At 37.3% G+C, this 144,179-nt stretch overlaps 5 protein-coding genes across 7 annotated transcripts; 2 read left to right on the top strand and 3 right to left on the bottom strand.

Annotated features, from left to right (window-relative positions):
- Positions 1-663: 663 nt before the first annotated feature.
- On the top strand, positions 664-16,516 carry LOC135771355 (transmembrane protease serine 4-like). Its single transcript, XM_065281558.2, has 13 exons — positions 664-930; positions 6,471-6,525; positions 6,659-6,799; positions 7,275-7,427; positions 8,939-9,068; positions 11,333-11,446; positions 12,511-12,554; positions 12,848-13,010; positions 13,418-13,587; positions 14,263-14,358; positions 14,458-14,600; positions 14,912-15,061; positions 15,155-16,516. The coding sequence occupies exons 1-13, from the start codon at positions 925-927 to the stop codon at positions 15,164-15,166; spliced, it is 1,377 nt and encodes a 458-aa protein (XP_065137630.1). The 5' UTR covers positions 664-924; the 3' UTR covers positions 15,167-16,516.
- A 6,742-nt stretch (positions 16,517-23,258) lies between these two features.
- tmprss4a (transmembrane serine protease 4a) lies at positions 23,259-43,870 on the top strand. The gene is made up of 13 exons (XM_065281555.2): positions 23,259-23,506; positions 31,486-31,540; positions 31,678-31,818; positions 32,297-32,449; positions 32,913-33,042; positions 33,881-33,994; positions 34,159-34,202; positions 34,438-34,600; positions 35,098-35,267; positions 38,804-38,902; positions 38,992-39,134; positions 39,407-39,556; positions 39,650-43,870. The coding sequence occupies exons 1-13, from the start codon at positions 23,501-23,503 to the stop codon at positions 39,659-39,661; spliced, it is 1,380 nt and encodes a 459-aa protein (XP_065137627.1). The 5' UTR covers positions 23,259-23,500; the 3' UTR covers positions 39,662-43,870.
- A 5,043-nt stretch (positions 43,871-48,913) lies between these two features.
- On the bottom strand, positions 48,914-76,286 carry scn4ba (sodium channel, voltage-gated, type IV, beta a). Its single transcript, XM_065281557.2, has 5 exons — positions 75,691-76,286; positions 54,855-55,018; positions 53,801-54,020; positions 53,179-53,308; positions 48,914-50,276 (listed from the first exon to the last, which is right to left on the bottom strand). The coding sequence occupies exons 1-5, from the start codon at positions 75,782-75,784 to the stop codon at positions 50,183-50,185; spliced, it is 702 nt and encodes a 233-aa protein (XP_065137629.1). The 5' UTR covers positions 75,785-76,286; the 3' UTR covers positions 48,914-50,182.
- Positions 76,287-85,884: 9,598 nt separating this feature from the next.
- scn2b (sodium channel, voltage-gated, type II, beta) lies at positions 85,885-104,142 on the bottom strand. The gene is made up of 5 exons (XM_065281554.1): positions 103,915-104,142; positions 92,531-92,697; positions 92,142-92,352; positions 91,341-91,536; positions 85,885-87,113 (listed from the first exon to the last, which is right to left on the bottom strand). The coding sequence occupies exons 1-5, from the start codon at positions 103,994-103,996 to the stop codon at positions 87,104-87,106; spliced, it is 666 nt and encodes a 221-aa protein (XP_065137626.1). The 5' UTR covers positions 103,997-104,142; the 3' UTR covers positions 85,885-87,103.
- A 171-nt stretch (positions 104,143-104,313) lies between these two features.
- Positions 104,314-112,364, bottom strand: LOC135771350 (uncharacterized). 3 transcript variants are annotated; one of them, XM_065281552.2, is made up of 9 exons: positions 112,026-112,364; positions 111,787-111,935; positions 111,493-111,703; positions 109,792-109,945; positions 109,643-109,697; positions 108,979-109,059; positions 108,437-108,517; positions 106,197-106,274; positions 104,314-105,690 (listed from the first exon to the last, which is right to left on the bottom strand). In XM_065281552.2, the coding sequence occupies exons 1-8, from the start codon at positions 112,072-112,074 to the stop codon at positions 106,239-106,241; spliced, it is 816 nt and encodes a 271-aa protein (XP_065137624.1). In that variant the 5' UTR covers positions 112,075-112,364; the 3' UTR covers positions 104,314-105,690; positions 106,197-106,238. The 3 variants fall into 3 exon arrangements, with proteins under 3 accessions (XP_065137624.1, XP_065137623.1, XP_065137625.1); XM_065281551.2 differs by lacking the exon at positions 106,197-106,274 and having other exon boundaries at positions 112,026-112,360; XM_065281553.2 differs by lacking the exon at positions 106,197-106,274 and having other exon boundaries at positions 112,134-112,354.
- Between the last annotated feature and the right edge of the window lie 31,815 nt (positions 112,365-144,179).

The raw sequence follows: 144,179 nt of genomic DNA, 5'->3' as shown, positions 1-144,179 counted from the left end.
TATTCAGTGTATCTAGCGACTTATTTTGGTTTCTATTTTTTTGAGACTGAAACCTACTAAGTGGGCGACATGCATGAACACCAAACAGGTTAAGACATGCATTTGTTCTCATGGCAGTAATGTCCCAAATAGCTTAAAATCATGCAATACATGACAATGTGTTTGAACAATAACAGTATTGGATTAAGCTGAACAGACATAGTCATGAACATCAAACAGACATGAATTTTATAATCCCAACTGTGACTATTCATCTAACTTATAAATCCGGTGTCATCTTAAAAGGAAGCGGATAAACCGTGACATACTCTCACATAAGGAATGATAAAGCGATACGATATTTATATTGAGTTATAAAGTAAGAAATTCCGAATCTGCTTAACTAAGTGACACATCTAAGTCGTCCACATTAAAAACTTGAAATACAATATAGTCATTATTCTGATAAACTAATAGTCACAAGCACCAAAAACTGGTTCAGAGATACGAGAAGTCTATCGGAAGTTCCTTCTCAGAAACAAACAAGCAGTGACGTAACAATGTGTGAGGTGTCAATGTTGCAGCCTGCATGTCAGATTTTTGCCCGATCATAACGAGGAAGTGAATGCAGGTGAGGTGGGAGGATCCAGGTGAACTGGGCGGAGGTGTTTGGTTACATAGGTGAGGGTTTTGGATGGGGGCTGGAGAAGTCAGCTGGGTGAAAACCTTTCAAACGTTCGGTCTAGGAGAGCGAGTTTTCCCGGGTAGATCAAGTAGCATAGCTGCGAGAAAGAGACGGGAAAGTAGCACGTAAAGTAGTAAAGGGGGGACTGGAGAAAGTGAGGTCTTCTTGTAGACATAGAGGTGGCTTTTGTGGTCTTCACTGCCAAAATCGGCTCTACGGCCAGTAGGTCGCAGGAACACATCGGCACCAGCAACCAAATCATGAGGGTGAGTGGGAACTGACTTTCTGCTGTTTTTTACTTTGAAAATGAAGTCGAGTGGTTGTTGTAGGTAAACTACATGAAGTGTTTATCTAAAGTGGCAGAATATGCATGTATAAATGTAGTTGTCATTAAAAAAAAGTATTGCATATAGGTCAAATGCTTTTATCCAAAGCGACTTTAGTGCATTACAATGCATGTATTTTAACTGAATGTGTGCAGCCTGGGAATCAAACCAAGACATATTTTACTTTGGGATTGAATTTGGGTCTTTTTTAATGTTTCTTGAATTCCCCATTTCACACTTATATACAGAACTACTATGTAGGTTACCTTTGGTCAAAAAGTGTGAAACACCTTAGCCTTAGGTTAGGTGATTAATTCTTGTTTTGCAATATTCGTGACCTGTATACCAGTTAACTTGTGTGTTTCCACATTAAGCACATTTATGATATTATGTAGGTTATCTGCAAAACATTTTACTGATACTAGCACAGAACCACATAAGATCAACCAGCGCTTTATCAATTAATGTCATGTGTGATTTCACAGCTAAAATGTGTATAACATTTATGTCGAACCTACAGTACGTTACTACATTAGATAAAATATTGTTCCCACATGGTTCAAACTCCTATTTTGCATTTAAATCATTTGAATGAGTTTGAAAACAGGTTCCTACAAAAAATCCAGGTGAAATCTGTATGCAAGAGACTAAAGTTAAGATGTTAATAACAAAAGATGAGCCGTGTATTAATCCGATTTGGTATCAGTCACCTTTGATCTCGCTTGAATGAAATCTGGGTCAGTCATGTGTAGTTAGTACTGGTCTTGAGTGGTTTATGTTTACAGTAACAACACTAAAATTGCAAGCAAGCAAGCAAGCAAGCAACGGTGGCCAAACTATACCGGTATAGTTTTTTAGTATTGTCAATAAACAAAGCTTTTAACCATTCATCACTTTTCTTCTTAGACACTGATATTTTGACAGTGTTTAGTCAACCGTCTATCTTAAGCCATAAATACACGCCGATCCGGTTTTACAAGATTGCATTTCTAGTTTCCATCCCTGTCTGCTATAAATCTTTTGGTCTGTATCAACACAATATACTTCATTCAATTAACCTGGTTAGGGTGAAAGCTTAATAACCTTGTTTCAATCGTTTATCTGTCATTTCTGTTTACACTGCTGTTATTGCATGATTTATTTGGGCGACTCGTCCTGACCTTTTCGTATGATAATGACCTGGGAAGTTCCACTTTCAGCTTCTCTCTCTCTGTGTCACTCGTTTCAGTATTTGCAAAGGGGACTTTGGTTTCCAATTTCAATATATTCACATGTGTGAACCTGCTTTCCAAGAACGGGGCACAAAATATAGCGGGTACATTTAAAGCGTTCTGCAAAAGGAGGGGTTTAAATGTGCATTGTGTAACTTTAAGAAGGATCTAATGACGGAAATGCAATATAATCTACATAACTATATCAGTGGTGTATAAAGACCCTACATAATGAACTGTATTGTTTAAATTATCTTAGAAAGAGACGTTTTTATCTACATACACTGCGGGGTCCCCTTAAGTCGCCGCCATGTTTCTACAGTAGCCCTAAAGGGACAAACTGCTCTTCAGAGTGAGTTTCATCACTACGTTGTCTCAGACGACAACATGTTTGTCATAATCCTGCTTAATCCTCTGCCAGGTCACACTTTTTATTTTTTTTATTTTTTTTAAACCACTATATAGTTAGATTGCCATTACAACAACAACAACATACAAACTAAATGCATTGACTAACATGAATGTGTCCAGAGGGCATTGTGTGAATGCATTTTTCAAACAAGACAAGTCATTTAAATTTGACTTATGAAATAAGTCTTGACTTTGTTTGAAAAAGTCTGTATATTAATGTGAGGTGTGTCACCCCGTAAAACAAACACACCCCAAACATATAAGTCCATGATGACACAACAAAGCAGGAACAGATGACATGATGGATTGTGTACTGTAGCAGCTCCCGTATACTTGAATGCTTTGTGTGTAGTCAAGGATACAGCTCCAGCTTATACATTATGCACAATTACATTACATGATTTAATTACAAATGTATAGCCTGTCACACCACATTCTTCAAACTAGTTCATGTTAGCAGGTTGAATGTAGCTGGTCATTGAATTATTGCGTTACATTCAGTGACGCCCAATGACACCATTAAGATATTGTTGACATATATTATACCGTCCAGACAATATAGCTTTAACTCATCTGATACTTATTGTCTTTTTAATGCAGAAGTTAGCTGGCCAGTTCATTTATTCGTAAATAATGCACACTCGATGTGGTAATGCATATTACACTCCAAAAAATCCAGGGGTTTTTCAACCCAACTTTCGGTCCTACCGTTTGACCCAATGCTGGCTTGAAAATAACCCTGGATTTTTTTGTGTAGTTTATTTGTGTAGCACAAAACAAATGTCTCCCACAACATTACAATAGACTGGATTGTGGAGACCACAGGAGAGCTGACAGACTTGTAAAGCTCAATGCTGTTGTTCAGAGACTATTAAAGTGGTTGTTTGTTTTGGCTGCTGTCTTATGGGTTGTTTAAGGTGTTAACTGAGCTGACTGGAATCATCTTTTGACAGATACTAAGTGTTACTCTCTGTTTTGACAAGCAAACTTACATTAAGTTTCACTTTGCGCACTATGGTGTTCATGGCCGAATCTGAAGAGTGATTTCAAATCTGTTACAATATTAAATGAATACAGTAGATACACATATGAGATGATTTCTTAGCAAGATGAGTCTGCTTTCACATATTGTGCTGACTAATGTGTCCACCTTCAGTCATCATGACCAAAAATTAAGAGTGATGTGACCACATGAAATGGATATGAATAGATGCAGTATAGCCAACTTAAACATATATTTGACATGTTATTATTATTAAGTTATGGTCAAATGTGGTGAATGAGCATACAGTATCTGTATCCAAATGATCAAAAGATATTTTAAGAGAGTCTACCTCTTGACTAAGTGAGAAACACCCACTCAGTGTTTTGTAACTGAAAGTTTCCATTGAGGTCTCCAGGAGTCAACCATGGCAACCATGTCAGTCGTAGCCTAGAGTGGCTACTCACCAACATGGGTTAAATGCAGAGGTCACATTTCGAGTATGCGTTGCATGCTTGACAAACATATCACGCTTTCACGCGTGCACTGGTTAAGATAGCTACATCAAGAGCTATGGGTATATCTGATATGAAAATAACACTGACTGGACAGATTTGCATAAATGCCCAAGAGAAATGAAGATGCTTAGTCACTCATGAGAGTCATGCTTTCTGACCAGGGGACTAATTAAATTCCCCATATTGATTGACATTGGCTGCACAGATTAACAGCTGGAAACACTGAAAGAGATGCAAAATACCAGAATATACACCTGAACATGTGGTGTGAAGCAAAATGTTATAAATATAACATACAGGGTGGTGTTTAAAAAGTTTCTTTATTCTGTTGATCATAAAAAAAGATATTTTAATATTGATGTTAAGCACACAGTTGATGGTACCCATTGACTTCCTAAGTATTTGTTTTCCTACTATGTAAGTCAATTGGTACCTTCAAATGTGTGGCTACCATCATTTATAAAAAATATCTTTTTTGTATTACAGAAAATAGAAACTTGTACATGTTTAGAACATGAAAGTGAATGATGACAGGATTTTTTTTTGGGTGAACTATAGTTACTACACTTTTACAAAAAAACAATTCGTAAGGGATGTCCATCATCTTTCAAACAAACACATTTGGAGTTATTTTACTGAAAGTCCCAGCTTTTCCAAACTTTATAATGGGAGGAAACAGGAATCCTGGAACATATAACCAAGATGGCATTGTTACCAGAAGCTAGTAGTTTAAAGTTTGAAATCTGGATATTTTTCTTACAAAATGGCATGGATTACATGCAGAAAACCTGTATTAACCCCTTTGTAGCCCTGTGGATTACTTATGTGAAGGATGAATGCACTTTTGCATGACTGGAGTGTCCCTTTATTAGGGGATTGTTCTTTCGATTATGAAGTAGAAAAAATAAATGTTTAAAAAAAAATTGATCTGAAAGATTCTTGCATATCCAAGTTCCTCTACAGCATACACAAACCCCTTTAGAGTTAATATTTTTTAACATGTACTAGCAAGGTTTAAAGGATTGTTCACCCAAAAAAGAAATTTCTGTCATCATTACTCCCCCTTATGTTGTTCCAAAAACTTATACTATAAAATAATTTGTTCTGGTGAACACAAAGGAAGATATTTTGAAGAACGTTTGTAAGATCAGAGACACCATTCACTTCCATAGTACTATTTTTTTCCTATATGAAGGTCAATGGTGCCCCACTGTTGCAAACACTCTTCAAAATATCTTCCAGCCAGGTGTCTCTGTGTGGAGTTTTGCATGTTCTCCCCGTATCAGCGTGGGTTTACTCCGGGTACTCCGGTTTCCCCCACAGGCCACAAACATGCAAACTAGGTAAATTGGCGATGCCTAATGTGTGTAAAGATCAACGTGTGTATAGATCAACTTGTGTATAGATAAACTTGTGTATAGATTAACCGGTTCTCAGCATGAATATAGCCATACAGTAGATGCTGGAATGAGGTTAAGACAACTTGAAGGCGAGTAAATGATGACAGAATTTTGTCTTAGACTGGTCTTATTAAATATTTCAATATTCATTTTTGTGTGTGTGTTTAAATTGAGATGTTACATTGATCATAAAGTGTATAAATATAGCAAAACCCTAGACTGTTAGATCTTAAAATGTACAGTATGTAACACAATCTGTGAGTTTACCAATCTACAGTCATTATTTGGGATTTACTGGTTACTACATACTGTAAAATCATCCTACATAATGTAAAGTACAATCTGCAAATAAAATAATAATATCTTTAATATTGACTGATGTCAAAAGGTCATGTCAAATATTGAAATCAATGAGTGAAATTAATCTTTGATCATGCTCTTAATCATATGTTTAATAGATTATGAGACTTTAGCCTGGATTTCACAGACAAGGTCCCATACAGTCATGTTTTATGTGTTGGATGTTTGCGTGACCTACATGTGGTTTAAAATACCGTCATGGACAGAAAAGAAGGACAAAATGAGAGAGGAAATGTTATGTTATATTCCAACGTGGCAATCATTTTTCTGTTACACCTACTGTATGATACAGTTGCGGTAACCTTAGACTGAAATTAGCACATTAGCATGCTTTTACTGATATCAGGTGCAGATATATTGCGGTCTACGTGTTAGTAGGATGGTTTTCAAGGAAAACTTAAAAGATTTCACGAACTGTTTGAAAAATTTCTTTTGTAGCACCGAAAGTGATACAGAAAGCTCCAGCTGAGTCATAAAAAAAATGCAGGTTACGTGTGTTCAAGAAATAACTAAATGACCTCACACTTTCTCTCTCTCTCTTTTTCCCCTCATTTCTCTCTTTCTCTTCACTTCCTTCTTCTCGATTTCTCATTCTCAGGGTAAAACACAGGTCCCTGAAGAGAACACGAGACCCCTAAACCCAACACAGCAAGGTACAGTACAGTATAGTTGATCTAATGTATCACCTGCCTCATCAGCCGTGTACTGTAAATATCCTCCTTTGTAATACCCGATATTCAAGTGGGTGTCTTACGAGAAACTAAATCGATTCATATTCTCTTTCAGTGCTTCGTCCCGGAAAACACAGAAGAGGCATGGCAGCTCCAAATGTGCAAAATAAAAGAAAGCCCTCCGCAAGGAAGATCATCATTATAATCCTCATAGTTTTGGTCATATTGGCCATTCTGGCTGTGGCTGCTTATTTTAGTAAGTTATCATTACCATTACATGTATTACATGTTTAAAGTTTACACAGAAATGACACTTTGGCCATTCACTTACCCTTGTGCCAAACCTGTATGATGTTATTAATCCACGAAACACAAAAGGAGAAGTTTGTGACCCTGCCTGGTAAAACTCAGCTATAGTCATAATTCCTGTTTTCACATAAAATCATCTTGCATAATGAAAAACATTCAGTGAAAATATAACCTTGATATTTTTAGTATTGACTGAGTAAGACAGAAAGGGTCAAATATGGACAAATCCAACTGCTGGGTTTGAATGAACCTACTGTATGCTAGATTGTTTATGTTCATATTTTTCCCAACCACAGACTGAAACAACCCAGCGTTTCTTAAACATTTTCAACTCATGAAACACAACTTTAATTGGACTTGTCTGAACATATTTTTCTAATGAATGTTTTTATTCCCTTTCTCTTGCCTTTTTGTCTAAACAGTCAAGCAGTTGATCGATAGCAAGTATTTCTTCTGCTCCAAGTCGGTTAAGTTCATTCCTCTGGCGAAGGCTTGCGATGGTAAAGCGGATTGCAGCGGAGGAGAAGATGAATCGGCCTGCGTCATGAAGTTTGGACCGAATTCCACCTTTCCCCGTGAGATACCTGCAATCATACGCATGCAAATACACACGTGCATAAACACACACCTACAGTACATACAGTACCTGCCCACAGACGTGTTCCTGTTTAGAGATAAACGACAGTTAGTACCCTAACCTCACCCATTTTTTTCTTTAACCTATCATATATGTGACCCTGGATCACGAAGTCATAAATTGCACAGGAATATTTGTAGTAATAGCCAACAATACATTGTATGGCTCAAAATTATCGATTTGTCTTTCATGCCAAAAATTATTAGGATATTAAGTAAAGATCATGTTCCATGAAAACATTATGTAAATAAATCAAAACTTTATTTGTCTGAGTTGATGCAGTTCCTAAGCACTTAATTTGGACAACTTTAAAAGACGATTTTCTCAGATATTTCTTATGCTGCGTTTACACCAGCCGCGTTTGAGGCATCAAAATCCCGTGTACCGCGCCTAGTTATCCGCTTGAACAATTTTAATGCATTTGACGTGCGTCAGAGGCGAAATCCGCTTCTTGTGGGAGGGGCAAGTGCTATGCGGTTGTCTGTTTGCAAAATTGCTGATGTTGATTATTCAATTAATCGAGAGAGTAACCGGTTTGTATTTGGTTACCCTACTATAGGGGAAAAAGAGTTACAAAAATGGCGGGAATGCCGCTGGTCCATAAATGTCACGTGACTCAAAAGTTAAATGTGTATTTACAACTTACCAGGTTGCCCAATGTCCTCACTGACACTCTTCCAAGCGAGGTCCTTTTTATTCCTGTCTCTATAGAAATAAGAATGTGTGTCGTATAGCTCCAGGTGACTGCTCACGGACAATATCAAGCTTTCATGTTGAATGAGTGACTCCAGGCAGGGCTGCCACCACAGCAGCAAGCAGGCTCCTGATTGGTTAACGCGGCGTAAAAATCTGTCAAATTCAAATTTTTCAACTCGAGCGTCATCCGCAAATTTGCGTCAAACACAAAATGCACAAAAAGCACCATTCGCGCCAGATGCTCAATTTGGGGCATTCGCGCAAACTAGACGCGTGAATGAGACGGAATCGCATGTAATGCGCCATGCTTAACGCCTTATTCGCGCCGCAAGACCTCCAGACGCACGTCAATGTGTCTTCACATTGAGTTAACATTGAAATCACTCGCGCTCATTCCGCCTCGTACAGCGGCTGGTGTAAACACGCCATTAAACCGCCATATTTCAGATATTCAAATAGTTGTATATTGCCCAAATATTGTCCTATCTTAACAAACCATACAACAACAATGGAAAGTGTATTCATTCAGCTTCCAGATGATGCATACATCTCAATTTCAAAATATTGACCCTTTGACTGGTTTTGTGGTCCGGGGACATATATTTTGTTCATAGAAATATTTGTGTGATTAAAAAAAGCTTTAAGCGTTTCTTTAATACATATACATGCAGTATAATTAATAATAATGGATGCTTATGTTATTGTGATAAAATGTAGATTTTTAAACAGTTGTTTTTGTTTTTCTCTCCATAGTACAACTGGCCACATCGAATGACGTACTGCAGGTATACAGTCCTGATAACAATAAATGGAAAAGCGTATGTGCAGATGGATTCACCCAACAACATGCAGAAACAGCGTGTCAACTTCTGGGATATACGTCGTGAGTATCAGCCTGTATTATAGAGTCATTGTACTGTACTGTACAAGGTGAAGACCCCATGAAATCACAATTTAAGTTTAATGCTTTAGTTCATGCTTGTTAGCTGTAAGGTCATCTACACTCTCTGAAGAAAATGTCCAAGAGGGTGCTTTATAAAATGTACACTTTTGTAACTAAAAGGCGCATATTGGTGCTCATTGGTTTTTGCGTTGGATTGCGGGGATTCTTAGGGAACGAATGGCTTAGTGCACTGGAAGGATTTTGTGATTGAGACCACCCTTAAAATGACAGACTCCCCGATCAGTGCCCTGACTACTGAACAAGATAGCTGATTGGGACACGGGCCATCTCTCACTAACAAGTAAAATCAGGTGTTTTAAATAAGGAGATCTAAAACTTTCTGAGATTGCATGTAGTCAAGGACCGGGATTGGAGTGTATTATGTATTGTAGTGTCTTCCTAACAGCTGTAACAGATATACTCTTTGTGCAGTTAACATTTACATTTTATTCCTTCCATTAAAATAATTTGTGTTTGAAAAAATGATCTTTTTAAAACAGTGATGGCCTCTTGTCTTTAACTTACCTAAAACCGATTAAATAGCAAATCGTGGTTTTACGGGCTAAAGCTATTCGCTATTACAAAATATGGATTTACGTTACCTGCTGTGACAAATATCCTGATGCACGTTCAAGTTCAAACCGGTGTGCAACGTTTTGCTATGGTTTCCGGGTTGAACGACACCGTTTCCTGGAAGATAAATTTTCTCTTGTTTGGTGGGTGTGTTAGAACTGCAGTCCAATCAGCAGTCACATGTAAATAAACCACGTGGGGCTAAAGAGACAGCTCCAAGTTGGAATGTTATCTTTCATTCTGGATGGCAAGAGCAAGGACTGTAACAATGAGGGTATTTAACAGTATTAAACACGTATTTATAACCAGTGTTGGGGTTAACGCATTACGTAATGATATTACTTTTCTAAAGTAACGAGTTATAATTATAATTACTTTTATTACTTTATAAATGTACACATTGATATTTGAGTTACTTTTTTTTAAAAGTAATACAAGTTACTTTTCAGTTTAATTAATTCAATTTAAAAATATAATAATGTACTGAATTAAACTGAACATATTAACGTAGAATTACGCAATCTGTGCGCCTGAGCGGGAACAGTTTGAGTCAGAAACAGAAATGGCAGGCCAGAGCTTGACATTTTCGCAATCATAAAAACACCTGCAAGGCCTGAAAGAGATCAAGCCTCAGCCAAGTAAGAAAAAGTAACGCAAAACTAACTTAAAGGCGCTCTAAGCGAATTGACGCGTTTTAGACCATAAAACATTTTTTTGTTACATACAGCAAACATCTCCTCACTATCTGCTTGGTGCCTGTCCGCTGATCAAACTGTAAAAAAAAACGCGATCTCTGTAGACAGCCCAGGCTTCACAAACGGCAATAACAAAACAGTGGCCAAACCTACAAACAGAAACCATAACAAAGTGTTCCAGCCAATAAACGACAAGAAGGATTTGGGGGTGGGGGTTGGGCACGTTCATGAAAGCACAGAAGGGAGGGGGAGGGGGAGGAGTTAGCTACGCTCCGTCTGTTTGAAAACAATTCAAACGTCAACAATAACTAACGTCTCACAGATAGAACGCCTTTAAAAGTAACGTTTCCATAAAAAGTAACTAATAAATGCAATAAGTAACTTTTTTTGGGAAGTAACTTAATATTGTAATGCATTACTTTTAAAAGTAACTTTCCCCAACACTGTTTATAACGATTTTATCAGGGTCAGAAAACATTTTAAAAAGAACACAAATAACTTTTTACCGTAGTTGCAACTCTTGCCTCATCAGAACAGGGTGTTCAACACATCACCTTTTTTTTTGTTTAAAAAACGTTGTGCAACATTTTTCAGGGCTGAACGCAGCCGAGGTGAAACAGTTTCTGAAACGATAACTTGAATTCATCCATCGAAAATTGATTGGATCGTTGGAAGTTGGGTCATGTTGCTATTTGATAATCACTGAATCTTTTCCTGGGCCCCGCCCACCTGCCACACACCGTAACTGGAAGTAAAGAGAGAGGGGAGGAGATTTGCGTTTTTGATAAAAAACTTTGAGGGCACATTACTTTTTTTAAAATAATGAAGCTCAAAGATAAGTCATTATTCCACAATATTCCAAAAAATGTACGTTTTTAATTCCAATTTCATTGTGCCTTTAATTGTCATTTTAATTGTTGTTTTTTCTGTTCTTAGTAAACCATCATTCAGCACAGTTAAAGTGGGTCTTTTGCCCTCTGCTTTAAAGATGTCGTTCTGTGCTGTGGGCTCAAGTAAACCACAATCTTTCCAATCCACTGTTTCAGATCAGTGAGTATATATTTTTATATATACTGTATACCTATGTATAGTATGCTATTGAATTACAGCAAATAGTAAAATATCAAAGTGACATTAATTTTACAGTATAAACACAGCACACACACTATATTTTGTTTGTTTTAAATTATAAAACTATGTGTGCTTTAACTATAAGCATTTTAAAACAACTTCTGGCTGTCAATCTTAAAGTGATAGTACACCCACAAATGAAAATTCTGTGTTGTATTAATGTGAATAATTTTTTTTCTGAGGAACACAAAAGCAAATATTTTAATAAATGATGGCAAGAACTGTAAAATATACTTTGCTGCCTTAACATTTTTTGTTAAATCAACTCAGATTTACAAGTCATGTCAACAGAGATGAGTTGTCACAACTTATAAAATATAGTTGAGAAAAGTCAACTGAATTTTATAAGTTATAACAACTCACCTGTAGTTATAACAACTCATCTCTAGTCAAGATAAATAATAGTAAGTTGAAATGACTTGTAAATCCAATTTTTTTCACAGTGTACATCTGATTGTAACCATTGACTTCCATAGTAGGAAAACAAATATTATGGAAGTGTTGAGATAGTGATGAAGAAGATATTTTGATAAATAAGGGTAAGCACACAGTTGATGGTACCCATTCATTTAAATTGCATTTGTTTTTCCTACTATAAAGGTCAATGGTTACAATCAGCTGTGTGCTTACCATCATTTATCAAAATATCTTCTTTTGTGTTCATCAGAAAAAAAATACATTTATATAGGTTTAGAACAACATAAAGATGAGAAAATGATGACAGAATTTTCATTTTTGGGTAAACCATCCCTTTAACTTAGTCAGAACTACATGTTTGATTATTCTGGTAGTACACGTGTGTTAACTGACATCATCAACCACTACATATTTCCTTAATTCCTGGTTAAACATAATTTCAAAAAGTAATTGTTTAGAAAAAGTTAATTTGTTTGCAGATTACAAAAAATATATAAATATTTGTTATCGATTAAAACGTATACATCTTTAAGTGTGGCTAAAATGTCTCTTTTTCTCATCATCAGAACGGTATGCAGTTCACAAACAGTTGTCACGTTGACATGCTCAGGTAATTACTTGATCTATGGCATCATAAAATAACAAACCAATTACAGAATGAGTCAATAAACAAATAAACAAGCACACTATTCATCACAAAACTGCAAAGAACTCATAAGTCTGATCACTCACACAGTTGGTCATGCATAACGGTGTGCAGTGAGTCACAATGAACAATGTGACATGACAAAACATGCAGTCAGATGTGAATAATTTGTATTGCAACATTATGCATTTTGAGATAAACGTTTTATAATCTCATGTCTGCCGCTTCTACTTAGCTTTTCATGGTTATGTTTACAGTTGACTGTGGTGTGGGCCACGAGGACCGGATTGTTGGTGGAAAGGATGCGGTTATTGAGAATTGGCCTTGGCAGATCAGTCTGCAAAACAGTGGCCAGCACACCTGTGGAGGGTCACTGGTGTCTCCACAGTGGGTAGTTACTGCTGCTCACTGCTTCAACGGGTGAGTACATAAAACACGTACATACGCTTGCAAGCAAATACATGTTTGACTTTTTATACCTCTCACATTTTTATTTGTGTATTTGTAAGAAACAAGTAAAGCGAACATATGTATGAGTCATGAGTGCATGTGAAAGAATGAGTTTGACTGTATTGTTTATTTTGTTCAAAAACACCATTGAGATCCAAAAGTCTGACATGACTGAAACAAGTTTACCCAGATTAAAAAAACCCTGCTATACAAGATGCAGCGTTTGCACACAACAGCATTGCATAAACACTTTTAAACAAGACTTCATAAGCAGCTTAACATCCCTTTATTAAATATTTAAAAGCGCATTGGTGACATTTTTTGCATCAAAATTCATAAACGCATAACTCATGCAATTTTTCTCCTCTGTTTTTTAGTGATGGTAGGAAAGATCTCAGCAGATGGACGGTGGTTTCTGGAAACACATATCTAAGCTCTTCTGGAGCTTCCGCTGTGAACAAAATCATTGTTAACAAAGATTACATCCCATCGCAAAACGACTATGACATCGCCATGATAAAACTTCAGTATCCTATTACAGTGGGAGGTACGTGAGATCCGTGTACACGTACGACTCTACGTGTCTAAAACACAAAAATATGAAGATGCTTGAATGTTATACATGAATATTCTGAAAAGTTACAATCACTTTTAATTCTGTGCCACGTATTCCCATCCGAATTTGAATCTGTTTGCGCTGCATTACGCTCATTTCTAAGGTGCTAACCTACTAATGCTATGAGTATGAAAGCAAACATTATAGTAATGCTAAGTTTTATTGTTGCATTTTTTACTGTTTAATAAATATTGCATATTATTATTTTGCATACATTATAGTGCGCATGCACAAGCGCACTAGGGCGTCTCCGAATCCACTTTTGTTAATTTTACGACAGGAAAATGGTCTGTGCGCCTGGCACACAGTCTAAAAGGCTTGTTTCTATCGATGTAATGAGTAATGGGTGTGTTTTGGACGTAATGTTCAATAAACCAATGAGAGACTTTATGCCCTTTAAAAGCCAATTGCTCGGCCATGGCGTATTCCCTATTTACACTTTGAAAGTTATAACTGTGTTGGGCTGAAACTAGCAAACAGCACTTGCGTTGTGCCTTGAACTAGGTGTATAAAAGGGCCCTATGAGTTTTGTTCTGTCTTGTGTTTGCTGAATACCAAAATACTTTTATTCTTCCTGTGAATAATCTTTATATCCATTACATTTAGCAACCCGTAAGCCTGTGTGCCTGCCCCCCAAGGACTTCGGCCTTAAAGCGGGAGACAATGTAGTCGTAACTGGCTGGGGACATCTGAGCGAGAGAGGTTTTTATTTTGTCCATTCTTACCATCACTGAATCCTCACACATCCGTAATATCAAATTCACTTTTCATCTTTAATATTATCTAAATGTTTTCTTGCAGGTAATTTGTCACCAAACTTACAGAAAGCTCAGATCCCAATGATAGACCAAAATCAATGTTCAAGTCCCACAGTCTATGGTTCAAGCCTAACTCCCAGGATGATATGCGCTGGTTATCTGGAGGGCAAGGTGGACGCGTGCCAGGTATGTGTCGACCTGTTTTTGCCAAGTGAGAGATGTCCTTGTATTGATTTAATGACAACATTTTTGTAAATAAAAAATAAACCCTCCCCAAACCACAACTAAACCCAAGAGAGAAATAATAAGTGAAAACAATGAAGCAGCTACTTCACTTGAAACAAACTGTAAACCTATTTCTGAAATCGGATTGGTTGATCTAGAGAAATAAAGAGAGGTGTATGTGCTCCTATAGGAGGACAGTCATCTTACATTGTGTTACATAATATGGTTAAACAATAATTGTAAAGTATAACCTGTTGTGTTATCTCTTGAAGGGTGATAGTGGTGGTCCTCTGGTACATTTAGATGACCGTTGGATGCTAGTAGGTGTGGTTAGCTGGGGTATGGGCTGTGCCAGAGCAGGTCGCCCTGGTGTTTATACCAATATGGACCAAATGCTCGACTGGGTCCACTCGGTCATGCAGGTAGGTGCGCATGCAAACACTGCACTTGGGTGTTATTGTATATGTGTAGAATTGGGAATATTTATTATATTTATGATTGTGTTTTGCTTTCAGGAATTTAAGTGAGTTTGGGACAAAGGACTTATTTTGACAATCCAACAACATGGATTTACTACAAAGATCTTCAGTATGCGATGAGAGAAAAATGTATGCAGTAATATGTATAGTGGGGGTTAAAAATGGATTTGGGGAGACTACTTAAGGGAAAAAAATGCAAAATCAAAGCATTTTTTTTTTCTGGTGGATTTTTATTAATGGTCTGGTGGACCCCCAGTGTACTGTATATACAAACTTGACAAATTTGTGAAGGAACTTATGCGGAGGTTTTTGTCTGCGCTCAGGGTCTTGTGATATGTTTAAAGGTGTCACGAGAAAGATTTTGCACATCTTAATGTATACATTTGAACACAAATATTGCTAAAAGAGAGATATCACTGATTCTTCTCTTTTGGACAACATTTAGTCTTTTTGTGGTCTGCACTGATGCACTACATGTTTAAAACAAAGCGATGTCAAATACACTTTTGTTTAAATCTGTTTTGCAGCCACATCAGAATGCAGTTTTATTTCTTTCCAAGGTCTTCCCAGGATATACTCTTCATTTAAAAGTCTTAAGAAACTGCCATGCTATCAGTTAAAGAGACCTGGTCCTATACACGTTGCAATTTTGCTTCTGTGTGTGCACAAAATACACTATCATGAAAAACAAAATGGGGCAGAAGTTTTTAAAAAGGTTCAAATATTTACCATGTAGGTACAGATAGGTATACATTTGTTACCATTGTGTACCGGTGAGGACCTAAAATGTGCACTGTTTGCACTCTTATGTGAGGTCTTTAGGTGCAAAGGTGTACAGGTTTTTTCTTACAGTGTACAGAAGTCACTCCAGAACTTTCTATAAATCTCACAGTAATTCTGCTACTTAAGCAATATTTTGCAAACAAATCTTTTTATGTAGCGCCACTCCTGTATCCACTATAAGCTGGTTTAATTCAGTTCTCACTACTTGAAAGTCAGAAGTGACTTCAGTTGTGTAATGTCATGTCCGTAAATAAGTAATTTATGTGTGAACAGATTAAACACTGAAGTGATGACCATATACAGCTGCTGCATGGGTGCATATGGCCATGAATCATGTTTACCTGAAGTTTTCAATACGTGGATTAGTATTGAATTCTTCTTATTGAGTTGTAAACTCAATTAGCTTTTTTAAATATTTGTTAAAATGTACATTTTTAATTTTATGCAAACTTTTTCTTTCGTTTTTTTTTAACTTATGAACATTGTTTTTTATGTATGTAAATAATGCAAATTCACACTATTTGTGAAAGTAAAGGATATTTCTTGTAAATATTACACACATTCAATCTGGTTTTTCATGTCAGATTTATTATAATAAACACTGGTAAAAAGTAAGTTTGGACACTGACTATTATTTTACATTTACACATTTGACAGACATTTTAATACCATGACCTTTTGCACAGACGAGCTACAATACAATTTACCACAGGAATTTTTTTCCACAGTGCCTTTGTTACATACTGTATGTTACTATGGCAATAACAATAAATTATGCATATTTACACGCTACACCCTACATGTTATTAATCATAATTACTAATCACTTAAATGCATAATTACACTACAAAATAATATAATAAAGTGTAACTCAAAATCCCCAGACATAAAAAACAAGGAACACGTGTATTTTATGCAAACCTTTATTTCATATACTGTTGTTTTTGATATATTCATTAGTTTATTAGTTTATTCTATACAATCAGAGAAATCTACTGAGGTGCATAGTCAATGAGAAATGAATATGACAGACATTGGTACAAAGGGAAATTTAAAGACAAAAGCTGTACATACATGTTCATTTTCCTTCCTTTTTTTTCTGAGTGCATGATGTGTGCTTGTACGCTTTTAAAGTGCCCGTCAGAGCCAGTGATCAAAATCTAGCAGGTTGCCCGTTATTCAAACATTTGCTATTTTGACTTCACAAAAACAACAAAATAAGGAAGTGAATCAAAAATAGGGAACTTTGTCCTGGGTGCACTGATGGGTGGTAAAGCAGGGCATCTGTTTAAGCTTTGAAAAAATATTTACCCTTTAAACTGTTGTCTTGTTTTACTTTTAAGATTAAAATCTCCTAAAATTTACTAATCTATTTAGTGTACAAACAGAACTAAAACTATGCTTTTTTCTGACAATGGCTATATTCAGAATAGCATATATTACCATATTATTCGTGCTATTTTTACCAAATTCCCAGATGGCCTACTGTATTTCATTTGCTATATGTACAGAATACAGCACAGATAACAAAGCAATGCAATTCTCTCGACTTGACCTTCTATTTTCATTATGACTTGTTTATGGATTCAGTTTTGATCACTATTTTATAAAGGAATAGCAGACATTATATTGTGTAATATGTGCTGTAAGCTCATTCTGAACATAGCCAGTGTGACTGGAATATTTTTTTAATGTTGTGTTTAAATAGAATGTGTTTATAAAGCAGATAGCATTGCTCACTCTCTTTTGCAACTGCAGGGGTGGGCAAACTCGAGGGCCACATCCAATTTTTATGTTACTAGTTACAATGTGCATGAAAAAATAAGCCTTTATATTTATCACAAACTGTCAGTCATTTGCTGTAATGTATCGGACATACAATTTTTTTGTATCATCTCTACCTAGAACAATTCTGGGGGAAAAAACGTTGGCACAGTAAGAAATAACTTTCATTGCAATTTCATTGTGAGTCATATTTGTAATTACTAGCCTTAGGAAAATTAAACACGTTTTATTTATAGTAACCATATAGTCCTAAGTGTAAACATGTTTTTTTTTTGGCAGATAGATTACCTTTTGTATTACCAAAGTTTTACAACAAATACCATGGTAGACTATTTTTGTGAGACCATAGTAAATTTGTTGTAATTTGAATTGTAGAAAAAAAACTATGCTTAACCATGATTATTAAACCATGATTATTTTTTTTTACAAAGGTAATCCTTAATTTTAGCACTTTTTACCTTTAATAAAGTTTTAAATAAAGTGCATTGTTATTGTAGATATAACTATAACTTTACAGTAGGCCTTTATCAATCACAGAGAAAATCTGAATGTAGCGAATACAGCAGGCTTGTGCCATCTACAGGATTTGGTTTGTATTGCATTAAATTATTCATTTTGAAGAAACTCCTCAAATACTTTAAAATTTAATACATACAAGTTAAAATAACTTCGATTTGCAAAAAAAGTTGACATGACTTATAAAAACAAGTTGAAATGGGTAAACTTAATTTGTTAAGTTAAATTGACATAAAAATATGTTGATTTGACACAGTTTTCTAAAGTGTAATAAACTGCCTTGCAGGCCTTATGGGCCTTGTTGTATGCTCTTTAGCAGGGAGAATAATGATTCAGTCACCCAGGCATTCAAATCCAGTTTAGAGTCATATTTTCTGAATCAACACTTGAAAAAATCATAATCCATGCAATCTCATGTTAATCTTGGCTAAAAAGTAGTATTTCATCCTGCATATGTCCAAAAAGTATTTAGTGTGGTCAGATTTATAAAAGACAGAACAGCATTTCTGTTTTTTTTTCCTGGAAAAAGACGAAGTATTGAAGGCGTACCATGGGCGGAGCTAAAGAGTTACGAGTTATCTCGGTTATTTACAGATACGTTGAAGGCCCTGTCCCAAATGGCACACTTCATGTGGACTTTCGGTCTCGTGGCCTTAAATTGCGCGTTTTCGCTTAGTCTACGAGTCCGTAGGGTGTCCCATCTGTCATTGTTACGCTTTGAAGTGTGCTCATCAGCGCCTCCTTTGCCCCCTTGATGCGGTCTTCAGCGAAGCCCGCACTGCAGCAGGCTTCGCGCACTTTGCCAACCCAGAAGTCCTTGCGAAAGGGCAATCAGACCAATCAGACGACGGAAGGGAGGAGTTCACACTGACGGGCAACCTCTCTACCTATTTCCGGTGTGATGCTCGAGTCTGTCCCAAAATACGACTCCGGTGCACCCACATGGACTCACATCAAGGGTCCCTAAAGTCTGGACTACGTGATGTCATCAAAGTGTGGACTCTGAGGAGGACCACAAGTCCGGAGTGTGCCATTTGGGACAGGGTGAATGAAGCTAAGTGACATGACGTACAATGCAGCTAGAAGCTAACAGGAATGTCCGAGTGTATTGGGTTAGCTATGTGCACTGTGATTGGCTCATCGCGTTTGGGGGCGTAGCTTAGCCATAGGTCAACTGATTCAGCAGGAACAACAGCAGCAACGTTTAAAGCAGGACGTCTCTATATAGTAATTAATCCTTGTTTGCTTTGTCCGCTATTTTAATAAAAAATTGCGATGTTATTCTTGATGTTAAATTTTTTTACCCGTTCTAAAAGGTGTAAATGTTGAAAGTGCAGTACAATGCCAACTGAGGAGGAAAATGTTTGCTGTTGTTGGTGTTTATATTACATGCAAGTATACGCCGATTGCAATCAAAACACGTTTGATTGTGATTTACTACCTCCTGTGGTCCTGACTCCTGATGGGGTCTTTTAAAGTTGGGACCGCTCCATCACTCAGTTGTAAAAGAAGTGGCAAATCCAGTGTCAAACTGAGCCTTGTTTGTGGAGCAACACAACATCACAACTCAACACAACAACAACACAACAACACAACACAACTCACACAACTTAACTTAGCACAACACACTCCATCACTCAGTTGTAAACAAGTGGCAAATCCAAGGTCAAACTGAGCCTTGTTTGCAAAAAACACAACACAACAACTCAACACAAAACAAAACAACAACACCACACAACACAACACAAAACAAAACAACAACACAACAACTCAACACCACACAACAACACAACAACAACAACACAACTCAACACAACTCACACAACTTACAACACACTCCATCACTCAGTTGAAAACAAGTGGCAAATCCAAGGTCGAACTGAGCCTTGTTTGCAAAAAACACAACACAACAACTCAACACAAAACAAAACAACAACACAACAACACAACACCACACAACACAATAACGCAACACAAAACAAAACAACAACACAACAACTCAACACCACACAACACAACAACAACACAACTCAACTCACACAACTTACAACACACTCCATCACTCAGTTGTAAACAAGTGGCAAATCCAAGGTCGAACTGAGCCTTGTTTGTAAAGCAACACAACACAACAACTCAACACAAAACAAAACAACAAAACAACACCACACAACACAAAACAACAACACAACAACTCAACACCACACAACAACACAACAACAACAACACAACTCAACACAACTCACACAACTTACAACACACTCCATCACTCAGTTGAAAACAAGTGGCAAATCCAAGGTCGAACTGAGCCTTGTTTGTAAAGCAACACAACACAACAAGCAACACAAAACAAAACAACAACTCAACACCACACAACACAACAACAACACAACTCAACTCAACTCAACTTACACAACTTACAACACACTCCATCACTCAGTTGTAAACAAGTGGCAAATCCAAGGTCGAACTGAGCCTTGTTTGTAAAGCAACACAACACAACAACTCAACACCACACAAAAACACAACAATTTAACTCAACACAAAACAACAACACAAAATAAAACAACAACTCAACAAAACAACACAAAACAACAACAACACAACAATTCAACACAAAACAACAACAACACAACACCTCAACACAAAACAACAACAACACAACACCTTAACACGAAACAACAACACAAGAATTCAACTCAACACAAAACAACACAACAAAAAACTACACAACAACACAAAACAACACCACAACACAACAATTCAACTCAACACAATAACACAAAACAACAACACCACAACAACTCAACACAAAACAACAACACAACAATTCAACTCAACACAACAACACAAAACAACAACACAACACCACAACAACTCAACACAAAACAACACAACATCACAATAACTCAACAACACAACAAAACAACAACACAACAATTCAACTCAACACAAACTAACAAAACAACAACACAACAATTAAACAACTCAACACAACACAACAATTAAACTCAACACAATATAACAACACAAAACAACACAACAACTCAACACAACAACACAAAACAACAACACAACACAGTTTTAACTCTACACAACACAACAATTCAACTCAACACAAAACAAACACAAAATAAAGATCTTACCAAACTGCATATTGTATTCATTTGACCTGAACCTGCTTGCTCCTGAGTTTAAAGATTTGCCTGTGAACTTTATTGAAGTGGTTCCTGGTAGGTTGTTGAGAGTGGATGTGATGTTCATGATTCTGTATTTTATTTTTTAAACGTGTACACTTTAAAAAGTCACTCTGTACGTTTTTACATTTTCTGAAAATGAATATGTAAACTTCATTTAATAAAATTAATTTCTTGTTTTTGGTTTATTTTTGTGTTAAAATTACTTTAAAATGACTGGAATAAAAACTACTTATTTTTGGGGAAGGATTTAGCTCGTATTGCTTATCTCTGGGTATATGGCGAATACTGAATAAATCCAATGTAATACAAATGAGCTTTTTTAAAGGGCTAGCTCACTTTAAAATGAAAATTCTGTCATCATTTACTCATCCTCATGTTTTTGTAAATCTGTATGAATTTCTTTTTTTCTGATGAACACAAAAGAAGATATTTTGAGAAAGGATGGTAAACACACAGCAGATTGTGACCATAGACTTCCGTAGTAAAAATATTTTGTAAGTATTGTGATAAATGGTGAAGAAAGTATTTTGATAAATGATGGTAAAGCACACAGTTGACGGTACCCATTAAATTCCATCATATTTTTTTATTCCTACGATGGAAGTTAGTATGACCTTATTTTGTAAAATATCTTTGTAAAAAATAATTAAATTACATTTTAAATTTCAGTTCTATCAAATGTTTCAAAATCAACCAACAGTACAAAATTGTTGAGATTTTTTTTCAACAGTTTGATCACTATGAAAATTAAATTAAATCAAATTATAATAATATCAATTTTCAACATATACAACAGTATTAGCAGCTAGGTTACTATTAAAGAGCTTATTAAGTAATTCAAACTAAATTTTTATTTGTTGAATATATTTAATTGTATTGCTTGTAATCTGTTGCAAAAATTTTATTGAGTAGATATAGCATATTATTTTTCACAATGTATGCTCCCAATGTTGGGGCTGAATGTTTGGTGGGTATTTGTTTTGTTTTTGTTTTTTGCAAAGCTTAAGACTGCTCTAAGCATCTCGAGTGATAGAATTATTTTGTTGGCTGACAATTTTAACTTACATAAACCATTCTTTAGATAAGAAACATTTTGAAGCTTTCATTTTGTGGATTGAGACTGAAAGTGGGCAACATGCACAAGCACTAACATGTATAGACATGCATTTGTTCTCAGGGCAGTTATTGTCCCAAATAGCTTAAAATCATGCAATACATTACATTGTGCCTGAACAATAACAGTAAGAGAATTGGATTGAACTGAACTGACACAAATCTTCACAGTCATGAACATCAAACAGACATGAATTTTATAATGTCAACTGTAAACTATTCATCTCATTTTTAAATTCAGTGTCATCTTAGAAAGGACACAATTCTGAGAAAATTCTTAGAAATGTGTGCGTTTCCCTTTGAGATTAAAGAAAATATCCTAGTAAAGAAATAAGTAATCCAGAAAGCATCTTAACCCTTAAAACCTCTTTTAAGTGTTAAGATACTTTCTGGATTACTTTCTTTACTATGATCTTTTCTTTAACTGTAAGGAGAAACGCCCACATTTCTAGGAATTTTCTTAGAGTTTTGTCACCAGGGGCAAATATTTGGGGCTAAGATGTTTCGTGAATACGGACCCTGGAATACAATTCTGATAGCCATAGGCAACTATGTTTAACTACTGGTTCAGAGAAATCTTCTTTCTCAAAATCAAAACAAACAGTGACGGGACTATTGTTGACAACTTTCTCACTCTGAAATACGGGACAAAAAATGGCCAGCCGCAGCATCATAAGCAGGAAGTGAATGCATAAGTGGGAGGATCCAGTTGAAATGGGCGGAGGTGTTTATGCATAGGTAAGGGTTTTGGGATGGGGGCTGAGAGATTCCAAACAAATCTACAAACAGCAGAAGTCACCTGAGTGAAACCTTTCTAACATTCAGTCTAGGAGAGCGAGAAAGAGACAGGAAAGTAGCACATATACAGTAGTAGTGCACTGAATAAAGGAGGGACTGGAGAGTGAGGTCTTCTTGTAGACATAGAGCTGGCTTTGGTGGTCTCCACTGCCCTATCTGCTAGGAACACATCGGCACCAGCAATTAAATCATGAGGGTGAGTTGAAAGCTATTTTTTATTTGAAAATGAATTTGGGTAGTTGTTGTAGGTAAACTAAATGTGTTTATCTAAAGTGGCAGAATTGAAAAATACGCATACATTTCCTTTGACTATTTGGTTTAAACTAAAAACTGTGTCACTATTTACCCTGCCTTATTTTGCTTAAAACTCAATTCTTTAACAAAAGTCAAGGATGATCTCTTCCATGAACGAATGAGCACCTGTTGCAATTTTGCTTAGTTATATATACGTTTATGGATTTGTCCATAAATTTTGTTTCAAAGAATTACACAAGATCAACCAGCGCTATGCTTTTATCAATTAATGTCATGTGTGATTTCACAGCTAAAATGTGTGCAACATTTATGTGAAACCTACAATACGTGACTACACTCAATAAAACATTGTTTCCAGGTTCAAACACCTGCTTTGCATTGAAGTAATTTGAATGGGTTTTAAAACAGGTTTCTACAAAAGATCCAGTTGAAATCTGTATACAAGAGACTAAAGTTAAGATGGTAATAACAAAAGCTGAGCTACAATTTGGAAATTCTTTAATTGGGCTGGTATAAACGTGTATTTAATCCGTTTTGGTATCAGTCATTGATCTCAATACTGGTATTGTTTTATAGTATTGTCATAGATCCAGACACACTTGAATGGTCAGACAGTGTCAATAAACAAAGCCTTTACCAGCCATCATTTTTCTTCTCGACATTAGACACTGATGTTTTCACAGTGTTTAGTCAACTGTCAATCTTAAGCCATAAATACACGCCGATCCGGTTTGACAAGATTGCATTTAGTTTCCCTCCCTGTCTGCTATAAATCTTTTGGATCCATCAACACAATACACTTCAGTTAATTAACCTGGTTAGTGAAAGCTTAATAATCTTGTTTTAATCCTTTCAGGTATCTGTCTTTTCTACACTGCTGTTGTTGCATGTTATCTTTGACATGATGGGCGACTCGTCCTCATCTATTCTTATGATAATGACCTGTCAAGTTTCACTTTCAGCTTCTCTCTCTCTCTCTGTGTCATTCGTTTCAGTATTTGCTAAAGGGGACTTTGTTTTCTAATTTTAATATATTCACATGTGTAAACATGCTTTCCATGAATAGGGCACAAAATAGGGTTGTAACTTTAAAGCATTCTGCGAAATAAGGCGTTGTGTAACTAAAGGTGCATTGGGGGCATTTCAGAACGATCCTTGACAGAAATACAATATAATACACATAATCGTAGATGCGTTTCCATTACCATTTAAACTGCGCAAATGCACATTGCGAATTGATAATATGACCAATGGAAACGCTTTGCAAAACGCTTCCTGAATATCGTAAAAATGTTTTTACTCTCGCATTAGGTGGTTTTTCCGGCAATTCGGAAAAGGTGCTGCAATGGAAACATTTTATTCACATTATCAGGTCACCTGATGCAAGTTAGTCACGACAACATGATCTCACAAAGCTCCGTAGGATAGTCACAGAATTTTTTACTCATTTTTCCGTGGCATTCTCGCGGATCTCTGCATATTTCCGTGGCCCTGCCACAAACTTTCTTTTCCGTGGCATTCTCACGGATTGGTTACTCAACTGCTTTTTCCTATTTTCAAACCATTATCGCTTCGGTTTAAGGTAAGATTTGGTTTTTGCGTTAGTATGTCACTTTTTATATTTTCTAGACTTTAATTAATTGTCGCCTGGCGTTGGAGTTAAAGTTGGGTTTGGGTAGGGATGTAATTTTATGTAAATCTAATCCTAAACCGAAGCAACAATGGTAAGAAAATAGGACAAAACAGTTGAGTAACCAATCCGTGAGAATGCCACAAAAAAGAAAGTCCGTGGCAGGGCCACGGAAATATGCAGAGATCCGTGAGAATGCCACGGAAAAATGAGCAAAAAATTCCGTGACTATGCCACGGAAATTCGTGAGATCACGATGATGCGATATGGGTGCTAAAACCTCCCACAAAAACCTCATTACATGTCTGCTCCCAATTATAACTTATTTCTTTCCATTAATGTTTGGAAAACATCATTTTTTATTTAAAATAATGTTTTACTTCCAAGAAACACCTATATGTTTCCACTCCTAAATATAAGGGGCTTTCCTTGACATTAATGTTTGGATAATACTCTTACGTTTCCTTCGGTTAAAAATAATGCCTAGTGCGGTGAATATGTTATTAATAAATTGTCCAACATAAGTCGACGTGATGTTTGGAATGACTTATTGTAAGTAAAACAAAGTTTCAGTCGCATAATGGAATCACCGTCATTTCGCAATGATCTTTTGTCGACATTTAGAAAGTAACACTTAAGTCTGCAAATCTGCAGTGGAAACGCAGCTTATATTATCAGTGGTGTATAAAGACCTTACATAATGAACTGTGTTGTTTTTATTACCTTACAATGAGCCGTTTTTATCTACAAACACCGCGAGTCGCCTCACATGGCAGTCGCCGTCATGTTTCTACAGCAGCCATAAAAGGACTTCTCTCAGACAATTACGTGTTTGTCCTGTGCCAGCTACCATAGCGTCATATTGCATTCCAAAATTAAGTTTGGTTAAAATTCACAATAAAAAAAACAAACCTCAACATCACAGGGGTCAAGGCAAATACAAAAAATTACAAATGTGGTCGTACGTATTAATACGAATTAGCCACCTTGTAAAATACATACAAATTGCCATGATATAGCTTTGGCTATACAGGAGCACATGTAATTAACATTAAAAATTAAACTGATATATTAAAAGAGTACTTAAACATCCATCCATCCTCACAAACTTGCTCAACCCCCGGCTTTTTTAAATAAAGTTACAGTGTTTAGTTTGCTTTACAACAAAAATGTGATGCAAACTAAATGCATTGACTAACATGACTGTGCACCAAAGGAGTGTCCCGAGGGCATTGTGTGAATGCATTGTCGAACGAGAGGCCAATATATATATGTATGTGAGGTGTGTCACCTGGTAAAACAAACACAGTCTAAAAATAAGTCCATGATAGGAATAGCTCTCGCGTGATAGATTGTATAGCAGCTCCCACATACTTTAATGTTTTGTGTGTTGTCAAGGATACAGCTCTAGCTTATATGCAGACACAATTACATCAAGCCCACAAATTCATGGCCTGTCACACCACATTCTTCAATCTAGTTCATGTTAGCAGGTTGAATGTAGCTGGTCATTGAGTTGTTGCGTTACATTCAGTGACGCCCAATGACACCATTAATACTGGGTACACACCAAAAGATAACCGGGCTGATTTTGGGCCGATTTCCCCCCTTCCGACAATCCTAGCTGTGTCCCGATTATGTTGATGGTTCTACAGATTATTTTATCAGATTTTCCCTTGGTGTGAGGTGTAAGAGTGTCTGAACTTGATCGGAAGAACGTGGGAGCCGTAAATATTAAACATGTTTAATCCTGATGTGTGGAGGAAACCCACCCGCACGCACGCTCTTGAGATTATCACGTGAAACAAAACAATATCCAATCAAAAAGTGAGATGATGGAAGACAGAAGCAGTCATGGCGCAGCATGAAGTGAAGTTGATATGGACAGCAGAGATGGATCATGTTCCCACTGTCTCCACAACTTCACCCAAACCCTTTTCTTTTTCCCTTGGATATTCTGTGAATATCATTCAAAACCCTATCATTGAAATGTCTTCCTGCATATCGTCCACCATGCTTATTCTGAAGTCTCGGGAGATATTGAGAGATTTCATTTGTTCACAGTCGAGAGACTGGTTGAAAATCTGTTTGTGGTGTGCTGTCTTTGACACATCATAGCACACCACACACTATAGGAGCAAAATAGATTTTTTATCCTCCAGGTATCTCCAGGTACAATAAAATGTTTGTACCCCTAACATTTCACTGGTACAAAATTGTTCCTTAAATGTATACATTTGGTCCTTATGTTATAATATTTTACACAAGAGGTACAACATTTCAGTGTGTATAAAGGTACAAAACGGGTACCTATGAGGCTACCACCCCAGCAACAAAAGAAGTGGTTTTGTACCTTTTCCAGTGTATCATTGATATATGACAAACGTCTCCCACAACAATAAAATTGACTGGATTGTGGAAACTATGGGTGAGCTGACAGACTTGTAAAGCTCAATGCTGTTGTTCAGAGACTATTAAAGTGGTCGTTTGTTTTGGCTGCTGTCTTATGGGTTGTTAAAGGTGTTAACTGAGCTGACTGGAATCATCTTTTGACAGATACTAAGTGTTACTCTCTGTTTTGACAAGCAAACTGACGTTAAGTTTCACTTTGCACACTGAGGTGTTCATGGCCGAATCTGAAGAGTGATTTCACATCTGTTACAATATGAAATGAATACAGTAGATACACATATGAGATGATTTCTTAGCAAGATGAGTCTGCTTTCACATATTGTGTTGACTAATGTGTCCACCTTCAGTCATCATGACCAAAAATTAAGAGTGATTTCAAACATGTTACCACGTTAAATAAATATGAATAGATGCAGTATAGCCAACTTAATAATGAATTTGATTTGTTATTAATATTAGGTTATGTTCAAATGTGGTGATATATGTATCCAGATGATCAAAAGATATTTGGGGCCCTATTTTAACGATCTGAAACGCAAGTGCGAAGCGCAAGTGACTTAGTGGGCGGATCTTGGACGCTGTTGCTATTTTCCCGGCGGGAGAAATAACTTGCGCCAGGCGCAAATCAATAAGGGGTTGGTCTGAAGTAGGTTCATTATTCATAGGTGTGGTTTGGGCGTAACGTCAAATAAACCAATCAGAACGTCATCCAACATTCCCTTTAAACACAAGGGCGCAAGTTCCATGGCGGGTTGCTATTATTATGACGGATTTACCAGGCGCACGCCAGGAGCGGTTCACAGCCGAGGAGACCCACGTTCTTGTAAGAGCAGTCAAAGACAGAGAAGTTGTTTTGTATGGGGATGGGAGAAACCCGCCCAAATCAGCGTAGGTTAAACAGGCGTGAGAGGAAGCGCTACAATGATGAGACGGGGGAATCCCAAGCTTGCCAGCATAAATCGGCCACGCTGTGTAACGGGAGGTGGATCTGCCTCTACACAGGACCTGACGCCAGCAGAGGACATCGCTGTGTCCACCCTCACCGCTGAAAGCCAAGAAACGCAAGCAGTCCAACCCCAAAGTACTCTTACAAATCAAGTTCACATACATTAAGGTTTCTTATGAAAACATTTTAATTATTATTTACATAAACGTAATACAGCCACACAACAAACTTATGAAAATATTTTAATCGTTATTTGCATGATAATTTTTTAACGCAGCCACACAAAATAAATAAAAACTATCACCACAATGCTCACCACAATGATTTCCCTTATCTCATGTGTTAATATTTTTTATTGTAACAATTTATGATTTGCAAAAATAACTGTTGCATCTGTGTAGATTAGATAAGCAAATTGGTGCGCGTTGTGCACGCTATACATTATGGTCAAGCATGCGCCCTTAAAATAGCATAATGAACAACGCGCCACTGACTTTAAACTTTTTTTTTTCTGGTCAGTGGCACAATTGTTTTTTGAAACTGCAAAATAGCATCAGGGATTGTTTGCGCCGGGACACGCCTCCTTTTTTGCGCTGAACCGCCCAGGGAGCGCAAGTTCATTCCCTAGTTTGCCGACGTGCGTCTGTAGAGGGAAAAACCCACTGTGCGCCGGTGCAAAATACGAATGATACATGTGTCACTGACAAAGTCAATTGCGCTGGGTGCAAGATAGGGCCCTTGATGTTTTAAGAGAGTTTTTCTCTTGACTAAGTGAGAAATACCCACTCAGTGTTTTGTAACTGAAAGTTTCCATTGAGGTCTCCAGGAGTCAACCATGGTCAGAGAGTTGGGCTTGTAACCTAAAAGTTGCCAGTTTGAGTCTCACAGCTAGAAGGTTACGAATGTTGTGCCCTTGAGTAATTGCTCCCCATGTGCTGAAGGGATAGCTGCCCACTGCTCCAGTTGTGTGTGTGTGTTTACTACTCACTGGGATTAATAAATGCAGAGGTCACATTTTGAGTACATGTTGCATACTTGACAAACATATCACACTGTCACACGTTCATTGGTTAACATCAAGAGCTCTGAGTATATCTGATATGTAAATGGCATTGACTGGACAGATTTGCATAAATGCATGAGAGAAATGCAGATGCTTAGTCACCACATGAGAGGCCACAGGTAAAATGCTTTTACTTATATATTTTTCATTTTTATTACAAAGCATATTATCAGCATTACCATTATATTACAGTTCAGCAAAAAAAGAAAATTTTGTCATCATTTACCCACTCTCATGTTATTTTAAACCTGTATGAGTTTCTTTATTCTGTTGATCACAAAAGAAGATATTTTGATAAATAATGTTAACTCTTTCCCCACCAGCGTTTTAAAAAAAAGTTGCCAGCCAGAGCCAGCATTTTTTTATTAATTTTATAAACGTTTAATGCTTTCCAGAAAATGTTCTTCTTTAAATATATAAACATACAATATATCAAATGAAAGAACAGACCCTCTGCTTTCTAACTTCATTTTTTCTCTTTTATCACCTCTCAAAAATGTCTAGGTTTCTTCAAAAACACCAAATTTTGAGCAAAAAGCTGAGATAATTCAATTTTTGTGAAGGACTTTTGATAGAGATCAGATGCAGAGCGATCTTTAAAACATACCCGGAGTTCTTTCTCTTTCACATGAGGCGTTACTTCCGGGTTGTATAAATTGCGGAAGTGCACCACCTGGTGAATATTAGGGGTATTGCGGAAAGCCAGAAATTCCCGTCATTTGCAGGAAAGCGTTTTCTCTTAATTGATGAGATAACTTGTCAATTGCGGGGAAAGAGTTAAGCACACATTTGACGGTACCTATTGACCTTCATTGTATTTGTTTTTCCTACTATACCGGAAACTAGTTAATACAGTTCATAAAGTTTGAAATATGGATATTTTTCTTACAAAATGGCATTGATTACCCGCAGAAGACCTTATTAACCCCTTTCAGATTCTGTGAAGGATGAATGCACTTTTTTTTTGGGGGGGGGGGTTAAAGTCAGAAGTTGTTCCCTGATTTCTGTTTTCTAAGGACATTTACTAAAATAACTCCGAATGTGTTTGTCTGAAAGATGATGGACATATGTATTCCAGATTGCTTGAGGGTGAGTAAATCATGGGGTAATTTTGATATTTAGCTGGAGTATCCCTTTAATTGAAGAAATATGGTCTCTAGATTATAAACAAGTAATAAAGGAATGGACCTTAAAAAAAGTTGATTCTTGGGAGATCCAAAAATGCTTCTTCTATAGCAATGGTCACCAACCCTGTTCCTGGAGATCTATGCCATTTCTCAATATGCATTCTTGTCTGTACTTTTGTTCTTGTGGACTTGTGAAACATCATCAATTGCGGCCCAAGTACTCTTCCAATTTCAATAATCAAGGACATTGCTGCAGTGCCATGGCTGAAGGAGGTGCAATGATATTACGCACTGCCCGAAAATAGTCCCCTTGGTAACTTTTAATAGCAGAAGACTATTTCCGGGCACTGCGTAATTTCATTGCGCCTCCCACAGCTATGTTATGTTTCCTGCAGAGTTCACCTCCAACCCCGATCAAACAGTTAAAGTTGTCCTTGCTGTAACCTCAGACTGAAATTAGCACATTAACATCTCTTTTTTCTGTATCTGGTGCAGTTATACCGCAGTTTACATATTAAATCAAGTAGGATGGTTTTCAAGGAACAACAAAAGATTTCACGAACTGAAAAATTTTCTTTGTAGCACCGAAAGTGATACAGAAAGCTCCAGCTGAGTCATAAAACAACTGCAGGCTACGTGTGTTCAAGAAATAACTAAATGACCTCACACTTTCTCTCTCTCTCTTTTTCCCCTCATTTCTCTCTTTCTCATCACTTCCTTCTTCTCGATTTCTCATTCTCAGGGTAAAACACAGGTCCCTGAAGAGAACACGAGACCCCTGAACCCAACACAGCAAGGTACAGTACAGTATAGTTGATCTAAAGTATCACCTGCCTCATCAGTCATGTACTGTAAACATCCTCCTTCGTAATACCTGATATTCAAGTGGGTGTCTTACGAGAAAGAAACTGAAACGATTCATATTTTCCTCCAGTGCCTCGTCCCGGAAAACACAGAAGAGGCATGGCAGCTCCAAAGGTGCAAAATAAAAGAAGGCCCACCGCACGAAAGATCATCATTATAATCCTCATAGTTTTGGTCATATTGGCCATTTTGGCTGTGGCTGCTTACTTAAGTAAGTTATCGTTACCATTACATGTATTACATGTTTAAAGTTTACACAAAAATGACACTTTGGCCATTCACTTACCCTTGTGCCAAACCTGTATGATGTTATTAATCCACGAAACACAAAAGGAGAAGTTTGTGACCCTGCCTGTGAAAACTTAGCCAAAGCCAGGCTTACTGTGTTCTACAAAAAATCATCTTGCATAATGCAGTGAAAATATAACCTTGATATCTTTAATATTGACTGAGCAAGATAATGTCAAATCGAACTTTGATTCAGCAGATGAGTCTGGGCCGGATCCGCACCAGAGCTGCTGACTTCGGCGCAGATGTGGTGCGGATCCGGCCCAGAGTCATCTGCTGTCTGCATTATTAGATTATGAAACTTATTTTGGATTTCACAGACAGGGTAAAATATGGACAAACCCAACATATTTTTCTAATGAATGTTATTATTCCCTTTCTCTTGCCTTTTTTCTAAACAGTCAAGCTGTTGATCGATAGCAAGTATTTCTTCTGCTCCAAGTCGGTTAAGTTCATTCCTCTGGCGAAGGCTTGCGATGGTAAAGCGGATTGCAGCGGAGGAGAAGATGAATCAGCCTGCGTCATGAAGTTTGGACCAAATTCCACCTTTCCCCGTGAGATACCTGCAATCATACGCATGCAAATACACACATGCATAAACACACACCTACAGTACATACAGTACCTGCCCACAGACGTGTTCCTGTTTAGAGATAAACGACAGTTAGTACCCTAACCTCACCATGTTTTTTCTTTAACCTATCATATATGTGACCCTGGATCACATAAACTCATGAGTCATAAATTGTACAGGAATATTTCTAGTAATAAGAATACATTATGTGGGTAAAAATGTTGATTTTCCAAAGATAATGTGGATATTAAGTAAATATCATGTTCCATAAAGATATTATGTATTAAGTCGTAAATATATCAAAACTTTATTTTTGTAAGTGGATGCAGTTCCTAAGCACTTCATTTGGACACCTTTAAAGGCGATTGTTCAATATAGATTTTTTTTTTTTGAAAATGTAAAATGTAGATTTTTAAACAGTTGTTTTTGTTTCCTCTTTATAGTACGGCTGGCCTCATCTAATGACGTACTGCAGGTATACAGTCCTGATAACAATAAATGGAAAAGTGTATGTGCAGATGGATTCACCCAACAACATGCTGAGACAGCGTGTCAACTTCTGGGATATACGTCGTAAGTATCAGCCTGTATAGATTATAGAGTCATTGTACTGTAGTCAACCCAATGAAATGCGAATCTTAGTTGTATGCTTTTAGTCCATGTTTGTTAGCTTTGATGTCGTCTACACTCTCTGAAGAAAAGGTCCAAGAAGTTACAAAAGTTGTCCCTAGGGTGGTAACTTTTCAAAAAGTACACTTTTGTAACTAAAAGACGCACATTGGTACCTTAGAGCAGTGCTTCCCAATCCTGGTCCTCAAGTACTCCATCCCAGAAAGTATTAGATATCTCCTTATTTAAAACACCTGATTCAACTCATCAGCCTGGAACTTTCTTTTTCAATAACTTATTTCCTCATCCACTATTCCCCAGAATGTATCGTTCTGTGCATGAATGCAAAGTTTATTTCATGGGTTCTTTTTCATTTTAAAATAGCCTCCGTCGTGATGTATATCTCAGTGACACGACTTCTGAAATAAAAAAAACCCGTAGGGCTGGACTTGAATTTGTCCATCGAGAATCGATTGGATCATTGGAAGTTGGCAGTTTTTAAATTATGTCAAAGATTACGGGGGCTTACCTGGCAAAGCCCCCCGTTTTGGCCAAGACCTCTCCCGGAAAGTTTTAGATGTCTGCTTATAGGACCAGGATTGTGAAACACTGATCTAAGAAAACCCAAATTATCATCATTTAAAGGAGATTTGTTTTTGATTAAAGATTATGAGGGCACATGACTTGAAAAAATGATGCTCATAGATAAGTCATTTGTAAAAAAAATACCACAGTATTCCAAAAAAATGTAAGTTTTTCATTTCATTGTCATTTTAATTGTTGTTTTTTTTTCTGTTCTTAGTAAACCGTCATACAGCACAGTTCAAGTGGGTCTTTTGCCCTCTGCTTTAAAGATGTCTTTCTGTGCTGTGGGCTCAAGTAAACCACAAACTTTCCAATCCACTGTTTCAGATCAGTGAGTATATACATTAATATATATATATATATATATACTTATGCATATACAGTGACCCCAGACAGTATACAATGGTTTAGAAAAATTTTTAAAGAAGTGTTTTATCTATTAAAATGTATATATCTTTAAGTGTGGCTTAAATGTCTCTTTATTCTCATCCTCAGAACGGTATGCAGTACACAAACAGTTGTCACATTAACATGCTCAGGTAATTACTTGGTCTATGATGGCATCATAAAACAAAACAATTAGAGAATGAGTCAATAAACAAATAAACAAGCACAACATTAAGCTGTGAAAACATGCAGTAAGAAACCAAACTGTGGACAATTTGTAATGCATTAGAAATGTGAAGACTGAGATAAACGTTTGTTATGTTTTATAACGAATGAGACATCTCATGTCTGCCGCTTTTACTTAGCTTTTTATGGTTATGTTTACAGTTGACTGTGGTGTGGGCCACGAGGACCGGATTGTTGGTGGAAAGGATGCGGTTATTGAGAATTGGCCTTGGCAGATCAGTCTGCAATACAGCGGCCAGCACACCTGTGGAGGGTCACTTGTGTCTCCACAGTGGGTAGTTACTGCTGCTCACTGCTTCAACGGGTGAGTACATAAAACACTTACGCTTGCAACTGACTTGCCGACTGTATGGTTCACCTAAATAATTTGTTAAAAAAATGTAACGTAACTTTGAAATGTCTTTGCTTGTAACATTAGTTGCGTCCTAAAGCAGGCAGCTGCCTATCAGGCAATGACTTTGTAGGCACTGTTTGTCCACAACGGCACTTGAAGGATTACTTTTAGACTTCATAGGCAACCCTTACATCCCTTTATGAAATATTTAAAAGCGCATTGTCGACAATGGTGGTCTCGGATGCATTTAAATTTTTCGAGCTAAACTCTTCGACCAGTTGCCTTCCCCATGGACATACTGTACAAAAACAGGATTGTGGGATATTAGCTTTTTGTTTTTGAGTTTTCTGTTAAATAAAGCAGTGTTTCTCTTACGGTACATTGGAACTTTAAGGTGAAGGAAAATTGATGTCAGTGAATGACTTTGTGCAATGAATCAGAAATAACTTTTCTCCTCTGTTTTCTAGTGATGGTAGGAAAGATCTCAGCAGATGGACGGTGGTCTCTGGAAACACGTATCTCAGCTCTTCAGGAGCTTCTGCTGTCAACAAAATCCTCATCAACAGAGATTACAACCCATCGCAAAACGACTATGACATCACCATGATTAAACTTCAGTATCCTATAACAGTGGGAGGTACGTGAAATCCTTGTACACGTACAACTCAACGTGTCTGAAACACAAAAAACTGAAGATGTTTGAATGTGATACACGTAATATTCTGGAAAGTTATAATCACTTTCCTTTACATAATGATGTTCTATTAATACTGTGCCACGTCGTAAACGAATTCCCGTACTAAATTTAATTGGTTTGCACTGCATTACACTCATTTTTGTTAATGTATATTACAGTAATTATTACATAGTATTATTTTGCATACATAATAGGGGGTTTCATGTTTAACATGTTTAAGCATTTTTTTAATAAGCAAAAAACAAATTCCTTTTTAAAAGTAGAAATAAGTTCATTAATGAGATCATAAAAGCCTCATGCATAATAATAACAATAATAATTATGTGCTTGTTGCCCCATTAAAAAAAAAAAAAAACATTATGGGCCCTATTTTAAAGGGCACCTACTACCTACTACCTGTCTATTTCAAGTTTTTACATTTTCTTTGGTGTGTAAGTGTGTATTAGTACATGTTAAGTGAGTTATCGTCTCCAACGTAAATCTCTTTTCTTGGACTAAAACAAACACACGGATTCTAGGCAACAGTTTACTTCCTGGGCTGAATGACGTGGACAAGACCGACATTATCATAATTCCTCCCGCTTTGGACTCAGCTTGTAAGTTAAGTTAGCACTGATTTGTGAGCGAATCTTTCAATGGCAAGGAGCGTCACATTTCTGGCTGACGTCAGAGGGATTCAGGCCAATCACAACGTACAGATTACACAGCAAAATCCCCAGTGTTAAATTAACACTGCTCGGTGTTTATATAATCCACACCAAGATTGGTGTTAAAAAAACACTAAATCAGTGTTAAAGTTAATAAGATAATAAGTTGATTGAGTCATTAATAGTGAACACCTGCTGGTCATTCCGTGTCAAATCAACTCAATTTTGGAATTGTTCCTGTCTTAAAATTTTTATTTTGTTGACTCTTTATCTGGAGAAAGTAATACTAAAATGAGGAAGAAAGCCAAAATATTAAATGCAATAGATAAAATGACTAGAGTTTAATGAACACTATCATCATCTCTGTTTGAAAACTAAAATTACAACTTGCTTGCAGAGTTACATGGATGATAGGTTTAACTTCTAAAGAACTGCTGTAAATCTGGTTACTAAAGTAAGTCACCATTGTGCCGATTAGTGTTTCCTTTAGTTGGGTACTTGGGTCTTGAAGTTTAGTGTTAGTTTTCTTCTGCTCATTGTGGCAGTGTGTTTATAAAACACATCTGTTAAAGCAGAGGAAGATGAGAGAAATGAAGTCTGTAACTGTTATTATGTTAATTAATATGAAAGTATGAGTCTTAGGATTCAATGATATCATAAAAAAGTAATCACTGAATATAAGTGTTTAATTTATGTTCTGCCAACCCTGTGAAGCTCCCATGAAACCCAACAGTGTTGTAAAAGTCCACATACCCTGAAGAGTTAAATATTGTTTACCCAAATCTAATCTGTGGTCTCAGTCAGACACACTGAGACATCAACAATCAGCCTATAAAACACAATCATGGTGACAATCAACAACAAAACGTCATGCCGCAATGCATGCTGGGTACCAGGATTGTAGAAAACTCATTCATAAATCCCATCATGCATTGCAACATGACAAAATGTTGCACTTTTCTTACCATTAACTGTCACCATCGTTGAGATTTGTATCAGAAATCATGAAGTCTCTCTTAAGCAAAAAACAACAACAAAAAATTTGCAAAAAATTGTCATTTGCATAGAGCTTTTTATATGCCTGTTTCATCATAATTAATTTGTGATCAAATGTTTCAATGATTTGTAGAGTAGAACATAATAAAAATAAACAATCTGAGAAGGTCTGGAAGGTTTTCCCTCTACATAAAGCAATGAACAAGTTGTCTTACTAAAACATTGTTGTTATTGCTAAAAGAGGAGAGTTAGATCAGTGAAGGTCAACGGACAAATGCCTAACTAAAGGAAACACTAATCACAATAATGGTGACTTCAAATGAACTCATAACAAACACAAACTTAAGATTTAATGTGATACATTTTGTGATAAATGTCTATTTGACTTATGAGAAATCACGTCAGAAAGACGATTTGTCTACTAAATCACGTGTGTGGATGCTGGAATAGTTGAGCACTTGTATTTTGTTCTGACAGCTGTTTAGAAGTTAAACTTATCCATTTAGAAAATAACTCTGCAAGTTTTCATTTTATTTTTCAAACAGAGATGCTAATAGAGAGGCAAACGTGAAAGATTGCAGCTTTTGGAGGCATACACCCAACAGTATTCATCTATTGCATTTAATAATTTGTCTTTCTTTATTATTTTAGTATTATTTTCACCAGAAAACGAGTCATCAAAATAAAAATTTTGAGACAGGACAATGTCCAAAATGTAATTGATTTGAATGACCAGCAGGTGTTCACCATTAATGTCTTAATCATCACTTCATTATCTCATTAACTTTAACACTGATTCAGAGTTATATTTTTAACACCGGTCTTTTTTAACACCGATCTTGGTGTGGATTATATAAACACCAAATAGTGTTGATTTAACACTGGTAGAGTTAATTTAACACTGGGGATTTTCCTGTGTAGCTGGCCAATCAGGAACATTGCGCTTTTCAAATCCATGAGCTTTGAAACTCTAATCAGTACGTTTCAGGAAGACAGAGAAATCTGGAGCTACAAGAATGTACGTTATGTGGAAAATAATGTGTTTTTAATATGTTCATAAACCACGCGAACACATTGTATAATACCAAATACACACATAACGTTATTTTTAGCAATGAAATAGCTAAAAGCACACTGTCTAAAGAGCACAGCCCTAGTGCACTTATGGGGTGTCCGAATCCACTTCTGCTAGTGGAAAAATGGTCTGTGTGCCTGGCACACGGTCTAAAAGGGTTGCTCATATTCTTGTAATGAGTATTGGGTGTGTTTTGGCCATAATGTGCAATAAACCAAAGAGTCTAATCTCTCATTCCATTTAAAAGCCAGTTGCGCTTGGCCATGGCGGATTCCTTATTTACATGACGGAATTGTAAGCGGAGGAAGAAGACCACCAGTTCAAGATTAATGTTAAAAATGTGCAATTTTTTATTTATTGAAATAGTTCTCCTTGTGATAACATTAAAAAATAAATGCCAGCAGACATCTGCTACTAAGTGTGTGTTGGAGAGCAAACTGTGTGTTTCTTTGGCGACAAGGCGTTGCAGCGGTGATCTTCTTCTCTGTGTTTGAAAGAGTGTATGCGACTTCCGTCTACCCTGCGTGCTTCATTGATAACATCTCAGCACTAAAAGAGCTTTCTCTTAAAGAGTAGCATGATTTATCTTTGATTAAGTGAGTTCCCAATACGTTACTCATCGGCGTGACGTCTCCGTTCCCCTCCTTCAGAGAACTAGGGTTAAATACAAGATGTTTTGTGCTGTCTTGTGTTTGCTGAAGACCAAAAGACTTTTATTATTTATTCCTGTGAATAATCTTTATATTCCTTACATTTAGATACTCGTAAGCCTGTGTGCCTGCCCCCCAAAGACTTCGGCCTTAAAGCGGGAGACAATTTAGTTGTAACTGGCTGGGGACATCTGAGCGAGACAGCTGGTATTCATTTTATCCATTCTGAATCCTCATACATCCGCAATATCAAATTCTCATTTCATCTTTAATATTATCTAAATGTTTTCCTGCAGGTAATTTGTCACCAAACTTACAAAAAGCTCAGATCCCAATGATAGACCAAAATCAATGTTCAAGCCCCACAGTCTACGGTTCAAGTATAACTCCCAGGATGATATGCGCTGGTTATGTGGAGGGCAAGGTGGATGCATGCCAGGTATGTGTTGCTCAATTTGTTTGTAAATAAAACCCAACCCTAATTAAAGCTTAACCCTAGTCCTGGTTGTAAGCTTAAACTTGAAACACACGTAATGTGATTGGTTGATTAAAATGTCCCAGGGTCAACATATTGTTGCCCTGACAAGATCAACCACTTGGCAAAACCAGGAGAGACGTATAGTTCCTAGGAGGACAGTCATCTAACATTGTGTTATATAATTTGGTTATACAATAATTGTAAAGAATAACCTGTTGTGTTATCTCTCTAAGGGTGATAGTGGTGGTCCTTTGGTACATTTAGATGACCGTTGGATGCTAGTAGGTGTGGTTAGCTGGGGTATGGGCTGTGCCAGAGCAGGTCGCCCTGGTGTTTATACCAATATGGACCAAATGCTCGACTGGGTCCACTCGGTCATGCAGGTAGGTGCGCATGCAAACACTGAACTTGGGTGTTATTGTATATGTGTAGAATTGGTAATATTTATTATATTTATGATTGTGTTTTGCTTTCAGGAATTTAAGTGAGTTTGGGACAAAGGACTTATTTTGACAATCCAACAACATGGATTTACTACAAAGATCTTCAGTATGCGATGAGAGAAAAATGTATGCAGTAATATGTATAGTGGGGGTTAAAAATGGATTTGGGGAGACTACTTAAGGGAAAAAAATGCAAAATCAAAGCATTTTTTTCTGGTGGATTTTTATTAATGGTCTGGTGGACCCCCAGTGTACTGTATATACAAACTTGACCAATTTGTGAAGGAACTTATGCGGGAGTTTTTTGTCTGCACTCAGGGTCTTGTGATATGTTTAAAGGTGTCACGAGAAAGATTTTGCACATCTTAATAATGTACAAATTTGAACACAAATATTGCTAAAAGAGAGACAATAATGAATCTTCTCTTTTGGACAACATTTAGGGCACTATTTTAATGATCTAAGCGTATTGTCTTAAGCGCATGGTCTAAATAAGGGTTTCCGAACCCACTTTTGCACATTTAAGGATGGGAAAAATGGTTTATGCGCCAAGCGCATGGAATAAAAGGGTTTATCCTATTCTTGTAATGGGTAATGTGTGTGTTTTGGGCGTAACGTGCAATAAACCAATGAGAGTCTCAGCTCTCATCCCATTTAAAAGCCAGCTGCGCCTGGCGCCATGCCTAATGCCTATTTAGAAAGTGGAATTTTTAAACTGAAAAACTAAGCGGAGGAAGATGACCACCAGTTTAAGAATGTTAAAAAAAATTGTGTTGTTTTCATTTGTATTAAAATTGTTATTTTTTTATTAAAACCTTTAAAATCAGTTTTCTTTAAGTCATGGCAGTAGAAATAGCAGGCATTTAATTGCTGTAAATGTATTGATAGCCTACATAATCATTGTAATCTCATAAAATAATGTGCAAATATGCAATAAAAGGTTTGTACTCTAAAAATACAAACAAGAGATGAAGAATTTACAAACGCGAAGAGAGCCGTTTCAGCACTCGGACAGCGCCATGTTTTTCAAAAAATCATTACTTAAATTGTTTCTCATCTCATCATATCCACAGGTACAGAGTCATCATATACAATAAATGGGGTAGCATTTAAAAAACATTTAAAAACAGATGCATTTGTTTAAAGCAAAACATTTATTTACTTACCAGGCTGCAGGTGAAGCTGCTCTTTAAGCCTTCTAACGTCTCATAATCGATCCTCATTTATGTCCAAGAGACTCAATAATAATTTTTTACATTTAAATCCTTTATTTTTTCATATTTAAAAGCGTTTTTGTGGTGTTGCACATCCGTGTGATAAGCAAACCCGCGTTGTTGTCCTGTCTATACTGTAGGCGCATATTACTAACGCACTCATTAAATAACAAAAACAATATTGCTCAATATGACAATATTGACCAGGTTTTTGTTGGTCAATGGCGTAGTCTATTTTAGTTGCTTCGTTTTTAGACCAGAACGCCCATGGGCGGAAAATTGGGCGCAAATGCATTTGCTATTTAAACAACGTGGCGCTAAACTTGAAAATGATCATTGCGCCGGGTTGAAACTAGCAATAGACACTTGCGTTGCTCATAGTCTTTTTGTGATCTACAGTGATGCCTTACAAGTTTAAAACCAAGCGATGTCAAATACACTTTTGTTTAAATACTTTTTTCCAGCCACATCAGGATGCTGTTTGATTTAAGATCTTCCCAGGATATACTCTTCATTTTAAATGCCAATTTGCTTTGCCAAAGATACCCAAATGCAACAAAGCATTTATGCCAAGCAAAAGAAGTCTTAAGAAACTGCCATGTCATCAGTTAAAGAGACAATTTTGCTTCTGTGTGTGCAGAAAAAGATACAAATATTTACCATTTAGGCACAGATATATATACATGACCAATATGTACACGTGAGGTGGTAAAATAGGTTATGCACTCTTTTGGGTAGTGTGAGGTCTTTAGTTGCAAAGGTGTACTTTTTAAAAGGGTAGGCATCCCAGCTAGGGTCCATGTTTTTCTGACACTGTACAGAAGTCACTATTTTGCAAATGAATCTTTTTATGTAGCGCCACTCCTGTATCCACTATAAGCTTGTTTAATTCAGTTCTCACTACTTGAAAGTCAGAAGTGACTTTAATGTCACGTCTGTAAATAAGTCAATTATGTGTGAACAGATTAAACACTGGAGTGATGACCATATACAGCTGCTGCATGGGTGCATATGGCCATGAATCATGTTTACCTGAAGTTTTCAATACGTGGATTAGTTTGAGTTGTGAAACTCAAGTAGTTTTATTAATATTTGTTCAAATGTTTAGAAAATGTACATTTTTAATTTTATGCACGAAACTTGTTTTTCTTTGGTTTTGTTAACTTATGAACATTGTTTTTTATGTATGTAAATAATGCAAATTCACACTATTTGTGAAAGTAAAGGATATTTCTTGTACATATTGCACACATTCAATCTGGTTTTCATGTCAGATTTATTATAATAAACACTGGTAAACAGTAAGTTTGGTCACTGACTAATAATTTACATTTACACATTTGAAAGACATTTTAATCCAAGGTATATACTTTATCAGTATCGGTGTTTCCTGGGTTAAACCCATGACCTTTTGCACAGATGAGCTACAATACAATTTTTTTTCACAGTGCCTTTGTTACATACTGTATGTTACTATGGTAATAACAGTAAATTATGCATAATTACACGCTACACCCTACATGTTGTTAATCATTATTACTAATAACTTAAATTTATAATTAAACTACAAAATAAAATATTAAAGTGTAACTCAAAATTTGATTTTTCAAACAAAATCCCCAGAGATAAAAGACAAGGACCACGTGTATTTTTATGCAAACCTTTATTTCATATAGTGTTGTTTTTGATATATTCATTAGTTTATTAGTTTATTCTATACAATCAGAGAAATCTACTGAGGTGCATAGTCAATGAGAAATGAATATGACAGACATTGGTACAAAGGGAAATTTAAAGACAAAAGCTGTACATACATGTTCATTTTCCTTCCTTTTTTTTTCTGAGTGCATGATGTGTGCTTGTACGCTTTTAAAGTGCCCGTCAGAGCCAGTGATCAAAATCTAGCAGGTTGCCCGTTATTCAATCATTTGCTATGTTGACCTTTCACAAAAACAACAAAATAAGGAAGTGAATCAAAAATAGGGAACTTTGTCCTGGGTGCACTGATGGGTGGTAAAGCAGGGCATCTGTTTAAGCTTTGAAAAAATATTTACCCTTTAAACTGTTGTCTTGTTTTACTTATAAGATTAAAATGTCCTAAAATTGACTAGTCTATTTAGTGTACAAAGAGTACTAAAACTACATTTGTTCCTGACAATGGCTATATTCAGAATAGCAAATATTAGGCTACCATACTACTCATGCTATTTGTACACTATTCATGAAATTCCCAGATGGCCTACTGTACTACATTTGCTATATGTACACAATACAGCACAGAAAACAAAGCAATGGAATTCTCTCGACTCGACCTTCTATTTTCAACTTGTTTATGGATTCAGTTCTGATCACTATTTTATAAAAGAATACCAGACATTATATTGTGTAATATGTCCTGTAAACTATTCTGAACATAGCCAGTGTGACTGGAATACTTGATCTTTTTAAAATTGTTGTTAGTGTTTAAATCCACCAGAGGGAGACAGAGAGTCCTGGAATGTGTTGATAGAGCAGATAGCAATGCTCACACTCTATTGCAGGGGTGGGCAAACTCGAGGGCCACATCCAATTTTTGTGAAGTGATGGGTTACTATGTGCATGACAAATTAGGGATTTTAATTTATCACAAACTGACAGTCATTTGTTGTACTGTATCTATAACTGGACATGCAGTTCCTTGTATCATCTCTACCTAGAACACTTTTTTACATAAAAAAACACAAATTCCTGCATCTCCACCCTTCATATACAACAAATATGAAATTAGATGTATAATGTACAATACTGGAAAAATAACTTTCAATGCAATTTCATTGTGAGACATATTTACCACTACTAGCCGTAGGAAAATTAACCACGGTTTATTTATAGTAAACATATAGTAACCATGTTTTTGGCAGGTTGATTACCATTTGTATTACCAAAGTTTTACAACAAATACCATGGTGGTAGACTATTATGGCGGAACCACAGTAAATTTGTTGTAACTATAGATGTAAAAAAAACTATGCTTACTATAGTTAAACCATGATTATTTTTTTTTAAATAAAGGTAATCCTTTATTTTTGCACTTTTTACCTTAAATAAAGGTTTAAATGAAGTGCATTGCTAATGTATATAACTATAAGTTTACAGTATATCCACCAACGTGAAAATCTGAATATAGGGAATACAGGATTTTGTTTATATTGCATTAAATTATTCATTATGGAGAAAATCCTCAACTACTAGAATATTTAATACTTTAAAATGAAAAAAACAAAAAAATGCAACATGAAGTTAATACAACTTAGTTTTGAAAGATAAATTGAAATGACTAATAAAAACAAGTTGACATGTTTAACTTAATCTGTTAAGTTAAAAAGACATATATATGTTGATTTGACCTAATTTTCTACAGACAAATAAACTGCCTTGCAGGCCCTATATGGCCCTTGTTTTATGTGGCCCGCAGGCTGTAGTTTGCCCACCTCTGCTCTTTTAGTTTGGCAGTGAGAATGATTCAGTCACCCAGGCAGTGAAATCCAGTTTAGAGTCATATTTTCTGAACCAACACTTAAAAAATCACAATCTATGCCTAAACACAAACCATCAAATCGAAGAGAGCCAAACTCTCAAATGAACATAGTACAAGATTTTTAAAAGAGTGCAAGGTTTTGTCTTTTCACCAGTACAGCAAGTTCTCACCTCAAAATACAGACAAAAGACTGTGCATATAAAGCACACATAAAGTATTCCTTATAAATACTTCTTTTTCAACCAAGATCAAGCCTGCTTTAAAATGCAGCTGTAAGTATTTAGGCTACTAGCTTTAAATATGTATGTAGCATGCATTGCAATAAGTTGGAGACAGTGGAGTTGATATGGTTTTCCTGTTTGTTAAATGAGACGTATCTCTTTAAATCTCCCTGCTGTTTTCCTTTAAGTGCACAAACTCAGAGAACAACACAGCAGAAGCCCGCAGATGCATTAGTGCATCACTATTTAGATATATAATGCACTGCAGATGCAACCTGCATGCTTAGACATTACTAGCCAATCCTAGATTTTGCTTATTAATCTCATCCGTTCCTGCAGACATAGTCATCAGATTTAAACACATCTAGATTGCTATACAGCTACAAACCTCATCAGTATATATTTAATATTTAAAACAAAGTATTTATGAGAAATAAGATCTATGCGTATGAAGTCACAAAAAAAATGAATCAGCATTTAAAAACTATAGTACAAAGAAGCTAAATAATCAAATCGCACAAAAGATCTGTTCAAGTTGCCTTTTTTGCATACATCAGTTCATTCTTTAGGCCCATAGCCACTTTTTTCCTTTCTTTTTACAGTATTGCTGTTCTACATAATCTCAGTTTATGCATTGGTTAATCTATAAACGCTAACTGCAAATGACAAAAGGCAACAAGCTGCAAGTAGCACATGTTAAAACATTCACCCATAAATGAATTTAAAAGGCCAAGGGAGATCTCATAGAAACTGACTAACCACTGTGTATATTAGAGAGACAAAAAAGAGAGAGGAAGTGATCAGTATCACCTCCACACAGATGACAACAGCTGGACTCTCAACAACTATTAGGACACTAACCACATGACCGACAGTACGTTTAAACAGTGCACTGAGAGCAGCATAAAACTTTTCTCCAAATCAAACATGCTATTTAAAGAAACCCGAAAAATGAAAATTCTGTCATACCCACATATTGCTCAAAAACCTGCTTTGTTATTTGTTCATTGGAACACAACAGTAAAAACTTCAAGGGGTGTTTTTTCCGGACAGGGCTTATCCTGGTCCTAGATGAAAATGATGCCTTAATTTAAATAAATAGTGTACTATTTAAAGGGGACATTTCACAAGATTTTTTAAGATGTCAAATTAACCTTTGGTGTCCCCATATGTGAAGTTTTAGCTCAAAATACTATGTAAATATTCATTATAGCATGCTAAAATTGCTTCTTTGTATGTGTGAGCAAAAATGTGCCTGTTAAATGCCAATGAGTTGATCTCTGCACTAAATGGCAGTGCCATGGTTGGATAGTGCAGATTAAGGGGCGGTATTATCCCCTTCTGACTTCACAAGGGGAGACAAATTTCAATGACCTATTTTTTCACAAGCTTGCAGGGAATGGTTGACCAAAACTAAGTTACTGGGTTGATCTTTTTCACATTTTCTAGGTTGATAGAAGAGACCCAATTATAGCACTTAAACATGGAAAATGTCAGATTTTTATTATATGTCACTTTTAAGGGAAGGGCTATTTTGTGTAATGTCCAAAATTATATTTTAATTTTTATTATAATATTTATAATATTTTCTTACCATAACGCACCCCAATAACGAGTGTACAAATGATTCACACTTGTGAGGTGCGTGCCAAATTAAATCCCGCATCTGGACACAATGCTTCTGGTGCTTGGTGTCTTAATTCACTACTACTGAATTAAAGTGGACTATATATGTGAACTATGTAAGAAATAGTGAATAGTGACAGCCATAGGTCATTTATTAACATGAAGTGTCATAAACTATAATAAAATTTTCATTATAAGTTATAATCAATTTCTTAAGGTATAGTTAGATATAGGAATAAAAATGGAAGTCAATATAGGTGCAGTTGTGTTAAAGAAAAAGTAAATGATGACAGAATTTTCACTTTTGGGTGAACTATCCCTTTAGTGATTTAAGTGAATGACATGATGACCTTCTTAAAGTACTTAAAGTGTGACTGGCGACACGAATGAAATATTTCATACTGCTCTGCCTAGCACCCCAAACTGTTGAGAGGGTCAAGTGTATTGGAAGACTTCTATATATGTGCAGATATTAGAGATACAGCCATTCAAGCTTATTAACTATTTCTGTTCATCTATATATGATATCACATATTCCACATCTCAGCATCACCACAGCAGGCATTCAACTGCACAAATTCAACATCGCTTTTCGCTCTAAAATTACAATGAGCAATCTAAACACTGTTATGTTGATGTACATAAATAAAGTGCCCAGAAACAACACCCCTCTTTGCTATGCCATAACTACAGCCTCCGCGTACATTCATCTTTGGGTTATGGCGGGAAGACTAGTGAGGGTTTCGTTGCATTTTTGCGGCAAAGTGACATTCATTTCATGTTATGACGTTGCATTTACATTTACATGATAAGTCAACATGGATTTGAATGCGAGCTGCACTTAATGGCTTTAACAACAACAAACACACAAAATATGCCACAATGAATCATTTATCTTCCACTAGCCATTTTGTTTTGGCCCTTGAATCCTAAATAATGCAAGATTTTAAATTTTTTTTTTGATAAACAAAACAGTTCCTGTAGTCGATCTCCTAGTATTACAGTAGCAACAAGCTAACCATATGTCTTGGGATTTGAGAGGTTTATGCTAATGCTAGTTATAGCCCTGCTAAAAAGGTCAACAGTTTTAACCACGCTATACCCATATGGCAAAAAAAAAATACATTTCTCTGGCCAAAAATATATTTTTAATATATTCCAAATACATTTTGTAGGATGTAATGCTCAATTGAATATATTTTTGAATTTGGAAATATATTTAGTTTTAACCATCATATATCAATATATATTTTAAAATGTATTTTAAGAGCAAGCAAATACATTTCTAATTTACATCCCATATATAATTTAAATATATGCTAAATACAAGTTAATTTTATAAAGAATTTTTTGAAGTTGAAAATTCGTAACATAAACAATTTTTTTCTTCCAATGCGATGTGAATATATTTCCTTGGATTGAAATATATGAAGGACTAAAAATGTAAAAAGGAAATTTACAATGTATTTACTAATGCATTTATATTTCAAAATATAGACGGTTTCATCGGACGCATGTGATACACGTCTGGATCCTAACCTTACTTCCGGTTTGACTAGTTACTAAACTGATCTCTTGAACGAATGCCTCGTCGAAAATAACAAATGTTTTGGTTCACTGTAAAAAAAACTTTGCTGCCTTAAAATTTTTTGTTAAATCAACTCAGATTTACGAGTCATGTCAACAGAAATTAGTTGTCACAACTTATAAAATATAGTTGAGAAAAGTCAACTTAAATTTATTAGTTTTAACAACTCACCTGTAGTTATAACAACTCATCTCTAGTCAAGATAAATAATAGTAAGTTGAAATGACTTGTAAATCTGAGTTGATTCAACAAAAAATTTTAAGGCAGCAAAGTATTTTTTACAGTGTAGGTAATCTATGTGTTGTTTTTTTGCTTGTTATATAAATAAACTACGTTTAAAGAACTTTGTTGTTATTTATTCTTAGCGGAGTTTACCGGAAGTTATGTGCGGACCGCGACAGCCGCTTGTTTATGTTGTTACTGCTGAAACGGTCTATACAAAAAATGGCCAAAAAATATATTGCAGCAAATATATATGTTGGCCATTTTTTGTATATTTTGAAATATATTTAAAAATATATTTTAACATATATTTATTTGCCATATATGCCAAGTTAATTGGTTTTAACAGGTTGTGTTCCCATCCTAATATCCCTTCTCAAACCCCTCTTGAATCATTCAACAAACAAACTATCTGACTGACTTGGTGGCCATTTTAGACCACTAGACCACTATACGCTTGTTTAGGCTGTTATTTGCTGTTAAGCAGAGACGTTAACTAGCCATTCAAAGGGCTATTTAAATTCATTACTTTTACATTTTGTCACAGAAATATGTTTTATCTGTATAGTAGATGATTGGATGAATAATTTGTGAGGATAATTGTTTTGTTTTTCAAGTGCAGTTAAGCTCACAAAGGTAGCTTGCTATTCAAATGCCAAAGGCAAAATTCACAATAGGGCAGTAATGCTTAAATTAAACGCATTTGTTTGGTGCTTTGTGGCATTTGAATGGCAAGCTTTACCAGTTTATTACAGTGGCACATGTCAAGACTGTATGTTAGACATGTACAAGACATTCTAGCACGGGTGGCATACAACCACGTACAACAAGCACTGATGGATTATTTACGTCTGGAGAGACAGGAAAACACAGTTTGGAGAAATGGAAACATACACTAGATGTATAAAATTGTTTACATGCATTTAAGAAAGTTATTGGTTATTGGTAAAAGCAGCATTGGAAGATCATTCATTTTCTACAGGGAGTTGCTTTTTGGGGATTGTCTTTATATTTTTTGTCTTTTTTTTGTATTTTTGCATCTTATGTGAGCATTGTTTAAGTTATTTCTATAGCGTTTGAAGGCTCCCGGGAAGCATGTGGAGCTTGAAGCGTTTACAGGCACCTGTGTTTCATCTAAAGCAGAACATAAAATTCAAATAAAAAGAAAACTATACAGTGCCGGGCTGGATCATGTATATATACCCCTTATCTGCATTTCTGGAAAGTCCTTAAAACATTCATCCTAGGCCTGAAACATTCCCCACGTAAACACATGCAAATGCTTACAAACCAATTTCATTTTAAAATGTACCAAAATGCAATGCATAGCAAAAGCATGCACCGCATTTTCAAATATGGCAGGTTTTAATGTAAACGCTCAACTTCTACATACAGTTTTGCTTTAATCAGTTAACATGATGGCAGAGAAACCATCTTTTAGCTGTTGATCAATATGACACTTCCAGTGTAATTATAGTAGACATTTAATGGTACCTCTGTTGCCCCCTTAAGTACAAAGGTTATCACCACAACAATATATGCTACCAAGCTCTTCCAGTGCGCCTATATAGTTGTGCCGAGAATGTTTTTGGCCTTCCAGTGCTCTCACATCCTGCTCTTTATTTTCTTTAGTAGGACTGGTTAATAATCTGAGTCTGTTAGCTGCTTGGGTTTGTGGTAAACATATTCTAATTCCGAGAGGCACCCGTGGTTTACGTGAAAATTGTTTTCTTTGTTTGCGCGTCTGTTATTCTTCCGCAAAGGCATTTGTATCGTCGCTAACGGGAACGTTTGGAATGCACTGTGAAGGTGTGTAAAGTTGCACTGGAAAAGTTCGCGCAAACATTACGTGACGTGGATTTTGTGCTGTCAAGCATTAAACGGATTGGCAGTTTGTGAACAAGGCAGTGTGCGTATGTAGATAAGTTAGAGCAGAATGGAGGCACACCACTGTACCATCAATCATTTTTTTTCTAGCAGAGGTTGTATGATCCAGCCGGCATCTTATATGTTTCCTCAAGCACAATCTAAAATATATTTTATATATGTAGCATTTTTTTTATAAGATAGAGAGAATAAAACTGTCCGTTGTTATGACTTCCTTTCAATCTGTTATATGTACGTATGCATGTATACATATACACGTGTGCTCATATATGTACACATACATTCTTATCCTCATGCCTTTGGTGTCGGTTTGCTGTCTGCTTTGGAAGCAGGTAGGCCATTTTCCGTGTTGTCGTTCCCTGTAGAGCTCACAAGGCACTCTTTACTAGAAAATAGATATAAAAAGAAAGAAACAAGAGTGAGCAAAGAGAAAAGAGATTTAAAATACAACGTATCAAAACACATGTGACAACTTTTATTTGTTGGCTAGTTATATGAAAATGGTATAACCAGAAGTTTTGAAAAGCAACAGTCTACGCAACCTTAATCGTGCCTGTGAAACAATTTAAGAAGGTGTGCCTCAGTGTTGCCAGATGTACGATAAGTATAGTATTTGTACCATAATTTTGACCTCTGAACGATGTTCGATCAATAATGAAAAAAAAATCCCATAATGTACGATAATTTACATTTTATGACACTTCAAATGGTCGTTGCAATCATAGGGCTTCTGTACTTATTAATCTATCTGTTGATCCTAGGTCTACCATCATAATTGTGAGGAAAATGCAAATGCGTGTAACGAATGTCTTCTATCCCTTGGTTTTGGCTAGAAGGGATACAGCAATGGCCTAAATCTCTAGGTTTGGGGTAGGATTACGATAAAACTGCGTTTATTTGGCGAGATTTCGTGATTTCGGCACTTTCCGTATCCCTTCTTGCCACAACTTCATCTCTTCTTAAGTTATGTCTTCTCGGCCAATCATCGTTGAGAATGACTCTCTTTTTTCCCAGTTGTTTTGGCTCTCCGAATCCGACTAAGGTACACTCATTTATCTACTGATAAAATCTACAGGCTATCAAAAGTTGTTTATCTAAAATAGCTAAATTCTGCACATTTGACTTGTGTACGATAATTTTCTTCCAAATACCATAATTTTGAGGTTCTGGTACAAAACTTGAACATTTCCAATCTGGCAACACTGGTGTGCCTCCACAAATTCAAAATCTGCTTGGGTACTCGATTTTAGCACTCGATTTTAGAAATATCTGTCTTTTTCCATTCAAGTACGTAGTTAGGACTTAAGTCTTGCATAAAAAAAACACCTGCTCAGAGGCGTTGCAAAAATGGGCGCCTAGTGGCGCGACTCTCCTAAAGGGACTTATTTCCAGTATGATATTCATTTTTGGAGCTATTTACAATTTAGCAAATGATATCCAGAAAAACAAGGAGGTTAGTAAACAACAGTTTAAATTTTAGGTGAACTGTCCCTTTAAATTCTGGTAAGCAGTCTGGGGATGTAAAACTTGCTGTGCAAGGGTTTGACCCTTATCAGATTGAAAATTCATCAGAAATTATGCATTCTTATTGACATTTACTCAAAATGACAGAATGACATTTATTGGCATTTAATGTGCTGTCACTTGGGTTTTATAACAGTCCTCCTGTCAAAGTCACCGGACAAGCACCAGGCTGTAGCAGATCTGTTCTGTTAGTGCACACATCATTGTTTGTGAACAGAATGAAATATGACATATGTTGTACTCTGTTGGAAACCATTATCTGGCTTTCTGTACATTGACATGCAATTTTGTCATGCACAGATGCATTATTATGATATAAAATGTAATATTATATGTATGAAAAGTGACATAATCACCGGACAGCTTCTATTAAACATGTACCACTTTTCATTTTAAGGGAAAGCACATAAAATCAGAAAAATCCCTTGTACCTCCTACTGCAGGGGTAGGCAACATCGATCCTGGAGTGCCAATGTCCTGCAGATTTTAGTTCCAACCCTGATAAAACCTTACCTACGGGTATTTTCAAGTGACTCTTTAGACCTTAATTAGCTATTTCAGGTGTGCTTGATTAGAGCTGGAGCTAAGCTCTGCTGGACATCGGCACTCCAGGAACAACTTTGCCTACCCCCTGTCCTATGATATTACGCAGTGCCCCGAAAATAGTCCTCTGCTATTGAAAGTTACTACTGTTTTCGTGCACTGTGTAATATCCTTGCGCCTCCTGCACCCATGGTACGGCAGCAAAGTCCTTGATTATTACGCCAGTTTTAGAGTATAGTTCCTAGCCATATCGCCCTAGAAAATTAAAACTTTAAATTTTCTGTCACTCTTAGTACACAATGTAACTACAGAAGAGTCAAGTTTTAAATAGGAAAAATATCAAAACTCTTTGGTTATTTTTGAGCGTGATGCTAATGGTCTAATCAGATTCAATGGATTATGCTAAGCTATGCTAAAAGTGGTACAGCAGACCCGGAGATCAGCTGAATGGATTCCAAAATGGTAAAAATCAAATGTTTAACTCTAGGGGAGCTGGAAAATTAGCATATTTTCGAAAAAAGTAGTGTCCCTTTAACAAACTGAGCAGTCTGTGTTGTTGGAAACCATACCATAGAGAGAAAGACATAAACGTTTCCAACAATACTGACAATATTTGCTTTTTCTAGTAAACACTTTTAGACTTCAAAATTCATAAGTTTTGTTCATCTGTGAAGATTAATTTGTTGGACAAAACGTGTTAGTGTCATAAACTTTTGTTAAACACAGAGGTTATTTTTTGCAATAATCCAAAAGTCTATTGGAAAAATTAATCGTTTTTTTTTTGTGAGGGAACCAGTGTCCTGCTAACTTCCGGGGTTGGCCTACAAATACTGTATATCCCTGCAGCTTCACTAAAAGTGAAGCCAAAACATATAAAAATGGCAGCTAATATCTTGCGTCAATGACGTAATTTGGAGCCATGAGTCTGTGCAGTAGCGATCATGAGGAGGAGCCACAGTATCAAGGCCACGCCCATTTCCCTATTCAAGCCATCACACTCAATTTGAATAGCATCTAATGTAGGGTGGCCATTCGTGCCATTTTTTGCCAGACGCATCTTGGCCAGGATTTCAATCATTATGGTCTTTAAGTTTGGCTCACATCCTATTCATTTATGAAAGTGCAGGGTTAATGACCTATACCGCAGTCAGCCATTAGGGGTAATTGAAATGATTTGGCTTTCACTCAGGACGTGTGTTACACACATCAGTGTGACTTACTTCTTTTCCTGGACCTTGCTGAGAACAGTCTGGACTACAGCTTTTATCACCATGATGAGGATGATCAGACCTATGACGCCCCCCAACACGGACACAATGATGAGCGTCAGCGTGTTGTCCACCACTTTCACTGCAAAGACAAAACAACATAGCAGGACAAAGAATACGTCAGTTTGCCACAGATGGTCATTACTTATGTGTTGGGTCTTAAGTTTGCATCTTCGGTTGCATTTTTTTTTTTTATATTAGATTCTTATATCAAGTTATCACGTTTATCTTTACTTATAAGATCTTGCTTATAAGGTTCAGCTTTGATCCAGGAAAAGTTTTACAAGGACTAAAGATAAGTGTCCCATATGCATCAGACATTCAGCCAATGGTCTATGGCAGGGTTCCCCAAATCTTACCCTGGAGGGCCGGAGCACTACAGAGTTTAGCTCCATCTCTAATCAAACTTACCCACCTGTGATTTTCTAGTGATCATGAAGACCTTGATTAGGTTGATCAGGTGTGTTTGATCAGGGTTGGTGCTAAACTCTGCAGTGCACCGGCCCTCCAGGGTAAGATTTGGGGAACCCTGGTCTATGGACAAGGCTGGGACTACTTGTAAATAGACACTCACGTTCTTCTACTACATAAAGAGTGTAGGTGGCGCTGTGGTTGCGGTCCTTTTCCTTATAGTTACGGGCGAAGCAGATGTATTCTCCCTGGTCCTCAAAAGTGACGTTGTGCAGCAGGATAGAAATGTTGTTTTGCTTACTGGAGCCAACAAACTCAACCCGCATATGATAGATCATGACGCGAGGTTCCACCCCTTCAGATGTGATGGTTGCCTCACAAAGCTGATGAGAAAAACAGCATCACTAGGGTTACAGTTATCCCAAAATGTATCTGGACAAGCTGCACTTAAGAACTGTGCCGTGTGACCCTGTCTGTAAAATCCAATAATGGGATTTGGAGCTAGAAGACAACTTTAACATTTTATTTTAGTACGTTTTGTGATTTTCTTTAAGAATAATGCTAAATCGGTGAGTTTCATTTTCAAAAGAATAGACATTTATTATCAGACACAAAATATTAGAACTAACTGAGGTCTTTCCCTATCCAGCAGTTATAAGGCCTTGCTTCGCCTGCAATCCGTGAACTTTACTTTGATCTCAGCCACCGCTATCTCATGAGTATTCGTACATATTTTACAAGTTGGCTATTTTATTTTAATTCATATGACCATATTCGTAAGTTTTGGTACGATTTGCCTTGACCCCTGTTATGTTGGGGTTAGGGGTTCAGTTTCGTTGTTGTTTTTTTAATGAGAATCGTACGATTTTGCACGATTAACTTCTTATGAATTTATACAAATTAACCAACTCGTAAAATGTGTACGATTTCTGGTGAGATCAGGCTGTCTCAGAATATAACAAAGTGTTATACAATGCTGCCTTAACAAGGCATTCATTCTTTCTATCTATCAAAACCAGATGTGTGTCTCCACAAAACACATAATGGAAAAATAACTTGTACATACAGACGGTTATAATTTTTTTATATTTCGATTAATAAAATCTTCTTCAGCTTCCAAAACAAAAGACTTTTTCTCATGATTATGAGCCGCATCTTACTGGTTTAAAATATATGTTTGAGTATTGACGATTACGTAAATTAAATTCTGGGATTACCTTAACCATTGTTCCGTTGTCTTTAAACTGCCAGTTAAAATAAAGATTTTTAATCCCAATGCAACTTGAGTAAGTGCAGGGTAGGAGGACTGAACTTCCATTCAAAACCTCCACGAAATGAACTTTTCCTGTAGTCACCTCCAACGCCTGGGCATACCACACTCCTAAAAGACAGAGATAGAGATGATCGTCAGTAAGGCACAGCAAAAATCAGAGAGAGAGAGAGAGAGAGAGAGAGGGAGAGACAATGGTGACTCAATACATTTCCAACAATTGTTAAATTGCTTAGCATCTTAGCTGTTGATTTTTCATTTAAGGGCCCATATTATGCAAAATCCACTTTTATGAGGTGTTTGGACATAAATGTGTGTTGGCAGTGTATGAACACTATCACCATACAATAAAAAATATCAACATTCTCCTTTTTTAATCCCCTTTAAACCAAAGCAGTCTCATTAGAAATGTTTTGATTCTCTTGTTAATGTGATGTCACAAAAACTAACACTTCACCCACCACAACTGACTGGCTTTATTTTACTCAATTTTACTTAATTTTTTTAAACTGAAAGCAGTAGCTCATTGGCATCTAAAGGTACACAGATGAAAACATCGCTTTTTTGCTCCCTCAAAAAATGGGCATATTAGACTTTTTATAATAAATGATATGTGGAGTATTAAATACATTCTAGGCACACCAGAGACTTATATAACATCTTGGGCATAATATGTGCCTTTTAAAGGGATAGTTCGGCCAAAAATGATATTAAACCCATGATTTACTCACACCCAAGCTGTCTGAGTTGCATATGTCTATCGTTTTTCAGACAAACACATTTTCGGATATTTTAGAAAATGTTTTAGATCTTTCATTTGATTAAATGTAATGTTACGGGGTCCACCCATAGTCCACGACCTTCAAGTCCAAAAAAAGTGTGACCATCCTTCACAAATTAAATCCAAACGGCTCCAGGATGATAAACAAAGGTCTTCTGAGGGTAATCCGCGCGGTGTTGCTGTAGAAATATCCATATTTAAAACTTTATTAACGAAAATAAATACCTTCTGGTAGCGCCGCCATCTTAGACTCCTCTGTATTCAGGAGAGAGTATTAGCGTAGTGTACGCACTTTTCTTAGTGACGTATGACAAATTCGGAGGGTGGGGGCACAGAGCAGCAGCAGAGTAGCCTCCTTATGCTGCGCAAGCTCTCATCCTGAATGCGGACGCGACTATGATGGCGGCGCTACCGGAAGGTATTTATTTTCGTTAATAAAGTTTTAAATTTGGATATTTCTACAACAACACTGTGTAGATTACCCTCAGAAGACCTTTGTTTATCATCCTGGAGCCGTTTGGATTTAATTTGTGAAGGATGGACGCACTTTTTTTGGGGACCCCGTAACATTACATTTAATCAACTAATAGATCTAAAACATTTTCTAAAATATCCGAAAATGTGTTTGTCTGAAAAACGATGGACATATGCAACTCGGACAGCTTGGGGTGAGTAAATCATAGGTTTAATATCATTTTTGGCCGAACTATCCCTTTAAAGCTGACAATCGGCTAGCATTGTCAACCCAGTTGTAGTGGTTAGTCTGTAAGGCCGCATAGATGTAAAGGCAGAAGCTATGACAGAAACAAGTAAGATGATAGAGGCAGCTTGTGTTTTTGAAATAAGTGATAATGTGTCAACCCAATGGTCAAAAATTGCATGCCAAACAAACAGTGTGTGTGTGTGTGTAGAGAGAAAGACATTTACAGAGATATGTTTTCTCACCCCTGCTCCAGTATTCTCAGCATGTGTCTGAGTGAGGGCCATGCAACCCCATATGCAACAGTCACTATTTTTAAATGCACCCATACCATCTCAATATTTAATTTCACTGTGTGTGTGTGTGTGTGGGGGGGGGGGGGGGTGTTGGCATATGTGGTTTACAGGGATGAATAGTGTATAATGACATGTTGATGCTATAAACATGGTTTACTGGAACACAGGAAGTGACTGAACAGCTAAAAACATACTAAATGGTATTTTTTCATAGATTAAAGACAACAGGTTTTTGCTACCCAGTCTCATGTAGATACGTATAAATAGCACAAAGTGTGAAAATCGTGCAATACATACACCAAATTTCACTTTGGCGTGCATATGATACACCAGTCCTTCCCTATCACTTAAACAGCGCATCTTTTTTTGTTGTTTTATTTATTGGTTTCTCATTTTTTTTCTGTTTATTAAACCATTTTTGCTTGGGTTTAGGGTTAGATTTGAGATTTGCTTAATGAGGTTATTTAATATACAGGTTTCTCCATGTTTTTCCATGTTATGATGATGTAATTTTTATGTAGAAAAAGTTGTTCTAACCCTAAACCCAAGTGAAAATGGCAAAAAATAGCGTGTGTGAAAAATGCCTGTGGAGGACTATGCATGGCATGTCAGGCAGGTTAACCAACAGTACTGTATTTGTGACACTGTTTGAGAAAACCTACACTGTAAAAAAAATCCGTAGAAATTACAATGTTATTGCAGCTGGGTTGCCGGAAATTTACCGTAGATTTACGTTTATGTTATTTACTAGCAAGAGTTTGTTCAAAGTAAAATAAATTTTAAATATTAACAAGTCTTTATCTTTACAGAATAAAACTATACAATAACAGCCTCATGCAAAGCATTCTGGGAACCAGAAATCATCATCAACCTTTTTCTGTTTTTGCCTCAGATTTTGTTTTCCAGAATGTTTTGCTTGATACTGTCTTTTTTAGTTTTACTCTGTAAAGACAAAGACTTGTAAATGTTTAATGTTCATTTAACTTTGAACAAACTCTTGCCAGTAAATAACATAAATGTAAATCTATGGTAAATTACCGGCAACCCAGCTGCAATTTCTACAGAATATTTTTACAGTGTAGCTAAAGTAATTTTGAGAGATTTAACATAAAATCATCCTACATAATGTAAAGAACATTCTGGAAAATATAACTGATATCTTTAATATTGACTGGGTATAAGATGCTGTGGGTGATGACAACACACATTAGCTGATGCTGTAGTAGATGATTACAGTAGATGATGCTGTAAAAGATGACTGCTGGCTCTTAAGATGCAGATACCATAAGCCTTCAGCAAAGTCATGTGTCTCTCTGTATTGATCCCTATAGCTTCTCTTAAATATAGATGGACAACCATTATGGTTCTTATTCATCAGTGATGCCACTCTAATGCAAAGAGATCATTTCATGGCCTCACATCACATACATACATAAACGGATTGCATAAGATGCTGTCAGTCAGAGAGATGATGGGGTCTTTTTTTCTGTTGTTCTCTTTCTTTCTCTTCCCTTTTGTCAGTCACCACTTTTCAAGTAATTATTTTCCCTGCAGCTCATCATACTTTTTACATATGTGTGGTATTTTACCTTTTTTTACCCTGATGTCCTCTCGTAATGTTACTACGTTGCTATTCAAGTATGTAAACATACAGTACATGACGTGGTTTTTTCTTTGACTATGTGTTTCTGCTTTTTCCGAGCAGAAGACAGAGGACTGCTGTATACTCTAAGTGCATGTCTGATCTGCAATCCGGCAAATTGTTTTAGTGCTTCCCTATACCACTCTGTTATGGAAAACAATGAATGACTAAACAGTCCAGTGATTTTGGTAATTAGTCTAACCACAGCACATCTCACCACTAGAAAAACTCACATTCAGCAAAATGGATCAGCTTGTGTTCAAACGTGAAAATACAAACAGAATAAAGACAATATCGACAATATATTCTTCATGTTTTTTATGCTAAAAGATCACTGACATATACAGTACTGTGCAAAAGTCTTAGTCCACCACCAGCAGCTTTGTTGTTTAAGCAAAGTTTAAATCTCCGTACGTATTTATTTTTCACTCTTTTTATTCAGATACAAACAAAAAATACAGAAATGTGTGTTCCTTGGGACCCACAACCTTTTCCAATGCTCTGCCACTTAGCTACAGAAACACAAGATGTCAAGTTATTTTATTATCTTTTTGGTAGTTGTGTAAAATGAAAATGTTTATTGGGAAAAAAAGTAATTAATGTTTTAAGACTACATGAGTTTGGAAAAGAAGGACAGAATGTGTGAGTGATTCAGTGTGTGTCTAATCTACAAGCAGTTTTAATTAAACTTTAACCTCGTGGTCTCTTCGTCCCATTTCATCAACGTCTCTGCCATTGTGTTTAGATAAATTCCTCAAGTGAGTTGTTAAATCCTACAATGTTTCATTCTATTACTGTACAATTTAATTGAATCTGATTTTAAACATACCCCTCTCTCTCCCTCTCTCTCAACAGTAAATTCTCATCAGTCCATGTTGTTTATTGCTTTTGTCTGCGGGCAGTTGGCCTCAGCTGTCCTTGGGGTGCTATTTCATTTAGAAAATCCTCTGTGTCTATACACTTTGACCCTTTGAGGAGGTTTGACATTCATTTCGGTTTTTCATAATGACATGATCAACACCAAAGAAATGAAGAGAGTTATGGTCTCCACTGTCAAAAAGAATGGAAATAAAGGTCTTCAAAAAAGTAAATCATTAAAATATCTGGGATGTTGAATGGTACAGTACATCTACCTTGTGTTTGTGTGTGTACGCAACAATAGTTGGTCTTCTTTTCGTAAAGTGTTACCGTTTTGTCTTGTTTTCCAGTATAAAGTATTCTAGATCAAATTTGATAGAGAGATAAATGTAAAGATATCCTTTACATTTATCAGAAGATGTTTATTAAGAGCAATTATGTGACCCTGGACCATAAAACCGCATGGGTACAGTATATTTGTAAATACATTGTATTTTTATGCAAAAAATCATTAAAGGTCATGTTCCATGAAGATATTTTGTAAATGTCCTAGCGTAAATTTCTAAAATTTTATTAGTAATATGTAGGGATGCACTGATAGGATTTTTTTAGGCTGATACCGATACCGATTTAAACAGACAACTTCTGGCCGATACCGATGCCGATATTAAAAATGTGTATACAATAATATACAGTTGGTCTATTAGCTAGTTTATTTCTGCATCAAATTATTTTTACTGAACATGGATTGGATATAATTAACATTCAACTGACCAACATAATAAGAGAGGCACAAATTAAGCTAAAAAAAATATAATAAGACAGCATGACAACCTTCAAAGGTGGTTTTTGCTATTATTCAGCATTTATTTTATTAACAACATTAACTTATTTTTTTTTACATATAATGGATTTCTTTATGCAGTTAATTAATAAACAATCGGTATCGGCCTTTCTCGTGCTATTGCCGATATGCCGATGATTTCAAATTCATCAAAAATCGGCCGATAAATATCGGCGGCCAATACATCGGTGCATCACTAGTAATATGTGTTTCTTCATTTAGACAACTGTACATTTTCTCAATATTTAGATTTTTTTGCACCCTCAGATTTAAGATTTTCAAATAGATCTCGGCCAAATATTGTCATTTCCTACAAACCATCCAACAATGAAATGCTTATTTATTCAGCTTTGACTCTGGTTTTGTGGTCCAGGATCACATATTGAATAGTTTATTTTCTTACCTACACTGTCAGAAAAATAAATAAAAAAATGGCCCCAAGCTGTCTATGGAGCAGTACCCTTTAAAGAGGTCCTAATATGTACAATAGTACCATAGGTACAGATATGTATACATTTGGTGTCAATTTTTAAAATACTAATATACACTCCTTCTTACCAATATGTACCTCTGAGGTACTAATATGAACTAGGTGGACAGGTGTACTTTTTGTAAGGGTAGGAGAGAGTGGGATAAGTTGTAACATGGGTAAGTTGTCAACCTCAAAAATCAAATAGCCACTTTGTTACGACTTCTTCAATAGTCAACTTTTCGTTCACATGTGGTCAAGATCGCTCTAATCTGACAATAGCACAATTTTCAAATTTTTTGGTTAGAAAGTAAAAAAAATGACACTTTACATTTTATGCAAAACGCTTAGGTTACTCACGTAACCCCGGTTCCCTGAAATAACGGGAACGAAGCATTGCGTCAGTTAGCTGACGCTATGGGGGAAACTCCTGTTTACTCCGTGACTGAAGCCTATTGGTTAACGTCTGTACAAAGTACAGACCAATGACGTTTGAACCCGCGCGCGGGAGGAACGCGTCCCTATATAAGCGCGGTTCAATCGTCAGGAGCTCATTATATTCGACTGAAGCGCGCAGCCGAATAACACTCGCTGCGTAGACGTTTGTAGCACGGCAAGAGACGCAATGCTTCGTTCCCGTTATTTCAGGGAACCGGGGTTACGTGAGTAACCTAAGCGTTCCCTTTCAATACGGTTCACTTCGCATTGCGTCAGTTAGCTGACGCTATGGGGGAACGTAATCCCATCACGCCGTGCATACACAACGTACTGAAGTGCCTTACCGGAGAGACACTGCGTGTGGCCCTATACCCGGCATATTCACAGCTTTAAAAGCAAATGTGTAAGCACCATATAAATTGTTGACGCGCACACGGTAGGGTTTTAAACGCACCGGGGGCACATAACATAGCACAAGACGGCGAGGTACCGAGCGCGCCGCGGCTGTGCGAGATAAGTAAATTCAGAGTCACGTTGGTGAGCTCGCTGAGCGCACCGTGGTGTACACATAAAACGCATGAGCGTGCATGATTGAGCCGAGAGAACCTGCGCTCGTAGGGCAGGGACGTCTAAGCTGTACAATCTGACAACGTAGACGGCGAAGACCAGCCGGCCGCGTAGCAGATATCAAATATAGATATAGATACCCCTGTAGACCAAGTTCATGAAGAAGCCAAACTCGAACAGAGTGGGCTCTATATAGGACATAGCTCATAGAGGGGCGTGAGCCAGTGCGATGGTTTCAACGATCCATCTAAATAACCACTGTTAGCAACAGACATACGTAGTGAGTGATCTGCGCAGCTCACGAACGGCCGATCTGACTATAATATGCGGCAGAACGGTTCGTAGCGTGGGATTATACAGATACCACAATAGTGTGAACCCAGGTGCACCCTCGAGCGCATCGGGATGCATATAGGTAGTATTATAGTGCACAGATCGGTGAGCTTTCCAAGCGCGCCGTAAATGTGTATTGACTATAAATTGCACGGGCACAGGTGAACACTTGAATACATCGTGAATGCATATAGATGAATCAGAGTGTTATAATGCACAGGCCGGCAAGATTCTCGAGCGCGCCGTCATGTGTTCTGATAATAAATTGTGCGCACACGGGTGAACTCTTCAGTGCACCGTGAATGCGTATAGATAAATCAGTGCACAGAACGCGCCGTGAATGTGTACAGATATGATTGATGAACGTAACGGTGGGCACCCAACGCACCGTGAACGTACACAGATGAACAACAATGTATGTGTCACAAATCATAACACAGCTGTGTATACAGGTGAGCTTTCCCAAGCGCATCTTATTGTATACCAAATGTTATAGCGTGTACATGTGAGCTTCTCTAAGCGCACGGTGGACGCATATAATTAAAAACCATATCGTGCATACAGGTGAGCTAATGGGCGCACCTTTAATGCAACAAACCTCAGTAGTGCGCGAAGCTGGGATGTCGAAGCTGTAAACTGACAACGTGGACGGCGGGGACCAGCCGGCCGTGTCACAATTGTCAATGAGAAACCTCTAAGACCATGCCCATGCTCTAAGACAAGTGAGCATAATTGTCACGGGAGGTGATAACGTCAACGATCCATAAATAGCCTGTATTGACAGGTTCTCTAGTGAGTGATCTGTGACGCAGATGAACAGCTGATCGTCTGATGTACGTCAGACGTATGTGTCATACAGGACCTTGGACAGTTCCAGAGCGCTGTGCCTCGGGCACCGTCCGCATCTGAGAAATGACAGGCTTATGAATAAAGTGAATGGCCAGCCGTAAAAGCATGGTTCGCTGTTACCGCCGCCGTCCGCATCTGAGAGATGACAGGCTTGTGAAGTAAATGAATGGTCGGTCGTAAAAGCGTGGTTCGCTGTTATCACGGCCACATAGATATAGGTAGGGGAGAGAGCCGCCGTGCCTCTGTAGTGAGGAGAAAAGTGTTCCACCGGCGATTCGCGGGGGGTTTTGACTTTCAAATGTCACTAGACAGAATGGATCAGACTTTGCATAAGGACGCCTCGTGAAAGGGGTCCTAGCAGCTTGTGTCAATGTGTCATAAGGCACGTAATGTAGGTCGTGTCCCACGGATGCCATCTCCGCACGCCCATCGTAATGGGTTAATATTGGTAGTTAAGCATGAGATGCGTATCACTCTGATTGAACATAGCTTATAAAGCGATGCAATGAGTTTATAAAGGAGATGACTCGTCAGCTTGTTCAGGGGGCGAGATCTCAGTCTGGTTCGGTAAATAATGAAACCACCGTAGATTGCCCGACCGCATTATCACAATAACACGGTCGAGAGTGCTGCAGTGCTAAATCATCCTCTTAATGTACCGTATTCACAGTACAAGGTGATTTATGAGACAAACGGCGTTCCACGCGCCGAAGGCTGATTGCCGTCGTAAAGCGTGTTCAACCCACAGCAAATGCTGGGCTAGCTCGTAATGACAGCACTTCATGCAGCCGTGTGTAACTTAAGCAAGCTTCCCGGCCGTCAGCTCGGGGCGGGACCTTTGCTTAGTCAAACTGAAGTGGACTTATGAACAGAATGCCACGATATTCAGCTTTCTGAGGCTCGTTAGAGGGGTACGTGTGCCCGTCTTAAACGAGATGCCGCGCGCGTCTGACTGTGCGCGCGCTTTAAGCTTTGAAACTTATTGTGGCGGGTAGCAAGCTCACTTGAGGTTGATATTACCCTTAATATCTCCGAGTATTGGAGCGGAGGTGTGAGCGTCTTCGGATCCGCTAATATAAATCAGCTATATGGCCGAAAAACGTCATAAACCGCTTGGCTGTAAGCCTTTGAGTGGCCGTCCGGAGAGGGCGCGATTCAAACGCTTGGAGCCATGCAAAAGTCTGAGGCTGTCCTTCCTCTAGGAAGAGAAAATAACAGCCGTAAGACCGTGCTCGTTTGCGCCATCAGCATCGTAGCGGAGAAACTGAGGTGGGCTGCGAGCGAATTTGGCAGAAAGGTGTTAGAGACACCGTACAGTCGTGGGGTGTCAATACACAGTATATGGCCAAACCGGGGTTTTTTCGGCTAGCGTCGATAGAATTATGGACAGCGGGCCGTGTGTGCGTATTACTGATTGCTTGTCAGTAAGGCGATAAAGTGTTTAGAGACACCGTACAACCGTGGGTGTCAAAACACAGTATAGTAAGCACGGAAATTACTCTTTTTAGAGGAATTAAATACCGTTCGCCACTATAGTGAGGTCGCATAGCCGACAGTATTACACAGTATGTTTGGATAAACAGCACACAGAAAACATTTCAGGGCAGTCCAGCCGAGGCGCGACATAACCCCTTTTCTCCCAGACAGTTTCGTTCTCTGTTGATGCAGCTGTGCTGCGGAGACCAGAGCTCAGCCGTTCAGGTGCACAAGCCTCAGTAGTGACGGTGACCGAACGGCTCACGGAGCAGGGTAGTATGTCTAGGTGGTTTAATGTCAGACTGAACCCATCACAGAGAGGAAGTCTGCCGTGAGGCCCGCGGTTTTGCCGTTTATTAAAAGGGCAGAAAAACCGGGTATATATATAAGAATGTACCAATATTCAGCGCACTGATATAGGACGGGACTGAATAAAGGGAGGTATTCGGGCCTCAGTATATTATAAACAAATTCGTTCTGCCTCTGATTCCGTCTAAACCAGAGAGAAATTACCAGGCAGACAAAGAATGAGCTATCTGAAGTGAGATCGGCTCAGGCCAGTAAAGCTCTATAATAAGTGTTTTAGCGCTCCAATAGAGGCGTGTCCGCCTTATCGAGCAGACGAATGAGATCGTGCCGCTCCAGGAGGGGAGGGGCATGAAGCTCTCTTATAATGAGTGTTCTTTGTGCTCCAATAGCGGCGAATCGGCCCTATCGAGCAGACGAATGAGATCGCGCCGCTCCAGGAGGGGAGGGGCATGAAGCTCTGTAATCGTTGAACACTGGACAGCTGCATTTAGAGGCAGCGAGCCGTAATACCGCGTGCTAGCTAAGCCGTTAAGAGACCTCACCACTGTGGGGAAAGGAGCGAGGGACTCCGCGAGCGTGGAGCACGAGTGGCTGTGCTATGACAGAGACAGGGGCAGACCGCCCGTGTTTGCTTGTCGTATGCATCTATCCAGGTCTACGGTTCCCCGCTTGTTCATCTCAACAAGAGAGGAACGGCAGAGGGGAGCAGCAACACAGACAGAACAGCCATGCGTCGTGACGGTATCACCCGATGCACTCGGGGGATTAATATATGTGCCAGAGATCTCGCCACTGAATGTAAGAGGAGTGAAGGGACTCTGTAAGCATGAACGGTTGCGGTGTGACAGAACACAGGGGGGGTTAGTCCGTGTGTGCTTGTCTATGCATCCATCTAGTCTCATGGCTCGCCGTGTGTTCATCCCGGCGAGAGAGGAACAGCAGGGGGAGCACGAAACATGGATAAGACAACCAAAGCATAAGCGCGGTCCCGGCGTGGGAGGTGCCAGACCGGTAACGCGCTCGGAGGAAATTCATAGCAGAGAGGCTCACCGAGCCGCTGTGCTGGACGCTATTACAACAGCGCCTGCTCTTTTAGCTTATAGCTTTATATTAAAAATATTGATCTTACCGGGCGGCCGCAGGGGAGACCTCGTCAGGCGTGTGTCCGCTGCACAGGGCTCGTACCACGGCAAGCGAAGGCTATCTTCGGTTCTCGGCCGGAAAGCGGCAGGGGAAGACGCTAGACCTGGACTCTGCTATCTTCGGTTCTCAGCCGGAAAACGGCAGGGGAAGACGCTAGGCCTGGACTCCGCTGCAGGGCTTTTGTCAACGGCGAGGTAAGGCTTCTTCTTTTTCTTCGGAGCAGCGAGAGGTTCGCGCTGAAGGAGAAAATAATGAGCTCCTGACGATTGAACCGCGCTTATATAGGGACGCGTTCCTCCCGCGCGCGGGTTCAAACGTCATTGGTCTGTACTTTGTACAGACGTTAACCAATAGGCTTCAGTCACGGAGTAAACAGGAGTTTCCCCCATAGCGTCAGCTAACTGACGCAATGCGAAGTGAACCGTATTGAAAGGGAACAACTTTGTTATGAATGTTAAAAATTATTATTTTGCACAAAACAGAAGAGACAATAACGTGTCTTTTATACTTTAGCTGACATACTATGTTGAGCTAACCCTCACATTTAGCCAACATTAGCAGACATTTTTTCGGGGGGCAAGTTGTCTTAATGACTTTGGGGCAAGTCGTCACATGCTTTTCACACTGAAAATAGTTAACCCCGGGTTATTCTAAACAGTAGTGATGTAGTACTCGAGTTTGGTCTCGGACTTGTTCCTTCAAAGATTCGGTCTTGACTCGGTCTCGGACCACAGACAAGTCCTCAAGACGTGCACATTTATATATATATATATATATATATATATATATATATATATATATATATATATATATATATATATATATATATATATATATATATATATATATATATATATATATATATATATATATATAATAAAATGCATTGTTGTCGGGCATTATTTGAAAATTACATCTCATGGTGCAATGCAAAGATATTGCCATCAGAGCCGTTTATTTATCTCTAGAAAAATATGCAGAAGATCTCCCAATCTGGCTTAGTCTGTAGGCCTAACTGTGATTATTAACTGGGGTGATATTGAATCATGAATATGAAAACTGACATGTTTTTATGGTCTTGGTCTCGAATCGGTCTCGACTCAGACTTGCTTCCTCAGAGACTCGGCCTTGACTCTATTTGAAAACCAACGGACTCGGTCTTGACCCTTCAAGGACTCGGTCTTGACTTAGGCATAGGCGGTCTCGTCCCCATCACTACTAAACAGTCTCTATTCAAAATTCTCTATTCAACAGTCTACAACTCCGTAATGAGATAAAATATAAAAATGTAATTAATGCAACTTATGTACCCGAGACTTCCTTCTTTCATTTGTTATGAGATTTCTACCATTGTGATGTATAAATCACCCAATTTAAGCTATATGAATTATTAAGACTATTCATTTTTGCAGTGCATCTTTCACCTTGTCCTTAAAGGTCCCTCAGCTGTCCTCGACCCATAATTCATTGCCTCCACACACTTAACCTCATATTGAAAAAGAACAGCTGTCACACTGGCCTACAAAAGCACATTCAATGCTTCATTCCCAGAGGAGCATTAACAGTCACCTGAAGAGAAATGAAAGTGTGACAGAAATGTGCCAGTGCGGAAGGGATTACTCTAGATTATATTTCTTTTATCTAATTCAGTTTTTTTCTGTTTGCATGTTGACAGAGTGAACTTGGATGTCTACAGAGAGAGAGGAGAAAGACCTAGTTGCTCTTTAACTGTGGAACAGAGGTCCCAGATCTCAACATGCCTACACTGTCTTTTTGTAATAGTCAAGGTCAAAACATACTTTGCATAAAGTCACGTGGGTTTTTCACATGATTCTAAACACTGCACGCCACAATGGATCTGTAGATCACTAGCATTACTCTTGCTTTTGCACATATTTAGGATTATGGAATTTATCAAACCCCTATAACCCCTTGTACGAACCCAGAGGAAATTGTATTTTCAGTGGTTGTTAGAGATTTCGTGGAGTTCTCAGCTGTGTTTCACTAAAATATCGATTAAGGTCGTGTTTACATTTCGGTTCCACTGATTCTTTTTTGTCCAAAAAAATGGTTCCCGGTTGGTTTAGCATCCACACAGGCATTTTCAACAGCAAACAAAACCTAAGGGCATAAGGATAAGGTCAACCTGATTGGTCAGCTTTTATGATGTGTATGATTTAATTTTGCAATGGATTTGGTAAGCCATCTGAAACAAGGGTGCTAGAATAAACACGCTCATTGTACAGTGGTGTGAAAAAAATTCTTATGTTATTGCATATTATCACACTTTAATGTTTCAGATCATCAAACAAATTAAAAAATTAGTCAAGGGTAACAAAATGAACACATGCAGTTTTTAAACTAATGTTTTTATTGTTAAGGTAAAAAAAAAACTACATGGGTCTGTGTTAAAAAGTGTTTGCCCCCTTGTTAAAGGTGCAGTGTGTAATTTTTTAAAGGATCTCTTGACAGAAATGCAAAATATTATTCAATACTATATTATCAGGGGTGTATAAAGACCTTTCATAATGAACCGTTATGTGTTTATTACCTTAGAATGAGACGTTTTTTATCTACATACACCGAGGGTCCCCTTACATGGAAGTTGCCATTTTGGCCCGCCATGTTTCTACGGAAGCAAAACATTTTTTTACTAAGTTGTCTCCGACGATGACATGTTTGTCTGGTGGTGGCTACCGTAGCCTCTCTATGTTTTTCAAAAGTTAGGGGTGAGCAGTGGACTGAGCCGTTGGTTGCAATTCGCAACCTCATCACTAGATGCCGCTAAAATGTACACACTGCACCTTTAAAACATTACTGAACTATGGTTTATAACATGTGCCATATTTTAATGATTTACTTTTTTGGAGCCCTTTATTTCCATTCTTTTTGAAAGTGGAGACCAAGAGCTATCTTTATTTGCTTTGGTGTTGATCATGTCATTATGAATAACCAAAATGAATTTCGATTAAATAGGACCCTCCTGACAAAGTGAAGTAGACCAAAATATCATCAAAAGCTACACATTATGTTCAGTTCCGAAGATATTCAGAAACAAATGAGAAAGAAAATAATTGATATCTTTCAGTCTGGAATAGGTTATAAAGCCATTTCTAAAGCTTAGGGACTTCAGCAAACCACAGTAAGAGCCACTGCTGCTGAGCAAAAGAACACAAAGGCTCGTCTCAGTTTTGCCGAAAACATCTTGATGATCCCCAAGACTTTTGGAAAAATACTCTGTGGACTGATGAGACAAAAGCTGAACTTTTAGGAAGGTGTGTGTCACATTACATCTGGTGTAAAAGTAGCACCGCATTTCAGAAAAAGGACATCATACCAACAGTAATTATATGATGGGGTAGTGTGATGGTCTGGGGCTGTTTTGCTGCTTCAGGACCTTGAAGACTTGCTGTGATAAAAGGAACCATGAATTCTGCTTTCTATCAAAAATCCTGAAGGTCAATGTCAAGCTAAAGCAAACTTTGGTTCTGCAGCAGGACAATGATCCAAAACACACCAGCAAGTGCACCACTGAATGGCTGAAGAAAAACAAAATGAAGACTTTGGAGTGCCCTTGTCAAAGTCCTGACCTCAATCCTATTAATATGCTGTGGCATGACCTTAAAAAGACGGGCCACGCTCGAAAACCCTCCAACGTGGCTGAATTATGACAATTCTGCAAAGATGAAGTAACCAAAATTCCTCCACAGCGCTGTAACAGATTCATTGCAAGTTATCGCAAATGCATGTTTGCAGTCGTTGCTACTAATGGTGGCCCACCAGTTATTAGGTTAAGGGGGCAAACACTTCACACAGAGCCATGAAGTTTTGGATTTTGTTATTCCTTAATAAAAAAAACTTAATTTAAAAACTGCATATTGTGTTCACTTGTGTTATCTTTGACTAATATTTACATTTGTTTGGTGATCTGAAACATTAAAGTGAGACAAATATGCAAAAACATAAGAAATCTGGAGGTGGGGCCAACACTTTTTCACACCACGGTATGCGTCTACATATGAGAACATTTTTATCAGCAGAAAACTCACAAAGAGCTTATAAATGTTTACAAGTGCAAAAACAGACCCAGGAATTCCTCTGTTACATGCGCAAACTAAGATATAATAAAGTGAAGGAATTTAATTCCTACACAGTAATGCTTTTATGTTTTTTTCTAAAAACCGATGCCTGGATTCAACACATCACACCTATATCAATATCTAAAAACAATTTAAATCAAGTTTAGTTTATAATTATGTGAATTTACATAAAAATTTGATATTTTTCAGGCAAGCCAATGGTGTAGTTGAGGATTTTAGTGGTAAACAGGTACAAAAGTACTTCAATTTTCTCAAAACACAGATTAATTGTATAGATGAGAAGTAAACAAACAACAACAACAACAACAACAAAGATATATTATGGGTATTATTGAAAATGTATATTTTTCTTACAATTATGCTTTCAATTTTGGGGTCATATAGACCCCAAGGGCCAGAAGTGTAAACAGAAAACGAGGAGCGTTTGAGGGTTAAACAACTTAAATTAATATGTCATTACAACTTTTTTAACTAGTTAGAAGTTGCTTAAAAGTGCAACAAGGACTTTTTAAAACTTTGAAACAGCTGCAACACTAGCATTGTGAAGCCAAACAACACTAATATATATTTTTTTTACTGCATTTATTACTTTTGTTCATTGCCGTTGTGTATTGTGGTTTCACAGAGACAACAATCACTTTCATGTGGCTCAGTGGAAATGCATTGATAGGTGTGAGTGCTGAAGAGCTTGCAGGAATTCAGGTTTAATCCTGTCCTGATACAAAGCATTATTCCTCAATTTCAGTTTTTTAGGTGTTGTGAAACACAGAAGCGTTTACACTTCCTTCTTTTAACAAACCCGTTTCTATCCAAGCTGACTTACAATGAGAATTTGCATCTTAAGTATCACTCAACCTCCGACCGGTGCTTTTGGAAGAAAAAATATTTAATAATTAATCATTCATCAAACCCCCATCTTTATTTCTGCTGACAGGACAGGAGTTCACTTTACCTCCAGACGAGGTCTGCTTGTGGGGAACATTTTTAATGGCAGGTCTTTAAACCATCTGGAGTTCTTGACTTGCCCTCCATCCAGCTGCCATTTACTTGCAAAGATAAGTGCCTAGCGGTTCGAGTCAGCTATTGTGGTGCCCTTGAGCAAGTCACCTTAGCCCAAATTGCTCCCCGGGTGCTGAAGTATAGCTGCCCACTGCTCTTGGTGTTTACAACTTGCGTGTGTTCACTACTCACTGGGATGGGTTAAATACAGAGGTCACATTTCGAGTATGTGTTGCATACTTGACAAGCATATCACACAGACACTGAGTGCATCCGCCAAGCAATTCAGCTCATTTAAAGTTAGGGTTACAAAACTTGCAAAAGGGTTGCAAAACTCATAAAAATTGATTAGCTTATGTAATATTTACTCTGAGCTCCTGAGGCTGACAATAAACTCTTTTATTTTTATTTTTAAGCACTGTTTATTTTAAAAGTTTTGTTTTTAAGAGTTTCGCGTCCTGTTATGTATACCCTGCATGAAGCTATTCTTTCATTTCATCCATTACTCTCATTAGCCCCCTTCCATCACTTCGGTTCCTCTCTGTATCTCCATTCACCGGATCTCCTTCCAATCCCCACTAATTCCCCATGAGAGACTGAAAGTGCAGTCTACAGGAAAAGAGGATGGAGACAGTGCTTACATTAATGCGTCAGCCCCTTTCTATACTTAATGTACCGACTGCAGGGTGAGGAAGACGTTGCTCTGATCATGTTTACCGCAAGCCACTTTGTCAAGTGGTTTGGGTCTTTTTGATGGATGATTTGCAAGCAGATACTGCAGTTTTAAGGATGAGGTTGTGAGTTAGGTCATGTCTGTGGTTTTGTGTTGAGATTCTGTACACAAAAGTTTGGTTATTTACCAAATTTTTACATTAATCATATTGTCGCTGTGTTTTGTCAGGTGTGATGTCATTAAATTACATTCATCATATGTAAAGGCTTAAGGGAATTCAGTTCTGCATTTAAACATGGTAACTTCTGGTAACACTTTACAATAAAGTTGGGTAAGAGATAACATAAAGCCAGCTGTAAAAACAAAAAAACAACACAGAGTCCAATGATGATGTACACTGTGGAAATGTTTCAGACTTAGGCTTTATACAATTACAAGCCAAGCCCTTGAAAGGGAAATCACATTAATCTGTCATAAATCTGATTCAGATATTAAATCTACAACACGCTCCTTCCATTCAGTAACACTCTTGAGAATAAAACTAATTAAGGAAAACAATCCTCCTCTTTCCTATTACTCTGTCTCTTATAAGTATCTCCAGTCTCTTTCTCTTTTTCAGGCCATCAATTTACAGGCAGCTAACATATCTCATTATCTCAGACAAGACAATCCCTTGACTATAAGTAAAGTTTTCTTGTTGAAATGTCAGAGCATACTGTAACACGACTGTAACAATTGTAAACTACGCTCATTGATATTGCTAAATGGGTCAACGTTTAGTTATGCCTTGAAAAAGGTTGCTTCCAATGATGTAATATAAAAAAACTCAAATTCTGGCATCATACCGGAGAGGGATTAGGTTAATCCAGGATTCGGACATTTATGTAGTTTTTACAAACAACCCTTACAAAGTAACAATAGATACTGATGTGCATCTTGAGACAAAACAATGGCACTGATATATGTTAAGATATGTCAATGCAAGAGGTTTTTAAATTAAGGCATCTCAAACATGCATTGCAGTCTGGGACTAGGGGAAATCCTGTCTGGGAAACCACTCCTTTATACTGCATTCGTGGTTTAAAAAAATGCTGATATTAAATACAATAACTGCAAAGCAGAAAAGAGACCAGACGAGATGAGAGAGCAAACTGTGAAGTATAATAATATCTGCGTACATTTCTGTAACAGAACACCATGTTCAGAAGAGTCCGTGACATCATGCAGCGTATCATAAACAAACTTCAGCACTCAAAGCTCTTACTGTTGAGTTAAATCAAATTCCCTCAGTCCAATGGAATCCATTTTGGCAAAGCCCTCTGATTGATCATACAAATGCTTATCTGTGTCATCTCAGAAAGACAAAAATCAACTCGAAAAGGCAATTCGTAGAAAATACTTTAATAAATTGCAAAAACTACCAAGTAATGAAATATATTTAACTCATTGCCAATGAAAGAAAATTATGGATGTTGCGGTCAGTTACTAGCACTCTCTGCCTAAAATGTATTTTGTTTTGCACTTTAAACATAATATTTTTGATAAAACTCAGGAATTATTAAAGGAATAGTCTACTCATTTTCAATATTAAAATATGTTATTACCTTAACTAAGAAGAGTTGATACATCCCTCTATCATCTTAGTGCGTGCACGTAAGCGCTGGGGCGCGCTGCGACACTTCGATAGCATTTAGCTTAGCCCCATTCATTCAATGGTACCACTCAGAGATAAAGTTAGAAGTGACCAAACACATCAACGTTTTTCCTATTTAAGACGAGTAGTTATACGAGCAAGTTTGGTGGTACAAAATAAAACGTAGCGCTTTTCTAAGCGGATTTAAAAAAAGGGAACTATATTGTATGGCGGAACAGTACTTTTGGGAGTACTTCAACTTGCCTGAAAAATCCGCTCCCCTTCTCCCTCTCATAATGGGAGAGGGAGGGTGTTACTGCGCCGAGTCGAAGTACTCCCAAAAGTGCTATTACGCCATACAATAAAGTTCCTCTATTAAATCCGCTTAGAAAAGCGCTACGTTTTATTTTGTACTGTACCACCAAACTTGCTCGTATAACTACTCGTCTTAAATAGGAAAAACGTTGATGTGTTTGGTCAAGCAAATTTCAATGACCTATTTTTTTCACATGCTTGCAGAGAATGGTTTACTAAAACTAAGTTACTGGGTTGATATTTTTTTGGTCGTCGTAGGCAATGTACTATAATTTCGTTTTGGGGTCAGAGTATCATATGAAGGTGTGAGGTCTATGTGTCCTAATCACTATGAGGTGTGAGAGATGAATGACGGTACATGAGATACCACAACTGCTCCTGGCACGATCTGCATGCCATGACATTACACACATATGTGCTCTTGGACTATTTATAGAGGCCTATTCATATCCACTCCACTATTTCAACCGAAGGTAGACTGTGTCCTCTTAATGCTTTTAATAAGTAGTATTAGTATTATATCAGCGCATAGTGCCCATTTGGTTCTATCCTCCTAAGACCAGGGTTTTGGTTTGCCTTTTTTCAGATTTCTACCAGCTATTTTGGGGTTAGGAAGAACCAATCCTGGACATCCAGGTCTTAGGAGGCTATTGAAATTTAGAACTCTTGATTGGGTCCAGTAACATTTCTACACTGTGTCTAGTTACATTTCTGAAAAAAAGTTGTTGTTTTTTCATCCCACGATTGCTGGGTTATAAAATACCTATGCTTGATTCAAGTTGATTCAGCCCAAAATGCTGGGTTGTTTGGTTGGGTCATACATTAACATTTTCTTATTTAACAGCTGGGATTGTCAATATTTGTAATGTATATTTTTAATGTAATTTTAAGACAAATGTGATTTGTAGTCATTGTATGTTAGCTGTGAGATCACCTACACTGCTAAATTACTCTTAAACGTGCCAAATGAAGAACAATGTTGGTTTGTTTTAACCCAAAGTTAAGTACAAACCCAACTTTTGGATCATATTAAATTAGGAAATGTCCATTTTTGACTCAACTATGTGTACAAAACAGCACAGCATTTAATTAATTTTTTTTAGTATGGCTATGCTGGTCCACCAGCATAAACCAGCATGGGAATCATTGGTCTAAACTGGTCTTTTCATCAGGGTCAATTATGAAATTGCAGTCAAACCTGTGTGACATCATTATCAACCACAACATTAAAACATATGGCACTATATCAATCCTCCCAGAATCCACTGGGATCTCGGTGGAGGATGCGAATTAACCCTCTGAGTTCAAACTAAAAAAACAGAAGAAAAAGGGGGAAATGGCCTAGTTTGACGGCCTCTATTTCACCTTCACCGGCAAAGAAAAGGGAGGGCGTCTTTCATGCTTGGAAGAAAAATGTCCACCTGCTCAAAAGAATTAATTCAATGGGAAAATTCAGCTAAGTGTTGAGCTCAGCATAGCTGGTGTGCCGTGTGACTGGAGAGCTGCACAGCCCAATATATCATACAGACACTCGAAGCACAAAACCACAGCAACCTGTACTTAAAGCAATCACAGAAATATTTCGACAAAGCAACATTCATTGCCATCATGACAGACTTCGATGCATGATGAATGTTCCTATTGCTCAGTGGTACAGCATTGCCATAACTCTATAAAGGTTGTGGGTTCAAATTGATGAAATGTATACCTTGTAATCCATCGTACGCATGAATGTAAGTGTAAATAAATGCATGTGTGTGTTATTGGATATGTAGATTGCAGAAAAGAGTTTATAAGTTTGGATATCAATAAATATAATTATAAAACTTTATGAAGACTCTATTTCAGATATTTGGTGGGACGTGTTCTCTTAAGGGTCTATATTGTTTACGGCCCAGCTTTTTAGAGCTTCATGAATGTAGTTGGGGGAGCAATTGAATATTGATTGATTAAAAGCTTTGCTTATTCATTTATTAATATCACATGTCACGCACCATTAATCTTTATCAGTATTTATCATCTATCTGATCAGTTCTGTAGATTTTCAATGCTACTACTGAATATTTTAGAGTAAGGGATTTGATACCACGAACTGACACATGGACTTTATTATCATTATTTATTTCTTTAACCAGAGGCAGGACATGATCCCTAATCTACCAAACTGTAGTCCCTCAAAACATGGACCTTAAACAAAGTGACCTCCTCGTACAACAACAAGTAAACCCTTCTTGGACCCCTCGGATTGTGCAAGCACTGCAAGAACTGCAGCATTTTGGCACCCATTTAAAGGGTAAGACGTGGAGTAAACATCTAGAGGTACAAGAGGCAATAAGGGGGAAACTCAAAACTGCTTACCGATCAAAAGTGTGACGACCAGACCTGCATGTAATGTGTCCCCGGACCTCGCACACCTGTGCTGGGATGATCTTCTACCTTGTTGCAACTCCATGTCTGCTCACTTGACCACTTGACCGTCTGGTTGCTGGCTGGGTGAATATGTGTCCTGGGTGGGATGGGTGTGAGGGAGGGGTGTTCCAAAATCAAAACACACCAAAATTGTCTCCAAAGAGTGCCTGCTGGTCTCCTCTGCAGTGTGTCCCAGTGAGGGAGCACCTCCTCCGTCGTTTTTCTCGTGATTTGTGGCTCGCACTTGCCGGCAGTGGCTCGCTGACGGTCTGTGTCACTCAGTGTGTGTGCAGACGCAGAAAACGCTGCATTTATTTAGCAGCAGCCGTAGAGCTCCTCTTCAAGTCCAGGGCAGAGGCTGTCGGTCTTACCCCTGATTAGGTGCCGCATGCTGGGATGAGTGGACAGAGGAGGGGTGGAGAGGAGGGGTGCCGTGTGTGTCGGCAGCCGGCGCAGGAGAGAATGAACCACTGCAGAGGCACGGGACGAGCGAGAAGAGAGAGAGAACGACTGAGGGAGAAAATAAGGGAGGGCAGGAGCGTGTGAGGCGGGAATAGGTGGTGTGTGTTGATGGGGGGGTTGTCTTTAAAACTAATCACATCTGTGGAGATCATAAAACCTTCAGGAGAGGTACGTAAGAGGGTCCTGTTATAACCCCTACGTATACAGATTGATGTTGTCTATCTAGAGTAAACTTTCCTCCACTGTGGTCAATTCTGTCTTCAGCATTCTCTGTTTATCACCTTCTTCCATAATTTAGCTAGCTGCACTGCTCAAGGAAAATATTAGAGTAAAATAACCTCTTGTAGCCAAGGAACAGGGCAAAAAATACCACCAGGAGTGAAAAGACACCCTACGTTGATAACCTTAAAAAAAAAATTTGATTCCTGCAAAAAAAAATATATATATATATATATATATACATCTTTAAAGGTGACATAGAATTATTGAATGGTGTATTTATCCTTGTTCTGTGATGTTACATGTAGACAAAAAATGTTTTGATTTGAGTCTGTAATGCCTTAGAAGCTTCCTAAAAACCTAGATAGCTCTATTAGGGTGGGGGATTTTAAACAAGTGGTTTTGCACCTATTTGGCTCCCCCTACTGGCTCAACTTGCAATCTCATTACTGATTGGCTGACTTTGCTGCCACTAAAAAAATGTAGCCAATTATTTTAAAGTGGAGAGGCAGTGAGATGCCTGTGATGTCATAAGCATCAGTTTTTCAGATTGGGCCGTTTTCTGGCTGACATTTCTAAAAGAGGAATTTCTATGAGACTGAGATGTTTAGGATGTCTAGCACTTTTTTTATGTTCGTGAATGCGGGTAGACTACCATTATTCAACAAAGACAAGGAAAAAATGTTTTTTCATTCTCTGTCCCCTTTAAATAAATACGTAAATAAATTGCATGTGAAATGCTTTTCTGGTTTTTCACCTTTGTAACACAAGAAGCTCTTTGGAATATTCACATATCACAAATCCTTACATTTTACAGAAAATTGGGGGACGCTAATGCGATTACTCAACACTTAGTACAGTCTTACTCCGATTATGCTTAACAAACTAACAATGTTTAAAATAGTGTTAACATGTAAAACATGCACAAACGCTAAAGCAAAATCTGATCGGCACGGGTACAGTAGATTTCTGCCTATCACGCCGATTTCACGTTACATGTAAATGCCTTACAACCATCTTTCGTCTTTGTCGCGTATGTCTCTGCATGTAAAAGCTAAATGTTTGAACACAAGTAACGCATGAATGGTTTATTTAAGTTATGATAATGTAATGTGTTTTATAACATTTCTTAAACTCAAGGGGCCCAAGCCAAACCAGTTTGGGAACCACTGGACTACATTCTAGAAAATGCTGGGTTATTTTTAACCCAGCTTTGGGTCAAAAAGCGCCGAGCCCAGCCACTGTGTTGAAATAAATCCAGAAAATGTTTATATTTTTGTTTATGTTTATTACAAACCTGCCGGCTGAAAAAAACAGCATTTTTTTAGTGTAGGCAGACTATAGGTGGTGATGTCAATGCCTGTGAGAAACCTGATAAATCTCCAGTTCCTGTTTCAGAGTAGCTGGTTTATTGATTTGCATGTACACCCATTAAACAGCTTTCTACAGACGGTTTCATTCTTTTGCGGTTACACGTCTGGGTGGAACTTAACTTCCAGTCTCTGTGGTCTGGCTAGTGTCTAAACTGAATTCTGGAACAAATACCTTGTCGAAAATAACTATTGTTTTGGTTTCCTAAAGACTACTCACTATCTCGTGGTGAATCGTAAAGTTGGCAAATTTGTATGATGTCATATAGTACAATCTGCTTTCACCCTAGAGATGTTAAGTTTAGGGGTGGGGCTTTATTCTTGCTTTTTCTCTTAGTAACAATTCATAAAAAAGTTGCCATTTCGTTTTTTTTTCTGTCCTGGGTGTTTACCTGCTTCTGTGTCTATCAGGTTCTCTATTTGGAGTCATGCCAATCCCAAAGTAAACAGAAATACAAGTGTGAGCTATCAGATTCCTACAATCAAGGACTGAATCGATGCTTAAGGTTCCAGGAAGACGAGCACTATACAAATCTCTAATTCTTCAAGATAAATAAAATAATTGACATATGCAGAGGCATGTAGTATCTCAACTGAGCTCATTCAGAATATCAAATACATTATATGCATAATTTATGATGCAGTTTTAAGGTCTCTCGTAATGCATCTGAACAGTTTAGATTTCCTTTGTGGCCTTGGTTTTACACTTATAAACATTTGATATCTGTTTACTTGAGCCCAAAATAATTAAATGTTGCCTATTAGCTCTTTGGCGTGTTAAGCTCCACACTCAGCGTAAATTTATTACTAGCACAATAACAAATTAAAGTATGCCTATTTTTCTTTTCATGATTTTACATTTCTTTTGGTTTGTAATGTGTGTTAGTCCATTTTAACAATCTGCAAAGTTACAAATTACAAAGTCTAAGATGACGCGAGTTATCGTCTCCAACTTAAATCTCTTTTTTTGGACTACAATGAACGCAAAGATTGTAGGCATCAGTTTACTTCCACTGCGAGTTGACGTGGACTAAAGATAATAACTTCCATTTTACTGCACGCCAGGTTTGTTATCATGGGTTCAAGATATCTCCCTTCCTAACATTCACATAAAATCACATTAAATTGTGGGTGGATTGTCTCCTATTGGTTAAGTAGACCAGACTTTATGCCAATAAAATGTCTGGTGCTTCTTAAACAAGCATTATCACATGGATAATTCGCTTTTCGTGTCTCCCACATATTCCTTGCAATTCAATTGACCACCTGAACAGGCACCAGTCTGCAAGCATTGAACGAAAGCATTGCGATAGCAGTGCAAAGGTTGTGGGTTGAATTCCCAGGAAACACACATACAAATAAATATATAGCTTAAATGCAAATGTTAGTTACTTAAAATGCGCAATAATAAATAAAAAATGCACTGTAAGTGTTTTGGGGATCTGGTGGTCAAAGTTTTATGAACTGTGACACCTGGTTGTTCAAGGTGAACAGTGTGGGTGCTCTGGATCAGCTATATTTGCGGTCTACATGGTCTGAACTATATGCAAAAGAGGTATATTTAGGGATGTTTTAAGAACAAAAGTCAGTGCAGTAAAATAATGTACTTCTATTGGTTGAGCATCTATTGGTAAAAAAGATAAATTACCAGATAGAGTCCAGATGAATCTTAGGTTTACCCGACTGGGTCTTTAAGGCTGATAAGGAGAAAGTTCCAATTGAACGGTCCCATCATCCCATGCAGTGAGACAACAGCTGTTTGACAGACATCTTATCTAAACAGAGACATTTGCACGCATGTTCACACACTGTATATGAATCTTGATCTGTGTGGGGTATTGTTATTTATAGGATATCACTCAATATCAACCCCCCTATGGTCGCACACATTTACACACTTACACACACTCGAGACAATGTGACCTTGGGATAGCATATCCCGGCATATGTACGTGTGAGGGTGGGGTTGCGAAAGAGAGAAAGCAATTCCCATAATGCAATCTAGTGTATAGAACCAGAGAGAGGGAGAGAGAGAGACTGGACAAAAGAGACCTTAAGACTGAATGGGTAAAAGAAAGAGGAAGGAATTAAAACCCAGCAGAGTTTAGTGACAAATTCAAAGATAAACCAGAACCAAGGCATCATGAGTTGTTTCGGTGCCTGAAAATCGAAGATATATCTGGATTTGGGCACATTTTACCTGGAATTCATATTCGGGACGTCACAAGATGAATCGTCCCATCTAACAAATGATATGCAAGGACCAAGCAGCATTTTGAAGGACACTGAGCGCCATTGAACAAATCTGACAGTGAAAAACCTTCGATAGCTGCAGGACGCCGGACTCCCCAGGACTGCATCAGTGAGGGGAGAATGATGTTGCAAAACTTAGCTAGAGGGAGAAGGAAGAGGAGCAGATGGGAGGGGTGGAGGAGAGCAGGAGATGATGGGACGAACAGGGAGAGAGAGAGTCTCTGCATTTCATGTGCTTCACATTGACCTTCTCTCTACAAATCTCTCTCATTCACTCTCTGAGAATCAGGACCGACCGCTGGAGTTTTTTAGATCGTCCCAGGAACTACGAGACTGCAGGGGAGAAGGATGCAGACATGCCTATGTAAAATTTCTCTTTACTTTTAATTTTCAACTTCTCAAAACCCGAGCCGTGCACAGTCCTAGGCCTGGGTTTGTGGACAGGATGAATTTTACTTTAGACTTTTGATAATATTTCATTATAGCAATTTATTTGAATTTATTTGTGAAGATTTTTACTAATATGGGGTAAGTACAATTTTCTTACTATCTGTGTATGTATCTAAATTTTATTGAGCTTACTATACTGATAATGTCTGTGTACAAACATTACCATTACAGAATGCGATGTAAATGTGAAAATGTCCTGAGAAGCTATTTCTAAGTGAACCCTTCAGCTAAGCAATTGATTCTGTGATATTTATATTTTATTTTATTTTATTTGAATTAAAGTAGCTCTAAGTATTAACACAAACAGCACATATTTGGGTAACACTTTACAAAAAGGTTCATTAACATTAGTTAATGTATTAACTAACATGAACAAACCGTGAACAATATATTTGTTACAGTATTTATTAATATTTGTTAATGTTAGTTAATGGAAATAAAACTGTTCATTGTTTGTTCATGTTAGTTCACAGTGCATTAACTAAATGTTAACAAGATAATAATAAAGTATTCGTAATGGCTGAAATGAACATGAACAAAGATTAATAAATGCTGTTTTAGTTCAATTCATTATTAGTTCAACTAATGTAGTTAACTAATGTTAACTAAAGAACCTTATACCCATATTATTCACAAACATTGAACATTTGCACAATTGTGTAAAGTTTGTAAAAAGTTTATTTGTGGATAAATAAAAAGTGGCAAATTAGTTTGCCAACAAGATACATTAAAATGAATTATTCAAATATATTAAAATCTGATCTGAAATAAAAATAAATCCTAAAAAAATAAACCTTATATTGAAAACTTTTTTAAGAGAATTTTGTTTAAATGTATAAACAATATCCTCTACTGTATTATATATACTGTATGTGTGTGTGCATATATATTGTATTTATACAATTATTATACATAATTATTTATAAATAAATAATAAATATATATAAATACTTTTTTTTTTTTCAAAAAATATTTAAGAGCTGTGAAGTAAAAAAATATATAATAGTATTGCTTTTTTTCTGAATTATACTGCTGTGATGGTTGTATTTTCTTCAACTTGTATAACAGAAAAATATACAAAATACTATGATCCTTATTATTTAGAATGCTTTAAAAGAAAATATTTTAGTTTTCACTTAGTTTATTTTATCATTTGTATAGTATGTGTATTTTACTGTATATATGTTAGCAAAAAGTCATAAGGAAAAAAAACGTTGTTTAAAACATATTAAAATACATAATTCTCTTTCCAGAATCTATGCACACATAATACAGTACTCGCTTCACAGCTTATCATTATTATCACTATAATGTGAAAGGTAAAATGCTCTTATAAAAAATTTGACATAGTAGTTGAGTACAAAAATGTTTAATAAGAAAAATATTAATATGTTGAGTATCGGTAAATCTGAGAATGTGAAATTATCCATGTCCCTACTATAGATCTACTTTAACTAAATGAAGTTAATAATTGGCATTTGACATTGCACCAGATGTTTAAAATAACACCTGTCCTGCTGACTCACTGTGATGATACAATACTGAGTCAAACAAACTTTTTCCACAGATTTATTTTGATTGGACAAACAGATACACAAAAATGCTGTGTGTGCATGATGGCCCGTTGACCTGCTTGTCATAACATAAAAGTGCTCGGTTTTGATTTGTTAGCAGCTTTACAGTATAAACAGTGTGGATTATGTGCAGGTTTGAGTTATAAAGAAGTATTTGTTTCAGTCAGGTGTGCCAATTTGATGAATATGGTGTATTTTTGTATGCATGAGTCACCTTTAGTTTTGCTTGTGCAGCAGTTTTGTCGAGCAGTAGCTGGTGTTAATCACACTGCAGTGACATTGGCCCACCGTCAGCTCTTCTCTATAGTTTAAATAACCGCCATCCATACAGTACCTGCTCCAGATCTTCATTGTTACTTGCATTGTTAAACAGTAATATTTGACAACATACTGTAGCAGAATTAATTCTTATTTCATATTATTGTGCCGTAGAAACAAAGTCTTGCACCTTATTAAACTTACAGAAGCATTTCTGTCCGACATAGGTCATGTTTTCTGTTTTCTCTATTGATATTAATGCATTGTTAAATTCTGGAGTATATGTGTTGTGTATATTATTATCTATATAAATACAGTAATCTTAAAAATACAGTGTAAAATAGTAGCAAAACATTGCGCAAAAATCTCTTTTAGGTTTCACAAAATGTCTGGAGGAAAGTTATAACAGATAATATGCTTTTTAAATTTAGGGTAAACTGTTTCTTTAAATATCATGTCACACTCTTAGTTTCAAAATCAACTACTTCGGATAAATGGTTTAAAAATAATAAACGAAGGCAAACTATTAGTTTCTTTGTTTTTTATTGAAAAAAAAAAAAAAACACAATCAGTGATGCAGCTATGGTGCAGTGCAAGCATATGGTTTAATAAGTCAGTCAGGGTCTGACTTTAATAGAAACACTGAAACAGAGGCATGCATGGTAAATAATTATTCAATTCAGTCTCGCCGACCCGCTACCATCTATCTGTTATTTCCATAGATAAGCTGTATAAAATACTGTATAAAATTAAATATGCAAATGAATATAAGACAATGCACATTAAGGCAATGCAATACAACTGTATAATTTTCATGGTTATACAATACATTATATTTCTGTCAGTATATAATTATTTACCACATAACATCAGACTCCTGGCAGTGCAAAGTTTTATTTTTTGATCCAACATCATGCCCATTATTATATGTAAACAAGTAGCATTGCCTCAATTATTGTCTTATGCAGAAGATACAGTATTCAGAGATTAACATGATCAACATGTCTGCTTAGTACTGACATTCAAAAGCCATCCTGGATGTAAATTAAACCATCAGATTGTTTTGTTAGATGACTAAACAAACACTTGAATCTGATTGCCAAACAACTGAAAACAGTTTATGGTAAATAATGTAATTCCCAATCTACATCTACATGCACATGTGTAAAAACTGTGTGTAAACTTAAGTGAAATTGGAAACATAATTCATATCCTGACAAAACAGAGCTTTAATTCATCAAATATTTATAATGGTGCACAATATGGTAAATCCTTTTGAATGACAAAACACTGAAAATGAAAACACAGAACTAAACACAAAAAATCTAATATTTAACATAAAATACATTCCCCAAAAGATACTGTTGCAGTACAATGCATGTCATGGTACATGTCAAAAAAAACCATGGTATTACCCATCACATTTAATGTTAGAAGTTGTTGTTAACATAAAAACTAAAGTTTGATATATGTAAAAGATAGGTACGTGTACAAAAACCTTACACAGCCTATCACCATCTTCCCATGATATTATGGGGTTGAGATGATACAGTAGCCTATGTAGCAGCCCCTTCAGTTCCTAGAGGGGTAGATGTGCCTCATAATAGCCAAACTATACACTCTACTATACTGGATCAATTTCAACCCAAAGCTTTGTGAAAAAGGGACAAACCCAGCCTTTGGGTTGAATAAAATAAATAATGTTTATATTTGAAATAACTACGCCGTTACTAAGGTTACGGTGTTACTAAGCCATTTTTGCCTAACTCCTCTGGACATGCAGTATGATCACCTGCGGCCAAACGTTGTAAGCCCGACTGTGAAGTACATAGCACAGGGAACAGGGAAATAACATTGACACTTTGCTTTTTGACTTACCCTCCTACTTTACAGAATATATGTGACCCTGGACCACAACCAGTCATAAGGGAATTTTTGAAATTTATATTTTTTACATAATCTGAAAGCTGAATTAATAAGATTTCCATTGATGTATGGTTTGTTTGGATAGCATACTACAACTATTTGAAAGTCTGGAATCTGAGGGTGCAAAAAATCTAAATATTGAGAAAATTGCCTTTAATGTTGTCAAAATGAAGTCCTACGCAACACATAATACTAATGATAAATACATTTTTAATATATTCACAGCTACAAATACACTGTATAAACATTAGAAATTACACTGAAAAAAATTATTCATTCAATTTACTCAATTTTTTTAAGGTAAGTGGGTGCAATCAATTTATTTAAGCTACATTTAAATAAAAAAGATTAGTAAAGTAAAGTAAATAAAAAAAAACTTTTGTTAAAATAAATAATTTTGTCTTAAATAAATTGATTGCAACCACTTATACCTAAAAAAATTGTAAATTGAATGAATCATTCTTTTTTTGCGTGTGCAGCTGTTTGCCAGTAACTTACTGTACATTTAAATTTATGTTATTTACAGGCAACAGTTCGTTGAAAGCTAAATGAACACTAATCATTAACAAGTCTTTGTCTTTACACAATAAAACTAAAATAACAGCCTCATGCAAAGCATTCTGGAAAAAACAATATCTGAAGGAAAAAACGGAAAAGGTTGATGGGGATGGAGGAAAAAACGGAAAAGGTTGATGGGGATTTCTGGTTCCCAGAATGCTTTGCATGAGGCTCTTAAACATACATTTAAATCTACAGTATGTCACTGGCAAACAGCTGCATAACTACAGCAATTTTTTACAGTATACCTTCACTTTTAAAAGTAAAATTTGGATCAACTTAAAAATTACTTTAATTGGTAACACCTCAAAACATTTTCACCTTAAATTTTTTACTTAAAAAAACAAAAAAAATTTAAGCTAAAGCATTTTACAATTGAATTTTTTCAAATTTAGAAAACACTGTTAAGAAAAAATGCTTTTACTGAATTATACTGTAACACTGTAGATGTTGTTCTTCGAACAAATTGTTGGATAGCAGATGGAGTGGAAAATTATTTATGAAAGACATCTAAACTGCAACTTCTAACAAATCAAAACCAAGTTCACAATTTTTGTATGCGTTACAATCCAAAATAACAGAGTTAGCTTCTATATAATATTACAACTGTTAGTTTATACCGCTAAATTAATCTATGTGTGTTTTCTTTACTTTTAAACTAATTTGTGTTTTCTTAATATTTATCAATTTGCACTTATAATCAGTTTTTTCTCGAAACATCTGCACTGTAAGAAAATGCTGTGTGCAACTTTAATCAAATTGTTTATAATGCAAGTCAATTGAACCTAATTTTTTAAGTTTCTGACTATTGTAAAGTTGGCATATTGTATAAACAAGTTGAAAGTATTAAACTTAATAAACATAATTTGTTAAGTTAAAGTAAAACAAAAACTTATGTTGATATGAATGTGTTATATGTTAAAGTGAGAACACTTTAAAAGCCACACTTAAAAATGTATGAGCGCAATGCATTAGGTAACAAAACATGAAGCATGCACTTTAAAACAAAACATATATTACAATAAGAAATTCAAGGTCACATGCCCATACAGTAAATGAGCGGAAACAGGAAAGAAGAACCTCAATTCATTTTTAATATTGTGTGGTATCAACTGAACATTTGGACCTTGACACCAGCAAATGCAATAAATCAAAATAAATCCTAAGAGAAGTTCCTTTTTGTGAAAAGGACTAGCATTATTTAAAAAACATTTACAAACCTTTACATTTTATATCTAACTCATACATTAAATGTCTTCATTTTAAATGAGGCTTAAATATCCACATAATTTTTTGGGCCACAATACAGTATATAGAATATTTGACACGTTCACTTAAATTATAAGATTATCTGTGAAATATAATTATCAGATTAAATATGAAGTGCAGGTACAAAAAAACATTCAAGATACTCACATAAAAGAAATTCACACATTTCAAAATACACACTGCAACAAACATATAAAACACAATCATAAGCATATAAGCAAATAAATGTATCTTTGTTTTTTTTGGCTTTATCTATAAATACAAGTACTGTATCACCTGAAAGTTTCGTTTGCCACATAATAATGACAATGTATTATGTAGAATGATGGATCATTTTGCACAGTTTATATGCATCACATGTAAGGGAATCGGCATGCAATGATTGTATCTGCTTCAAGGTGAAGTTACGACATGCTGTACTGTAGCTTATTTTAAAATTAGTTAATCATAAATGTGGAAGACTGCAATGCTCCGATGATAATACTGCTAAATCTTGCTCTGTTTCTCCCATTAGATTTTAAAAACAGCATTAACATTCAGACATGACAGCAAAGCTAGCACAATGAGAAGGCACACATGCATTCAAACAATCGTACACGTACATAAAAACATTAGGTGTTCACACCCACTTGAGAGAAAGTTGAGGGCAGTGATTTTCTGTCAGAACACTATAAGGGTAAAAATACTTTGGCAGATTTAAAGAGAAATATGTGTGCTTAAAACTACATTTAAAAAATTCTCAGCAGAAATACTGGATGGCTAATCCACTGGCAGTAGTTAGTAGGAGAAAAAAAATGCTGTGTTACCACCTTAACCTGGCATATTGTGTGGAAAAGGCAATTTTCAGCCTACTGTAATACGTCATAAGTGACTGGACACCCTGACATTGTGGCAAAGATAGTTCCACGGTTATATGACACATTTGATGGCAACACAAAAAACCAAGCCTTTAGGAATGTTACATGAGACAGGTACAGGACGAAGAGTCGGACATGTTTAACATATCATCTTCAGGCAGGAGAATTATGCATTTCTGTAAAGTAAAAGAAAGACAGAAAATATCTGAGAATGTGACACAGGAAACAAAACGTTTGGCAGTACCTGCAACTTATTCAATTTTAAAGGCACAATGTGTAATTCTGTTGATAAGAATCGATCCGACAGGACTCCCAAGTTACGTTCATAGATGACATTTTCAATTAAAGTTTTCTAACCGTCCAATTATAATGTAAGCCCACAGAGTGGCTTGATAGAAGCAACAACAGAGTTGCACGCTACAGTACATTCAAGTACTACTTCTGCATACAAGAGTGACCTACAGTCTGACCTATAGTCTTTCGCAGTACTTTCATGATCCAATAATGTAATAATCTGTGTGTGCAGCGGCATATGAATCAAACAAACGAATGGGTTCTATGGCAGCAAAAGTGTAAACCAAGAATTACCCAGACATAATGCCATTTACAAGTGATCCTATAAACAGGGGAGTAGCGCTACAGTAGTTAAAACTTCAAATTTCAAACATTGTTGAAAACGTAAATGTAAGTGTTAGGTGTTTTTGAAGAAGGAGATGACTGGAGACTCAGAGAATAAAGAATACAATTAACTTTAATTTTTAAACAAAAGGGAACATGCAGACTGGCAAGGAAACACATTTTAAATACAACGTAGAATGAACAACAACGGGGAAATCAGAGAGAGCTTATTTGGTGTGAAGATGATGAGAATTATGGCTGGCCGATGGTGACAAACATAAAACAGGTAAGGTAGCATCGAGGATACAGTCCAGAGGGAGATACAGGCAGGAGAATAGGCAGGTAATGTGACAGTAACGCCCCTCCTAAGAGCCATTACTTCATGGCTACATCCTGGGAGGAGGTCATCCTCGACACAGGTGAGGCAGGCAGAGGGAACCACCAAGGTGGAGCTGACAGAGGGAGGAAGGCGGAGAACTGGGGTAACTTCCTGGTGGAGCCTGGGAGCCAATCGATGGAGGCAGAACAGGCTGAGGTGGAGAACCAGGCAGAGCCGAAAAGTCTAACGGCACATTCACACGGGGTGTCAGCGTTAACGCTTCCAATTCACTTTTAATGGGTGATGTCATGCGTTGCCGAACTGAATTGTGGATCCGTTGGCGCCGCGTCAGTGCCGTTGCTCGCGGCAGAAGTTGAACATTTCTCCAGTCGCGCACTGTCGCGGTGGTAATGTGATGGGTCAAATGTCATATGTTGCGCGTGTAATGGTAATTAGGGCGTGCACACCACAGCTTTTATGCCCGTGGCCGGCGCATGTTTTCAATTGATTCCAGTGGAAACTCACCGTTTTTCAAATAAGCCGGCGTTCAGCGGTTTTTCCGCGCACGGTGTTGAGCGTCAAGAGATTCAACTTTGGGAGAAAAGCTCCGCTCGTCAATGTCAGTTCTCACACGGCCGTCCAATCACAGTAGAGAAGGGGCGGGACAAGTATCACAACAACCAACCGGCTCACAGCTCAAGTATCACAGCTAAAAAGCTCGACCCGTTGCAGGACTCTGCCACAGTGGAGCCGAGGGAGCACATAGCCAAGGTGGAACTGAAGGACTAACAGGGCGAGGAGGAGTCATAGGCCCGGAGGAATGAGGGGCAGCCAGGGAGTCCACACTAGAGGAACAAGCTGGTGACAAAGAGACACAAGGCGAAGCCGAGGTACCAGCAAAGGCAATGAATCCTGAGGCGGGGAGTGAGCCAAAAAGCAGAACAGAGTTAGCATAGAAGGAGCAATAGTGGGACGGAATTAGGGACAGAGCCAGGGAGCTGGGAGAAACCAGTGTGGGCAGAGGAGATTCAGACCTAGGCAGAATGAGTTGAGAATCCAGGAGCAAAGGAGATGGCAGAAAACAGGGTTGGACCAGACCATCCAGCTTACCCATTATAGGAAGCTCCCAAAACTCAGGAAGGAGAGCGGGCTCGTGGCTACGTTTGGGAAGAACAGCGGGCTCTTGGCTGTGCTCAGGGAGATGAGCAAATTCAGGAGCGGACTCTGCCATGTACTGTAAATATGAGTTTACTGAGGTGACCGCCGAGAGGAATAGAGCTGGAATGAGGAGTTCCACGGTCGGTATGGCTTCCATACAGACGTCTGTTGGTGCCAGGAGCCCTGGAATGGAGTGTGTAATGGAGTCAGCGCTGTCATTAGCCTTGGACACTGTGAGGGGTGAGCCATAAAACTCTCACAATGTCCAGGTATTTTGCTAGGGAATGTGTGGTAACGCTCACTGGTACCTGGTTGTATAGGTGGTCATCCAGTCCACTCCAAAAGATAGTCTTCAGAGTGGGCTTGTTCCATGGCACCAGCAGGCATAGCTTAAGAAACTCCTGAATGTAATCCTTTATAGGGATTACGTCTTGGAAGATGATTACATTATATCCTTTTAGGTCTGTTCTTCTTTGTGACAAAGGAAATAACTGGAGACGTGGAGAATAATGAATATGATCAACTTTAATTAGAAAAAAAAAGGGAACAGGCAGACTGGCAAGGAAACACATTTTAAATACAACATAGAATAAAAAACAGGGAGTGCTTATATGGTGTGGAGATGATGAGAATAATGGCTGGCAGGTGAGGATGATGACTTGAAACAGTTGAGGGAGTGTGGAAGATGGTGAGTAATGCAGTCCGGAGGGAGATAACTGGTGAAACCAGGGAAAACAAGCAGGAGAATGGGCATGGAGTGTGACAGTAAGTACACATGTGAACAAACTATATAAATAGTATTTTTTTATATTTTAATGCAAAAACTTTGTGGCTATATTTGCAGTGTACATGTGTTAATGTAATTATATAATTAAGAACTGACAAATATGAAATAATAACATGCACTTACTATAGGGTTAAGGCTAGGGTTTGATTTAATATTTTATATTAATTAGCTCTTATCTTAGAAGCAAAAATGGCAATGGATTTTTTTGCAATTCAGTTTTGCAGCTAATTTAATTTTGACTTTTTTGTCTACTTTGTAGCTTAAACCAAGGGGTCGACGTTATTGGCAACGACACGCTTTTTGTTCGTATCAGTGCAATAGAGACTCAAAATAATTTTGAACATACAGCTATGATTTATACATCATTCAAAACGTTAAAGTGTCTAGTTTTTTGTGTCCACTCCCACTAAAAACAAACTGTTGTACTTTTGCAAAATTGCAAACAAGATGCGCATTCTGCTCTCTTTGTCTCAGTGTCAGTCCCAAGCCCTTTCAGAAATGCGTTGCAAAATTAACTGTAACTTTGCAAATACTTGTCAGACAATTAAAATATCTACATAATGCTACTGGATAACGGAATGTATACTTTTAAATGATTAAGTAAAATCGAAAAGAAATATTCTTACTTTCTGTAAACCAGGAGGGCCCAACCCTGTCCCTGGAGGCCTACCGTCATGCAGATATTAGCTCCAACCCCAATCAAACACAGCTTAAGCAGCTAATCAATGTGTTCAGGGTTGCTTTATAATTACAGACAGGTGTGTTGGAGCTGGGTTGGAACTTAAGTCTGCAGGATGGTAGCCCTCCAGGAGCAGGGTTGGACAAACTGTTTGAGAAGAAAGAGAGGTACAGTCTTTCTCTTGCTTCTTCATTACCTGAAATGAGCTAAGATCGCCCCACCCCAGTGCCATCCACAAGTAAAAGAGCTGATACGATCCATATGCATAGCACACACCATGCAGCCAAGGGACAGTCAATGCCTCATACAGTTTCTGCATTAACCGCTGTGAATGCGTGTCTCTGATTCCGAGTGCTAAAGCCTTATTTACATGTGTCCGTCTCCTCACTGCAAGCCTCACTATTCATTGTGAACTCAGCCGCAGGCATTCCTTTGTGCTTCTTTTAAACAGTATGACGTAGGCCATGCAAACCCACAAAACATTTGACAAGCTTTGTGCTCTTCTTGTAAATGACGCGATTGCAAATGGGACATCTAAAATTTTGTTTATTCGCATCTGTCTCTGCACAGCAAGTTCATTGCACGCCTCTCCAGGCATTCCTTTCTGGTTCTTTCAAACAACATGACGCGACGGAGTAATCGCATCAGTAAACATGAAGTATTTAAATTTAAAACATATGATTTTGTTTACAGCTTGTTTACAGAGAAGAAATAAAAAAAGTTTCTTACTTGCTCAGTAAACAGAGTAGGCCAGACTGATATTGTATTGCTAGCTGTAAATCTATATAACTGTGTATGTGACAAATAAATCTTTAATCTTTAAAAAGGACAGGTGTTCTTACTTTGTGGCTTCTTCTGTTCCTCCTTCTCCATCTACTTTGCCCTCTTCTTCTATCTTCTGCTCATCTGAGATCAATTCCTGGTTCTTATGTCTGCGAATGCACTTCACCACCACCATAGACAGAATCAGCAAAGCAAGAATCCCTCCCACAGATGCTCCAATGGCAACAGCGATGGTAGAGTCCCTTGGAGGAGGCACTGCACATAACACGAGAAAGATTCACTAGACTGGCATGAGGATTAATGTAGTGCAAAATAATATATAGCAATAATAGAGATTTTAATTTGGCCAGGCCTTAAAGTCCCCTGTAGTCGATCATTTTATCCCTTAAAACTTATGTTTGAGAATCAATATGTGAAGGTTTTTCCTGTAATAATAATTTATTCATGCCTTAAAACAGATCGAATGCAACTCTACACCCCTTAACTCATTAAATATACGCATATCTATGAATATGCGAATTAGTCGATTAACTTCAAATAGTGGTTTTGAGTCTTTGGAAAACAAAAATGTCATGGAGAAAGTATGTTGCAATAGTGTTGAATGATTATTTTGCACATGGTTTTTCTTAAAGCATATTTGAAACACCACATAGACATATAAACAACGATAAAAACTTGATTTTCACCAAAGGGGGACTTTAACATCTATTATGTTTTTGTTACTAAACATTAATTTAAAATCTGGACTTAACATCTACACTAAAAAAAAACACATTCATTCTTAACTGCTCTGAAGTAACCCGAGTTGAAGGGCAGACAACGTTTGTTTTACGGTTTCTCAGCCCATGCTCAAGCCTTACATTCTGTAAAGACGAGGAACTGGATGGTGCCATGACCCAGAATGCGGTCTGGAGGGTTGCGCACATAACAGTGGTAAATGCCCTCATCGGTCAGCTGCACATCTGAGATAGTGATGGACAGGTCGTTCTTGTCCAGGTTTCCAGTAAACAGGACCCGGTCTCCAAATCGATTGGACTTCATGGGTGTTATCTTGTTCTTGTAAGTCATAAACTTGGAAAGAATTAAGTTTGGATGAAAGCAGGGTTTAGTAAAGAAAGATAAACTGCTAGTAATATTTAAAAGACTCAATAAAAGCACAGTTTTATTTCCTGTGTTAACTTTATATTTATATATAGACTAATCATGAGGGCATGTAAATACATTTTACCGTATTACATTTTTTACTCACCATCTCCTCTGTGCTATTGATTGTCTCTTGATAGGTCCAGTTCATGGCAAACTTGCTGGGGTCCAGTTTGTAGCATGATGTGAACGTACAGGGAATTTTGATCTTAGTGCCATTGAGCGCATTGATCTGTTGTGGCACCAACACGTCCATGGAATTGGCTGGGAACGCTGCGAGATATGTAGAAAAGCTTATTCAAGTCATCTGAATGGTGAGCCATTTTATTGTAATTTGCATATGATATTTCTAAGAAAAAGTACATTGGCTGTGTGCTTTAAAATGCTTGAAAAGTCCTAAAGCCCATGAATAGGATACATTTTTTATTAAAATTGTTTGCATAAAGCATTGGGCAATAATGTGTTATCTATTTAAATGAATACATTTGTTTTGAATGTTGCAAAACTTCAACATTTTAGTAAAAGGTGCCTCTTTGTTTCCACTAATCACATTTACTGCTATATAAAATTGCATTTTGTGGTTGACGATGGCCGTCCAACTCATACCTGAAACAACATTGGTGCACACTTATTGATGAGGTATTTTTACTAAGCTTAAAGTCAAGTTCATACTTATTCATCGTACTTTTAAAAACTATTATTATTTTCTGTAACCTTGATTGGATTTAAAGGAGATATTTCACAAGACTTTTTTAAGATGTCAAATAAATCTTTGGTGTCCCCAGAGTACATATTTGACATCCGTCCCCCACCCCCAATGAAAGTTCCATGAAATTAAACACAACATATTAAATAGTGACAGATGGCATCAGCAAACAGCAAAATGTTCAGGAAATGTAAACCAGGAGTCAGACATCTTCGCTGAAGGATCATCAGAGGACATACAGTAAGCCAGGATTTTCATTACCAGGATTTTATAGTTCACATAATCCTCATTTATTGGAAGGTTATATGAAATGTGATGAGTTTTCTTTGGTTAAGCAGTCTACAAAGCACACTTCTCAGAAAACACCACAAGAACATGGGTTATCATGCCAAGTTGGCAGCCCTAAAAAAAACAGGAAAATCCACGCAAACAGTTGCTTCAGAGTAAATAATGAAATCATTTCTAACAATTCACCCATTTTTGGTCTTCATAATCTTGATCTTGCCAAATATAGTCTACTGGCAGAGGTTATGGATGGAAAAACTTCAGTTAATTTACATCCCTCAAACTATAATGATCAACAGGAGATGGTACACCAAAGTCATCTGCATGTTTCTAATACAATGCTTAGAAAACACTTTGAAAACCAAGTGACCACTTCACTGATAGAAGAAGGAATTAAGAGCAGAAGATTTTTCCAGAAGATTTTTAAACACAATGTAGTGCCGTTGGTTGGTAGCTATATTTTTCAGAGGTTTCAAACTAGGGCAAACAGCTGTATGTCTGTGTATGTTTTGAGGATCGCTCTGAATCTGATCTCTATCAAAAGTCCTTCACAAAAATGCAATTATCTCAGCTTTTTGCTAAAACGTTTTGCTGTTTTTGAAGAAACCAACCCATATTTGAAAGGTGATAAAACAGAAATAATAAGGGTAGGATGAAACTTTTTTTTAAAGCAGAGGGTCTGTTCTTTCATTTGATATATTGTATGTTTATAAAAATTTTCTGTAAGGCATTTAAACTTTTGTGAAAATCATAAAAAATGCTGGTGCTGGCTGGCAACTTAAAAAAAAAAAAAAACGCCGGTGGGTAAAGAGTTAAATATTGAAAAATTTGAGATTGAAAAACTGCACAGCCCTAGTTCAAAGAACCATTTGTACGTATGACAAAGTATTTTTGTGCCGAATTCACTTTGTCAGGGTTTGTACAAGTTTCTGTTGAGTCTGTTGCGTAACGGGTTGCGTAACGGGTGCTGGAAGTACAGTGGAAGTCTTTATATGGGCACTTCAACCGGAACAGCGCATGCACACACCAGCCAAGAGCTTACACTAAATAAATGTCACAAAAAAGTGTGATGTTGTTTGTGAGGGATATTTAAGCTTGTTCAGCTTCCCAAAGAACTCAGCATTACGAGAACAATTGATATAGTTTGTTTATAATAATATGTTAAATAATATGCATGCGCCTATTTCCAACATAAGACAGAAGTCTTACTTACCGCATGCAACTCATGACCCGGTTGGGAAAATCCAGCGCATCGAACACACAAGCAAAACTGTTGCTACCACGGATACTAAACTATATCCATTGTTTTCATAAGGCTGGATTTCTTCTCCTTACATCCAAAAACACTTCTTCTTTCGTGCCATTGTTGAGTTTTGAAATTAAAGAAAGCTGTGTCGTGTGATATGATGTTTGCAAGTTCTAGCGTCTCCTGCTGATTGACGGGTGGGCGGGGTTTTCCGGGGGAAGTGCCCATATAAAGAAGTGATACGTATAGAAAACCCCTGAAATGTCAGCTGGACCTGTAATCGAAATAAACTTTCCGAAACTTTTTATGAACCCTGGCGAAGGGCATTCGGCACAGAAATATTTTTTTGACACTTTGCCTACGTTTAGCATGAGGAAACAACTCTATAACTGTGTTAATAAGTCAGAATGCTTGAAATACCATTGAACCACCCCTTTAAAATATGCTAATTTTTAATGAATGCAGATATCCACAAGAAAAACATCTTGGTTACTATCGTAACCTCGTTCCCTGAGAAACGAGACATTGCGTTGGTAGCTGATCCTCCAATCACAATTCCCCTGAAGCCTTATGGCCGTTTCACACGGTACGCGGTAAGCGGCAAAATCGCCGCGCGGCTTCAGCTTTTCTCTTGTATTGGAAGCATTTTGTGCAGCATTTAGTGCAAATATGTTTATCTTCAATGGCGCCTGTCATGTAGTACCATGTCCGGAGAAGGAATAGGATTTTGGGTGCAAGAGCAAGGCGTGTGGACCAACTCCGCTTCCCCTCTGTAACCGCCCCCGTTTTGCCGCTTTCCGCACGTCTCCTATTGAAAAAGAACTAAATACTCGCGGTTGCCGCGTACCATGTGAAACGGCCTTCATTGCACATTGCCAGTGCAGTTAGAAGTCGAGCTGGCCAATGACGCTCAAGATGGTGAAGGAGACAGGACCTTCTTACTATAAAAGAAGCCGTCCTGAGCAAATATAACACAATGTCTCGTTCTCGTTTCTCAGGGAACCAAGGTTATGATAGTAACCGTAACTTTCCCTATCGAGAACGATCTCTCGACATTGCGTCAGTAGCTGACGATATGGGGATTGTATAAAACTGTGCTGTGCATGAAGCAAGATACGCGTCAGATCGCAGCCTGAGGCCGAGAGACCCAACGAGACTAAGGGCGACCTCTCCTCTCTGTGTAGTACATGAGTTACGGGCACGAGAGAGGATGACTGGATGGTGGCTGGCACCGTGATTGATTAACCCCTTCTACTCCTGCTCTATTCACAGCCTGTGCGTTGTGGGGGCATTCGAAAGCAGGGGGTGTGCGCTGTGCATGCTTATATGAGGACGGGAGCTTCCCTATGGCGAGCATCCTGAAACCACCAGGAGAAGAACGCTCTGCGGTCCCCTAGGGCCAGGTTTCTTACACTGTTTCCTGGAGGCTTCATGTCAGGGGTTCTTATTACACACAACCGGTTCAGGTCTCTCTGCCGGGGTCATCACCGCGGGGGGTTGTGCTGCCGGCCAGAGTGGCGCAGACTCTGAGCAATGCCTAGGCAGCGGCGGTCCCGATGGTGCATAAGATGCAGGGGGGCTAGGCAGGAAGTGGCTCATGGCTTTAGAGCTTTTCACCGCTTCTGAAAAACATTCCGTAATCGTGCCCACCGCTCTTCGTGAAAAGTGGACATCTGACGCACCACGTCTCTGCATGGAGAAGGCCTAGACATATAATACACAGCTCGTGCGAATCTGGCGGGTCGATAGGACCTCTGCACTGCGAGAATATCCACAACATCCTGGATCGCTAAGAGAGAAGTCCATCTTAGATGCGTTTATTCAACAGGTGTGTAGGCGTAGGGAAATCTTAGCTCGTGAAGGAGAAAATACTGAAGATATTCGCTCAGGATGGCTTCTATTATAGTAAGAAGGCCACGTCTCCTTCGCCGTCTTGAGCGTCATTGGCCAGCGCGAGTTCTAACTGCACTGACATTGTGCAATAAAGCTTCAGGGGAATCGTGATTGAAGCTACTGACGCAATGTCGAGAGATCATTCTCGATGGATAGGGAACCCATTTACACACTAAATTGGTTTAATAATTTGTAAATATAAAAATCATATGTGTTATTAACTCTTTCGCCGCCATTGACGAGATATCTCGTCAATTAAGAGAAAACGTTTCCCTGCCAATGACGAGATTTTCCGTCTTTCCGCAATACCGCTATTATCCACCAGGTGGCACACTTCCGCAACTTATACAACCCGGAAGTAGCGCCTCACGTGAAAGAGAAAGAACTCCGTGTATGTTTTAAAGATCGCTCTGCATCTGATCTCTATCAAAAGTCCTTCGCAAAAATGGAATTATCTCTTTTTGCTCAAAATTGGGTGTTTTTGAAGAAACCTACCCATGTTTGAGAGGTGATTACAAGAGAACTAATGAAGGTAGGATGAAACGGTTTTTTTTTTTTTTTTTAAAGCAGAGGGTCTGTTCTTTCATCTGATATATTGTTTGTTTATATATTTAAAGAAGAACATTTTCTGGAAGGCATTAAACTTTTGTGAAAATCATGAAAAACGCTGGCGCTGGCTGGCAACTTTTTTTAAAACGCTGGCGGGGAAAGAGTTAAAAGACATATTTATATTACATTTTGTGTATTTTTAACTGGTTGAAACTAGTTTTCAGCTGTGTGTTATTAGTTTCATGTGGTTGTTATCTTGGAGTAACATACCTTGGAATGTCATGACTCGCCAATCAAAATCAAGCATTTTAGAGTGCTGTGCAATAAGTGACCTTTAAAGCAACACTATGTAGTTTCCATGTAAAAATGACTTACAGCTCCCCCATGTGGTTGAAAAGCGCAACAGTGCCTGGTATCAGACACTCTTCTGCAGGCATGGGGAGGGGCGGGGCTGTGTTTCCTACCCTCCACCGCCACTTTCAAAGTGTGCTTGTAGCAGCTAGGAGGCTGCTCAGGTTGCAGCAACAGTACAATTTGTCCAGTTAAAAGTTGTTCTATCACTGAAATAATTTTAGAGACATTATTTAAAGGTCAAAAAACTACACAAGTGTTGCTTTAATGTATTTTTCAAAAATGTCATAAATTGGGACCCCTGGCACCATCTTGCACCCCCCCCCCCACCAAAAAAACCTACCAATGAGGTTGAATACATCTATATGAATTACTTATTCCGAATATTCTGAAATACGAATTCCCTTGAGACAATCTATAACGTATGCAATCATACACAATAAAACCAGGAACGTGTATTAACACAGTTGAAAACCAAGTTTTAATTTCATGCCGACCTTTAGGATCTGCACAAATGTAAGCATGACCCAAAGTACACATTTCAGTGCATGTCTATGACGTGTGTGTGTGTCCGTGTCTGTTCATTTAATGGAAAGGTGTACGTTCAGTGACTCTGCACCATTTCATTCCTCTGCAGTCTGGAGTTTTTTTGTTTCTGGACAAGTTCCCACTGCTGCAGTGATGGTTTATCGGCAGGTTTCTCTCTGCAGCAGAAGCGGCAACTTCATCTCACCCCTCCCTCCCCACCCACCGCCCCTCAGAGTGCTGCAGTTTAGTCTGACACCCTCCCTCTAGAAAAATCAGGTGTCCTCATGGATAGAGAGCAAGGACTACAGCTGTTCAGTACCAAGAAGTACAGAGCAACATCCACACACATGTACTGTATTGATTTTACATTTCTGCATTAAGCAGATGCTTTTATCTGAAGGTATGGTGCATTCAAGCTATATATTATTTATCAGTATTTCCTGGGAATCATCCTGCAAACACAATGCCTACCAACTGAGCTATAGAAATATTTTTGTGTGTACTATTTTCAGTTTTTAAATCTGGAGTATGAGTGTTACATTATTATTATTTCCTATTATTTGTATTGCATGCTAGTTTTAGTGCTATAGTACAGATGCATGATGTATTACATTTAATGCACATATGAATCACCTCTATATCAGGCCCTACCCGGTCTCTCAGTGTGGACTGAAATACACACACACACACACACACACACACACACACACACACACACACAAAGAGACACATGCACGTTCAGCAGAAACACACACACATGCAGAGTCAGCACTCAGCCGGGTGTGTTACTCAATACCGTCACTACGTCAATACCGGCCCCACCCACCATTTACCCTTATGTACGTATATTTAGTTCATGCACTCTGTGCTGCTGCGACACAGCAGACAAACTTACAACCTTTCTCATATCACATGCACTTTTCATAACTGCATTGCTACATGGGCTGAAACGTCAAACTGCGCATATTACTTTTGTCATATTATTGAATCTCGACCATCTGCAAACTGCTTAACATAATCTTTGGGTTTATATGAGGAGTAAGACAAGTTCTGTAGGCTACTAAACTGATGTCTATGTCCAAATACCAATACTCAGGTTCAGTGTTGTAGGCATAAAATACTGCAGTGTAGCTCTCTCTCTCTTTCACAACAATCGCTGACAAACCTACACCCTCCCTGCATCGTCTCTGTCCTCTTTTTTGCTGCTCTGAAGGTTACAGTAAAAGGATAGTTGTGAAAAAGATACATTGTGTAGTGCATATATACACGTGACAGACTCAGATGGGCTATTGCTGTACATGGTAGATTTAAATTGTATTTATAACATGTTTATGACATGTGTATTTAAATTGTAACCTCATCAGTTATTTCAGGTAAACACAAAACAAGGAAATTCAGGATAGTGTTGAAGAAAGGGTTTTTCAACAGTGTAAGGCAAAATGAAACATGCTCATTATTGTCTGCTGTATGCTTTGAAACCTAGCTGGCTTATATTTTGATATATTTGGATTTGGGAGATTGCACATATACCTAATATACATCATTTACTTAATGTCATGAAGTGCAGATTGGAAGTCCAAATAAACTGACGGGACGTGCAAAAACTTATAAAATTTTTCTGAAATTAATATATGTATGTATGTATGTATGTATGTATGTATGTATGTATGTATGTGTCTGTCTGTCTGAAATTATAAGATGTTGATCTGTTTAACAAATGGTTAAAGGGAACAGTGCCTTGAACTACAGTACATTTCTGTGGATTTCCTAACGGCAAATTGTTTTTATGCAGACATTTAATGGTTAATTATACAATATCTAATATACTTTCATAATGGGCCCATTAAAATCATAAATATTAATATTAATCTTATCTTATTACATTTCCTTGATTTGTAGGACTTGCTGGATAACTGCATGTGATCTCTCACGTCTACTGTAATGCTACTGCAGTATAATGCTTCTTTTTACGCCCTCTAGTGGCTGTATAGACACACTGCATTGCATTCAGACCAGAAAAGTACAATTTTGTTTTGAATAGCACCACTTTTTTGTGCTAAACTTACAGTTAACATATACAACAGTGAGATTTTTTTAATGTTTGTGGATTATACCAGAAAAATTAAGCACAAGAGCACAGCTATTTGTATAACATCAAGCAATCCTTCTTAAAAAGCCACGGAGGTCATGGAGGCCAATTTGTGTCATTTATCACAATTTACATAACATGTTTACTTTTTGTTTAGATTTCCGTCCATAATACCCTAAATGCACAGCATTTTTTGCAGATACAGACAAAAATAGCTAGTATTTTTTGTACATTATGTCTCTTTCAAAACCAGATCTCATTTTTGGGGGAGCCTTAAAAACATATTATAATCTGCCTTTTTTAAGTTTGTAAAAAAGTAGCTTTAAAAGTGAGATGTAAATGTGACCGCTTGTAAATACAGTGTCAGGAAAAAGTATGTGAACTTTTTGGAATTTTCATGGTTTTCTGAATAAATTTGTCATAAAACGTGGTCTGATCTCTTCATCTAATTCATGGGTATTGACAAACATAATGGGCTCTATCTTACACCCGGCGCAATGCAGCGCAATGCGCGACGCAAGTGTCATTTGCTAGTTTCCACCCTGCGCAATTGTAATTTTCACGTTTAGCGCCGCGTTGTTTAAATAGCAAATGCATTTGCGCCCCCTTTTGCGCCCATGGCCGTTCTGGTCTGAAAACGAGGTGTGTTCAGGCGCATTGTTGGCGCGTTGCTATTTTGAGGAAACTAAAATAGACTACGCCATTGACCAACAAAAACCTGGTCTAAAGTCTAAAGTCAATGGCGCAATGTGTTTTATGTTATTTAAAGAGCGCATTAGTAAAATGCGCCTATAAACGGGGGACAACGCGGGTTTGCTTATCACAAATTACATGAATGCGCAGCAGCACAAAAACGCTTTTAATTGTGAAAGATTAAAGGATTGAATGTAAAAGATTATTATTGAGTCTCTTGGACATAAATGAGGACTAATTATGAGACGTTAGAAGGCACAAAGAGCTGCTTCACCTGCAGCCTGGTAAGTAAATAAATGTTTTGCTTTAAACAAATGCATCTGTTTTTAAATGTTTTTTTTTAATGCTCCTCACGGATTTATGGATGACTCTGTACCTGCGGATATGGTAAGATGAGAAACATTTTTAAGTAATGCTTAAAAAAACTCTTTGCTAAAAAAATGCTGTCCAGAGTGCTGAAACGTGAGGGGAGGGAGAGCCGTTTGTAAATTCTTTATCTCCTGTTTGTTACAAATAAAGTATTTTTAGAGTACAAACCTTATCTTACATAGCCTACTTGTAAATTATTTTTTGATGATATTGGATAGTCATACATTTAAAGCAATTGCCTGCTTTTTACTTCCATGACTAAAAGAAAACGGGTTTTAAAGGTTTTAATAAAAACAATTTCAATACAAGTGAAAAACAACACAATTATTTAACATTAATCTTAAACTGGGGATCTTCTTCCTCCGCTTAGTTTTTCAGTTTACAAAGTCCGTCATCTAAATAGGGATTAGACATAGCGCCAGCGCAACTTGCTTTTAAAGGGGATGAGAGCTGAGTCTCTCATTGGTTTACTGCACATTACGCCCAAAATACTCCCACTATAATAGGACCTACCCTTTTCGACCATGCGCTCGGCGCACAAACCATTTTTCCCGTCGTTAAATTAGCAAATGTGCATTCGGACACGCCCATTTAGACGTTGCGCTGTGCGCTTTAGACAATGCGCTTAGATCGTTAAAATAGGGCCCAATGTGTCTAAAAATAATTACACAAAAAATTAAGATATTTTATTTCTTTATTGAAAACAACCAATAAACATCACAGTGCTTGTGGAAAAAGTATGTGAACCCTCGAGTTAATGATTTCAAAAAAGCTTATTGGAGTCAGGTTTTAGTACACCTGTCTGGTTAAGATAATAAGTTGGGAGGTGTGAACTACAGCTACTTTGACTGATAAAATTTTTTTCAAAGACTTTAGAAATTCACCAGTCTAGGCAAACAATCTACAAATGGAGACGCTTTGGGACTGTTGCTACTCTACCAAGAAGTGGGCGCCCAGTCAAAATGACACCAAGACTCATCAATGAGGCAAAGAAACAAGACCGAATGACTTGAAGGAATTACTGGAACTTGCTAATATCTCTGTTCATGAGTCTACAATACGTAAAACACTGAACAACCAGGGTATCCATGGCAGAACACCACGAAGGAAGTCACTGCTTACTAAAAAGAACATTGCTGCACGTCTGAAGTTTGCAAAGAGCACATTGACACTCCACAGCATTACTGGCAAAAAAATTGTGGACTGATGAAACTAAGATTGAACTATTTGGAAAAAACACACCGCGTTAGATCTGGGATATAAAGGGCATGGCATATCATCATAAAAAGATCATCCCAACCTTAAAGTATGGTGGAGGAAACATCATGATTTGGGACTGTTTCCTGCATCAGGGCCTGGCCAGCTTGCAATCATTGAGGAGAAGATGAATTCCCAAGTATATCAGACAATTCTTCAGGATAATGTGAGAATGTCTGTGCGTCAGCTGAAACTGTGTAGAAGGTAGGTGATGAAACAGGACAACCACCCAAAACATCAGAGCAAGTCCACAACAGAATGGCTTCAGAAAAACAAAATCCGCCTTTTGGAATGGCCAAGTCAGAACCCAGACCTCAACCCAATAGAGATGCTATGGATTGACTTGAATAGGGCCATACAAATGAGACGTTCAAAGAAAATAACAGAGCTAAAGCAGTTCTGCCAGGAAGAAAGGATAAAAATTCCTCCTCAACGATGTGCAAGCCTGATCCACAGCTACAGGAAGAGCCTGGTTGAGGTTAATGCTGCTTTGGTCAACATCAACCAGTTATTAATTCTAAGGGTTCACTTACTTTTTCCACTGCCATTTTGAATGTTAAAGTGTGTGTTCAATAAAGACATGAGATATCAGATTAATTGTGTAATTATTTTTAGACACATAATGTTTGTCAATACCCTTGACTTAGATGATCACATCACTTTTTTTTGTTTTTTTGACAAATTTATTTAGAAAAAATATTCAGAAAATTCTTGCCACTATACGTGAAAACATATATACACATGGCCTTATTAGGGACAAATATTTACTAGTTTATTTCAATTTATTCTATTCAATTTTCTTACACTTGTGTAATGAATTTCTATACTTTTATTCAAAGTGAAGCATTACAGTATATAGCCTGAATTTTCTTTCTTTGTATTATATATTATAGAAAGACAACCTGACAAAGAGAAATAATCTTTATTATACATATTTCTTTGGTATGGATAAAACCAGGACCTAGGTGGCCCATTAGACAGCAAAATATAAAGCATGTCATGACCCCTTTAAATGGCGTTTCATAATGACGCTGATGTGTTTTTGCTTTAACAATACGAACATTACAAAAGTGCCTGGAATACAAAATAATGACGCTGATGTACGCGGCAGGACGCGCGCACGATGACTAGAAGATGCTTAGCAGGATTATTCTTTGCATACACTTACATTATTTAACAATATTCGTTTATATCAATGTACCCATGTTATCCTGTGCCACGACGAGATCACAAAACGACACGAAGGCTGATGACACGGATTTAGTAGATTTTTGCGTAAATACGCGTAATGTCTACGCATTAATAAGCCGAGATTACAAAATCTATTTGGCAAAATATTCTTTAATTAATCTACACCTATTCACGATGTTGATGTTCGCGAAGTCCACAGGTTTGTCGTTAAGAACACGTCAATACACAAACAAACACACCCCTCCTCCTCTCGCGCACAAACGCAGCGAAAATGATTTATTATTATAAGGATGATATTTATTTTTGTCCATAGCAGAAGCATTTTGTACTCACCCAGAAATATCACCATTGCTACAGAGGATAACTTCAAAGCTGACACCCACTGCGTTTTCCCAGACTGCAATAAAACGGGCATTTTGGTCTGTAATGGTGTACGTGTCGACAGTATGACAAACCAGTTGCGCCCGAGATCTATTTCAGCGTAAAAATCATACAAAAAGAGCGATATGTGTTTTTATTTTGTGCTACGGTATGTGCTGGCAGTGTCTGTAGAAGATGAACTGGTTGATATTATGGTTGTGGTTTGACGCTTTGGCTTATTCGAGGAATGGCGGGGGTTGACAGTACGATATTATAGCATTAACACAATTAAAAGCAACGCGTATGAGTTGTTTAGATGTAAACATCAACGCGCATCAACACTGAATTTCATCTTTCATTTAGGAGAAGCAGAAATTGGTCTACGAAAATTCGCGCGGCCGTCGCTGATAAACTAAAACATGCGGGCTTTTGCAGGAGGACCACCTCTCCTCATCTTCAGCACTGATGTACATCAAAGTGCAGAGGGGAGAAAAGAGCTAAGAGGAAGATACAGGTGGTGGTAGGTGTTTGTGTTCAAATGGTAAAAAATGATGCTGAACTATCGTAGGTTTTACATACACAACTAATGTACAGCATCCAACCCCTCATTGCTTATATGTAACTTAAGCAGTAAAAGAAGTGTGGTTTAAAAATTCAATCTCCCAAGACCAAGTGGTCCTGAATTCTCAAAATTGTAATACATATACCAAAACCATAAACCACTTCTTTACTTTCTTACATTTCCTTGACAGCCTTTTTAAACAGAGTTGTAAATATAATAGTTGTAAATAAAAAGAGTTGTAGATATTACCAAAAAGCAGTAGGATGTTTTATTAATATGCTTTTTGCATGGCTATTTACAGTAACAAATCAACGAACAAATGAAATGGTGATTTGTTTTTCAAACAATTTATTATGTGGGCAAAAACATACCACAGAGTTATACAAGATAATGTGGGAAACTCATTAGGTGGTTTATTTAACGACTGCCTTAAAGGGATACTCCAACCAAAAAGCAAAATTACCACATGATTTACTCACCATCAAGCAATCTGAAATAGATGTGTCCATCATCTTTCAGACAAACACATTTGGAGTTATTTTAGTAAATGTCCTTGCTCTTCCATGCTTTAAAATGCTAGAAAACAAGGATCAACCCAAAAAAGTGCATTCATGCTTCACAGAAGTAATCCACATGGCTCTAAAGGGGTTAATAAAGGTCTTCTGCAGGTAATCAATGAATTTTTGTAAGAAAAATATTATTTAAAACTTTACAAACTAAAATGAAAAATGATGGACATGTATATCAGATGGCGTGAGGGTGATTAAATCATGGGGTTATTTTGATATTTGTCTGAACGTATCGCTTTAACCACATGGGTCTGAATATAAAACTGCTGCCATGCAGCAAATACATTGATAAAATATAAGATAACAGCAAGTTATCATGAGTCTTACTTTATTTCTTCATCATTCATGCTCATTTGAATGATACTGTGACAGATTAATACAATTCTAATGCATAAAAATATTTTAACTTAATGCAAAACAGCATGATGGGAGGTTAAGTTGCAAGCAATTTTTTTTCTGTTACAGCGTATGCATCTCATCTGTACTGAGTCTGTGCAGGTATCTTAAATTGTAAAATCTTGGTTGCACAAGGTAGATTCAGGCCGATCATCTGGTGGCTTTCAATCAGACGTCTCCTCCATCCTGGCCTGGAGCATCTGTTGTAACCTGAAAACCATGCTGCTTCCAGACACACATACACAAGCCATTTAACATCTTGTGAACAAATCCTTTTTACTCAATACGTGTAATCCAATTTATACATGTGTGATGTAGTTCTTATAATCTCATATCTATAATAAAATACTCTGCTAAGAAAGCATTTGATGTATGAGTCATTTAATGGGCACTATTTTTGTCCTTTTCATTTTTATCCCTTTAAAGACATGCCCGTAATGTCTTAAATCCCACAGAACCGTATTTTAAATATTAGTTTTCAAGATGGAAAAGGTAGATGACTCATGAAGTCATATAATCACAAATTTAACTGGATTGTAAAGTTTGTGGGCAAACTTTATGTTAGCTTGACAGACCACCGCCTTTGTGTTTAAAACCATTTGAAGTATTATAAAGGTACCATGTGGGACTTCTAGAGGGATCTCTTAACAGAAATGCAATATAATATACATAACTATATTATCTGTGGTGTATAAGACCTTAGATAATGAAATTGATTGTTTTATTACCTTAGATTGAGCCGTATTTATCTACATACACCGCAGGTAGCCTTAAATGGAAGTCACCGCCATGTTTCTACAGTAGCCCTAAACAGACAAACGTCTCTACAGAGCAAATTTCATTGATACATTTTCTTAGAAAAAGACATGTTTGTCCTGTGGCAGCTACCGTAGCTTCTCTATGCATTTTTCGAAATTGAGGGATGAGCTGTGGACTAAGCATTTGGTTGCAATTCGCAATCTCACCACTAGATTCCGCTAAAAATCCACACTGGACCTTTTACAGTTTTAACATGGACAGTTTTAAAGGCCGTGTTGCAGGGTTAATTTTTTAACGAATTTGTGCAATTTGCTTGTTGCTGATAAACATTTAAACTGTTATCCATTGTATTTTATGTTGTTGGGCATCAAAGGGAATATGATACGAAAAGGTAGGTACTATCTTACAGAGGTTTTCAACAATTCTCTCTGCTTCTGCGTATAAAATTATCGTGTGATTGACACTTTCTGTGGAAAAGCGCATACACATGATGAACATTAAAATGATATACATATCTTGAGTGATTTATGTACCCATTAATCGACAGTGGTAGTTAACCTGCAACATGGGCTTTAAGAAGTGAAGTTTAGCAGTCTTACTGGTTGTTAGTATGTTTAAGTATGTTTTTACTGTAGGTAACATAATTTAGCAAAAAGCTACCATGATTTAGAACAAAGCTATCATGATTTAGTATGAACCTAGCATAAAGCTAGCATGTTTTAGCATGAAGCTAACATGATTTAACATGACACTAACACAGGCTGTGTCCAAATTCAAAGGCTGCAACCTTTTAAGGACGTATTTTAAAGACCGACTGCATCACAGCAGCGCGACTTGAGGCTAGTAAGGCCCTCCCAATTCAAAGGATGCTTAGAATGAAGCCTCAAAATGCGTCCTCATTTCTCCGCGGTTTTAACGAATGGATCCTTAACAGCCGAGGTTATCCCAAGAGTCATTGCGCGTCTGCAACGGCTGAATATAATGGCTGGATATTCTAAAATAAACAATTAAAACCTTTATTAAATAAAAGTGTATTTATCAGAAAACATTTTTTCTTGTTACTGTTTGTATTATAAGTTATGTTTTGTGTTAATATTATTCTTTTTATGTTGCGTATATTTCTAAGAGCCGATTCACACCAGATGTGTGGCGTGAGCGTCTCAGCTGCGTGGGGTGTCCATTTTTATTTAGGCTTCCATGTTAGCAGGTTTGACCGTGCACACCGCCTGCATGACACGCACGTCTCAGGCGTGGCTCGAGCCGCGCCGAAAACGCGCGCATCCTAGAAATAGGACCGACGCCTATTTTTCACCCCACAAGCAAGCGTCTTGGAAGCGTCAGGTCAGTTTATCAATAGGAAACATACATAGGCTAACAGCAGCAGCTCTGTGTCAGAAATGGTTCTGGTAGGCAAGGGCATAGAAAACGCCACGCAGCTGACATGCAAAAGACACGCAACAGACAAGCCACGCAGCCGGTCCTAAGGTTGATTAATTTGATATATTGTTGAATAGCTTAATCTACATCAACGTGTCATATTTTCTAAAATAAATTAATATTTTTCTGATTTCATATTTATTTTAATAAGTCAGAAACGTCCGCTGTGTCCTGCTGACAGGCGCGGTGGGCGCGTGCAGCAGGTGACGCCAATTATGGGTCCTCCGAAGGTAAGACCGTCTCATTTCAGTTCTCTTCGCGAACTTCTGAGGCTTCCACCTTGAAAGACAGAGTGCTCACCTTTTAAGGTCTCATTATAAGGTTGCAGCCCTTGAATTGGGACACAGCTACAATTTAGCACAAGACTAGCATGATTAGCAGGGTTACCATAATTTTAAATAAAGCTAACATGTTTTAGCATTAAGCTAGCATGATTTAGAATGAAGCTATCATGAAGCCAGCATGATTTAACAAGTAACATGATGTTAACACAATTTAGCATAAGGCTAGCATGTTTTAGCATGGCTACTATGGTTTACATAAAGCTAGCATGTTTTAGCATGAAGCTAGCTACAGTTCCATGCAGCTATCATGAGGCCAGCATGATTCAGCATGAAACCAGCATATTTTAACATGAGGTTAAAATGATTTAACATAATTTAACATGAATCTAGCATGTTTTAGCATGGCTAGCACAATTTAATATAAAGCTACAATGTTTTAGCATTAAATCATCATGATTTCAAGCCAACATGATGAATATTTTGCATACCATGGTAACATAGATGTTTTCTGCATTGGAAGAGTTGGGTTTGCTGGTCATGTTTTCCACAGGTGCAGAATTGTTTGTGACCTGGGTTTATAAACACACACACACACGCATGCACGCACGCACGCACGCACGCACGCACACACACACACACACACACACACACACACAAAATAAAATAAAATAAAATTAATCATTGACATGCCAACATACTTGATTTGTGTGGAGATAGGCCTATACAAATTGATTGTGAAGGCAATATAATTCAAGAAAGATTTTGCAAATATTTATTTAATTTTTTTATGTTTTTAATGCACTGGAATCGTATGGATTATTTTTAAGAAGACTTTATGTGCTTTATGAAGCATCAGCGTTTTGGGACCTCTTTCTTTGCATTGCATAAACCAACAGCTATATGGTATTTTTTTTCTAGAAATCTTCTTTTAAGTTAAGCTGAACGAAGGAAGGCACAACTGAAGTGGTATGACGATCATGTATTCACAAATTTGACATAATTTACTTTTTTTGCTGTAAGTCTTACATACCATGGTGACATAGATGTTGTCTGCATTGTTAGTTATGGGTTGACTTTCTGTGTGTCCTACAGATACAGAATTGTTTGTGACCTGTGTTATGAAACAAACTTGATTAAGCAACATCCATCTTATAAGCACATGCCCGAAAATGTGGCCTACAAATAAAATATTTGTCATGTCTGAAAATAAACTGTCCGAACTAATTTGTTTTAAAATAAAGTAGGACAGAAAATGTATGCATTAAAAATTATTTAAAAGGGGCCAGCAACTATTTACATAAATATTATGATTAAATCATTTTGATCTTGCATTATTTAATATTCACTTCCTGCAAATATTATTAAAACATTATTGCTTAAGTTTTGCCATCACAAAATATTGTTCAGTGTAGAGTTTTTGGATTAAGCTTTCAGTTAACGTATTGCCTGTAAATGTTTATTTTTTTTCACAAACAAGCATTAGAAATAAATAAAAACATGAATGGGTAACCGATGAACCACCTGGTCTACACTTATTCCTAAAACCCATACAACCCAGGAAAGGTTTTTAGATGCAAAATGCCTAATGCCTGTAAGAAACATTTATTGACAGACTTTAAATTAATGTGTAAGCAAGTAGAAACATGAAAGAAATAAGAGCAGAGAATATGGAAGTTTCAATGATAGTATGTTACCTTGCATCTAATGTCAGCAGTGTCACTTCTGGTTTCAACTTCTTCTATTTCTTGCCTAGAAAATACAAAAGATAAAACCATGTAGAAATATCTCCAACCACCTGATATATCTGCACCCTGCGTGCAAGTGTTTACAGTGACATACGCACATTGAGACATCATTTCGCCGGAGAAGCCTCCCCAAAAATACTGCAACAATGAGAAGCACAATTGCAGCCACAGAGATCAGGGCCAACCACCAAGATGAATTTATCTCTACCTGTATATTGTTCGCACCGGGACTGTTTCTTCTGGTCTGTGTAGCTGAGTAGTACAAAAAGTAGACATCAGATTCATTTTTGAACACCTAAAATTAAACTTAGACCACTTCAGATTAGCATACACTGATGAAAATAACTCTTTGTATCATGTACATTGGTCTAACATGAGTGAAACAAGTTGTTTTACCATTGAATGAACTATTACTAGAAAACAATGGCCAAAACATGTTCCCTAGCTACGGTGGTACACCTAAAAAAATTCCTAATTATGTTCCATTAGGTACAAATATGTATTAATATGTACCATTGAGGTACTAATAAAAAGTCTTTTGGTGCAAAGCTGTAGCCTACTTTTTGAAAGAGAGTTTTATTATGATATGTAATCATTTACTTTTTCATGCCAGTTACATTTACATTACAATAAACTTTTATTCATTTAGCAGACACTTTTATCACGTTACCAAAACGAGTTAAAAAGCACAGTATGCAAACTTACAATATGAGTTGAACAGACTTGCATAAAAGAGAAGAGTTTATTTATATATAATTAGTCCTTTAAGTACACGGAAGAAGAATTGGATGAACGACGGCGCAAGTATGTCAGATGTCAATTGTGTAGCTGCAAAGGTTTTACCCGGTTAAAGGAGGTTTACTGAATATGTTCGAATATTTACACAATATTTTTCCTTTTACTTTCATACAGAAAGAACAGTAATGTGACTGGAGACGCAGAAGTAGAGATATTTTTCTCAAAAAGCTTGCATGTTCTTAGAGGGTTTTGCACCAAAAGACAAATTTAAAACCAATGAAGTTACTCCATTTTGTGGAATTATGCCATTTTAATTACGGACTAATAACCTTTTCCTTGCCATAAAAGTGATTTTACAGAACATATATTGTTATAACTACTATTACTGTATTTATCTTAAAACATCATTAAAGATGAGTTGTTATATGTTGTAATATTAACCCAGTATCATGAAATTATGTACCTATAGTCATGTAAATTTGTGAGTCCTAAGCGTGACACTGACATGGTTTTCTGCCTTTTTGCGTGAACATGTCACGCATTTCTGTTTACGATTCACTGTCACATATTTGTTACTCAACTGTTTTGTCCTATTTTCTTACCATTGTCGCTTCGGTTTAGGGTTAGATTTACATAAAATTACATCCTTAACCAAACCCAACTCATAAAATATAAAAAATAACCATGAAAAAAAGATATAAACCAATATTTAAAGTGACAAACACCAAATCTAACCCTAAACCGAAGCATCAATGGTTTAAAAATGTAAAACAGTTGAGTAACAAATACCTGATAGTGACACGTAAACAGAAATGCGTGACATGTTCATGAAAAAAGGTGGAAAAGCGTGTCAGTGTCACGCTAAAGACTCACAAATTTACGTAACTATAGGTACATAATTTCATGATACAGGGTTGTATAATATAGTCAACTTCATTTTATTTTACAGTGTGGATTTTATATTTGTTGTAGTGGTAGAAGGCAAATATAGTCTTCATAGCCGAGGTACCCTTTAAAAAATATCAAATAAAGTAATAAATGTAACGAAACAGCTCTATTACCTGAGTGGACAGTAAGCTTTGTTATATTTTTGTAGAAAATGCCATCTTGTCGATATTTGCACTGGTAAGTTCCATTGTTCTCACGTTTCACAGAATGGAGGAGAATATCAAAACTGCCCAGCTCTACATTTCCCCGAAACAGCACACCAGTTCTTGCTGAAGTGTGATTTCCAATGTTGTAGATGATTGTTGTGAAGTCAGATGAACTATTCTGTTTTGTAAAATGAGGACAAAGAATATTAGTGTTGTGTTTGTGTTGAACCTGTATTGTGTAGTACTGAATTAAGTGTCTACCTGAAATCCCCACTCCACATTAAGAACCATTAGGTTGCGAGGTCTAGGACACTGGGTGAAATTGCAGAACAAATAGACATCTTCTCCAACATAAACTCTTTGGACCGGACTTGTCATCACACATGACACAATACCATGAGTTTCATATGCTGTCCAACAACAAAAAAAGAGTGCACATTTCATGTAAAGTGAGTTTCTATGCTTCATACTTAATGAATTATTAATGAATATAGGCTTACCTGGGAAAATAAAAAATGCGATAACAAGATACAACATCACTTGGCACATAAGGTCCCGCACAAATTTGTAACAGGTTACATAAATATAAATAACAAAAATAAAACAACCTTCAAGGTCCAGAAGAATAGTTTTCTTGCGAAGAATGGATCAAATTAAACATGCACCCCCATTTTCCATCAACAGAGCATTATGATGTGCTTTTTGACCCACTTCTCATTGTTGGCTAGTTATCAATGTCTGAAACACAGCTACCACATCCTCTGTGGCATGAACACATGATCTGTACTGAAGCAGACATGTCTTCCATTTAACCCTATAGTCTCACGCTAACACCAAGAGCACAAATGAACACAAACATAATTCTGCTGAAAGATTAAAGACTATATTAACATTATAAATGCACAAGCAATGAAGTCTTCTGAATGTCTGTTTTGCACTGTTGACAAATATATAAATAAGTAAATAGATAAATGTTGGTTTTGCTAGTTCGACTGATGAAGCACTTAATAAAGTAACAAAAACTATGCTACTCTTGGAACTATATTATCTCAGAAAGCGGTACAGTACAGATAATAAATAAATAAATAAAATGTAACAAAATTTTAACAGTCAGCAATTCAGAGTTTTGGTAAGTTAAAACAACTTCTTTTGCAAGTCAATTCCACCTACTTTTTTAAATTTTGGCTTGTGATAAGTTGAAATTATAATTATATGATTATTAAAAATGTATAGATAATGCACTGTATAATTAATTATACACATAGTAAGACAGCATAAAATCTGGGTTGTGCCAGAGCTAAAAATCTTTGCAACTTGAATATATTTTATAAAAAGCCATTATGCTGCAGCTGACTCGCACTTTCCACGCGCAACACATCCAACAAAATTGGACATTGTCACATTTTAGCATGAATTGTACTGTATAGCGTTGGGTGAAAAAGGGTTAAACCCAACCCACTGGGTTGTTACTTAACCTATGCACGAGTGTGAGAATGACAACTAATTATCTTCAAACATCTGTTACATGCGTTCATAATTGATACATTATCTTACCCATTAATATACTTATTTATCTGATGAACAATTCAATGATTAAGAGATTTGAGTGTTATAAGAATTAGACTGCAGGTTTTAACCTTCAACAATAAAAGTTGTCTTTCTTACTCTAATTATGCAGCATAAATTCCCATGCTGTCTGACTTTTATGATTAATTATACAGTGTATTTTCTGTAAGCTATGTTTAGTATATGACAAATAAAAAAAAAAACGATATAAATATTTTCATGTTTTCGAAAACACAAGTGTATACAAACCTAACTGATCGGAATCTAAAATGAACAAAAATATACACTATTTATGTAATGATTGAGAGAGGCAGTGGATCCATATACAGTAGATTCAAAACAAGATACAGGAGAGGTACAAAACCAACATTACAATGAAACAATACTCAAACACAAGTGCAATATATACACATGGGTTAACAAGATAACAAGACATGGGAAAACAATCAGACAAGGACCAATGGAACAAAAAAACTACAAAGGACTACAAACATGGCGACATCACTTCAAAATAAGAGACATGTACTGGGGAAACACGAGACAGGACCTAATTGCTAATTTAGACTATAGTTTAAGACAATAAAATATGGCAGATATTAATAAATAGGCATTTAAAAAGTCTCATTTTAAAGCCTTCAAGCTATTATGTATTATTTTATATGAAATTAAGGTTATTCAAATAACAAAGAGTATATACCGTACATGCTTTTTCTTTCTATAATAGGGATTTCTGTCGCCCCCTTGTGCCCCATGTGCAATAAAACTATAAATGACAAAAATACAGCAATGGATTCATTTCTTCTTATTTAAAATCTTTAGCTCTCTCAGATGGCATTTTCACAGCTTTGATGAAAAAAGAAAATATAATGTGGTTACACAGGACAGACATTTGATCAGCTTGAATTGTTCATCAGATGAATGAGTATATTAATGGGTAAGATAACATAACAATTATTTATTACTGAACAACACATGTAACAGGTATTTGAAGATAAGTTGGCATTCTCACACTCTGTGTATGGGTTAGTTAGTGGTAAGTTTGACCCTTATAACCCAATACTGGGTTAAAAATAACCCAGCATTTGTTTAAGAGTGCATCAATGTGATTATACAATCCATGCTAAAATGTGAAAATGACCAAATTCATTGAATGTGATGCATGTGGAAAGTGTGAGTCAGCTTCAGCATTTGTGAAATATATGCAAATTGCAAGGATTTATAGCTCTGGCACAACCCAGATTTTATGCTGTCTGACTTTTTGAAAGCTACCGAAAACTCACTGAGTTTAGTGATGAGTATATCAGAACATTGATGCAGTGCACATCTGTTGTGCTGTTTCTCTCACATTAAATACTGTCAATGGTGTATAGTAACACCAAAACAACAACAGACAAAATCAGACTACAAACTTTAAATTGTTTTTGGTTGTCTTACATAGCATTCATATGTGACCCAACAAACATATATTTCTCAATTAGAAATGAAAGAGTTGTGTCATACATATTTTTCCTAGGCTTTTTCCTTTTTTTACTGTAGGTCCAATTATCTTTTTGTTTTGCCAACAGTTTTTTTTTTTGTAATTTACAATGTCAGTACAGGGGGCCAGGCAGTAATTGCGAGAATCTCTCCTTATTTTACAGTAACTTGGCATGTTTGATCCAATTGGCCAAACTGAATGCAACAAACACACATCTGTTCTATACTACGTACGCTTACAATGCGGTTTAAAGACCCAGCAAAAGTTGGTAAATCTAAATAACTCAATGTTTCTACAGACACATGGCAAGATATCTTGAAATTGCAGACATTTAACACCTCATTAAGAAAGTAGATCCTCATGGTTTGTTTAATTATCAGTCTATTTCACATCTGTGCTTTATCTCCAAGGTACTGGAGGAGGCGGTTGCTCAGCAACTGAGCTCAGTCCTGCACAGAAACAACACCTCTTCTTCTTCTCTTTATATCTAAAAACTACTTTGATTAGCTTTAGTTAATTTAGTCAGTGACTTTCTGTGGTCTTGCAGACTTGGGTTGTATATATCTGGTGGGTGTCAGCATCACTTGATACTCTCAGACAGACTCTAAAATACTGCGATTACAGACTTTTCTGGTGAATTTTATTTGAACATGAGTCTCTTAAGATTTCTGTATAAGGATTTGGGCTTTTCACTTTCACTACTTTAACTCTTTCCCCAACATTTATAAGTTAGAAAATTAAGAGAGAACGCTTCCCTGCATACAGCAATAAATTAAATATATATATATTTTATATATATATATATATATATATGTATGCATGCAATAAATCCATAGCAAGTTTTTTTTAAATGCTGTAAATCTATTGAATCAGTATATAAATGTGCATTCATCTTTGCCAGGCAATATTCATTTAGTTGGCTAGTGGTATAGGTACACTGATAAAAAATAAGCATTAATGGCATTAATCAAAACACTTACTTTAGGGCTTCTTTTCACACCTAAAATTGTTAATCCTGGGTTAATCTAAACCCCAGGTTAACAGAATCCTGGGTTATCTGTTTCAGTTTTCACACTGTTCATTAAGAGATAATCCTGGGTATTCATAATCTGACGTTTTACAATGTGCATTCCTATGGCCTGGGTTAACATTTTCATTTGCATATTGGTGGTATCAACAGTCATGATTGGATAAAAATCATTGTCAAACTGACTAATTAAAATAGGGCACTGTCGCTTTAAATAACCGCTTGTTTCGCACTTCCGGGTCAGTGACTGTACAGATAGAGTAAAATAATGGAAAGTTTTTCATAAGATTCCCTGTGGTCAATGTGTTAGCATGACAGAAGCTTGATGCTGTCGTGTGAGAACAAGCAACAGCCGGCATTTTCCTTCGCCCGAGTGCCTCTCACGTAAATTATTCAATTTTTATGAATTATGTTTTTTCCCCGCCACAGAAAACCACCACAGGTTTATCAATGCCATCAAAGTTTATATTTAGTTTTTGTTTGTTTTTTAAACACAAAGTACAAAGTAGATGAAGAAAACTAGGATTCTGTGTGTATTTAATGCGGCGCCATTGTTGTTTACAATGCGAGGAATGATGCGCTGTGCACGGTTTTATTGCATTCTGCAGAGAAGGAGGACTGGCGTTTGTCACGGTTAGGGAAAAAGGGAGAAAAGATGACAGAATAACATGGCGGATATCAGATTTTGCATAAATGGAAAAATCTTTTTTAAATGGAAAAAAAAAATTAAATGCTGTTTATCACATTTTGAAACCAAACTATATATACAGTATATAAATAAAAAATGTACAAAATAGTACAAAAGGTGCTTATAACAAGATAAAAGTTTTCCCTATTCTGAAACAATACCCGTTGAGAGAAAAAGAGAGTTTTTTTTACTGAAAAGGGAGTAGATAAAGAAATGCGGTCAATATCTATGTCAGGTATTTTTGGAAAAGTAGTTTTTTTAATTGTTTTTTGAATGTTGCAAAAGATGCGGCTGACCAGATTGCAATAGGAAGATCATTCCACCAGCAGGGAGAAGTGAAGGGAAATGAGCGTGAACGTGATTTAGTGCCTCTTTGTGAAAGTAACACAAGGCAACGCATCCATTTGCGGAATGTATGGTTCTGGATGGGGCGTAGGAATGTATGAAGGTGTGAAATTATGCTGGTGCGGTCCAATTGAAAGTTCTGTAAGTGAGTAGAAGCGTCTTGTGCCTGATAAGCGCTTCAATCGGTAGCCAGTGGAGAGAGATGAAGAGCACATTACATGAGCCCTTTTGGGCTCCTGGAAGATAAGCCGAGCTGCTGTGCTCTGGACTAATTGCAGTGGTTTAATAGACCGTACAGGCCAGCAAGAAGAGCATTGCATTAGTCCAGCCTGGAGATTCCAAGGGCCTGAATCAGTAGTTGTGCAGCATGCTCTCTGTAAGGAATGGCGCTATCTTCCTGATACTGTATAATGCAAAATTGCATGATCGCGCTGTCTTTGCAATGTTATAAGAAAAGGACAGTTTGTCATCAAAGACTACACCAAGGTTTCTTGCCATTTTTGAAGGAGAAATGATTGTGTTGCCAAGTTAAATGGATAGGTTGTGCTGAAGTGTGGGATGTACCAGAAAAACAAGCAAGGTTCAGCTGGAGGTGGTGTTTCTCCATCCAAGCTGAGATGTCTTCTAAGTAGGCTGTAATACGTCCTGCTATGGTGGGATCAACAGGGTGAAATGAGAAGAAGATCTCTGTTTCATCAGCATAGCAGTCGTAGGAGAAGCCATGTGCCTGTATGATAGATCCTTAGGACGATGTGTAGATGGAAAACGGAGTGGACCAAGCACTGATCCCTGAGGGACCCCAGTGACAATCTGGTGAGCTGTGGACTGCGCACCCTTCCACAACATCCTGAAGGATCTCTCGGAGAGACAAGATTTGAACCACTGGAAGGGAGTACCCATGATCCCTAGCGATGATAGGATGGGATGTAGGATCTGATGATTGAGGAGGTCTAGTAAAGTCAGAACCAAGGATTTGGATTCTGCCTTAGCTAGCCATAATGTTTCCATGACCACTAACAACACTGTTTCAGTGGAGTGGTTGCATTTGAAGCCTGACTGCGTGTTATCAAGCAGGTCGTTCTAAGATAAAAAGGAGGATATACACTCACCTAAAGGATTATTAGGAACACCATACTAATACTGTGTTTGACCCCCTTTCGCCTTCAGAACTGCCTTACGTGGCATTGATTCAACAAAGTGCTGAAAGCATTCTTTAGAAATATTGGCCCATATTGATAAGAAAGCATCTTGCAGTTGATGGAGATTTGTGGGATGCACATCCAGGGCGCGAAGCTCCAATTCCACCACATCCCAAAGATGCTCTTTTGGGTTGAGATCTGGTTACTATGGGGGCCATTTTAGTACTCATTGTCATGTTCAAGAAACCAAATGATTTGAGCTTTGTGACATGGTGCATTATCCTGCTGGAAGTAGACATCAGAGGATGGATACATGGTGGTTATAAAGGGAGGGACATGGTCAGAAACAATGCTCAGGTAGGCTGTGTCATTTAAACGATGTCCAATTGGTACTAAGGGGCCTAAAGTGTGCCAAGAAAACATCCCCCACACCATTACACCACCACCACCAGCCTGCACAGTGGTAACAAGGCATGATGGATCCATGTTCTCATTCAGAGAAATTGAACCGGTGTTCCTAATAATCCTTTAGGGGAGTGTACTTGGTATAAATAGTTGGTTCATAACAGCTCTCTCAAGTGTTTTCACCATGAACAGAAAAAGTGAGATGGATCTGTCAGTAAGAGAGGAGTTCAACGTGACTTTTTTAAGCAGTGGTGTGATCAGGGCCTGCTTGGAAGTGGATGGAAATTTGCTGGTGAGGAGGAAGGTGTTGACGATATGTGCATGTTCTGGTGTGAGCATGTCTGAAATGGCCTGTAACAGTTTTTCAATCATACTCTGCTTTACCTTCTTGTGCACGTACACCTGTGAACTGCGTCTGTACTGTAAAACTGTCTCGGCTGACTACCCATTGAAACTAATTTGTTGGCACAATTAACGTTTTCTACATAAAACTCATTTTAAACCATTTAAGCATGGCCTACAGATTCTAATCAAACATTTTATAAAACATTTTAGTTAAGCGACTATGAACTTTAATGTACCCATTCAGGATAATAAAAACCTTATCGGTCCTAATAATCCTTTCTGGGTACATTTTGCCTACATCATCCCTTACATAATTTCTGTGCAGTGCCACAGATAATGTACAGGTACTGTATATATTCTTTTAGTGTATGTGATGCAATAACATCTCCAGCCACTAGAATGCAGTATAGCACCACTAAATAAACAAAACCGTCTGCAAACTCAAGACAAACAGATGTTAGCATGTGTGTTGGCAATTTGTTAATAATTTATCAGGAATTAATTAGCATTCCTCTAATTACCCCATGAATATTCCACCCGGCTTTTCACAGTGCTGAAGAGTTATAAAAAGGATTAGCAAAAGCACACGTCCCCACGCACAGGATCAAGAGACCTCTTATCTGAACTGCCCTGGATGTTCAAGTCCAGTCAGCGGTTTGGTTCCCAGCTGCATTTGTATGTGCAACGGCAGCCAGGTGAGCTGATCCTGGGCCAGCTGTAGCCAGCATCACGCCTCCAGAGCTTTACTGAACAACAGTAGAATCAATGTTAAGGGGAAATTGCTGATGGGGGACTTTGTCTAGATCTCAGATAGGAGGGCAGGATCAAATGAGTGCTCGATTATCTTACTAGAAGATTAGTGTGAGACCATAAACCACAGGCTGGTAAATAAACAGCGCACAGGAAGCGGCGTGTTTTACAGGCCTATAGGATATTATTATGACTTTATCAATAGTGGAAGGCCTGGTTCATGCATAACATTTCTACAGGCTCTCAATCGATGAAATAAATATTTTAATCAACTGAATTAATGCAGATAAATCCAAATCCTTTGCTATTTTTTGCATGTATCAAACAAGAAGAAGATCTAACACAAAGATATTATATTATCATTACAAACGGGTCCTTTAAATAGACATAAAGAGACTTTAGCACGTAATACATTGTTTGCATTCCTGTAGCTCAGTAAGTGTTGTGTCTCGCTGTTTCTCAGCATTTTATTTTTGCTTTGAATGTTGTTTTTTTAAGACGCTGTGTCAAATTTATAGTAATTAAACTTTGAAAATGTGTCTCTTGACACCTGTATTCTGCTGTGCCCGTGCAAGCTGTTTGCTCATTTAGTGCAGGCTGTTTTGTGCTTAAATTGCTGTGATGGTAAGAAAAATATACATACATGATTTAAAAAATAATGTGAAAAAGATCAGAAAAAGGAAAGTGAAGTTCATTTAAAAATAAAAAAAGTTTAATGTTTGAATCATTGCATAATGAATTATGTAATTGATTGAAAGAAAAAAATAAATGCATAATTTAAAACTCAAACAAATGGAAATAAATGTAAAATCTCATTTACTTAGCCGTCACTTGACACAGATAAAAGTTTGTTTATGCAATGTGACAGATCGGCTTGTGTTGGGATTACGGATAATCTCCAAAACGGGAAACAAGCCACAGTTTTTATTTTCTCACCAAAACTTTCTGAAAATCTTCATCTCTTTCTTTCTCTCTCTCTCTCTCTCTCTCTCTCTCTCTCTCTCTCTCTCTCTCTCTCTCAATGTATCTAGCGCACAAACACACACACAGCATTGAATTAGATGTTGACAGCCAACAAACAGATTATTCAGTCCATGTTTATGTAACAGACACTCTCTTCACAGACATATAAACATAATCCTTCAAGAAAATACAATTCCGTTTTGGCCCTTTTTTAGTAACATATTAAATGTTTAGGGAACTTTATATAGTGTTGATCAATAAAGGTTCATGAAAGATAGGATAGGTACACTGTAAAAAAATTCCGTAGAAATTGCAGCTGGGTTGCCGGTAACTTACCGTAGATTTAAATTTATGTTTTTTACTGGCAACATTTTGTTCAAAGTTAAATGAATATTAAACATTTACAAATCTTTGTCTTTACATAGTAAAACTAAAAAACAGCATCAAGCAAAACATTCTGGGAAACAAAATCTGAAGCAAAAAACAGAAAAATGTTGACGATGATTTCTGGTTCCCAGAATGCTTTGCACGAGGCTGTTATTGTATAGTTTTATTCTATAAAGATAAAGACTTGTTACATTTTTTAAAATTTATTTAACTTTGAAAAAACTCTTGCCAGTAAATAGTATAAATTTAAATCTACGGTAAATTACCGGCAACCCAGCTGCAATAACATTGTAATTTCTACGGATTTTTTTTACAGTGTAATGTTGCCCACTATCCTTGTCATTGTGTCTCAATGTCACACACAACAATTTCTGTTTATTAGGAAAGGCCTTTAGCGATAATTTGGCAGTAAATTCGTCTGACCATCCTGTAGTTTTAGCCCTGCTAAAGGGCATCCAACATGTTTTCTTATAAATTAGCATTTTTATCAGACTCTTTATGGTACTGGTATAAGGTAGATTTTAAGCAAAAGTATTTGTTGAATGCATATTACATGTCACGGTTAATATCATTATCTCATTTTTGGCTGAGGTGGCGTTAAGAGAAGGGGTCTCATTCTCAAACTGGCTTGGGTCAGGGTATTGACTTGATTATGTTTCATCTCTGTAAAAAAATTATATTACTGTTCTATGAGTAACTGCATAGCAAGAAAATAATGATATATTAGATATACTTCATTATAGACTCACATTAAGATGAGTGAGCTGCATACATGTAATTGTATCTTTTGCATGTTTCTCCCCATCTTTTCTCTTTTCATAACCTGGGCACCTGATGGCTTTCCGTTATCCTTAAGTCCGACTCATGGTTGTGTAGCAACAGAAGACACGCAACCTCTCAAGCACTATTGAAAGAACAAAGAAGCGCCTTGACTCGCGTTTAACACGCCTTTTAGACGCAACATGTGAACGGCCCCTTAAATGTTTACATCAATAACCAAAATGAATATAAAACTAAATAAATAAAAATCTTTCTGCGGGCCACAGAGAGGGGGAGGTAGGGCCGCAAATGCTCCTCAAATGTGTTTAAGAATTGTATAAATAACATAATAGTTAAGCTGCATTCAGACTAGCAGCAATTTTTTTCTTCGTGATATTATCACGAATTTCCACGTTTTTTCATGATCGTATAACGAATTTCTGTTTTCGTGTGATTATCACGTATTGGTTACTGCTTTTTCTATTTTCAAACTATTGTTGCTTTGGTTTAGGGTTAGATTTGGTGTTTGCATTAGAATGTCACTTTGTGTATTGGTTTATACTATTTTTTTCTGATTTATTTTTTATATGTCGCCTGGCGTTAGGGTTAGGATGTCATTTTATGTAAATCTAACCCTAAACCAAAGCGACAATGGTAAGAAAATAGGTCAAAACATTTGAGTAACCAATACGTGATAATCACAAAAAAACAGAAATTCATTAGAATATCACGAAAAAAGAATCAAAAATTTACGTGACTATATAACGAAATTTCGTGAGGCTGGGTTGAGCAGAGCGACGTGATCTCATTGATTTCAATGGAAGCTTGGCGACACGAGCGACAGGGACCATTGGCGACTGGATGGGGACAACCAGACAACCAGATTTAGAAACGCCTCTTTTGAAAAAGACGAGCGACACACAGCGATAAAGTCACTTATAATCGTATAGTCACTTATGTGAATGTGCCTTTAGACTAAAAAGCTAAATACATGTGAATTTAAGAATTTCTTGGTATGTCTTCAAACGTTTTGAGAATGCTCCCTAAAGCACATTGTATGCAATATGGTTTTACGGTAAATTTGATGGGTTTGTGACCTAGAAATAGTGCAGACATCTCATACATCTCAACATTTTTCTTTGTTGTGCTTTTTTTAAAACCCTACAATTAGGGTTGTGCCGATAGAGGATACTATAATGTAATGCGTGGCACGCAAACATTTCCTCACACTAGAGAGATTGTTACCCAAATTTAAAGCATCATGTTTAAGAAGGTTGCCGTCATTGGCAGTGTTGCAACTCTCAGTGGCTGCCGCTGACTTCTTTTTCCAGGGCGCACGACGCGAAGCTCATCGCAACATGTATATATAGCCAGGTGGTCTCCAACATGGTGCCCGCGGGCATCAGGTTGCCCGCACGGAGTCTGTGAGTTGCCCGCCAAAGCAAACTCTACTTATAGCCTCAATTTTAATATTTATTAATTACATATTTTTTTACATTAGCTTGGCCTCTTTTGTGTATGTTAACATTTTAAACAATGATAAAACATATCAACAAGTAAAATAAAATAAAATCAACAACAAAACTAAAAGGTTTTGAGTAGACTATATAAAAAAAGTAGCCCTCCAGATTGTTTTGTCCATTGTGGTAGCCCTTGCTCACAAAAAGGTTGGAGACCCCTGATATAGCCTGTCATGTGTATGGCTTGTGATGTCAAGATATGTGTTCGTCGCGTCATGTGGACCATGTGAATCACACTTGATGTCAAAATACAGTTGCAGAAACGAACAAACACTGCAAAAAATGACTTTCTTATTTAGTTTTTTTTGTTTTGTTTTCATCTAATATCAAAAAAATTGTAAATCAAGAAGTATTTTCCTGATTTACAAAATGACCAAAGGAAAAAAAGTTTTTAGACCAAAAATATAAAATTTTAGTCAATTTGTGCTCAAAACAAGCACAAATATCTTCCAATGGGCTGATAATTTCTTGTATTAACTGTTTAAGAAAAAAGTAAACTTATTTCAAGTTTTTTTTTCTCACCCCATTGGCAGATTTGTGTTGCTTTTAAGCACAAATTGACTTATATTATATATTTTTGTTCCAAAACTTAAGAGTTTTTCCTTAGGTAATTTTTCTCATCAAGAAAATACATCTTTAAGAACTTTTAGATATTTCTACTAAAACAAGACAAAAAATACTAAGTCAGAAAGTCCTTTTTTGCAGTGCGGAAGTGAAGTCACCAGCCGCTACTGGTTGCAGGTTGCACTTAAAGTAGAGTAGCTTCAGGTTTTTGTCCACCAATCCAGTGGATAAACAGATAAATGCATTAAAAAATCGCAAATAAATACAAAAGAACCCCCCTAATACCATTAAGTATCAGCAATCTCACAGGCTAATGATAGGAAGCTCTCACTATGGAAAATGTCTCACAAACACTACCTACAATATTCCCTATTTTCTAGTATAAAGTGTCTCTCAGATTTTCAATGTGATTTTGGACCCCAATGTGTACCACAATCAGATTAACTTAGCATGCATACCTGTTTAATTGATTCATTAAGGACCCCATGAAATGTTTTAATGAATCCAATTCTCTTGTGACGTAAAGGGCATTTTATAAATGACCAGCAATCTTTACCTTTTTTTCATGTCATAGACAAAATTTAATTTTCTACTTGCTAGCAATTAATGAGCTGAATGTTCTCCTTATTAGTAGGGGGAACAGTTTCTATGTCCCTGTGTACTAAATAAGGCACAAATATTTTGGGTCCATTTCATTCCCAGTTGTCACTGGGGTGGAACTGTTTCAAAAACTACACTTTTGTACATAAAAGGTAAATATTGGTACACATTGGTACCTAGAGGTACATACTGGATTGTGTGTACCTTTTTTTGCTGAGAGTGTAGATTTCAGATGAGGGAGAGAAATGTATTGATGTGTAGTATGCATGAAAGTAGTTCACTTAACGCAATTTCTCCCTGTAAAGCACTCTAAATCTGTCACTCATAGTGATATCTAAGAAAGATGGACAACAAGGGAGCCCAACAAGCTTTTAAGCAGCATATTCCAATGTCATAGTGTGTTTACTGCATGTGTTTGCTCATGTTTTGCATGCCTTTTTACTTTTCAGTGAAAAATACATCTTTTGTCTGAGTGCATTAGTTGCAGTCCAAGCACAATCCAAAAATAAAGAAATCTAGGTGCGCTGGTTCAGATCCAAACATAGAACAGACATCAATTCAAGGTCAAGCTGCTGTGCTTTTAAAGTAGATGCCCATCATCCCTGTCGGTGACCTTTCACTGCCAGAACCCAGCAGAGTTAATAATATCCTTAAAGCAAAAGCGGAACGGCAAAACATTTTTTGTGAAATTTAGTAAGTGCAGGTCTGGAATCCGATGGAGAACACCGCTGGTCAGCGACGCTGGTAGAAAACATATCAGTCGAAATATGTGAAACACAGAGGGCTGATCAATTATGCGTAGCACAAATGGATCTCTGTATGTAGATGATGTGACAGCAGCCCTTTCTAAAATATCTCTAGCAATAACCTTCTGTCAATACACTACCTGAGAACACAGACAGACACGATACAGTAGGCGATATTGAAATATCCTGATGAAAATGTTTTGTATATTTGCCTGAGATCTGCTGGCATATTGATAAATATAATAGCTTGTCAAGTTTCCCGGCATGAGAGGCTCTAGAATGCCAAGATGTTCTTAATTAAATGTGATTACATTTAGATAAAAAATTAGTTGGCCTACTGTTTTTCCAAGCCATTATCTCTGTGTGCGGCTGGTCAGTGTAAGTGTTATCATCAGCGTCGTCACCACCATCATTATTTTCATTATTGACATTACAATCACGGATACCACCATCGTCACTGCTATTATCTTCATTATTGTGATCGTTATCACCACCGGCATCATAATCTTTATTAATATCATCATGACCACGATCATTATCAGTGTTGGGGGTAACGCATTACAAGTAACGCACATTACGTAATAATAAATATTAAAACTTATTAAAACTAATATTTACTTTTCTGAAGCAATAGGTAAAGTAACACATTACTTTTTAAATGTACACATACATATTTTATGTTACTTTTTAAAAAAGTAATGCAAGTTCCTTTTTATGTTTAATTCGTTTGATTAAAAAAATATGTACTGAATTAAACTGAACGTAGTCCCATTATGCACTCTGCATATACGCCTGTGTGGAAACAATTTGAGTCACAAACCAGAGAGCTCCACATTTTTGTGATAAAATATGCAATTTCTCTATGCAGAACTTTTCAGTCATAAAAACATCTGCAAGGCCTGAAAGAGATCAAGCCCCAGCCAAGGAAAAGTAACGCAGAAGTAACTAAAAAGAAACGTTTGCATTACTTTTCATGGAAAGTAATGCTAACGTTTCTTTTAAGTTACTTTTGTGCAATTTGTTACTTTTTTGGGAGTAACTTAATATTTTAATGCATTACTTTTAAAAGTACACTCTCTTAAGGGGATTGCACACCAGCCGCGCAGCTCAGCGTCACGCTGCGTCGAGTCGCGTCTAGGACAACTCGGAGGTATTGTAAACCAGAGGTGCACATTAAATAGCGCAAGCTTCGTCAGATAGCGTCTACTTCAAAATGCAAAATATACGTTAGCAGCCAATGTTAATCGTTAATGATTTGGGACAAATATGATGTTATTTAATGTTAAACTATGTGAGTGGCGCTGTGTGGCACGACAGGGAGTTGAGCAACTTCCTGAGTCATAGCTGGGCGGCGTGGACAGGCGCCACCTGGCGGCGCCGGTGTGCGTATACTCATAGAAAACAATGTGTTCGATTTTTTTAGAACGGCGCGGCGCTGCGCGGCCGGTGTGCGATCCCCTTTAGAGCGAATGTGTTAAAAACAACACATTAGTGTTGATTGTGGGACGACACACTAAATGCGTTGTCTCAGAATTCACCCATCACTGTGTTATTATTGAAACAACACATTTTGTGTTACTTTTAACACAACATGTGTTATATTTTAACACAAAATCAACACAAAATGACACATAATGTGTTAAAAGCTTAACACACAATGATGTGTACAAAATTAACACATCCTTTCTAAGAGTGTAACTTTAACCAACACTGATCATTATTGTAATCAACATCATTACCACCTTCATCATCAATGTTGCTGTAGCATTCATCAACTTTATTGTCATAATCGTCAATACCAAATAATCACGGACACCATAATCAATAACATCATTTTGATTATCATATATATCAACATCAGCAGTAATGATATCTTCACCACTGTGTTTAATCATAATTTTCATTGTCAATATCACCCAGAGGTCAACAATTCAATATGAAGTTCAAGATGTTTAATACAGCTGTGGAAAAAAAATAAGAGACCAGATTTTTTCTACTGTTTATAGGTACAGTATAGCATCCCCATGAACCAGAAGTTGTAATCGACTTTACTTCCATGTTGTAATGATTTCTGAGTGAAACAGAATATCACATAAGGAAAATAGCGGATGTGGCTTGTTTTCCACTGTGAATTCCATATTCTATTAAAAAAAATTTTTTTCAACACAACTGACTCATGTGTGTATGTATAGTAATCATCACAGCTTCATGTGCCAAATAAATAATTTTTAAGAATCATGGGCTGGTTGCACCTGCTGGATGTAAAGAAGTTGAGTGTGAGCCTTACGTTGGGTTAGCTATGTCCGGCTTTGAGAAAAATATTTACAGCTGTTGCATCAGGCACATAGACGATGCGCGTCTCCACATATGCATTAAACCACAGGTAAGTCGCCATGTGCGTTACTATGGTTACAAACTTACATTTACTGCCACCAGCTAATGGATGACAAATGAGAGCTTTCCTCAAACAGTGTGCTCTTTCCTCAAGCAGCTTTCCTCAAGCAGTGCATGTATCGTGCAGACCCATTGACACAACCTGCACATTAACTAAACAAAAGCCTTTACAGTTTGCACAAAAAGTAATGCTTTGCTCATTAATTCTAATTTTTGAATCAAAACAAAATTGTAAATATCTAAGTATTATACTGTATCTCTTTGCCATGCCTGAAAGCCCACTGCTCGTGTATCCTATGCATTAAATTACGCTATGTCTTGTACATTTAATTACTTATTTTTTGCCAAATAAGTCAAGACTTTATACCTACACCTACCTTTGACTAGACATAAGATAAACGCCCTGTCCCAAATGGCACACTCCGGACTTGTGGTCCTCCTCAGAGTCCACACTTTGATGACATCACGTAGTCCAGACTTTAGGGACCCTTGATGTGAGTCCAAGTGGGTGAAACGGAGTCATATTTTGGGACAGACTCGAGCATCACACCGGAAATAGGTAGAGAGGTTGCCCGTCAGTGTGAACTCCTCCCTTCCGTCGTCTGATTGGTCTGATTGCCCTTTCGCAAGGACTTCTGGGTTGGCAAAGTGCGCGAAGCCTGCTGCAGTGCGGGCTTCGCTGAAGACCGCATCAAGGGGCAAAGGAGGCGCTGATGAGCACACTTTAAAGCGTAAAAATGACAGATGGGACACCCTACGGACTCGTAGACTAAGCGAGAACGCGCAATTTAAGGCCACGAGACCGAAAGTCCACATGAAGTGCGCCATTTGGGACAGGGCCTTAGTCTCAGACCTGCGCTACAACTTGTTGGTGCAACAGGTATAAATTCTACGTAGGATGTAAAGCCCATTTTACGTACAGACTAGTCTTACGACCGAGTGTATGCCCAGCTGGTGCAACCGGCCCCATATGAGGCCTCACCCAAAACAATCCCAATTGTGTCTCCTTTCATCTTTGTCTTCCCCTCTTTCAAGGGCCGAATTAGGCCAAAGCTCTGTCGCTTGGGGGCCTTCACTTTGAAAGCTGCTTCCTGCAGCATACTGGACTCCTGTCAGACAGTGGCGATTTGAAAGACATCTGACATCCGCCGGAGAGTACAAAGCTGCTTGAGGAGAGAGAGTGAGAGCAGATGGGTTTGAAGACTAATATGTTTTCCAGCCCACCCTTTTGAGGCAACAAATGACCTTTAGAAATAACGTGATTTGCTCAATTTCAGCCATCGATGCTCATAACCAGCATGTTAAGGCTAATGACCAAGACTCCCTTAAGGTCTTCAAGGAAAAACTCAGTTGCCATGCAAAAAAAATGCTCAGTCACATTTGTGGCTTCATAGTGACCATTAAATAGTTGTAAATGTTGATGATCACTACCCAGCAAGCAATAAAACAAAGCAAAATTTGGGCTGTCAGTAAAAATCGAATAGACGTCGAACCATAACCCAAAAATAGACTATGCGCATACGTTTAGAACATATAAAAAAAAATGAAAGCACACACCTTGAACACCTTTGCTTACATGATGAAATATTGTTCTTCTCCAAGTTTGTTAGGCAAAAATGGAAGTAACCAAATTCAAGGTACGCTGTCAGAAAAAGAGGTACAAAACTGTACCTTTTCTGTCACTGGGGCTGTACCCTAAGTTCCGTTTGATACCTTTACAGGAATACAAAACAGTATACAATTTTGGGTAGATTACCGTACCTTAAGGATCTACATTGTTAGAAAAAAGTCAAAATATGTACCCTAGCTGTCAGCGGGGCAGCACCCTTCAAAAAGGAAATTGTATGGATCATTAGGTACAGATATGTAAACATTTAGTACCAATATGTACCTTTGAGATACAAGTATGTTATTTTGAGGTACTAATAAGCTCTCTTTGGTCCCAGTATGTACTTCTGAGGAACTAAAATGAAATCCTTAGGTGCAAAGCTGTACTTTTCGAAAGGGTACAGCCCCAGTGACAGAAAAGGTACAGGTACTGAGAGTGTATTTAGGGTAGAAGTGCCCGACTACATTGGGTCTATAGTTAGCCAAAATAGACTACGCCATTGACCAACAAAAACCTGCTCTAAAGTCTAAAGTCAATGGCGCAATGTGTTTTATGTTATTTAAAGAGCGCATTAGTATGCGCCTATACACGGGAGGACAACGCGGGTTTGCTTATCACAAAGTACATGAATGCGCAGCAGCACAAAAATGCTTTTAAATATGAAAGATTAAAGGATTGAATGTAAAAGATTATTATTGAATCTCTTGGACATAAATGAGGACAGATTATGAGACGTTAGAAGGCACAAAGAGCTGCTTCACCTGCAGCCTGGTAAGTAAATAAATGCTTTGCTTTAAACAAATGCATCTGTTTTTAAATGTTTTTTTTTTAAATGCTACCTCACGGATTTATTATATGATGACTCTGTGGATATGGTGAGATGAGAAACATTTTTAAGTCATGCTTAAAAAAAAAACTCTTTGCTAAAAAAAACGCTGTCCAAAGTGCTGAAACGTGAGGAGAGCCGTTTGTAAATTCTTTATCTCCTGTTTGTTACAAATAAAGTATTTTTAGAGTACAAACCTTTTCTTACATACTTGTAAATTATGTTTTGATGATATTGGATAGCCATACATTTAAAGCAATTACAAGCCTGCTTTTTTACTTCCATGACTAAAAGAAAACGGGTTTTAAAGGTTTTAATAAAAAAATAACAATTTCAATACAAGTGAAAAACAACACAATTATTTAACATTAATCTTAAACTGGGGATCTTCTTCCTTCGCTTAGTTTTTCAGTTTACAAAGTCCGTCATCTAAATAAGGGATTAGACATAGCGCCAGCGCAACTTGCTTTTAAAGGGGATGAGAGCTGAGACTCTCATTGGTTTACTGCACGTTACGCCCAAAATACTCCCATTACAATAGGACCAACCCTTTTCGACCATGCGCTCGGCGCACAAACCATTTTTCCCGTCGTTAAATTAGCAAAAGTGGATTCGGACACGCCCATTTAGACGTTGCGCTGTGCGCTTTGGACAATGCGCTTAGATCGTTAAAATAGGGCCCAAGGACGAAAAAAATGGTTTATGCACCAATCGCATGGCCTACAAGGGTTGTTCATATTCTCCTAATGAGTAATATGTGTGTTTTGGGCGTAACGTGCAATAAACCAATGAGAGTCTTAGCTTTCATCCCATTTAAAAGCCAGTTGCATCTGGCCCCATGCCTAATCCCTATTTAGAAAGTGGAATTTGTAAACTGAAAAATTAAGCAGAGGAAGAAGACCTCCAGTTTAAGATTAATGTAAAAAAATTGTGTTGCTTTTATTTGTATTGAAATTATTATTTTTATTTATTTAAACATTTAAAAGCCGTTTTCTTTTGGTCATGGAAGTAAAAAAAGCAGGCTTTGAATTGCTGTAAATGTATTGATATCCTAAAATAATTTGCAAGAAAAGGTTTGTACTCTAAAAATACAAACAAGAGATAAAGAATTTACAAAAGTGCGGAGAGCCGTTTCAGCACCCAGACAGCGCCATGAGTTTTTTTTAAGCATTACTTAAAAATGTTTCTCATCTCAGCATATCCACAGGTACAGAGTCATCATATTGCTACAATAAATCCGTGGGGTAGCATTTAAAAAAACATATTAAAACAGATGCATTTGTTTAAAGCAAAACATTTATTTACTTACAAGGCTGCAGGTGAAGCAGCTCTTTGCGCCTTCTAACGTCTCATAATTAGTCCTCATTTATGTCCAAGAGACTCAATAATAATCTTTTACATTTAAATGCTAAAATCTTTCATATTTAAAAGCTTTTTTGTGCTGCTGCGCAGTATGTGATAAGCAAACCCGCATTGTCGTCCCATTTATGGGCGCATATTTCTAACACGCTCATTAAATAACAAAAACAATATTGTGCCATAGACTTTAGACCAGTTTTTGTTGGTCAATGGCGTAGTCTATTGTCGTTGGCTCAAAATAGCAAAACGCCAACTATGTGCCTGAACACACCTCGTTTTTAGACCAGAACGCCCATGGACACAAAATGGGAACTAATGCACTTGCTATTTAAACAACGTGGTAATTGCGCCGGGTTGAAACTAGCAAAAGACACTTGCGTCGCGCATTGCGTGCATTGCGCCGGGTTTATGATAGAGCACTTAAGCTTTGAGTTTGGACTCATGTCAGGTGCATAAAGACCTGTACTGTACATACTCTCCTGACCTGGCTGGGAAAACCTGTGCAGTCTTACTGTATGTCAAGGTCTCCTCAGGCTGAACCACTTAGTGGGTATGCGGGAGAAACTCTAAACCCGGAGAGGATGCTTTAAGCAGCTCTGTTTAATTAGGCATAAGCAGTACATGTCCATAGGGACATTATCCTCATTTAAACTATAAAACTAATATTAATCGTTTGTGGTAATACTTCAAATCAACTCTTGGACTGTTGATGAAGTATTATAATTTTCCTGTCTTAGTAAAAAATATATATTTCTAGCAAACCATGTCCATACAAATGCACTCCAAAAGGTCCTCCTATTGCCTATGTACAAACCATTCACCTACAAATTATGATAATTAGATAGGCTATTAATAATTAGATAAAATGAATAAAAGTGCTAATTTGGTCGATACAAGTTTGAATTCAGCGTGAATCATTTCCCCCCTTTCCTATGGTTATCTGTCCTCTCTGTATTGATCTGTAAAATAAAAATGTCAAAGAGGTCATCATGAAAACAGAACTCAAAAGTTCAGATTTATATTCAGTGTTTAGTTGCTAGCCGGAAAAAATCAGATCACAAGTCTCAAACTTTGATTGTGGATTTGCCCAGAGATTTAAGATGAGAGCCTGTATCAAATTGAGCAACCCTCCGAACAGCATGTGCTATCGACCTCATCTTCTCAAATAGCCACTCACATGGCACTTTCATATTCAGATGGTAATTTATTGCTTAAAATTGCGGTAATTTTATCGTCTGATTTTAAAGAGCATCCAGTTAAGCAACCTAATTAAAATGATGAAGTGTTAAAGTCATGTTCAAAAGATGCCTTTACTTGCAAAGAGTGGGAACACACATTCTGAAAAGTATATTCAAAATATACATTTTATTTGGATGTGTTGGGGTTATAATTTATGGGGTAATCATTTACACACACCTTTATAAATAAGCAAAATCACAATAATAAAATAAATAAGGTAGATTATAAAAACGGCTGTTTTTGAGTAAAGTTTACATACCCCTGATTCTTAATGTTATGCGACTTTACCCCGGGGTCAATTTCCCAAAAAAACAGCTGTGGTCGCAATTCTGTCGTTACCAAGGGATGCTTTTGGAAAACAGCCCAGGACATAGCCCGATAATAGTTTTTCATACATTAAGTCTATTACTTGTACTAAGGCATTAAACTGTCTGCTGGTCTTATGAAATAAATCAGGTACTGCACTTTCTTTGCTTTCCAGCATCTTCTGCCTATTTGACCTCTTTCCAACCCCTTTCCCCACTCTTTTTCATACACTTTAATAACTATTATAAATTATAAATGGTTCAAGCTTTCACTGCTCAAGAAGGCAACACAATATATTATAAGCCCATAAACTTTTGCAAAGAATGATCTGGGTAAATTGATGTTTTATTTTGTTTAAAGATCTCATTTCAAAAGCCACACAATATGTTATATTTGTTTCCCAGTAGATAAAATAATAACAACATCAATTCTACAAGGCACATGTAAACTTATGACCCCAACTTGATGTATTTTCATAGAGGAAAACAGCAGGAGACCTCGCTAGATTTGATGTAAAGCAGTTGATTGAGCGTGAAATCAATAGTGTTTTATATCAACAACATTCACTGTATTCCGAGCAGCAGAGGGCAACTTTACAAATGACTGGCGTCACTGGTAATGCCATTGGCAGAACGATAATGGGCTGGTATGGCGTGGGTTTGTTTGAGGCATCCAGTTCATTAGAGACAAACCGCTCCGTGATCCCACTCACTAAACGCAGCCTGACCCCGCTTGTCCGGTAATGAGCCGCCGGTAAGGTCAAGAAGCAGAATGAATTAATATTGATACAGCGTATAAAGACTGAATTGTGGAGTGCACTTGAAAAGCCAGGTCATCCTGAAAAATCAGTTTTGTCCTAAAGGATATCTGAATAAGTTGATGGAATAATTACTTGAATTTGGGGTTTGATTGTCCAATCAAATGAGGGAAGAGGCGGGCCTTTCGTTGTGGTGACAGAGATGTACAATTGCTTGGAGCAAAAGGGGACTGCATTCACTCACTGTCTCCTGTGTGTTTGTGAACCTCTTACTCTTACCTCTTTTTAAAGTTTCTCCTAATATAACAGTTAACAGCAAAAGACAGCTCACGTTTCAATATTTGATTGACAGGACATCTGCCTCGGTGGTTGCCTGGCAATATAAAAACCTCACTGCTCTTTTTTTGAAGTTACCAAAAAACAGTGCTGTGCACATTGCATTTCCATGCATTTAAAATGCACTTTGTGTGATTGGCCCCTGAAACATACAGTCTTGTTCAAAATAATAGCAGTACAATGTGACTAACCAGAATAATCAAGGTTTTTAGTACAGTATATTTTTTATTGCTACGTGGCAAACAAGTTACCAGTAGGTTCAGTAGATTCTCAGAAAACAAATGAGACCCAGCATTCATGATATTCACGCTCTTAAGGCTGTGCAATTGGGCAATTAGTTGAATTAGTTGAAAGGGGTGTGTTCAAAAAAATAGCAGTGTGGCATTCAATCACTGAGGTCATCAATTTTGTGAAGAAACAGGTGTGAATCAGGTGGCCCCTATTTAAGGATGAAGCCAACACTTGTTGAACATGCATTTGAAAGCTGAGGAAAATGGGTCGTTCAAGACATTGTTCAGAAGAACAGCGTACTTTGATTAAAAAGTTGATTGGAGAGGGGAAAACCTATAAAGAGGTGCAAAAAATGATAGGCTGTTCAGCTAAAATGATCTCCAATGCCTTAAAATGGAGAGCAAAACCAGAGAGACGTGGAAGAAAACGGAAGACAACCATCAAAATGGATAGAAGAATAACCAGAATGGCAAAGGCTCAGCCAATGATCACCTCCAGGATGATCAAAGACAGTCTGGAGTTACCTGTAAGTACTGTGACAGTTAGAAGACGTCTGTGTGAAGCTAATCTATTTTCAAGAATCCCCCGCAAAGTCCCTCTGTTAAAAAAGGCATGTGCAGAAGAGGTTACAATTTGCCAAAGAACACATCAACTGGCCTAAAGAGAAATGGAGGAACATTTTGTGGACTGATGAGAGTAAAATTGTTCTTTTTGGGTCCAAGGGCCACAGGCAGTTTGTGAGACGACCCCCAAACTCTGAATTCAAGCCACAGTACACAGTGAAGACAGTGAAGCATGGAGCATGATATGGGCATGTTTCTCCTACTATGGTGTTGGGCCTATTTATCGCATACCAGGGATCATGGATCAGTTTGCATATGTTAAAATACTTGAAGAGGTCATGTTGCCCGATGCTGAAGAGGACATGCCCTTGAAATGGTTGTTTCAACAAGACAATGACCCAAAACACACTAGTAAACGGGCAAAGTCTTGGTTCTAAACCAACAAAATTAATGTTATGGAGTGGCCAGCCCAATCTCCAGACCTTAATCCAATTGAGAACTTGTGGGGTGATATCAAAAATGCTGTTTCTGAAGCAAAACCAAGAAATGTGAATGAATTGTTAAAGAATCATGGAGTGGAATAACAGCTGAGAGGTGCCACAAGTTGGTTGACTCCATGCCACACAGATGTCAAGCAGTTTTAAAAAACTGTGGTCATACAACTAAATATTAGTTTAGTGATTCACAGGAAAATCCTGCTAAATCCCAGAAAAAAAAAGGTTTGTACAAAATAGTTTTGAGTTTGTACAGTCAAAGGTAGACACTGCTATTTTTTTGAACACACCCCTTTCAACAAATTGCCCAATTGCACAGCCTTAAGAGCGTGCATATCATGAATGCTGGGTCTTGTTTGTTTTCTGAGAATCTACTGAACCTACTGGTAACTTGTTTGCCACGTAGCAATACAAAATATACTAAAAACCTTGATTATTCTGGTTAGTCACATTGTACTGCTATTATTTTGAACAAGACTGGATATGACTGAAACATAAAGCAACCATTAACGTTTTGCTTTATACCACGTCATGTTTAGGGCTGTGAAAATGTCTCCACAATAACAGACCAGTGTGCAACCAGTAAATCATTAATTTATGAACGTCTCTAAAGTTTGTAGCAACATTGCTTCAAGCAAAACTCTTGGACTTTTTTAAGACTTTATGCCTTAAACCTCCATAAAAACAGCATTTATTCGATTTTGATGAAGCATTGTCACCAATGTGACAGCTTTTTTCTCCTTCGATCAGACAGCTTTGTGTTGTTTCCAGGCGGACCGTTAAAATAACACAACACACACATCCCTCGTGAATCCTGTGTAATTCCACCAATTAGTGGATGACTTTGAATCACTCGTTACAATGATGGTGGTTTGTTGAATTTAAAACTTTCTAAAAAAAATTCTCTCTCTCTCTCTCTCTCTGCAGTAAATGGCAGTGCCGTGGTTGGATAGTGAAGATTAAGGGGTGGTATTATTATAATAAGATCCCATTCTGACATCACAAGGGGAGCCAAATTTCAATGAGCTATTTTTCACAAGCTTGCAAAAAATGGTTTACCAAAACTAAGTTACTAAATTGATCTTTTTCACATTTTCTAGGTTGATTGAAGCACTGAGAACTCAATTATAGCACTTAAACATGTAGAAACTGTATGTCCCTTTAGAGATAAGGTTTCGTAAACGCTGTTCTTGATTTTTAGACAAGTAGTCCCATCTCAAACTCATTCCCTAAAAGTTGACATGTCAAGACCACTCAGGCAAACACATATCAAGCACCACAGTCCCAAGGTGTTTAGACTATAGCTATCCTAATGGCTTATTCATAGCTGTCTCGGCACATCAAACTGTAATAAAAGAAAGCATTTCGGCAATGCCACCTCTGATTCACATATCATCCATTGCTTTTAGCAGTTCTGATGTATCAAACACAGATTAAAAACAGCCTTAGATGGAACAAACATGAAAGAAACCTTCTGTGATTGCAAGAGAGCTCTTAATGCTGATAGGCGGCGAATGATACTCATTCCATCTCTTGTCAATTTTGCACAGTGCAAATTGAGCTAGCATTATCAAGCGGCTCCATCTTTTATCTTCCGGCCCTGGGATTTGCATAGCAAGCGCAGTGAGGGTGACACGTCTACAATTTATGTGTTGCGACTGTGAGCGATGTGAACTTCCTGCGTGGACTTCATGTGTCACGTTGAACATGGCTGATGAAGAATGAGGTGAGACGTTCCTTTGGCAAGAAGCCTCTTGTTGAAGCATGTTCTGCCCTTGCTTATGCAATTTACAGCTGAGTTAACCCAGTATAGCACACGAACCCTTTCTTGTTAGATCCCTGTCAAGACAGAAATGAATGGAGGCGTTAGGAGATGCGTTTGCATCAGGGATTGGACATACTGTATCAAAGGTCAGTGTCAGCCGGCAAGTGATTAACTTCCATTTTAAAGTTTTGTTTTATGGAGAAACACCATCATTACCCAACCAAAGGTGTTAGATAATGCAAGAACATTTAGATATATTTTTCCTCCCTATAAGTCAAGTTAACCCGATGGACAGGGCAGAGATGCATTTTAGTAGCCTGACTGAAATGCACAATAGTCCCGTGACGTCGTGCTAGCGATATTGCTAGCCCTGGTATTAGCACAGAAATGTTGTTGCATCGTTGCATTCCTACTTTGTATGCTTTGGTAGGTTTTTTAAGGAAATAGATCACAAGATAAAAGCAAACTCTGTGAACATTCATGGTGATGAGTCCCAATAACGACATACAGTAGTAAGTCTTCTTACAAATTACACTTGGGTGAACTGTTCCTTTAATTCTCAGCTTACTTAAATACGGATGACAGCGTGATTATAAAGCACCGTTGGAACGATTAACATTTTCCAGGCCTTTACTGCCATTATAGCTAACACGTACTGGTGCTGAGATCACCAGACAGCACAATAAGTGTCCACTTTGTAACACTATGCATCACATAGAGCGATGTCCTCTCCGTACTGACGGATAAGAGAGTTTTTCTTATGCTAAGTGGGGGCAGGCAAGCAGGCTGTTAGTCTTACTGCGTGGAGATCCGTGGGCTGAGGAGTGGAGACAGGAACAAGCAGGAGAAATGAATCAGCGCACTCGCCACTGAAATGTCAGAGCAACCTTGTTCCTGCTACACAGCGCTTGTTAAAAAGCATTATTTTCATTATTTTTTGCATTTTCCTTCAGGCATTTTTTGCATGCTTCACGCAAATGTGAAACATGTTTGCTGTTCATGGAGGTATACAATTAAATCTTTGCCCTTGATTACGCAAATATGTGAGTTTATTTGCACCTCGAGTATGAAATTAAAAATGAATAAATAAAATTCTGCAAATATTTACAGACTATGTGACTTTCTTCCTTCTGTGAAACAAAAGGAAAAGTTTGCCTTAAATCGGTATGATGGTTTAAAGAGCACCAATGGTCCGATTTGCCATTTTACATTTCCTTTGTGTATTAGTAGATGTTAATGGGGCTGTTTACACTTGGTATTAAGATGTGTTTTCATCGATCGGATCACAAGTGGACGAGAGAGACACATTACGTTTACACCTGGTATTTAAATCCGTCTCTTTTGTCCACTTTCGACCACTTCTGTCCTGAATACTGTGAGGGGATGGTCCGTGAGACGGTGGGCGAGTCTCTCTGCTGTCATTCAAACGCGAGCGGGAGTAATTATGAGTTTATATGGACGCAAACTAATATTATGTCGGAGTGCGCTGCTTGTTTAGCAAGTATACATGCTGCACAGTGTTTTGTACGTTTATTTGTTGGAGCTTTCTCTAAATTTTCAGCGCAATTGATGAAATAAGATTGCGCAACTTTCACGCTTTCAAAACGAAACTACGGAGAACACCCGCAGTAGTTTTATCAATGAAAGGCTAAAAATAGCGTTGTAAGATATTTTTAAGTTCAGCACACACATCTCTCTCTCTCTCTCTCTCTCTCTCTCTCTCTCTAAATAATTAATTCAAGTAAATGTTATAATTCATTGAAATAAAAACAATCCCATCGCCCATAACTGACAAGTATTATGTTTTTTAACCTGTCAGATTAAAAAGCCTGGCAATAACCGGAAACTGATGAGTGCAGATATTAACTCACGAAAAGGGCAACAAGGGAGACAAGAGACAAACCATTATTTCATAGAGTAATTTCTCTGGATTTACAAATGGGGACCTTGGGAACGTTTAGCATAAGTTGATAAATTGAGTTGATGTAAGTACACAACTTAAGTTAAATCACACTGTGCAAGAGTTTTTTTTTTACAGAAATCATATATTACTGCTTTAATATCCATGTATTTTTTTCCCTTTGCGTGCAAGAATCTAGACAAGAAACCTTTATTTAAATTTGAGTGTTGTTTTATATGAAATTATATTTCACATATAGTATGGAGACAAAGCTTCACGTGCAAGCATTGACAGGGGTTGAGTTATTAAATTATATATACATGGAAAATGGAAATGCGCATATTATAATATTGCAATGGTTTTCAATAACTGAATAATTTAAATACCGTGTCCTTGAATATTTAGGCCTGTATATTCAAAGTTTTAGGTCAGACACAGAGAGTGATGCTTTTTTGTTGGTTATGTAGGGATGTTCGTAACCAAACCATTTGTGAGCTCCATTCACTTCCATAGTTTTCTTTTTTCCTACCATGGAAGTGAATGAGGCTTACGAACGATTTGTTTCTCAGATTATTTTACTTTGTGTTTATCAGAACAAAGACATTTATACAGGTTTGTAACAAAATGAGAGTGAGTAAATAATGATTTTTTGCTGAACTATCCTCTTAAACTCAATGATTCACTACTAATGCTTGATTGCTCGGAAAACATATAGGCTTCATTCTTAGAAATATTGTGTTATAGCCAGGGGCGTCGCTAGACCCCTTTTACTGGGGCACGTGCCCCAGTGTAAATCTTTTGTGCCCCGGTGTAAATCTCAAGTTTAAATTTTAGCAGTTAACTAGTGCAATCCTTTACAAAGACAATCGGGGAAAAAACGGATCTTTATACAAAGCAGTTAACCAATTTAGGCTTGTAAAAGCAACGAAGCAGTCGCATTGACGCGTGCACGCACATATCCATGGCCGCACGCGTTTGCGTTCACCGCGCACAACCGCATTCAAAAGGTGCATGCCCCGCGAATGCTTATGACAGCATAACGAAACTTAAGTAAGTTTCTAAATAATAATGCTAATTGTATTTTGACTCGATCATTATTGGCTTCTGTAGATGGACATAAGAAACGTTTTGTGCAAAGCAGGGAAAGGGAAGCAGAAAGGAGAGATGATGAGTTAAGGGAGTTAAGACAAATTACATCCTCACCCTGTCAGGTCTAAAACATTAGAGAAAAAAATCTCAGGAAAACCAAGTCTATAGAATTGCATCGTTGCTGAGAAAATCAACAGATGTATGTGTTATACTGTTCCGTATTTTCAGATATTAAATTAATATTTAGTTTACTAATATTTAACTCCAGGACACTAACTTACATAACAGTTAGCAGTAACTATGACTGAGATTATTTAGTATAGAAGTCATAAAATGACTGGTTTCTTAAAATATTCTTGTAAAAATATTCTTGTAAAAATAAGTTATTAATCATTGCTATCATTTTATAATGTAGAAAATATTTCTCTGCTGTCATTGTTTCCAAACATGTTATGCCATTTATGCCTCCAAACATGTTAATAATGTTAGGTATGATTAAGATTACATTTGTAAATATGTATCTTTCGCAGTAACTGTTGCACTGTAGAATAGTGGGTCAAGCAAAGGACACAGAAGGCTTTCAAAAAAAAGTCAGCAAAAAAGGGGGGGCCGGTGCCCCAGTAGAGCTTTAAGTCTAGCAACGCCCCTGGTTATAGCTTTCATGGATAAACAACGGGGGAGTAATGATATTACGTATTGCCTGAAAATAGTCCCCTGCTATTGAAAGATACTAAGGGAACTATTTTCGGCTGCTGCGTAATATTATTGCGCCTCCTGCAGCCATGTTACGACAGCAAAGTCCTTAGCCGTTTCTCAATATGCGTTCTTGTCTGTACTTGTGTTCTTGTGGACTTGTGAAACGTCATCAGTCGCGGCCCAAGTACTGTTCCAATTCAAAGTTCGCATCAAGCCCAAGTTCACATAAAATCCCCGGATGTGTTCTTGATCCGCCCATTTTATCGAGGATGCATCAGAGGAGACTTGTGTGGACTTATGACAGCGAAGTTTCCCAGAATGCATTTCGCGTCAGGAGTTCGTTCTTCCGAGTCTGAACTTGCAAGTTCGAACTACGAAGGACACAAGTCCGAGTTCGGCGTACTTGGTTTTGAGAAACGGCACTTGATTATTATGCCAAAATGAGAGAATAGTTCCTAGCCATATCTGCCTAGAAAATCACTTTTAATTTTCCGTCTGTCTTAGTACACGATGTAACTATAGAAAGGGCAAGTTTTAAATAGAAAAAATATTGAAACTCTTTGGTTATTTTTTTGTGCGATGCTAATGGTCTAATCAGATTCAATGGATTGTGCTAAGCTATGCTAAAAGTGCTAGCGCCAGACCCGGAGATCAGCTGAATGGATTCCAAAATGGTAAAAATCAAATGTTTAACTAGGGGAGCTGGAAAATGAGAATATTTTCAAAAAATATTAAAAGCGGCCATTTTTCAGGAACCCATTTTCAGAGCATAAATAATACCTGCAAAATTATAAACCTCAAAGTTCAAAGCCAAGCAATATATTTTCTTTAACTACAGCAAACGACCAGATTGGACTGCAGCCCTCTACTTCCTGGAGGTATGACGCCAATATAAGAGTTTTTGCCCACAAGCAGTCTTCTGCTAAGCTAAGCTGCTGTTAAATCACAATACACTAAACCAGCTAAACAATCATAACTCATTACGTATTTCTGAAGGAGAGACTTCATAGAACAAAGAAGACATCAGCCCATTTTTAGGACAGTGAAAACAGCGCTATACATTTTTTTTTCAAATCTCAGAGCATGGATTGTTAACTCGTGCACACGATTTAAAAAACTGAGGGAACTGTTTAATAATCTCTGAGTATGGTTTATAAACTGAGGGGACGGATAAGTTAAAATAAACGGGGCCTTTAAGTTTACATTTTTTTTTACATATTTAAAATACATAATATAAACACATTTAAAAATATTTGATACCAATGTCACTATGATACAGAGATCTGAACCACATAAGGGCGACTAAGATAAGACAGAACATTTTTTGTGGTGAACTACTGCTTCAATCCTGCACATTTGGTGCTTCAGCAAATCATCTCACTGTGTTTTACCGACAGCCGGGCTGAAGTGTTTATGGTTGATTGTCTGACAGAGATTGAGTGAGAGATGCAATACTGCTTGAGCCAAATGATTTGAGGAGGAAGTGGCAGTTTCATGGTGACTATTGGTGTCAGAAGAGCTCAGAGGGCCAAAAAACATGAAACTCATTTCCACTTCTGAACTAGTGGCACAAAAGTCAACCGCCCTGATTTCCTGACACGACCCTGAAAGCAGCATTATACAAGTTGCAGAATAATAACGGATATAAATGCAGCGGTTTTCAAAGGCATTTCGAAGACCCAAGACTTTTCACCTGTGGGGGAGATTTATAATTGATGTTTATGTCCACTTACATCATTAGATCTGAATAATAACCTTTCGCCTTCACTTATTTACCTCAAGTGCCGTGCCACGGTAATTACATACTTAGCAATGAAATTGCCACCATATTGCGGGCCGCAAGGACCAAAGATGCACAGATTATCCAATCAGGAAGACCAGCTGCTACTGATCCCTACTTCATTTGCTTCTTTAAAGCAGCGGCTCTCGCCCACTTTACGCCCAGCATTAGAAACTAATGAGACCCCCAGATAACTGCTAGTTTTCAACTTCTAGTAAATGTTGTGTGTCACATGAAAACAATTAAATATGATTTTCTATACATAACAATGCTAGCACAGCTTGCATTAAAGGCATTTTTCAAAAGTGAATAAGTGTGGAAATGAGCAACTGTTGGTTTCGCCTTTATCATTAATTATTATTGTTATTATTATTATTATAATATTAATTTTTATATTTGTGGATTACTTATTGCCACTGGTATTTGATTTGATGTTTATTTAATTTTATTAGTGATTATTTTTGTAATACGGTGGGGTCATTTCTTTTCTCTTTTGTTTGTTTTGTCACATGTTTGTTTGTTGTTTGTAATGTTAATTGTAATTTAATTAGTTTGTTGCTTCTAAAGTAATTTGTTATTTTGTTATGTTTTTGTTGTTCTGTTACGATCTTACTTTGAATGTTAGGACCCCTGTGCGGGCCTTTTGAAAATGTATTGGGCTGTCAAGCATCAAAAACTATTCTGGATTTTTATTCATTATTATTATTTATTCATTTTATCGCTTTCAAATTCAAAAATAACTTATTTAACTCTTTCTCCGTGAGAAAACGTTTCCCTGCCAATGATGAGTTTTTCCGGCAATCCATAATATTGCTATTATTTCCCAGGTGGCGCTCTTACCCAACTGGTGCTTAAACCTTGAAGTATGGCCCTAAGGCAAACGGCTCAAACTGGCTCGAACTGTTTTGAGGATCGCTCTAAATCTGATCTCTATCAGAAGTTCTTCACAAAAAATGCAATTATCTCAGCTTTTTGTTCAAAATTTGGTATTTCTGAAGAAACCTACCCATATTTGACAGGTGATAAAAAGAGAAAAAAATAAAGGTAGGATGAAACTTTTGTTTTGAAAGCAGAGGGTCTGTTCTTCCATATATTGTATGTTTATATATTTAAAGAAGAACATTTTCTGGAAGGCATTCAACTTTTGTGAAAATCATGAAAGATGCTGGCTCTGGCAACTTTAAAAAAAATGCTGGCAGGGAAACAACCTTCGGTCATTTTTGTTGTAGGCCAAAAGGCAACCTGGATGTCATGATCTTCACTTTAGATTTTGTATCTGATAACTGAAGCATACAGTCGGTCATTTGTATGGAAGCAGCGTTGACACTGCTTGAAATCCTTTGACCCACCAGAGAGTTTCTTTTTGTGACTGATCCCCGATCGTCCTGGCTGTTAAAAGAAAATATCAGTGGAAGGAAAGAATAGAGTTTTCTATTGGTCTGTGATCATGACAGCTATATTCATTTATTTCTTGTCCTCTCTTAGTATGTTCTCAGTAACTAAAGGCTATCCTGAGCAGCTTATTCCTCCTCCCATTTTCTTCTGCCTACATTCTGGAAACAGTGAATACAAGGAGCTTTAAAGAGAGGCAATTTGCTTTCACAGTCCAGAGAGATAAAGATGATGTAATGAAAGTGTAAATAGTGTGTCCCAAAACCCTTGGGTTCCTCCACAGTGCCCACTCACCCGCATGCAACATTTGACAGGAGGTGAAAACATGCGTGCTCATGGAGAGGGAGAGTAACAAACATAAACAGCAAAGAGGGTTTAAAATATATGCAACACTCTTATAGTCCATTACAAACTAGATTCTTACATTGTCTGAAAAATTGTGATGAGCTCAGAAGTTTTTTTCTGCCAATATGAAAATTATAAGTCTTATAGCATGCCTCGCCTCAATAAACACTACAAGGCAAGTTAAGTGACAAAGCTTAATAGCATGAGGAATCAGAATAGTAATGTTTGATTTCATCATACACCATTAATTATGTTTGCAGATTTGCTTCACAGGTCAGAATAAATGATGAAG

This window comes from Paramisgurnus dabryanus, chromosome 8 (assembly GCF_030506205.2).
Source record: "Paramisgurnus dabryanus chromosome 8, PD_genome_1.1, whole genome shotgun sequence".
Classification (NCBI taxonomy): domain Eukaryota; kingdom Metazoa; phylum Chordata; class Actinopteri; order Cypriniformes; family Cobitidae; genus Paramisgurnus; species Paramisgurnus dabryanus.
This window is presented reverse-complemented; position numbering and strand designations above follow the sequence as displayed.

Excerpts from the sequence above, each read along its gene's own strand:
- tmprss4a (XM_065281555.2), top strand. Across the intron at positions 33,995-34,158 it reads CAATCCACTGTTTCAGATCA|AACGGTATGCAGTACACAAA; the intron begins GTGAGTATATAC and ends TCTCATCCTCAG. Across the intron at positions 38,903-38,991 it reads ACATCTGAGCGAGACAGCTG|GTAATTTGTCACCAAACTTA; the intron begins GTATTCATTTTA and ends GTTTTCCTGCAG.
- scn2b (XM_065281554.1), bottom strand. The coding sequence starts at position 103,996 with ATGCCCGTTTTATTGCAGTCTGGGAAAACGCAGTGGGTGTCAGCTTTG. Across the intron at positions 92,353-92,530 it reads TCAATAGCACAGAGGAGATG|TTTATGACTTACAAGAACAA; the intron begins GTGAGTAAAAAA and ends ATTCTTTCCAAG. Across the intron at positions 91,537-92,141 it reads GTTCCTCGTCTTTACAGAAT|TGCCTCCTCCAAGGGACTCT; the intron begins GTAAGGCTTGAG and ends TGTTATGTGCAG.
- scn4ba (XM_065281557.2), bottom strand. The coding sequence starts at position 75,784 with ATGGAGTTGCAACAAGGTAGAAGATCATCCCAGCACAGGTGTGCGAGG. Across the intron at positions 53,309-53,800 it reads TCTTTATGTAGTAGAAGAAC|TGAAAGTGGTGGACAACACG; the intron begins GTGAGTGTCTAT and ends TTGTCTTTGCAG. Across the intron at positions 50,277-53,178 it reads AGCAAGGTCCAGGAAAAGAA|TAAAGAGTGCCTTGTGAGCT; the intron begins GTAAGTCACACT and ends TCTATTTTCTAG.
- LOC135771355 (XM_065281558.2), top strand. Across the intron at positions 7,428-8,938 it reads ACCGAATTCCACCTTTCCCC|TACAACTGGCCACATCGAAT; the intron begins GTGAGATACCTG and ends TTCTCTCCATAG. Across the intron at positions 14,601-14,911 it reads GCAAGGTGGACGCGTGCCAG|GGTGATAGTGGTGGTCCTCT; the intron begins GTATGTGTCGAC and ends TATCTCTTGAAG.
- LOC135771350 (XM_065281551.2), bottom strand. The coding sequence starts at position 112,074 with ATGTGCCAAGTGATGTTGTATCTTGTTATCGCATTTTTTATTTTCCCA. Across the intron at positions 111,936-112,025 it reads CGCATTTTTTATTTTCCCAG|CATATGAAACTCATGGTATT; the intron begins GTAAGCCTATAT and ends GTTGTTGGACAG. Across the intron at positions 109,946-111,492 it reads AAAGCTTACTGTCCACTCAG|CTACACAGACCAGAAGAAAC; the intron begins GTAATAGAGCTG and ends TGTACTACTCAG.